Genomic DNA, 135,311 nt, shown 5'->3' on the forward strand with positions numbered 1-135,311 from the left:
TACAGAATAACAATTAATAATTATCACATATTTAACCTTCGCCGTACAAAAGGTCTTTTCGCATTGTGCTATATTAATCACTTAATTAATAAACTTGACTGTATAACATTAAAATAATAGTAAAAAGTTTAACTTAATAGTATAGAACAAAGATATTTAAAAAAAAACATATAACATTATCTATGGAGAAGTTCCTAAACGTGGCCGGTAAAGTCAGTTAGAGTTAAGCCGCGTTGTGAGATGCACGCTTGCTCTGAGCAAAAGAGCGGGAAAATCGCGAAAATAATTTCGTCATAGATGAAATCATCCTAAAATCATTCGATTTTAAATGAAAATGCAATATGAATTTCAAAGGAACGCACCGTGACATACTTCAATATAAATAATCGTGTAAGAACTGTTTGTGTTATTTTTAAACATGGATAAATTTTGGATGGTTTTGCTGTTCGCGCCATTTTTATTCTGTGAGTATATTATTTATTTTATTATGTACTGCCAAAATATTGTAAAATGGTTTTAATTTTTTTACTCATTTCTACCTACTCGTAAAATTGTTTCGCAACTTACAGATTATATTTAAAGTAAAAAATATTTATTAGAATACTATGATATTTTTATAAATTTTGAAATTAAAATGAATTGTAAAAATTTATCAATAAAAATATGGAATTTTAAATATTGGCTGAATTATTTACTGTCCTTATATAATATTCATAATTTCGTATTATCTTATTTATAAATATTTAATCTGTAGTCTACAGCTAATCAAATTTTTGGCGGCAAAGCAAATTTAGACACTAGACATTAGATACAAAGAAATAGAAATATAAAACTTATATATTTCAAAATGTAAACAAAAAATGTGATTGTTAATAGATTAACATACAGTTTAGAAATTTTAAGAAACTGTAAGTTTAATATTTTATTTATAACACTTGGCATAAGCTTTTATTTACTATACTATACATAACTTAAATTTAAGTAAACATTTTGAAATCAACTTTTGAAATTTTAATTTAACGACATTATAATTTGTGAATATTAAGAATGAAATAGATAAATCTAATGATGTTTTTTTATACGTATTAAATAATTCAGAGATGTCAATCAGCAAAGCATTTAACTATTATGAAAATATAAAAAAATACCAGTTTGTAAAAAAATACCTATATTAAATTAAAATAATATTAAATTTTATTAATTTTCAGACTACAAAAAAAGAATACTATGATATTTTTCAATCAATAGGTAATTTAGTTAAAACTAGAAAAAAAAATCTATAATTATATAAAACTATACTTATAAGTATTATTAACTTCTTTTAGAGAATATTCAAAATATAATGGATATATAATCAAAAAAATATTTAGATGTTTAAATATATGTATATAATAATTATTTAAATTTACCAATACAAGCGTTAAAGGAAAACAAATAATATACGTGTAATTGAGGTTCTCCGGATAGAGTAAATATTGTTTTAAGCAATGATTACGCATGTTTAATTATAACATGTTAATATTATAAAATTGATTCATTTATTTCATCTTTAAACTAGTGTTAAGGCACTATGTTTCCCTCGCTCTCGTATCGAGGCAAAACGCGACGTTGAATTACGCCACTCAACACGCAATGCTTCCAGAATTCGGCAGAAAGTACGCAACTGAAGTGTTTTAATGGGAACAGTGTTTTAATACTAGGTTCCCAGGTTCCCTCTGCCTACTAGTATAATACTACTGCCTAAAATAAATAATGAAAAACATAAATACTTTTGGTACGCAGAATATTAATATATCTAATAAGTACATAGGAATCAAAGCAAATCATATTTTTAGTCTTGGTAACGATAAATCTTGTGCTGTAACGTCCTCATGTGTGACAGACAGCCAGCTATTACTCCTGAAATAGGATGCTGGAGATCATCGAGGTCATGTTAAAAGTCGTGACTTTTAGGAAATTACAGAATTTAGAGATTTTTATTCAATTAGTTATGTAATTCCTTTTTATTTTTTTTTTCTGTATTAAATATCTAGCATCTATACATAAGAAAATGCCAATAAATTGACAATTACAAATTTAATAAATATTCATCGATCAAATATTTGTTTTAACTGAGAATGAAACTCACTATCCATGGCCCTGTCTCAGGAAAATCATTTACCACTAAACCAACAGGTCATTTGTAATGAAATAAATATATAACTCTAGTAGCCTCTGATATATTGTTAGCGAGCCCTTTTACAAATAAATGAGTCTAATTTATTTGGAATGTAATCCTTACTTTTAGGATCGAATGAGGGAAGTAAGGAGGTCAGCTATTAATTTTCTGAGTACCTACTTCTACGCGGTTGAGTGCAGTTTTTATTGCTTTTACGTTTTCATTAGTGATAAGTCACACTGTTTTGCATTTTCTGATAAATTAAGGATGAATTCTTAGAGATGAGTTCTTTTAATGTCCTAATACGACCGTATGGCTTAGTGGTCAAAGCGGTTCAAATTTTCGGCGTTCAAATTTTTATACGTTTTTTAAAAATACGTTTCTATATTTAAGGTAGAATAACACTTTAAAATATTTTTTTATTAATGAGTAAAGAAAACTAATGTTATAGCTTGTTTTATTAGGAGGTAAATTAGAAGTAAAAAAAATTCTAAGCCAGCTACGGATACGTAACAACCGCATAAATACGATTCATGACTGATTTTTTCTTCTGAGCCGAATTCTCAGAACTCAATGCCGCGCTTTGCCTCGTCGCCAGAGCGAAGAAATGAAAATATAAATTAAAATAAATATTTCATCTCCTCGATATGGATCGAACCCACAACCAGTTGGTTTTACAGTTACACTATGTGCTTCTGCGCCACGACTGGTCTCAAGCAATATTCATTATAAAATTCTTAAAAAATAAGAAAAATAAGCTTAAAAAAGCTCCTAGTAAAACTTTACCTTGAAGTACTTTAGTTTCGAATATAAAATACATACAAAGTTCCCCCATGCCTTTGAGATCCCCCTCAATGGGATTGCCGAGATGTAACCTAGATAAGCTAAAAACTTAAGGTAAGCCGTCTCGCCCTAAAATGCTCTTAAGAATATACCGAGGATTTTCGCAAGAAACGCTTTATCTTTCTAAAGTATACTGGATATTTAAAACGACGATGTTAATGTCTATGTTGTTTGAAGATTTGTTTTCGTACAAAAATATATGGAAAAATATCTGAATATTTCGTAGGTTTTTTTTTAACTTAGTTTTTATAGCTTTCCTGTTTTTTTTTTCATTTCAATTTCGCTTGTGTGTCGCCTAATTACATTAGAGAAGTTAATATATATAAATACTAGCGACCCCCTTGCGGCTTCGCCCGCTTTTACTACTGGATTATTCATATAATGTATGTTTGCAAAGCACTTAAGATAATGTGAAAATTAATTAAACTCTAATGCAACTCGCATTTTCGTAGTTCCAATAAGGATTTTCCAATTGTTTTACTCGGCAAGGATTTTTTAGTAGGTATCGTAATTTTAAATCTGCTAATCTACTAATCTTTTCAAGTACTTATTAAAATATATTTAAATGACCATTTTTAGATAGTTAAATGACTATTTTTAAACGGAAGAAATTATAAACAAAAGCCTTCCTACTAATAACTACTACAAAAAATATGAAACCAAATATATCGCGCTGAAATAATACATTCAACTCCAATTATCCAATACGTGCAAACGCATCTAAATCTTCGTTGCTATGCCTCTATAGCGGGCGGGTTTTTTTTTTCGAGCTTGTGGTTATTGCTGAAGAGGGTATTCTGTCCCTGATGAAAAGCAAGCACAACGTGGCTGCCTGTGAGGAAAATTAAATAGAATGCATGGGCCGGGAATCGAACCGGGCCGCCCGCGTGGCAGGCGAGCATTCTACCACGGAACCACCGATGACTGCTCATGACGCGCTTGTATAAGCAAAACGTCGCGGGGCGCGTTTCGCAGCAAGGATGTTTTGATATTGTAACAACTTCTAAAGTACTTATTAAAATGAAAAAACAGTAAAAGACAGTTTTGATCTACATTAAATGGCCAACGTAACTAATATACTTATTTATATGCTGAGAGTAAGGGATAAGTAAAACTTAAGTCGGCACAGCTGATGAGTCAACGGCGTGATGTGTCAACAATTAAATGCGTTTTTCTCTAAAAATATTCGCAATTTCGAAATAGTGTAAAAAGCAAATTTTATCTTCGTTTAACGTAGAAAATTAATAAAGTATTTTAAAGGATAAGGATTAATACCATTATGGAAAAATATCCCTCACAATAAAAAATATATTGAAATTACTATTTTTAGACAGAAATATGATCACTACACGTTATCCTTAAAAGATAAAAATATGCTCTCGCGGACTTTTTTGTAGATCTTATTAAGAGGAACAATACTCCAGTACATTATTTTCATGTAGTACTTACCATTAAAGCAGCGCATGCGCGAAAGTGTCTCAATGAGTAGGACTTTAGACACATTTATCGTATTTATGTTAATTTACATAAGAATGTACAAATAATAAACTATATATAAACCTTCCCTGAGAAATACTCGATCTAATGGTGAAAACCACATAAAAATCCGTTGGGTGGTTTAGAAGAAGAAGAGTTAGAAAGTTCAGACAGACACGAAAAGCGACTTTGTTTTATAAGATATAGGATTAATCTCTCCTGAATAGAAATCAAGTAATTTTTCTGTTTCCTATAAAGAAGCCTAAAAAAATATTATAAACCATGTTTTATTTATTCAATAAATTGCATAAATGAAATTTCATATAATAAATAAAATATACTTTCTATTTAATCTTAAGGAATGTACTACAAAAACATAGGTAGATTATGTCCCTCATAAATTAAGTACCTTTATTTATGGAAAGGGCCACTTTCCTCTAATATATCACTGGTCCAACCCCGGAATAGATGTAAATATAGATATACAAACTATTTTAATATTTATATAGCAGTAGAAATCATAGTTTTGGTTTGGATTTCAACTTGGGTGAATATTTTTTTTATTTTGTAATAAGATTTCTTTTCAGTCTGGTCAGGACAAAGTACGGCGTTGAGTTCTGTTTGCTGATATCCTTGAAATGGTCAGAAAAAATAGAACAACAATAAATAATAGAAATGCGTAAAGTTCAATATTTATTTACTAACGAATTGCCATTAGCATTAAACCAGGCCAGTTGTGGTGTGGGCATAAGCGTGCAATGACTGTAACCGCGTAAATTTGATTCCCACTAGAAAAAATTAAATATTATTTTTTTCATTTCCTCGGTCTTGCTCGAGGTAAAACGCAGCGTTGAGTTTCGCCACTCAACACGCAATGCTTAAAAATTTCGACGCAATGTTGGGAACAGAAGGGAAATGGGATGTCCCAACACTAGGTTCCTACGTTCCCTTTGCCTATCTCGCTATGTGCGGAGTACAATGTGACGTTAAAAAAAAACCAATAAATTTGTCAGGGTGTTCCTTGTGTTACAAGTACCTATGCATAAAGAGTATATACTCTTAGTTCTGAAATTTTATGTATATTACAAAGTAAAAGAAAAACTAGATAAAGTTTTCAGTACTTTTTTACTCAGGTTGTCCCATAAAGTGTAGCTTTATAAACAAAAACTCTTTGCATAAAGAAAAACAAAATTTTATTATTTCTTTATTTTTTGTTAAAGTTCATAAGGTTTTTACCGATGTATAAATCATATTAAAGTCGACCTAGTGCAGCGGCACTCCATCTGAATGTAAACGCGATGGTTGTGAGTTCGATTTCCATTTCGAGAAATGAACTATTTTAATGTTTTGCTAAGACGGCAAAAAATAAGATGCAATGTCTTAACACTAGTCTACTGCTAGAGTTAAAGCGGGATATCTGCGGGCTACAGCGTGAAGCTAACAGAATATATCTAAAGTAAAAAAATATATAATAATATCATTTTTTCATACAATTCATAAATATAAAAGATTCGAATATTTAATTTTTGATTTTCGTTTCGCATTAACGAGTGCAGCCAGTAGAGCAAACGAAAGTTTATTTGCGTCGAATTTAAAATATAATTTCTGTCCTTTAAAGTTATTATACGATGCGATATATTGGAAGATATAATTATTGTTTTAAATATTTGCTTCAATATTTTTCGCTTAAGCTTAACATTATTGAAAATAAAAGTATTTTATTTAAAACTTTACTTAAAATTATTTTACATATTTTTTTAAAATATCTTGACTTGAATTGAAGAGGTTTTTTTAATAGTCTATTCTATACAAAGAAAATAAAAATTTTCAATTTATAAATATATTTAACTTTTGAAACCGAAAGTTATATAGTTCCAATAAACTCAAGCTTTCCTTAGTCGAACAAAAGAAAAATCCTTTCAGCTATGTACATAAGAAAACTGAGATGAGTAAAACTTAACGTAATAGTCGAAGTTTTAACGACTTCTTGGTCCTTAGACACTACGTTTTAAATAGAGTTTCATACAGTTTTTAAAATGTAATATATTATTAATTTTCTTTTCTTTAATTTTTTTCAACTTCACGTTGTATCCCGCATAAAGCAGGATAGGCAGAGGGAACCTAATGTTAAGACACTACCTCTTTTCCGCCGAATTTTCGAAGAATTGCGTGTTGAGTAGCGGAACTTAAGGTCCCGTTTTGACCTTAGTTAACAGAGCGAAGATAATGACAATTTTAATAAATAATAATAATTATAAATACGAGTTTAATACTTTTTCGTTGTTCATTGACTCACAAAAACTATTATTATATATTTTCATTTCTTTGCTCTGGTAACAAGACGGCGGCGTTGACTTGTTGTCAACCTGACCTGTCCTAACTATCCTATGCATGTCCTACTATGCAAAAAACGGAATTTTAAGTCTTATATTATTCACACAAAGGAAGGTCCAAGCTACAACATAGTAAAACATGGTAAAAAAGATCCTGATATCACAATCAACTCGTCAAAGATATTTGCTGCAAACGAATTCGAATTTGTTACAATCAACCTAAAAATCCACTACGCCGTAACGTCTTAAAATAATCAAAACACCAATTTTCATAAATTCCCATTTACATATATATAAATAAGTTTATATATAAGACCTTTGTTACAGAAGGGACGTCTGTGTGTAATTGTCGAAGTTTTAATGACGTGCCATTGACGCCGGTCTCTTGACGTGTTCACTTTCTTAAGAAGTTTGTTTTAATATGACAAATATACTTTGGGGAGCTTTTGTGTATACTGTATATGTATGTTTATAGAGAAATGAAAATACGAAGGACGAATGGTATGATATGGAATTATTTATTATAATTAAATTGAAACTAAATATTATAAGAAGTGTATGAAATATATATAATACTAGTTTTTGTAGTGTGTGTTTTTCTTTAATATTTCGTAAATGAGTGGTGCGTAAAGAATGGAGTATTTTAAAATTAATTCCCTTTTCTGCTTTGTATCTATTATAAGAAAAATCACCATTTTTTTTCTACAATGCCATAAAAGAAAGGGATGAAAAGGAATTATAGGGAAAAGAATTATTGATATTTTCATACAATCTCAACCCACGTTTACCCTTCTACTTCATATGCCATAAAACCGCATCTTGCGTATGGCCTGAGGCTGCACACTTGATGCACCTCCCCGTCCTCCCCATATTGTGGGGTAGGTACTAAATATCCCCTACATATTCCACTACAAAAGGATTTAATTGAAATGAAAAAGGAATAGACACGTACAATGCGTTTTGATTAAGATTTCTTTCAATAATTGATTATATGTATAGAGTTGTATTATGTACTCGTATATACGTAATATTAAGATATAGCGCGGTGGTACAATGTCCGACTGTAAACTCAGTGGTAGTAGATTCGATCTCGATAATGGTTATATTGTTAACTTGTTATATTTACCTTTACTTGTTAAAATATGCAAATTGAGCCATTCTTATGCTATGTTATGCTTATGTTTCCAAGAGGTATTTCTCTCTTCCATCTATTTCTCTTTTCTAAGTGTCAAAAAAAAATAATTAAAAATGGTAAAAATACTGTTTCTTAGTTATCTGTAATATGCCATAGCAAGTATACTAGGGCAACATTGTTCTTTCATAGTCATCCATGTTTGTAACTAAAGTGTATTAAAGACCTTGGTCATTTCCTTTGACATAATTTTGCTATATGAGCTGGAGCAGTAAAGGCGAACGTTAGTGCATTGTAGAGGAGACCCTGAGACTACACCTGTGGTCGTAAGTCAGAGGCAGTACTTCCAGCTGAACAGCATTAGTTATTTTATATTGCTTGTAAGTTCTAAGAACTGCAATTTTCTCAGATCATTTAAATACAAAATATATAATATTTAATATACTTTTTTATATTCTTAACTTCAGTTGACAACACGCAACGTTGAAATCCGTCACTCTGCTAAATGTGAATATATTTAATATGAATTTGATTTTGACATTAAAAATATCAATTTAAAAATTGCTTTCGTCTATTATTAAATAATATTTACAAGTGAACTAACTGTTACATAAACCGCTACGAAGTTGATATTATAAGAAAAGAAAATATCTACAGAAATATTTGACAAAAAATTCCATATACTAAATCATTTATATCGAAAACGACGATTTCTAAGGAAAAAGGCCTCATTTCTTACTAGGATACATTTTATATACGTATATATACTTTTTAACATAAAATTACATCGAAATACGCTCCGATACAGTAATTTATTAAATTCTACCAACATTTCTTAATTCTCTACGGTATAAGGGTATAGAATATCTGATAACAAATAATAAAGCAGTGTGTAAGCAAAACTTGTATAAATATAGATCAAATATTAGCATGGAGCCGCCAAGGGATGTTATTATGGCATATTCGTACGTAAATGTTTGTTCAGAGTTCTAAATTATTTACTTGATAATGATGTTTGTTTTAATTGTAATTAATTTAATTACTGAGAAGAAGGGGGTGAAGTGGGGAATAGAGAGTGGCGAAAACAACACTACTTTTATTCTTACCCTTTCCCACATTTGGAGTAAATTATGAGAATGATTTATTAGAGATTGACATCACTCCGTCCTTCACTTTACTTCGATGTTTCGCCATAGAACGTGGTTTTACGTGTATTATTAAATTTTGTTAAATTAACTAAGGATATAGCGTGAAACATAAAAAAATATATGAAATTTTTTTAAACAATATAAATATTCATTTGAAACTTGAAAAAAAATAAAATTCCAATCAAAAAATTTCTAAGTAACAAGAAAAGATATTCCTTTAAAAGTAATTCTTATTCACTTTTAAAGTTCTTTTGCTAATCATTGAAAATTTACATTTTGTTTCAGATTTACAAGCCGACACCACTGCCACGGAAATTCTTCATACATCCTTACACTACATAAACTTAAGGTATGTACTATTTAGTTTATTTTATTAAATACTGAATCGACTTTATATGAAAATTGAAAATATAATTTTTTCCGTTTTCGTAGAAATTTCCAGATATATTTTGTTAATGCTCCCTACAATCTCTAATGTATACTAGTATAGGTAGGCTACATATCAAATTTTAACTTACTAAATCCATTATTGTAGTTTCGTCTGAGTTTTGCGTTATTACATAGAATAAATTAAATTAATTAAATTAATGATAATATGGGTTAACTTCGTTAATATTTAAAAACGTGAAAAAAATGAACCAATATCAATTTTACATTATTCAATAGAATTCTTCTTAATAGAAAGTCAAGTGAAAGCCTATAAAAAATATATTTGTATATATAATAAACACAATCGAGTAGCCTCCGAACGGCAGATCAGATAAAACGGCAACTCTCTTTCTCTCTCTCGGTCTTAGTACATAACAAAAACAACAAAGAAACAGAATAACTAATGACATCTGTCTTTATCAAAAAATATTAATAAAAATTCCTACAATAGTTTCAAGTTCCTTTAAAATATTATACGAGTATTCTGTATTCCTCCACCGTGCAGGAACAGTATTTAAACTATTTAATAGCACATAGCCACGTGTGAACTAGATGCTAGATGAATCTCAATGGCTAAATCCTATTGAAATTCATCTTGCTTTATTTTATTTCTTTATATTCGTTAGTAGAATTTATTCGTATTTATGTTATAAAAATGTAGTACTAGTATAAAACTGTAGTACAGCCTGTGTTTGTATTGCGTTACGATATCCTGTTTTTCTTTTATAATAACCAATGTATCTATTTTCATCATTCATCGCTTATTTTATAATATTTCAGCGGCGTTAGGTTGCGCTACTCAACAGTCAACGCGCATTGCCTTAAAAATTGGGCGGAATACCAAAATATCTTAAAACTAGTTTCCCTATGCCTACTTTTGCGAGAAAAAGTATTTGTTTTGCGTGAAAAAGCGTGAAGATATTTTTATGTACAACATAAAATAACATTAGTTAGTATTTAAACAAAAGCATAAAATCTCATTGAAAACTGACTTTATTTTAACAAAGTTAATTATAAAAACACGCTCTAATTAGTGATAGGAATTAACAAAATTATAATTATGATAAAGCGTGGCCGACGGTATTTCATCTTTCAATTAAGATTGAAATTAATGAAAATTAAAGGACGAGGGAGAGCTTCTGTGGAGTGACCTCTCAGGTCTTTTCATACTTTAATAATAATCGCTGCGATTTTTAATTAGTATATATATATAAATAAAGCTTAGGATAAACTTACGTACTAGATATGGAAATGTGGAATGATATATTTTTCTATATAAATAATAATTTGCGCGAGAGAAACACGAGATTTTCTTTTACGAGTTACGGATAATTCATAGAGAAATAAAAAATAATATTTACGTATAAAATATAGTTATATTTCACTTTGTCATTGTAACTAATATTCTTAGTCATTCCATTCAATAATATATTATTTTGGCAAAATTACTAATAACTCCACCTATCAATCGAATGCAAACTCAGCTTAAAGAGCTTACGAAACCTATCTGTACATACAATATCCGTTCCAAAGTGAATACGTAACTAAATCACATACGAACGCAGCGATTGACAGTGTCGTATGAAACGTCTAAATCCCCCCCATTAACCTAAATACTGGACCAACACACGGGATTTTCATACAATTTAACTGAATCACTATTACAAATCCCACAGCCAGTAGAAGTTTGTTTAAACTTGGGGGAATGCGTCCGAAGTTGAACGTGTTCTTTGAATTCTAATGTCTATTGCTTTAGAACCGACGATAATCAACTTTACCGCAAGGTTTTAATGTTTAAATTTATTTTCTCCATCTCGGTCTTCGTTGGAGAAAGAAAAATAAGATGAAACAAGTAATTCATTTAAGTTCGACTAGTTGGAGTTGGGTTTGTTAAGAAAATATTGAAGTTATTGATACAAAGAGACTTTTGATTAGTGGGAACCCTTTTGGTATGTGCTATGAACATTTTAACCTAATATTCGTGATATTCATTCCCCTTTATATTATGTCAATTTTAATAATAAAAGATCTTAGCATTGAATGATCAATAAAATCTTAATATTTTATTTATTCATTTAATACATCCTTGTTAATATGTTGTTAAGAGTTGAAATATAAGTTATGTTTTTAAATCTTAGCAATATCGTAAATACAGTAATTTCATGTTAGTGAGGTTGATAGAAAAAGTAAGCAGGCACAACTTTTTAGAAATTTTAAAAAACTAAAGCTAAACATTTTAAAATATATTACTATGAAAATTGGTATTTTATTATTAACTAATAGAAAATTATTATTGACTATTAAATAAACTTTACTAACTTAACACCGCGTACTACAACGGAACCTATTGCCTAAGAACATGTATCCCTAAGATTAGGATCGAACTCACAACCTTCTCACAGTCTTACAATTGCGCCATTAAAGCGTCGTTCCTTATAGACAAATATTCCAATTTCTCTTAATGCAAGGACGACCTAAAAAAGCTTTTTATTTTTCGTGAGGCCCCAAAAAATTATTATTATAAATCATTGCGATTGTATAGAAACCAGTATACTCGTAGTATTCGTATGTACCACCAACAATGGGGTAGGTATGTAAAATGAAAATATATTACTTCCATTAGAAGCACATCGTTCTACGAACTCTACGTATATTAGAATAAATGTACTTCTGTTATGACCTAGATTCAGTTTAAACTGTCTAGATTTCGGGATATTGGGGCTAGAACAAAGGAAACACTTTGGAGTAAATAGTAGCTTACTATGCTTAAGTGTATTAGGTTTGGCATAAAGTGTTATATTCATAGTTTTATTATGTCATTTATCGTGATATAGTTGAGACAAAGAATACTCTCTCTCTATCTCACTTTGCTCATGGAGATAACTGGAGAACGTTGCTACACTGGTCGGAGTGGGCAAAGGAGAAGAAAAAAGACCTAGAGTTTCTGGTTGCCCGCATATAGCAGTGACACTCCGTTACCCATTTTTCGCTGGATTCTGGAGACATTGTGTGTTGAGTGGCTTTGCCACCAGAGAGGAGAAAATGGAAATATTAAATTTTTCATATCTTTGAGTGGGAATCGAACCTACAACCTGTCGCGTTTAAATTTACATTGTATACGTTTTTTTCGAATATTAGGCCAATCTGGGAAACAAATCAGTCTCTAGCCTCTGCTTCCTAAAATATTTTTTATATTATAACAACGTCAAAAACCCATTTCCCGAGTATACCAAATTGCAGTATATCACATTGATTTAGACACATAACGCTGTGTCAGTCTGCTTCCTGGCATTAGAATATATGCGCTTTTAGGTGTGACCTAGATTCTCCTGCAAATTGTGCCACGAATTTGAATTTCGGGTTACGTAGGCCTAAAACAAAGGAGTCTAAAGTTTTCGAGTTGCCAGCTTGTTTTACGTAAGAGCCACTCTGTAGTGGTTTTAGTTTTATCGAAACTTCCTATGCTCGTCTCACCTTCGAAAGCTTTATATTGATGTGTTAGATAAAAATACTGTTATATTTGTAAATAAATGTATATATTTATTTATATAAAGATTTTGTTACTAAGTGACTGATAGACGCTCGTAGAGGTTGAGCTACGCGGCGTTAAGCGCTGAAATTTGGCGTCTACGTTTCTTGGGGAATGAGGGAGCGCAAATTGCGGGTTGCCACTAGAATTAATTTATTCATAACTTTCACTAAGTTAATTTTTAAATGAACTAGATACTTAAATTCCTAATCTCAATATTTTAACACGAATTTTGAACAAAGAAAAATATACTTCTTTTAATATTCCCTAAATGACTAATATTATATGCATAAACTAAATTTATTCGAAACCTTTTGTAGAGTTTTATAATAATTAAATAAAAACATTGTTTCTTTTCAACGTTGTTCATTTTTCTTAAGCCACTTCCGTATCTCACTGTTCGTCGAATTCTTGAAGCATGGCACGTTGAGTGGCGGAGTTTAACGCCACACTTTGCTTAGTTACCAGAGCGAGGAAATGAAAATATTAGGTTATTACAACATATATTTCGTTCCCCCGAGTTTCGTTCAACCGTCGTGTTTACACTTGTACGGGTGTGCCCCTGTACCACGAAGGCCTCAAACGTTGTTATTATAATTCTTCATGCACCTTTTCATCTTGTTGTATCTTTTATATTCTAGAATAGACAAAGGTAGCCGTATATTATCATTTCGTTTTATTCTTTCCACACATATTTGTAGCTATACATTTTGAGTGGCACTCAACGCCACACTATGTCAAACCGGAGCTGAGGGGAGGACAGTCTCTAACTTGAATAAAGGGTTATGATAACCCTGAATGGTATTTGAACCTGCAGTAGTAACGCAATTATTCAAAAATAATATTTGTCGTTATGTCACCCTGATTTATTTGTTTTTTATTTTAAATATTTTTTTAGATATAAATATCATGAACTAGCGGCCCGCTCGCGGTTACACCCGCGTGAACTATGTTATTATTAATTTCTGTCTCCATGACTACGTCCTAGTGACGTCCATGCAAAATTTGAGACACCTAGTATTTGTAGTAACGAAGTTTCATACAAACTTTCGACCCCAAAAACAACCCTTTGGAAGTCGAATATTGCAAATTCCCGTCTTAGCGAGCACCTACGTCCTATAAGTAACTCCTATGCAAAATTTAAGATTCCTAGCACTTGTAGTTTCTGAGGTTTCGTGATGAGTAAGTGACCTTTCGATTTTATATATATAGATATTAAAAATAATAAGAAGAGTCCTAATACTAGGTTCCCAGGTTCCATTTGCTTACTCTGCTATGTGTGGGATACAGCGTGAACCTAAAAAAATATGCGGGGGAAGCGTTAAAAAATAAAAAAAATCGATTAAAAACAAAAACAATATCGATGCATATATAACATTTGGTACTCTTGGCATTGTAGTGAGTGCACTCGGAAATTTTTCAGAGTGTAGTCGAGTGTGAACCGTCTGCACGTTGTTAGCTTGACAGGCTTTTTAAACGATATTTTTGTTCTGTTAAAATTGACCTCGCTGAATACGTTCATTAATAGAAAAAAAGTGGCTTTTACGTTTTTTTTTGTATAAGTGGTAAAAAAAAAAATTATCTGCCTATCCTGCTATATGCGGGTTACAGCGTGAAGTTAGAAAAATATCACCTCAGAAAGGGGAAGTCTCCCATATTCTCTCAGCTCACCCAGTACATAAAACTACTTAACTAAAATTTTATTTTTTAAAACTTAACTTTTCTTAACTTTTAAAACTTAAATTTTTTTGGGGCTCTTATTAAAATACATGTATGATTTTTATATTTTATGATTTAAAGAAAAAACTAAACGCAAATTCTATTATAGACTAAAAATGGTAAAGGTAATGTAATCATTTTATTACTTCCTGGTAATGCATCGTAGACTTAAAGCAAATATCATATATAATATATAATATTATATATGCCGTCAAAGGAGTTCCTTATGCATATAGATATTATATTAAAGGATTACTTGTACATATGTAGGTATACACCTACATAGGTCTAATAAAATATGTATGTATCTAACATTGTATTAGTTTAGATGGTCAGTTATCATGAAATAAGAATCCTTTATAATTCGTTTGCAAGACTTTTAAAATAAAATTCTCATCATCATCATCGTCATCATCAGCCTGTCCTCGTCTACTGCTGGACATAGGCCTCTCCAATGGCACGCCACTGAGCTCTATCTTCAGCTCTTCGCATCCAGCCGTTGCCCGCCACTTTGCGAGTATCGTCACCCCATCTAGCTGGAGGACGTCCTACATTACGCTTGCCGAGGCGTGGTCTCCAGTCTAGAACGCGCTTACCCCAACGGTTATCGGTTCTGCGGCAAATGTGACCATCCCATTGCCACTTCAGCCTGCTAATCCTCCTTAATAAAATTCTATTAGTAGTTAATTACCTGAGCGCATTCATGTTTTTACATATGAGTGAAGCATTATTAGAAAAATATTTCGTAAATATCGTTCGTTCGTTTCGTTTCGTTTCGTTTTCGTATCTTTTATCTTTACTAAACATAAATATTTTAATCTATTCTATTCAACTAACATTACAAGACCTTTCTTAGACGAAAATCTATTTTTATATTTAAAAGACCATCCTCCTGATTGCTCAAGGGACCTCGTTTAGCCTTAAAGAGCCTTCATGTTTACTCACAAGAAATAGCCGTGTACAACCCAATGAATTTTGTAAGGTCTCTTAGAGGAATTAGCGTTTATACGAGGATAAAGAGATCGTTTTGTGAAAGAATGAGGGATGAGATGAAGAGATTATCTGGGTTTTTAGGTTTTGTGATATACTTAATGTTCTAGTGGTACTAGAGTGATTGATAGTTGTGGGTTCGAATCCCGCATCTTTTTTTTTATTCTTTGTTTCATGGTTTTGTTTTACATCTTATTTTTATATAGATAGAAATATACTATTACAATGTAGAACAATATACTGTTCATAGAATAATATTTTCCACCTAAAACAGAAAAATAAGTTTTAAATATACAAATTATTTCATTCATTTTCAATACGCTCGCGTTCAAATAGATAAAGTTATTATAATAATACTTCATTCCACTTGTAGCGGATAGTGAATGCCAATATTGCTATATTTTAATAAAATATAGCGATACTTTAATAAAACAACTTTGAAAATATAAACATAAACTTGACCTAGAAACAGTTTTAATATATGCATAATCCATAAAAATGTTTGCATTTTTGAGGTGGAGAAGAGGCACTAGCGTGTGGGACGAGACAGTTGTAGGTTTGATTCCCACTGGGGGAATGTAAGATTTAATATTTTTATTTTTTTTGGGATCGCCTACTCGACTTGCAATGCCTCCAGAAAGTGGGACCGTTCCCCACTATCTTAATGGGTACCAGAGTGTCATAACACTAAGCTCCCGGTATCTTTCTGCCTCCCTTGCTATGTGTGGGCGACACTAAAAATGACTTTAAAACGACTGCTGTGCTCGATTATGACTCAAAGGAGAGAATTGTTTTTCTTTTTTTCTGGTAATAGATCCGCCAAGTAAATACGCAATATCTCAAAGAACAAGGAACGGAATGCCTTAACATTAGGTTTTCTCGGTGCCAAAACTCAACGCTACCCGTTGCCTTCTTACTAATGTAACGAAATTAACATATTAAATAAATAATTCCACCAAGGAATCTAACCGACAACCGTCGCGAGCTCGACGACGACTTACATATATTTTATATGACATAGGCATAATAAAAAAACTAGATAAGTTTAAATACTACATAAAATATTCTAGATATATATAACAAGAACAAAGAAAACATACCGCTGTGAACTAGGGACGGTAGTTGTTATGAAGTTCCTCAAGGCGGCCCAAGAGAATCGTTTATTATACTGTCGTATAAAATATCTTCTATATTGACTCAAATGTCAAATTGTCAAGTTATTTAGTGAATTTATATTATTCTATTAGTTTTTATTAAGGTGGTTAATATTGTGTAGATAGGGATCCTAGAAAAGACCTTCAGATATTTCTATTACTGAAAAAAGGGCAAGGGACAGGGCTGTGTGGGAAGGGCTTTGGGATTGGATTGGGATTGTGATATTTTTTGATAAGCATGGTTAAAAGATAAAGCACAAAAACCGTTGAGTTCTGTCCCTCAACACGTAATGTTTCGAACATTTAGCATTGCATGGGGAACGGAGTGTCGGAACACTAGGTTGCCTTTGCGTATGTAATATGCGGGATATAGCAAAAAAAATGTATCTTAAAATATCAATAGATTTTAAAACATTATTTAAGAACCAGTCAGTCATAGTTTATAATCTATTTTAAATTGTAAGCTTTGATTGGGCTCTTCACTAAAATAGATTTAGTTTAATTAACGTTTCGGTCGCTAACAGGTAAACGACAGACGGAAGGAAAGCTTTACATTTTAACACATATTACTAAATATTATCAAACTTTTATAAAGTTACTTTATGCGAATAAAGTAAGTTAAGGATTGGTGACCGTCTTGGTAGTGGGTTCGATTCCAACTCTAGGAAATAAAACATTTAATATTTTCATTTCCTATCTATGGTAACGAGGCAAAACGCGACGAGTTCCGCCACTCACACAATGCATACCTCTAGAAATTGCGGAAATTGGGGAACAGAAGTGCCTTAGCGAGAACGGAGTGTCCTAACACTAGGTTCCCAGGTTCCCCCTACCTGCTGTTATATGCTACAAGAAACATATTGATGAAATTAAACACAACTTCGCGTATAACATTTCCACTTTTAATAATATAGATTTACTTTGTGTTTCATTAAAAATAATGACTGACGGTGTTTCCTTTCAGATCTGTATCCAATTACGGTGGAATTGACACTTATGGATTGACAAAATTGAATTATCCATACAACGGTGAGTGCTTTTTTTATAATACAAAGGGGACAATAGAAATAGAAACTAAGCTATTTCATTTCATTATAAACATTCTAATTTGTATATTATTATGTTGAATTGAATTGATTGATTGATAAGTTCATTTAGTATTATAATTACATTTTGTTTAGTTTTTGTATGTTGTATTTGAATGTTGGTATTGTGTATTAACAATAGTTTTAGGTTCAATATCCTAATTGTTGAAGCTTAAAAGTTTCATAGAGCTCAACACAACACCAACACAACTACAATTAGAAACTAGTATATTAAATTATTATTTAATTTCCATTTTTCTATACACAGTAAATGCATGTGTGGTAGTCAGAGGGAACTTTGGAACCTAGTGTTAATACACTCCGTTCCCATTAAGATCTCCACTGAATTCATGAAGCATTGTGTTTTGAGTGGGGGATTCAAACACCACATTGATGATATTTCATTTCCCCATATGAGAATCGAACCAGTTACCATAGCGTTTCAGTCGCACGCTTCGTAAGTCATCGCGTGCCCATGCGTCACTAGGACCCCATTTTTTTTAATTAGCATATTATTTGCAGATTTCAAAAGTAGGAGCAAGCGCTATAGAAGATCTTTGTCAATGATAATAGCGCAACATTTCAGCGAAACTACAGTAACACCTGGAGTAGATGTAAGTATTATAAAAAAATATTTAATTATCTATCATCCATAGAATAAATAAATAAATAAATAAATCAGCTTCACGCTGTATCCCGCACACAGCAGGGTAGGCAGAGGGAACCTAGTGTTAAGACACTCCGTTCCCCACTTTCTACCGAATTCTGGAAGCATTGCCTGTTGAGTGGTAGAACTCAACGCCGCGCTTTGCCTCGATACCAGAGCGAAGAAATGGAAATATAACCGTAAATAAATATTTCACTTCCTCGAATGGGGATCGAACCCACAACCAGTAGGTTTTACAGTCACGCTCTGTGCATCACTACTGGCCAATTAGATGAATAGCACGCAAATAGAATATATATACGAAATTATCAAGTAGTAAAGCTTTTATTACAGTCAAAATATACAATATACGGAGTAAGTATTTGAAATCCCAAGCTTAATTGTCTGGTATATAAATTCACACAATATTTTACTTTATTGCCATTGTAATATGGTTTTCATGAATCTAAAATGTAATTACCCTCATGAGATTTAGCTGGATAGGGGATTTTGGACCCATTCATCATACAATTTGGTATATATTACCTTACTTTGGTTTTAGATTTAACGTATCTGTAGGCTTGTTTTGTTTGTAAAGGACAGTATTGTTTATCTTTGAAGAATAGAAATATAGAGATAAGTGGAAACGTGCGTCAGTCATTTTATTAAATTATGAAATACGATTTTCATTTTGAATCTTAATTGGCATTATTGTGATATATTCAAAAAAAATGTTTGATTTAATATGATGGTTATGGGTTCAATTTCACATTTGAAATTTGTTGGAAGAATAGAGAATTGAATAATATGGTAGATATGTGAAGATAATTCATAATATTTTCTCATTATTGATATAATTTCAATAAGGCCCCATGAAAATCCCAACAATTTTTTTCACCTTAATGCTGTATGCTTCATATGCATTTTCCATAAGCATTGTTTGTTGAGTGGTGAAACTCAACGCCGCGCTATGCCTTATTACCAGAGCTAGGAAGTGAAAATATTAATAAGTAGCAACTCCCCTGAATGGGATCGAACCTACAACCGTCACGTTTACAGTTGAAAATATATGATTATATAAATAATTGAAAGAATAAATAAAATAAAATATAAGCTTTTTATTTATATAAATAAAATATGCATTATATTTATATCATATACTCAGGTTAATCTGCAATGTATAGTCAACGGTCCTCATCCGGCGAGATTTGTTTGGGAGAGGGACGGCGTCGTTATCTCATCCAATACGGATTCAAGGTAAGTTTATGAAAATTAGACATTTTAGGTTAAGGTTTGTATACGATTTTTATTTTTTTCTATTTATTGTATTTATAAATAAATATATTTGAACTTAGCGGGATTTGAACTAGCCCCTCTTGGGTGTTCGATGGTTTTTTTAGTGTGGTGTCACTACAAAAACCATAAAACATTCTAATATAAATGATAATAGCTTTGTAAGTTTATTTGCTTACTTCATAAAAAATACTGAAAAGGTTTTGTGGAATTTTTCTTCAATTACAGTTAAAATTGTTTTAGTAGATAGAGGTAATAAGTGTTATAAGATTATTATTTACACACATCTCTCCGACTAAATAAGAAGAAACAAGATCAGAAGCAGAATTTAGCGTGAAAGAAGAGAGTGAAAATCTTCCCACATAAAGAAATTACAATATAACAATTTCATTATAGGTACTCGATAGGTCAAACAATGACTTCGAATGGCGTACTAACACAATTAAATATTTCCCATGTAAGAGTGGACGATGGCGGTAGATTCGCTTGTATCGCACATCACGGAGAGAATATAGTGTCTCATGAGGATCGAGTTAATGTTTATGGTAAGTGTGGAAAAGTTAAGAAATATCAGTAAATATCAGTAAATATCAGTTATATGAAGCTGTCGTGGTTTAGTGGCGCAAGCGTGTAGTTGTAAACGGGGGTTCGTTTTTCACTCGGGATTATAAGGAGAGAGATAGTAACAAGGCAAACCGCGTTAAGTTCCTACATTCAAGACGCAATCAAGAATTCGGCGGAAAATGGTGAGTGGAGTGTCTTAACACTAGACTCAACTAAACCTGAAGTTGAAAATAAAATTAAAAAGAAACTATAAATAAATACGTCAAAAGTGGTAATTGATTTGAAAAATTTGCTACGTTCAAAGGCCCGCCCTACATCCGCACGTTGCCGCCGTTCAAAGTGCAGAGCGGTCAGGGCGTCACTCTCAGATGTCCGTACTACGGGTATCCTATTAGGTAAGGTTTTAAACTTTTTTTATATATACAGAATTTTTTATTATAATTATGTATTATATAAATAATGTGAATTTGATTTTAATTTTTACTTTAAGTAATATATTTTTGTCTGACTGCGATTCTAATTTGAATAAAGTTTATATTTAAAATAAATATTTCATTTCAAGTCAAGTAGTTCAATAAAATTGTTAAATTTATCCATATTTGACAGTCGTTAAATTAAGATAAATTTCCTTCATTTTTTAATTATTTTCTTTGTTCCTTAATATTACTTTACTGGCTTCATGAAAAAAATACATTTTTAGAGAAATAACATGGGAATACAAAGGAAAAGAACTAAACTCAGAATCAACACAAGTTAGATACAAACGTTTCATAAACAACACCGCATTAAGCATAGAAATATTCGGCCGAAAGCCTAAATTAAGAGAAAAAAGAGACGTATCAGTCACAAACGGTGTACTTAACTTAAATAGAGTGAGTAAAACGGAGAACGGAGTGTTATTCGCATGTATAGTGAGGAGTCCATCCGGAGAAATGGCTAAAAGATCGTTTGAACTGCAAATAGTTGAATCTCCTCAGTTGGAAGAAATTATGTTGGCGTCAGATCTACAGGAGGGACAAATAGTACAAATACACTGTAACTTGAAAAGTGGTGATTCACCCGTTTATTATTCTTGGTTGAAAGATGGGAAGAAAATACCTGCCCATTTGAAGGTAAGTTTTTTAAATAATTGCTTTTTATTATTAATTTATTTTCTTTTAATACAGCGATTTATTCAGGCATATGTATTTAGACTAAGCGAAGTTAGTGCTTGTAAATAGAATTACAGTGTAGTTATAGAGTTAGAAACTTGGCTCTACAGGAGGCCTGATAACTCTTTGACAGTGTCTTTGGTGTATTTTCATACTCTGCGAATAGATTTAACAGATTCCTCGTTTAATAATGAATATAAATTTTGATAACAAATATAATTTGTTTTAAAAAAAATAATATTATCTAAAAGAAGGCAATTAAAAAACGTATTGAATTTCGTTTTAAACGTAAAATATAATATCAAAAAATGTAAATTAGTAAACCAAAGCGTTTCAACTTGCCACAACGCAGCTTGACAAGCTTGTATAATATTTAAGCGAGAATAACCATCATTCTATGTTCTATTTAAAGCTTACCCTAGCTTATAATAGGGAAAAATATTAAATATATTTTCGTATTTTTTGTATCTATAAGCTTTCTTATTCGTCTTATTAATGTATGCCACTCAAAAAGCGTGCTTTCAGTTATTTAAACTATTAATTAAATAATAGTTTTTATTCCCCTTATCTCCTCTTATGTTATACATGTATAAGCACGTATTAACTTTAATATTAATAACAAAAATAATATATACATTATTAATATAGGCATCGATAAACATTTGTTATACTAAAAATAATAAGATATACCAAACATTTATGTTAACATCTCTCAACTATGTCAGCTACGAGCGCTATTAAGTGCGGAATGTCTTTGTGCACAATGCTAAAGTTTCTAGCTTACTATAGCTTAAACGTATGAAACGTCAACGTACTGAAATCTTTAAATAACTGTTTTGTATTACATTGAATTTTATGTATGAGATATTTTAGAGAGTCATGGCGAAGCGGTACAGTGTCTGGTGTTAAACACGAAGGTTGTGAGTTCAATTTTTATTTGGTGGATTGAATAAGTCTCATTTCTCGCTCTGGTAACAAGAAAAAGCTTGGCTTCAACTTTCGCCAATGATGTCACAAAATTTGGGCGGAAAATGAGGATCGGAGTGTCATAACACTATGTATGTCCCCAGCGCAAAGTTAAAAAATACTTAGATTTTTACACTTGCTGATAAATATTAATAAAATTTGATATACTTGTATATGCAGATTGTAGAAAGAAGCCTGGAAGTGTTCAGTGTTCTGATTATAAAGAACGTGTCTCTAGACCACTGCGGCACTTACACTTGCGTCGCCGCCAACCACGTCGCCAAAGTTAATAAAACCGTTAATTTATACATCAAAGGTAAGCTTTTTGGTTGAAGTTTGTACAAATGGAACTTAATTATTACTTTACTAAATTTATAAGTCAAACTAGAATTTTTAATGATAATTTTCATGGTACTTAATTCTATTTTGTACTGATTTTTTTTTTATTATAACGTTGTAATTTTTATTGTTCTTGTTTGCCATAATGTTTATAAGAAAATCTAAATATGATTATAGATTTATTTTTATTATTATTTATAGTGTTTTTTTTTACTTTCTTAGTTGCACCAAAATGGAGTGAAGAGCCACAAAACACATCGTTATTATTAGGTAGAAACGGCCATATCTCTTGTAGAGCTAATGGCTATCCGCAACCTCAAACGCATTGGTTGAAGAAAGACGGTAAGGATTATATAAGTTACTTGAATTATTTATAAGATACTTTTCAAAACGCGGCGTTGAGTACCGCTACTGAACACGCAATGCTTCGGAAATAGAACGGTGTATTGGACTGGAATGTCTTATTATTATCATTATCGAACTTTAACTTTATGTATCACTCTTTTAAGTTTCAATTTTTTATTTAAGCGGAATGTAGAGAATGGTATTTCTTGACACTAAGTTCTGTTCGCCTAGCATGTTATGAGTAAAGTTTATTTTCCTTTTATTTCTATACATTGTAGTTATATCAGAAACGTGGAGACCAGTTCTAGAGGTAGCTGGCGGAGGTGTGCTAAGTTTGTCGAACGGATCTCTCATATTTGACTCCGTTGCCTTATCTGATGCTGGTCTCTATACTTGCCATGTTGAAAACGGCGTGGGGGAGGCCCTGAGTAAAACTATATGGATTTCTGTTAACAGTAAGTTATTTTTTTAAAGATATAATGATAAAATTTAATTATTTGTTTATTTTTAAAATTAATTTATTTAATATGAATAATTTACGATAAATAATCTAGCACCTTGGTGAGAAAAAAGCTGTGTCTATTTTTTCAGATAAATATAATTAATATAATTAATCTGTTGTTAAATTTGATAAATTTTAACGAAATAAACTATTGTTATATTTTAAAAATATATTTGGATTTTAAACAATTTATTTGAATTCAACAAAAACTATAGTTTAGTAGTATGTTTTTCATTTTTAAATATAAAAAGATTTATTGAAAATCTGTAAAAGGGCCGGTTTTTGTTTTCGCTTTGTGATTTAAAATTTTGAAGTTTCATTTATTATGAATACAGAAAAATATTTTTTTAATATTGTAATACGATAGGATTAAAATATTAATATATTTTTAAAGAAATTTCTCTTCATGTAGTGCCCCTCGAACTAGTGAAGGCAGTCAACTGTCATTATCTTAAAGTTACTCTTTTGTCTATCACTGGCTATATGAAGTACATATATCTTTTAATTCTCTCTTATATTCTTCAGCTTTGACTTTTTTCTACTATCAGTTTTTCTTCTTTAAAAAACTATTTCCATCATTGTGCTTTTACCATTTTAAATTATAAAACTTACGTATATGTTATTATTAATGTATTATTATATGTTATTATTAACATATAATAATACAAAAATTTAATTTGCTCCTAGAACCCGTGACTTTCGACATAATATCGAGAAATCTAACCGCAAAATTAGGTAAGCACGTCACAATAGAGTGTCAGGCGAAGGGCGACGATCCGATAAGAATAATGTGGACTAAGAATGGGAAACCCATTAATCCATTAACCCAGAGGTAATTGTATGAAATGTAGAGGAATTGAGTTATTAGAGATATTCGTTACAAAGATTTTCTGATTTTCTTTATTTATTGTTTAGGAAGGAATAGGTTGTTAGTTCAATTCCCACTCGAGGAAATGAAGTATTTAATATTTTTATTTCTTCGCTCTGGTGTCGAGGCAAAGCGCGGCGTTTAGTTCCGCCACTCAACACGCAATGCCCTTAGAGTGAGAAATAAAAAAATAAATATTTTTGTACACACTTCCTATATTAATTTCACTTGTGAAAATGTTTCTGTAGTAATAAAAATATATGTCATATATTTTATACATTAAATTAAAAGAAAATGTGAAAATTTATAATGCTATTATACACCTCATACATTTTACACATAAATTTTCTACAAAAATTTTAGAGTAAAAATATCGGAAGCTAAAACGGATGAAGGAATGGCGAGTATATTAGAACTATTGCAAACGGAAACGAGTGATGGAGCCTTGTATCAGTGTAAAGCTGGGAATCCATTTGGCGCTGACGTTTATAATGTCTATTTGATTATATTGGGTAAGTTAGAATAGTATTAAAAATTTTGATTTATTGAACTTTTTATGTTAATTTTGATTGGTAAAACGAAACTTATATAAAATTATAACATATCAAACTTTTCCTAAATATTACAACAAAAAAGAAAATTGTATTATTTTATTATTATTAAAGTAAAGTTTAAGATTTTGCTGTGCATAAATGAAAGGCAGTATAATGCCAATAGATATTTATTTGCAAATTGTTTTCATAAATTATTTACACCTTACTGTGTAAATAACTACTAAGTCTCTCCCCCTAGAGCCCCCTCTCCCCCCTACGTCAGTATCAGCGGACGCCACCAGGAGTCGTTCCGCGCGCATCTCCTGGAGGGACACTGCGCGCTCTCTGGCGCACTACTACAGCGTACAGATCACTGATGGACAGAGGCTGGCGTGGGGCGCCGCCAGAACTGTTAATGTTACTAGGTAGGTACGGTACCAGGAGCGTATGTGGTCTCTGGCGTAGGCGCTCTGTGTACTACTACAGTGTACAGATCACTGATGGATAGAGGCTCGCTTGAAGGGAACATTTATAGCTTTCTTTTGTTTACTGCGTTCCCGTTTTTGACGAAAGTAAATAACAACTGTTTTAAGAAACTTAATGTGTTAAATAACTAAAATAATCAATTTCAATACAGATTAGACGAAATACGACATTCATTAGACGTAGAGGACCTGCAGCCGGCCACCAGTTACGCGGCGCGCGTGGCGGGCGGCAACCAGGCGGACCTCAGCTCGTACTCAACGCCTATTAGATTCAGTACGACTGAAGAAGGTGAGATATATTTGTATATGTGGGAGTCGTAGGTTCGCATGAATAGTTGTAATTTATTTACATTAATATGACTTGAATTCAATAAACAAAATGTAACGTTTTTAATAAAAATAATATTTATACTCTCACCAGTATCATATTTGAACATCTCATTTATATATTTAAATTTCATATCTAAAACTTTTTATAAATTTATATACATTTTTTCTTAACAAGTATCTCGTAACTTATAAATAATTCATAAAAAAACATGATAATTTCTAATTTAATTAAATAAAGCAAATAACAAAGCAAATCATAAATATTAATTAATTGTCAATCCAAAACGATGTTTGGCTATTTTACTAAATAAATAAAGTAATGTTAAAACATTCCTTTTCACATTTTTCGTCCTAGTCTTTAGTGTTTGCTGACACTGTATACTGAGTGGCGGAATTTAACGCCGTGTTTAGTCTACTACTGTATGGAGGTCAAACTCACAATCATTATGTTTACAGTCAAATGACGTGCAAGATGATCTCACTAAGTTAAAAATCTTCTATAAAGATTTTTCTTGCGTACGACATTGATAGAGTATCCAAAAGTACCTAGATTTTTTGCTTTCTTCTGAATAAAATATTAAAGGCTAATATGTTCTTTATATAGAAGTTATATGAAATAATCATATATCAACGTCAGAATACTGATCTACATTTCTGTAATAAAATTACTTACTGATTTTTACTTATATTTTTGCCCGTATTGTAAGGATTTGGGATCCGTGTGTATTGTATTTTACTCGTATATCAGGAGTTTGGTGCGAGTTAAAGTGCGACGTTAAGTTCCGTCAATTAGCACGGAATGTCTTAGAGTCCTAAGGAAAATAGGAAACGGACTTATACACTACATACTTAACATTAGGTTCCCAGTTTCCCTCTGGCTATCTGACTTTGTCAGGCAAACTGCGTGAAGCTATAAAAATATTAGGAGGATAATAGTAAACAGTTACAGTGGGCAGCATCTGTGTAAATATGATGATTGTAGATTCGTCTCCCAGACGGGTAAATATTTTTTTTACAGTATCATATATTATCTCTATTTAGTAATAATAATTTGTGCACAATAGTGGCACAGATTAAGAAATAACTGCCCAAGGGACCTCTGTGGAATGTTTGAATCTCCACACAAAAAAAATATAAACAGAAACAACTAAAATATGAAAGATCTCTCAACCCTACCAAGCTATCATTATGTACCTCAACACCAACGCTAGCATAAATTATAATTCAGAAAGCAAACTAATCAATTACATCAATATTGTATTGGAGATAATTATAATCAGATATTAATACGGTATACGTTATAACCGACAATTGGCAGGTTATCATCAACCTGTGATTGTTACTGTGCGATACTGATAAGCTGTACTGATAAGCTATACTGATAAGCAATAATAATTGATTGCCTTTCATGATAGAATATCTCATGTCCGGTTGCCATTGTCTATCTATATTCATCAGCGTGAATTAAAGTAACCTTTGATTATCATTTATGTAATGTAGGGCGAGATGAAGATTTCAGATATTGTGTATATGCAATTGGTTTTTGTTGTAATTATTTTTTTTATAGCTTCAGTAGGCGGAGGGAACCTAATGTTAAGATATTTTTTTTTCCAATTTTCTGCCGAATTCCGGGGGTATTGGCTATTAAGTCGCGGAACTTAACGCCATGCTTTACTTCTATACCAGAGCGAAGAAATGAAGATATTAAATATTTCATTTCCTCGAGTGGAAGCTTGTGCCCCTGGATTACGACTGGTTCTGATGCGTTTATATGATGATTTCTTTAGTATTTGCTATTTCTTGTTTCTCTAGCGCCATCATCCCCTCCACTTAGTGTACAACTGGAACAGACAGACTCCCCGGGCGAGTTAAGAGTAAGATGGTTGCCTCCACCCAGTGACTCGCACAATGGAGTTATAATAGGTTACAGGTTGCGTGCCGTGCCACAGATTAACGGGTTGCAAGGTATGTATTTATGGTCATATATTGAACTTCCGTTACTTAGTTCATATTTTGTACATTGTTTTTGTTTACAAATTAGATGCTTATTTTGGAATATTGTTCTTATTTTTCTTATAGTTGCTAGCATTTATATTATATATCTTTACTTTTATAGATTAGATTATTTTCAAGTTTTGGAAAGTTATAAAAAATATATAGAGGTAATATACTATTACTATACTTTTCTTTCCATCGAGAACAAATTAGGTATCGTGGAGATACTAAAACAAGTCACGTAAAAAGTATGAATATATCATAACAGTCGCCGTAAAATGTGAAAAAAATATACATAAATCCTAAACGGAGTCTTTCAATATAATTATATAACTTAAACATTCTATAAGTAAAAACAAAAACAAAGATCGACAAAACAAATGAACTTATATTACCACTCGAAATCCGCCCCATACAAGTGGAAGGGTTGCTAATAATTTCATTTTCCTTTTACCCTGTTTTCTTTATAAGCTTTGTTGTAGCTTAATTATGTTTATGTATGTGTCTTTCCTTATATATTTAATCGTTATTTTAGGCTTAGTAGGTCAAGGTGATTTTTGTGACTATTTTTAATGCATTTTTTATTATAACCAAGAATTTTGAAAATATCATATGCGTATAGTAGCGGGTACGATTCCCTCTTAAAGGAAAGTAATTATTTTCATTATCGCGCACTCTACGTTTAATGTCTCGAAAATTAGACAATGCATGGAACAGCCTTAACGCTAGGTTCCCTCTGCCCGCTCTGCTATGTGCGGGAGACATTGTGAACCATAAAAAGATTAGCTTTTAGTTACATTGTATAATATTTTCCATAATAAAATTGCACGTTGTTTTAGAAAATCAAGAAACGAATGACAAAATCATCAAAACATCATCACTGTATTCAAAACAAGAATCCATAATCACTGGTCTTTTGAAGGGAGTGCGGTAAGTTCTTTTATTTGTAATTTTAATAAAGACAATGATTAAAATGTAGATTTTATGAGAAACATTTTTAAAAAACAAAGTAAATTCTAGCTTCATTTTATTACTTCAAGTATACAATTCAATTGCTTGCTCTAAACAAGTTTTTGCTTCACAATATTTTTACATTAATTATAAAACATTCGATATAATAAAATATTATTTAAATTTAATTAACAGAAGTGCAGCTGTCTATGACTCTTGTTTCTAATGAAAAGCATTTTCATATTATATTATTATGATGATGAAAGCCAGTCGTGCCGCAAGGGTACAGAATACAGTTTCTGCTCAATGAAATGAAATATTTGTTTTTATAATTTCTTCGCTCTGATGTTGAGGCAAAGTAAAAGGAACTCAACGCTGCAAAAAGCGGAGTGCCGTAACACTCTGCTCCCTCTAGCTATTTACATAGTATAATTATATTCCTATAGGTACTCAGTGTCCATTGCTGCTTTCAATAGCGCTGGGAACGGACCGTTCTCTATTCCGCTGTTCCAAGATACAAGAGAAGGAGGTATTGTATTACTTTGTTAACATATTATGCATAATACACTTACGTATACACACAGCTTCAAGCTGTATGGCACACATAGCAGGTTATACAGAGGGAACCTAGTGCTAAGGCACTCTGTTCCCTACTTTTCACCGAATTTTCAAGACATTGGTTGTTGAGTGGGCAAACACAACGCGCCTTGCGACCAAATGAAAATATTAAATAATTCATTCCCCGAGTGAAAATGAGTAAATTAATAAAGTAATGATGGAGAACTTAAGAAGACCTAAAGTTAAATTCTCGTATATTTTTATTGAAATAAAAATGTGAATAGGAAATATAATACGAAAAAATATAATTTATTTAAATAAAATACAGTAAAATTTTACGTATTTTTTGAACGAGTAATGCTTTTTACTTCACTCATCAACAGTATCGTATGTTTGTTATTTAAAATTTTGACGATCGAAATGGAAATACATATACCTACATACATATGTGGGATTTCCAAAAAGCTTTTTAAGTGCTTTCCGCTACATTATTTATGCATTTAAAGCTGTTTATTTAGATCGAATATTTTTTTGTGAATAATAAATGTTATTAATAGTAGTATAAAATAGGAATTTCTGGTGGCCTAATTAATAAAGTTTTTTTTTATTGTTTGATTTCTGCAATATTTGGAATGAGAAAAACTGTCTAAGAGCGAGTCGGTTTCGCCTATGAAGGATTCCGTTCCGTAGCAGAAAATAAAACTTATTTTACCGGCACTATTATTATATTAATCTTGATTTTGCAACCGACTTTAAAAAGGAGGTAGTACTTTATTCTAATTATATCTTAAAACGAAATCAAAAATAATTTAAGCAAAGACATTTCGCTAAAAATTAAATAAAAATCGAACCCACATCTATAATCTAGTAACAGTAACATATTGATTAACATTCTTCTCAAACATTATATATAATAAAAAATCAAAAGATCAAAAGTAATGTCCGTTTCACGAAGAAAATAACGTTTTCAGTAGAAAAACGTCATTTTATGCCTCAAAAAAGGAACTTTTATCGTTTCTCCAAATTAGGCTTAACTAACTTCATTTTACATCTTTGTTATTGTTCTTAGAATAGAATTGCTTTGCCTTTTTTAATTTAAATTTCTTTTAGCAAGTGCAATTTATGTTTCAACAGTTACACTTTAAAAGAAGTTTATTTTATTGTGCTTTTTTATTTAAGCTCCGCGTTAAAAGCTTTTGGCTTAACTTTTGAACTTTTAAGGGGATTTGAGAATTTTTATAAACGTAATAATGTTCGTTTTTGTTATTTTTATATAATTATATTTTCTTGGGGATTCGAAGGCCTGAATAAAATAAAATAATTATTTTTAACATAATTGCACAAATATTTACAGAAGCATAAATTGAAAAGAAAAGGTTAACTTTGTGTATTAAATGTGCTTTAACTTACTTACTAAATTCCATATATGTGCTTATCATTATTCACGTGTTTTTTGTATCAAGATAATGCCTCTATTGATACCTTTTGGCCTTTGCCTGATAGAGAAGTTGTGGATCGGCGGAACTAAACGCCGTACCTTGTCCAATAATTTATTTATTGAAACATTTGACTCTGTTTACGATTATTTCTCCGTAAACAGCACCAGAAGAGGGTCCAACATCAGTAGAGTGTGGAGGTGTCACTTCAACAGCGTTACGTATAAGTTGGCAACCAATACCTCCACATAAGCAGGCTGGAGCACTGATTGGATATTCTGTTCTGTATGCTGCCCAAGGTAGGTGGAATTCACACTATATTTTCTACACAAATAATGATTTTATGTAAAGAATATAGTGTGAACCAAGTTTGTATAATCATAGTATATTAAAAAAGATTTAAAAATATTTATGTATTTTATTATTTATGTAGAATGTAAATATTAAAAATGAAAAAAAGAAATGAAATAAAAATCTATAATTATTATTGAAAGTCTATAAAATATCATTAAAATAATGATGTGTCACTCCAAGTTTATTAAAGTTCAACTACTTGAAACTTTCCGAAGTATGGAAGGATAATTTGTAATTTTAGTAAACAACTTATGTCTTTAAAAACATATTAGTCGTCACGACATTTTAATTATATACAAAACAATTTAAAATCAGCTTCACGCTGTATCTCGCACACAGCAGCTTAGTTAGAGGCAACCTAGTGTAAAGACACTCCTTTTCCCCACTTTCTGTTGAATTCTCATTGCGTGTTGAGTGGCAGAACTCAACGCCGCGCTTCGCCTCGATACCAGAGCGAAGAAATGGAAATATAAACAAACAAAATAATATCTTTAACAGATTATATACGATATCTTATTTTTTTCTTATTTGTAATAACAAAAAAAAAATTTTAGGTCGCCAATGGCAAAACTCCACATCTCTCGTAACAGAGTCGAGGTTGCAAGGGCTCATAAAGTACACAAATTACACAGTGAAAGTGGCCGGCTTCTCCAACTATGGGACGGGGCCATATTCCTTTCCCATTGTGTGTTCTACTCTACAAGATGGTGAGTGTTTGAGAGATGGAGAGTTATTGTTTAAATTTTGATTTTGTGTGGAGAATCCTTTGTTTTCTATAGTTTAAGTGGTAATTCTGTTAAGTAATTTTTTTGTATAGAATATGGTAGTTGGTATCGTGGTAGTGTGGGGCATTGTGCTTGTGGGTTCCATTTTCACTTGGTGGTTAATAATGATAAAGTTTTTTTTAGCAGTAACAAGAAAGTTTATTAAAAAATGAATTGTAATATATTATTTATTAACAAAAGGAGCGAATTATGATAAATTTTAAAATTCATTATTAAAAGAAAAATTATTTATTGAAACATAATAACCCAAATTTTATGAAAAAACGAAAAATATGTCCTATTCTTTAAAAAATACTATTATTACATATATATAGATATATCACCAAAAACATTAATTTATGTCTCACATAGTCCCCGACGCGCCGGCGGAAATTAAATTGCTATCGCAATCTGTCTCAACGCTCCTCGTCAGCTGGAAGAGACCGAAACAGAGGAATGGCAAGCTGCTCCATTACACTGTGTACTGCAAGCCTACTGCTAGGTGAGTTTTATATTTCTTAAATATTATAATTATGGTTGACCAGCTACCCAAACGAGGGTAAGGCTGCTTAATTCGTTTTTTATTTTTTAGCTTCACTCTGTATCCCGCACGCAGCAGAATAAGTAGAGGGAACCTAATGTTAAAACAGCTCATCCCCTATTTTTCGCCGAATTAAGGCATAAGAATTGGAGGCATAGCGTGTTGAGTTGCGAAATTCAACGACACACTTTGCTTTGAAACCAAAGCGAAGAAATAACAATATTAAATATTTCATTTCCTCAAATGGGAATCGAATTCACAACCTGTTGCGTATACAGTCATTACAATTCCGCCACTGCGCCACGACTGACGTCAAATGAAACATTTATTTTATTAAAATAAAATATGCATCTTCTTTTAGTAAAATTCATACAAGTTTTCATAATTCATCCTAAACTAGCATAAAGTCAATTTAGATGCGTAAGTACTTAGTAATTACGACGCAAAATTTAAGGCGTTCATTTATGTAAATGCTAGTTAAGTACGTATAATTCTAGCTGCGAAGTTTGTTCATTAACATTTTATTTAAAATGAACTTTTAAGAAGTTAGGTCAGGTTGACTCTTGATGCCCTATTAGTGTATTTTTATTTTATTTGAATTATAATATAATAGACCTAGGTTTCCTCTGCCTGCGTTGTTATATACAGGATAAAGCGTATATCTATTTTAAAAAAATATGCTTTTTCCCGGCAAATTAATTATTTTAAATTTGTAAAAAGATGAATTTACAACGTAAAAAAAACCTTTTATCATTAACCAGCAACGACGGTCCACAAATACACCGCGTGGACATAGAGTCAGATACGGAGCCATACGAGCAGACGCAAAGCCTGGAACTGAAGGGACTATACGAGGGGCGCCAGTACGACGTGTGGGTGACCGCCAGCACCGCTGTTGGGGAGGGGCCCGAGACCAGGCGGGTGACCGGCACGCCGTCGCAGAGGGGTAAATAAACATTTTTTTTATTATTATTTTGTAATTTCTTTTTTTTAATAGGAACACTTATTTATTTCTTACACCATAACTCATAGTAATTAACTAGAACACAAAACGAAAAAACAAAGAAATTGACTTAAACAAAAAGCAGAAACAAGAAAAAAAAACAAATGAAAGAGCAACTAGCAAATCACAAGCAATGCTTTAAAAAAATTGGTGGAAAGCGCAGTACGGAGTGTCTTAACATTAGGTTCCCTCTGTCTACTCTGATGTGTGGGAGATACAGCGTGAAGTTGATTTATTTATTTATTATATGACCTTTCTATCAAAATCAGTTCAATCGTTTGGGAGATACGAAGCCACTGGTAGATCTTGTAACATCAGACTATACATATCGAGGGGTTTTTTATGAGTTGTTAGGCGAAACAGACTTTTGTCGTCAGTGCCTTTTTTGTTAGAAAAAGAGCAAAGAAATGAAAATTGTAATAAATAACAATTCATTCCCCCGAGTCCGCATCGAACTAACAACCAGTGCGTTGCAGTCACATGCTTGTGCCTTTGCGCCACGATGACCTTCTAATATATAACGAATAAGCTTTATTGCAAAAAAAAACACTTGTCTCTCAACTGAGCTTCCAGAATATAATACATTTCCTTTGTAAAAGATCTACTAACATTCGTCAAATAAAACTAAATTCCTTCTTAAGTGTACAAAGATATTTTTGTAGCCATTTCTTCTCTCTTCAAAGCTTTTATAATAATACCAATTTGAATTATTATAGCGTAATGGAAGTTGTCCATTTATTGTAATTTGCTTAATATCTGCAAAATAATATCATATTTTACACTTTTATTTCTTTATAAATAATAACGAAGTTCCGGCAAAGTTTCTGGGCTTAGCGACGGAAGCAATATTATAAGTTTGACATCTGTATTTATATCTGTACGTCTTTCTATATCATTGTAGCTCCTAAATGGATAAACTAATTTACATTTAGTTTGGCGGTTTTTTTTGTTTAAAAGCTGCCTACGAATCAAGAAAATTTTTTCATCCTTTCGAAGATTTTTTGCTTTTTTCCAATTGATTCTTTAATTTCGGAGCTTTTTGTGTCAAGAACATTTAATGGTCAATGGTATTTGACCACCCAGTGGTGGCGGGCGTGTGGTCGCTGGGCGGCGCTGTGGTGGTGGCGGTGCGGCGCGCGCTGCCGCTGGCGTGTCGCAGCGTGGGTGCGCCGCCGCCGCGCACCGTGTGGTACCACAACCACAACATCATCACCCACCACCCCCGGTTCACGAGGAACAAAGATGACAGCTTGCTGATCAAGAGTAAGTCATTATTTACAGATGTATTATGTATATTATAGAGATATAGTTTTTATGTAAGTAATTTAATTACTTGTTTTGTGTAAGCATTTTTTATAATTAACAATCGACCTATCACTACTTCCTTATATTACTTGTATTATAAGATTCTTTATATTTAATTTATATTTTAAAAAAATATGGGTTATATGTCTATATTTTATATAAAAATTTTACATAATGCTAAGTCGTTGAAAAATTTACGTTTAAAAATATAAATAATTGTATTTATTATTTATTTTACCATTTTTTCTAATTTTTAATTAAGAAATGATCTAACGTTTAATCTTTATCGCGTGGACTTATCCTTCAATTAACGTAAGGAGCTTAAGAGCAACTTGACATAAAATGAAGTAGAAACGAGTTTTTTAATTCCCATTTGAAATGAGATCTACTTTTGAAATATACAGTATATATTCGAAAAGGTAGTCGTGGCACAGTGGCATAGTTCGATTCCCTTTGGGGTAAATGAATTATTTCGTATTTTCATTTCTCACTCTGGTAGCAAGACAAAGCGTAGGGTTGAATTCCACCACGCAATGTTTCGAAAATTTTGCGGTGCATGGGGAACGGAGTGTCTTAATAATAGGTTCCCTCAGCCTACCCTTTTATACGCAGAATATAATAACACTAGGTTCCCTTTGCCTACCTTGCTAAATGAGGGAGACATTTTTTATATACGTAATAATATCTACTTCTTTCTTTCAAACAGGCATAGATCAATCGCTAAGCGGGAACTACACGTGCCTAGCGAAAAATCTCTACGGTTCGGACTCGGTGGTGTATTCGGTAAAAGTTTTACCGTTACCGGACCCTCCAAATTTGAGAACGACGCCGTATAAAGACTCAATTGTCGTTGAATGGGATGAAGTGAAAACTGCTAATGATTCTATGGCATATGGAATAAGTAAGTATTTTTTTCTTTCATATTATAAGTTTTTGTTTAGTGTGAAAAGTGATGAAAATGACAGTGTTTGATTGTTATTCGCCATGATTGCAGGTTCGATTTCAACGAGAGTATGATTATCGTACAAAAAAAAACATTCATTCGTTCCGTTTAGATTGAAAGAGAAAGAGAAAGGAACGATTTGTCACTATCATTTTTATTCTTTACTTACATATATCCAAAAGAATATAAATCATAAAATAACCACTCTTCTCAAGTTCCACTAAGAGAAGCCAATATAGACTTAAATGAAGTTTGTTTAACGCTAAGACTATTGGACGAGATCCAAAGCTAAGCCATTTGCATGCTAATGCTCTAACAGCTTGCACTATAAGTTGATACACTTAGTGACACTCGTGTCGCTTTGGATATGCAACTATTATGTACATTGCACATTTATAATATGCATATACGTGTATTATACACATAAATATATTATACACATTGCCCAAATATTATTTACTCTTCTAGTTATTATGTTAATTAATTATTAATAAGGGTGATATTATTAATAAGTGAAACTAGTTACGAAGAACTTTTTCTTGCCTCATAACTAGTTATTAAAAATTAAATATTTAATATTTTCATTTTCTCACTCTGGCAATGAAAGCACGGAAAGAACGAAGTGCCTTAATGGAAATGGAATGTCGTAATACTAGGTTGCCAGGTTCCCTTTGCCTACCCTGATATGTGCGGGATACAGCATTAACCTAAAAAGTAAAAAAAGGAACTATAAAAAATGTAAACCTCAATTTAACAGGAATAGAGGAGAATGGGTAATAGGTCAAAAAGTAAAATAAGAGCGTTCTTATTTTACTTTTTGAACTTTATATTAAACTTAAATTATTTATGCATATTCGACAACTATTTAATAAAAACATGTTAATAAAATCAGGTTATAATCTGACATGGAGAGAGGAGGACGGTCCATGGCAGGAAGCGTGGCCAGCAAGGGAAAGTAGGATAAGCGGGATACAACAACACTCTTTATCCGGGTTAAAGTGCGGTACTAAATATTCTATCCGGGTAACAGCGACAGATAATGTTGGGACTTCTGCCCCTGCACATGTTGATGTCATGACTCTTGGTGGAGGTGAGTAATAATTTTTTTTTATAATCAAATATAATATATAACTTAATCTGCCCCAATATACCCTCTTGCTACTGATTGACTAGTTTTGGAGTCATACAACACAATGCACATATGAACGTATAACGTAGGTAGAGAATCACATTGGGCTAACTCTATCTGTGTCTGTCCACTTTCATAAAAAAATTACAAACATCACCAGTTTCAATATATTAAAAAAATAATAATAAAATAATTTAACTTAATTTCAACCCAACCAGCCCCGATATCCCCTCTAACCACGGACTGGTTGTGGAGTAACGCGACACACATATACGTACAACTGAGCGGGTGGGACGACGGCGGCTGCGACGTCACCAAGTGGGACGTCGAGTATCGTTTACTCGGGAGTAGCTTTTGGCATCGCTCTGAGAATTTAGCTGTGAGTTGATTTGTTTATAGTATAATAGATTTTAGTTTAAGTTGCAGAGGTTCTTGTGATTTAGCAGTACGGCGTGATTGTAAACGTGACGGTCGTGGGTTCGAGTCTCGATCGGGGAATGATCTATTTTCATTTTTAAGAGGACAAAGCGTGGCAAGCGCACTGTTGCCCGCTAGCTGGTACCAGTGAAGCCACCGATTTCAAGATTTTAATAATTATAGATAATTATATTTCTTGACAGGCAATGGATATGAACCTAGGCTGGGGCTACATAGACAGTCCCATGTCGTACCAGTCGCCCCCGCGGTCGGTACAGTCGTACGCAGTGGGCTCGCTGTTGCCGGCCAGCTGGTACCAGCTGAGAGTCACTGCCTCTAACGACGCGGGTTCCGCGTCCACTGTTTATACTTATGCCACTAAGACTTTGGATGGGGGTACGTTTTTTAATTATTTTTATTACACCAATTATTCACAAAGTGGACTAAAATGCGAATTCAATGATCTTTCGTTGAACTCACATTTTGATGAAATGAATAACTTTTAAAAGAAAAAAATAATAATTATAAAAAAAAACATAGTCTACAAAAAATAATCAATGAAAAAATCTTATATAAAATTTTTTAAGTATTTTTTAATCAAAATGACGAAACAAGATAAAATTAAACTTCACCCCTTCCCATTAACGAAACTTTGATTTAAGCAATATGAAAGTTGAGACAGTAAATCGATGTCGTCCTCAACATTCATTATGATACTGAAATCAAATTTTGATCTAAACTTTTGTCATTATGTACAGGATTTGGAGCTTCTAAGCGGGGCGTATTAAAACAGTTTAAAAGTTCATTTTGATATGCAATTTAATTTGTTTATACACCGTTAGGAATATTCCCAGCTTCAGAGAGTTTTCAGCAGGATAGGAGAGACCTTAGTGTTAGATCACTTCGTTCTCCATTTACCGCCCGAATTGGAAACATTATAAGTTGAGTAGTGGGATTTAACGCCGCATTTTGTTTTACTAGGAAGAGAAAAAAATCTCTCGAATTGAGGTGGAATATAAAACTTATATTCAGAAAAAAAATTTGAATTCCGCTACAAATATTTAATAATAAAAAAAAAATATTTATTAATAAAATAATATATTTTTTTTATAAATGAAAACATTTTAACAAACCAAAAAAAAAAATGTTATACCTACAGAAAAAATGGTAATATCAAAATTTTAATGCAGCAGCAAAATCAAACTAGCGCTGAAGCTAAAACTTAATAAGCGCCCGAGAGCTTAATTAGTAATTTCTCTTAGTGCCGCGCTGGAAATCTTGAAATTTCTATGTAAGACAATTTGTGAACAGCTGGGAAACTTTGTAATAATGTTTGTATTTTAACTAAAATACTTGTTTTAACATTACTTTACTTAACTACGTCATTATAATTATTATCGTTTAAATTTTGATTTGTCCATGTTACATGTCGATACACGTTAATAATTTATAAGAGACATATTTAAAGTTTAATCAAAATGGGTTTCGTAGTTTTTAAGATCTCCAAGTCGGCTCGTAAAAGTCAGTTTCTTTTTAATGATATCCTGTATTTCATAATGGCATCTACCCAACCATGATAACACTTTAGCGGCCACGACTCGTCAACCGTACTGTAATGGGCTACAAATTTACTAACAGTATTTATTTTTACACCAATTTTAGAAGAAATAGGACCTCCGTCGGACTTCTTCGACCTGAACATGCTCGTCATAACGTGTAGTTCAGTTCTTCTTGTCATATGCCTTGTGGCCTTCACTTGTATATTATTGAAGAGAAGGTAAGTGTATTATAAAAATATATTATATAAATAATAAAAAAACTAAAAGAGTAACCAAATTGATTAACAACTTAACTAAAAGTGACTCAGTTACTATTTCTTTCTATCTGTCCAATAAAACAGAAAAAATCCGTGAAAAAAAAAACTTGTCCTTATTATGTGAATTATATCTTTAATGATATTAATCTATATAAAATATGTATATAAGATTCCTTTGAAATATTTTTGCTGAAATTGTAAACGTAATTTGCATAATCCATCCTCCCTTATTATAAAGGAGGACAGGACTTTGGAAAATTTCTTATTTTCTTACAAACAAATTGTATTATTCAATTGCTTTAGCAACTTCAGTTAAATAATATTTCATATTTAAAATTTTTTTTAGGAAAATTGTATTATTTGTAATTGTATAATTTCTTTTAAAGAAACTTTATCTTATTTTTTAATTATTATTATTTTATTTTTTTTTTTTCCCTAGCCTACATCATCCCATTAAGGAGGAGGCCTTTTTAATTATAACAATGATAAATTAATTGACCTTTTAGCTTCCAATGCAAAAAAGTTTTCTATAGAATTTACTGTAGTCAATCTTTTTACATGAATGTCTTTAAAATAACTTGTTTTGAATTTGTTTGTTTGGGGGCTTTCCTTTATCAAATTCATAACTCAATGAAAAGGCTTTTTTGAAAGAATATATTTTTTCAAGTCAAACTATATATATATATTATTAATTCAACTTTAATAAATAGTTAAGTTAACATAATAGGATAGAAGAAAATAATATATGTATATAATTATATTGTAGACAAAACTTCACATCACAATATCGTCATTCAATAACCGAAGAAGTGAAATCGAGGAATGAAAGCATCGCCTCACATTCAGAACATAAAGAGAGATACGCGCACACCCCTCGAATATACACTTCTCCTGTACATCCTAGGAAGACTAATAAAAATGGTAAGTTGTGAGGAACGGAGTGCTTCAACACTAAGTTTCACTAATTCGGTATAATAGTTATAGGTTAGCCAAATAATAGAAAATCTTAACATAAATTGTAGCTATGTATTAATCTGATGCTTGCTATACCTATTACTATTAAGTTTTATCTAAATCTGTTTAGTAATTTTTGCTTTAAAATGGAACAAACATCCGTCCCCACCAACTTTCACGTTTATAATATTAGTGGGATAGTAAAATATAATAGGATTTTTGAAGATTATTAGACAAGCATTTAAGACAAATAAAATCTCTAACTATTAATATTTTTCTAACAGAAATGTTTGAGATAAGTCCTTACGCGGAGTTCGCGTTGGGCTTCCGAACGTTTGAGCACGCGGAGAACCAGGACTTGCCGCACAGGCTGCCGGCGCGACCACGCTTCGATACTGGTAAGTTATTATTTATATGTTATTTTTATATAAATATTCTAATTTAACTAAATTAGTTTACTCAAGGCCTGTATTTATTAACTGCTCTTAACTCTAAGATCGATTTTGATGTGTCGTTTTAATAATTTTGTGTAAAGTAGAAAGTCGTCGACCTTAATCGGCCTAAAAATTTATTAAATGTTATTTTATACATACGAGTTATGTTGTCATTTCAGATATCCTTCTTCTTTAAAATATTTTCACTAAAACCTTCTCAGAAATGTCTTTAACCTTTTTTGATGACAAAAAATTAATAGTGATTTGTCACTTATAGAGCTTCATGCAAGTGGCAGTCCATGAAACAATAAAATAATATAAATCATAGTAATAACAAACAAACTAACTATTTTGTAATTACTTTTGAACTATTCAATTAAATATATATTTCAAATATATTGAGTTTATTTACAAAGAGTTTTGGAAACTCAAACAAATATTTTCAGTACATTTGCTCGTACAATTTCACTAATTAAAAGTATTTAATTATTATGAATTTATCTAAAATATTATTTACGTTAATATTCCATTGAATTCAGCTAGTGTATGTTTATGATAAATAATGATAAAATAATATTACTAGAGATTTTCTGTTAATTACTAGTGATGAGTCCTATGTTTGACTGTCTAGAATATATTTATTTTGTTTAGTTTGATATAGTGTGCCGCAATTACAGGAGTTGGTAGAGGGAACCTGGGAACCTAGTGTTATGACATTCCGTCCCATTAAGACCCTTTCACTGAATTCTTGAGACATTGCTTGTGGAGTTAACCTAGCAAAAAATAAATGGAAATTATAATTTATAACAATTTAACATAACAACGTGAAAACTTAGCGTTTCACCAAAATATAATTTAACTTGAGATAAAGTTTCGACCGACTTTAACTATAGGTGTATTATACGAGGTGTAAAAGCTTCGAATTTAATTTAGCAATTACCTAAATACTTTACATAATAACATCTTTTGAAAGAAAATTTAATATCGTCTTCTTAAAAATTTTTACCATTTTTCACTTCCATAAAAATGATTAAAACGTTTTGAGATTATTTTTTAAAATGTATCAAATATTTTATAATGTAGTGGTTCCATTAAGTTATTTTCGTTATTAAAATTTTTATGGAAGTCCGGTAATATTACTTTTTAATGGATAGCTACGCATTTTTATAAATAAAAATGTAACTTTTTTCATGGAAATGATTAAAATTGTAATTTTTGAACAAAATTACATCCTACTAACGCTTTAGAGATGTCGTGTTATATCATATATCGTACAACAATATATTATAAATTAATAATATTTAAACCAAATAAAAAGAACACTCTTAAGGTTCCACCAGGTACCTTCTAATTCAGTACTTCTCCTCCTTATTATCAAGAGAAATGAACAAAACATACCAAAACGAACCCAACCAGCGGAAACTTTAGATTTAATATGAGTAATTAGCATCTTCGAAATTTTCCTCCCACTTTTGGGTTCATTCACAGACCAGCTCGTTGTACCATATTAACATTGTTTCATTAAAATAAAAGTATTTGAGGTTGATATAGTTTTATTGTTAAGTTTTATTTCGTAGTAACAGACCGATCTAATAAAACTGTTTTAAAAAGCTTTCATATGCAATATTAACCTTTTTTTTAACAGTGAAATAGTAAGTATGTCACCTTGAATAGAAGAAGAAACTTCTGGAATAACCAAAAAACCACTATCATATAGTTATGTTAGCTTTATACTTACTTCAAATATTATTAGAGGGAATATTCAATTTTTTCTTATATATTTGTTTTCCCTAATTTAGTTAAACAAGCGCTTTGGGTTACTCCACTGAGCATGTAATGTTTTTAAACTGGTTGAAAGTTGGGACCGGAATGGACCAATCGCCCTCAAAAGTCTAGACTAGCTTAAAATAATGCAAAAATGTTTAAAATATCCTTTTTTTACTTGCCACATTTACTATATTTATCTGTATACCTAGTACTAACATCTAGTTAAGATTTTATTATTTTACACCATTCAAAATAAATACACAGCGCCTTTGTGAGAAGCAAGTAGATTTTAAATATACGTTTCCCATAACAAATATGATTTTTTTATCGTCGGGCTGCATCCCGCTAACAGTAATGTTGGCAAAGGCAACCTAGTATTAAAACACACCGTTCTCCATTTTTCCGAATACTGGAGGCATAGCGCGTTGAGTGGTGGAATTCAACGGTTATGGCGATAAGTATTTAATAAATAATCTGTTTATTACTTAAAACCGCATTAAAATCTAATCAATTAAAATAAAAGATTTAACGTTACAAAGGCAATTGCATTTCCGTAGGTAATTTAATATGCAATTGGATTCTCTAGAGAATGAAATATTTCTTCACGCTAGTAACGAGGCAAAGTGCTGCGTTAAGTTTCACCATTTAGTTCCCTCTATACCTACCCCGATATGTGCGGGATAGAGCGTGAAACTAAAAAAAAAAACAATGTTACATTTATTTAAAATTTTAACATAAATATTTCAGAAACTCAGCCAATACATTTAATCAGACGACTCGATTGTGCTACGAAAGCGTTAAATGAAATAATGAATCTCCACAACCAAATAAAAAGTCTTTTTTTTATATTTGATATTTTTTTACACAATATACTATTATATATTTTTTATATATACGTAAAAGTATTACTTCATGAGTTCTGGTTTCTGGCTGTGCGTGTGTCTTACCTCAGTCAGTGGGAACTACATCCTTAATATATAGATAACTAGTGGCCCGCTCGCGGTTTCACCCGCGTGAACTGTGTTATTATTAATTTCTGTCTCCATGACTACGTCCTAGTGACGTTTATGTAAAATTTGAGACTCCTAGCATTTGTAGTAACGAAGTTTCATACAAACTTTCAACCCCAAAAACAACCCCTTAGAAGTCGAATATTACAAATTACCTAGTTTTAGCTAGCACCTACGTCCTATAAATAACTCTTATGCAAAATTTCAGTTTCCTAGCACATGGAGTTTCTGAGATTTCGTGATGAGTCAGTGACCTTTCGATTTTATATATATAGATTATAAGTTATATTTATAGATAATAAATTCAAAGTTTTTATTTCTACCAAATGCATTATTCTCTTGAACGGCACACGCGCCGTATTTGATACACCAGATTTCCAATTTCCAAGGCTAACTCCCACAGTGACATCGAGGCGTACTGCAATCTCCGTACACAATGCTTGTTTGAATCAATTTAAAATATAACGTTGAGTTTTTTTATTTTATTTTAAAGTATAGAATAGAATTGCTATTTTGTAACGGTTAAAATGTTAGAATAGACTGTGATGCAAGGGTTTCCAGTTTAAATCAATCAAATCAATATGCGAGGTGTGCGATTGTTGTGAGTTCAATTCCTACTCGAGGGAATAAAATATTTAATATTTACTCTTTCTGGCTTTGGTAACGACGCAAAGCGCGAAGTTCCGCCACTCAAAACGCAATGCGTCGAAACGTTGTTTGTTTGTATCATGTCTTACAGATGAAAGGAGGATCTCATCACTAGGTTCCAAGGTTCTCTTTGCCCCGCTTTGCCTCAACACCAGAGCGAAGAAATGGAATAAATATTTCACTTCTTCGAGTGGGGATCGAACCCACAACCGTCGCGTTACAGTCACACCCTTGTGCCACTACGCCATGACGACTATTTCTCAATACATATAATTGTAACCAGATAGCAAAACTAAGCTCCAGCTACAGTATACAAAGCATATCACATTCCTTTGAAATATGATTTCCACACTAAAATTGATTGGGATGTCGACGTCGACTTTGCCTCATAGTAACTCAATTATCCGCCTTTCGACAGAAATACTATTTGATATTTATTTATATCTAATATACTATATATTGTTTACTTTTATTTTTCAAGCTATGAGTCCGTTCTCAGCGAGAACAATATTATATTTAATTATTATTTACATTTTGTAAAAGGAGAATCTGGGAACCTTTATTATCTATTAATACATTTCGTTCCCATTAAGACACTTCCGTTCCACACTATCCACTGAAGTCTGGAGGCATTACGCGTTAAATGGCAGCTTTGCCTCGTTACCAGAGCGAGAAAAATGATAATATTAAATAGTTCATTTCCGCGAGTGGGATTCGAACCTACAATATGTCGCGCTTACTATCACACGCTAATGCCTCTACATAACGTCTGACGTCAACTACGCTTTAGGTACTTATTTTCAAATTTTATAGGATATAACGTAAAAATTAAAATTTCATTGATTTTAAAGCATCACATTATAAATATTACAGCTTTATAATAAATACCTTTAAAAATGCGTTGTATATTGGCATTTGACTATAAAATCTTGAGATTTGAACCCGTAATAACCAACTCGAACTTTTCCCTTCTTATCTAAAAACAGCACCAAAATTACTTTTCAAGCTACCCATATGCCTTCTGTACATACTACGTAACGTTCGTTATACATGAGTACACAATATCGATTATGTAAACGATTTTCATTTATTGATAAAATCTTTACCCCGCCTTTATGAAGCTGTCAACAAAGGCAATTTCAAAAGTTTCATTTATCGTATCTCGAGCTCCATCGCCCACTGGATACAGTTTATTTTTACACCATTGTACAAAGATAGGTACTGTATTTAACAGACTTTTTGTATATGTTAGTGTGTCTTTATCTTATCTATATTACTTTTAAAAACCTGTTTGTTTTGCTAGGTTAAACGTGCTAATCTCTGGAACAAGATATTAAGATTTGTAGATATATGTAAATGTATATTAAAAAAATATTGTCCTCAGTACCTTCATAGAAAACCCATAAAATCCAGGTAAAAAAAATATTCTTAAATAAGTAAAAAATACGCAATTCTCTAACCAGAAACTCTAATTAATTAGAAAACGTTCATCCAGTCTCGTTTCCTGCCTAAGAACCCGCGATATAGCATCAACATCAATCTTAATCTTATTTAATAAAATTAATGGTCCCGTTGTCCTATTTAGTTTCCTTTTCCTTCCTTTAACTTGTTATTTGATAAAAAGTGATCGATCACTCCTATAAATTGTTTCGTTTTAGTATTATAAAAGTAGTAGTAAAAATCTATGGAGTAGTTCGCTGTGTGAAAGTTTTGAACGAGGTCAAATGAAACTGAGTTGGGTTATACGGAAAAGTTTGAATAAGCTCTATTTTAATAGCTTTCCAAGCTTTATTGGATGTAAAATTATTATTTTAGTGACCATTTTGATGGAACTTTTGTCACCTAATTTCAAGTGAAAAAGAAGAATATAAAGTTTAAAAATGCTATCAACTTTTATTATAATTCATTGACGTCATGAAATCGAGGTATAAAATATATTTCTTATCAGCTTCACGCTGTAACCCGCACACAGCAAGGTAAGCAGAGGGAACCTAATGATACGACATTCCGTTCAATTGAGTGAGAATCGAACCCCTAACAGCTGTCAACATGACACGATAAACCTAAGATATAAATACATACGAGTATAAATTTTTAAGAAACGGGAACTTGAACCTGTAATTATACAGTTTAAACTAACACGCTGAAACTACACCATAACGGCCTTGTCGTCGTCGTACATATATGAAAGCTAAATATAAATTTGGCGTACAAATTACTCTCCAACAAAAAATTGCCGCCTCGTATTTTCACACGGAATTTTCCCCAAACGTTATTTAACTTCAATCGATTTCAGTTATTTAATGTTGAGTGAATTTCTTAAATGGATAAATAGCGGAATGTCGTCAGAGAAAAATATTTTCTTTCATAGAATTTTCTCGAACGATCTTCAGAGCTATTTGAGTTGGCTTCGTGATACTTTGGTGTTTAGTATTAGCACATTTATTTTATTACCTAACATATATCGGTGGCTGGTACAGATTAAGACGAAAAATTTATTTTTAATTTATTCTCTCTACTGGGAATTGAACCTGCAACCGTAGAGTGTACGACTGGCTTCAATTAAATGTAGAAATAAATAAATAAAATTAATATTTTCACATATAGTATAACATACCTATGTATAATATTAGTTGGAATTTTACATGCGCTTCAAATTTAATTCTCTCTTAACAAGTTGCCGAGCACAGTAGTTTGTTAAATATTTTTATTGCCGTGAAGCAAGTGCTATTCTTGTAGTATAATGAAATAAAATTTTATTTTACTCCAGTGTTTTATGACTGCGTAGTGTTTTTTATATAAAAGTAAAATGAAGTTTCAATTGAGTGTGTAAATCTTTTGTTTTAATTTTTTTTTTATATTTTCAATACAATGCCTTCAGAGTTCAGCAGAAAGTGAGGCACGGAGTGTCTTAGCACTAAATTCCATGATTCAATCGTTTGGAAAACGAAAAGCAGGATTTTTTTATTATACTTGACAATTGACTAATATTAATAAACACCTAAAATATAACCTGTCACTTTTCACATATATTATATTTAACTTAAGTAACGTTTCCATTTTGTTACAGAAACTAGTTTCCAAACTCGATCAGAGTCAGACGACAGTGACAGCACGTCCAAAGCGACTGTCTCTGGTATGCCGAGACGTGAGTATATGTTCAATATTATGGAAATTATATATAAATGTTATATATAAGGATATTATTTTGTATAGTTTTTATGTTTAAAGTAAGTCTTAACACTTTTCATCCTTTGGCAACCTGGCTAGGCGCGAGATAGAGCGTGAAATTAAAAAAGGTTATGAGGCTATGGGATTTTTAATAAGAGTCGTAGATTCGAAAGCCAGTTTAGTCCTATTTTAACTTTATTCCACACTAAGAATAGATAAATATTTTAAGAAAACAAATATTATTTAAATTAAACCCGCGCCCCTTAGACAATTTGCAAAAGAATCACTTCCACAGCACACATGTCTATTGAAAATTATGAAATTCAAAGAAAAATCTACACAACTAAATTACATAATATCTCCTTTTATAAATTAATCTTACATCATAATTATTATAATAACTTAGAAAATACAAAACATTTAGAAAAGAAAACATTTTAAGTTAAAAAGCTTCAAATTAGACAAAGTGTTTAAGTTATACAAACATTGTAACAATTTGATGTACGCTTTGAGAACCATTGTCTTTTAGATTCTCATTTATTTAAGTATTTAATTTTGTAGTTAGAGTATAGGGGATACTTATGTTACAGAGATGTTGTTTTAGTATAATTCTAGCGATCTATCGCTTAGCAATACAGCATTTCACTGTAAACCAGATGCTTGTGGGTTCGAATCCCATCCAGGGGAATGAATCATATTTTCAATTTTCCGCTAATAGAAATTGAATGCGGCGTTGAGAGCCGCCATTCAATATATAATGTCTCAAATTTTGAGAAGAGAACCGAGTGTCTTGATATTAGGTTTTCACTACTGAGATACATGATGAAGCTGTAAGAAGAATATACAGTTATTTTTGGAGTATAAATGAAGGAAGAATTCGGAATCGATGACCTTAGTAGCTTGTATAATCTGGAGAAATTGCAATAGAACGAAGTCCACTTCGGATTCATATCAATTGAACCACGTTTGTGTCGACGCAAAAGAACTAAAAACTCTTGTAGAGACTACTGGGCTTATCAATTTCGTTATCAATATTTCTCTTTGTATTGTAAATACAGATAGCAATCTGTACTCCTAATACGTAATGTTAATGTTTTTAATAGCTATAAGCTATGAACATACTTAAATATGAACTGGAAGTATTCTTTCTAAATTAAATAGAATCCGTAATAAATATTAATTAACCTAGTCTCATAGGAAACTTTTACAGCAGATCAATATTGCTTCAGTTTGCTCTCCTCAACTAGTTTATGAGTGCGCTGGGAATAAACTATTAGATAATAATATTAAAAATTGTGCTTATATTTGCTTTTAACGAAGAGCTTAGTTTTAATGTAATAATAATGTTTCTAAAAAACGTAAAGTAATTTAAAAGTAAATGTTCCTTGTTTATCATAAAGTTTGTATTTATGTATGTAGGTGGGTACTATTGTTGTAAAATATGTAGTTTTCATTTTTTATAACTACTCACTTTATCCCGTTCATCACCCTGTATACAGCAGGGTAGGCAAGGAGAACTTGGGAACCTAGTGTTAGGACACTTCCGTTCTCCACCTTTACTCCGAATTCTTGAACTTAATGCCGCATTTTGTCTCAGTACCAGAGCAAGGAAATGAAAATACTAAATATTTAATTTCCAGGCGGCACAAGCGTGCGAGTGTAAGCGCGATAGATAGTAGGTTCGATACCCACTAGAAGAAATGAAAATATTAAATATTTTTATAAAATTATATTAAGCAGCGATTAAAAATAACTTATAAACATTAAATACATATCTTTCATTTTCCTTGGCTTTCCGCCAGCACCTACATATTTGAGCAATAAGGTCAAAGCGATTAAATAAATTTCGTTTGAACGGAATGCTGCGTTGTTATCACAAACGAAGCTATATTTGCTATCACATTAAATTTCATATTATATTTTCATTTCCCCGCTCTGGTAACAAGATGAAGCGCGGCGTTGAGTTACGCCATTCAAAACGAAATTAATGAAAAATTCAAAAGGTGGAAGAAAAGTACGAAATGTCTTAACACAAGTTTCCCTCTGCCTAACGCAAGGCAGAATAATAAAACATTAAATCAGTGGGAAGTAAAAAACAGAGTACCTATAAACACTTTTATTTTCTTTTCTCTTTTCACCTTTCTTTTCTTTCTTTTCCATGCTGTATGGGCAAACTTACTTTTCACTAACTAAGAAATAACCAGTCAAATGAGCACTGAACTAGCATATTGATAGTTCGGTACTAATTTCTGGATTGTATGTATTTCATTTGACATTATAATATGCCGTTTTATTTAAACTAAACCCATAAACTAATAGTTTTAAATCTAAAATTCCTATAATATTCCTTATTTCTTGGTAATAAATTGGTACAAGCATTATACGAATAATAAATCCCATTCACTCAGTTTTCATCTATCCTAACCCGTACATGCAAGTAAGTGCATAAAACAACTATCCCGCTGTTATCTCTGTTAGTCCATTCGTAGCTTTCAAAGCAAATGTATCGTAAATCTTCCTGTGCTGTACAGAGTACTGGGCTCGCCTTGATTTACACGCTCAGAACTGAATATAGCTTTGGAGTTGCTAGAATGGGAAATGTATTTGAAAATACTTTTTGAAATTGTAGGTAGTGTACTACTAGTTTATTGCTAGATTTGGTTCTTTTTTGTTTTGTTTATTAAAACAAAAAAAATTGTTTGTAAGATAATTACGAAATTGTGTGACATTTTAATTTTTTTGTACGTTCTCGTTTACTTTGCATACGTCAGCAACTAAATTTTGGGAATACTAAAAATTATTAAAATATCATTTAGATATTTTACACGCCATTCGTATTATTTTTTTAATATTTATAGTTACAGGGAAAGTCTTATAAATTGCAGCGTAAGTTTCTAATAAGTAGAACTAATCTTATTCCTAGTTCAATAACATAATTTCTATGGCTTCTACTCGTATACGAGTAAAAGCATCAACAAAATCGATTAAACTACATTTCTATTTATTAACCGATTAACGCACTATATGGATGATTGAGTCAGTACTTTTTAAGTTTATTTCGTCTTTCATATATACTTCTTATTGTTAAGAGAAATAGTTAAAATTAACTTGTTATTAAAATTAATTAAGTTGACGTTGCATAGGTTATGACTTCAAATCTCATATAAATTATTAAAATATATTACCATGCCTATTCTAGTAGGGTAATATGCCTATTACCATAACCTACTACTGTATTTATGAAATGGTAATCTATATATATAAAAGGACTTGTCCTCACTGACTGAGGTAAGACGCGCGCACAGCCGTAACCGCTAATAGTAGAAACGTGAAATTTGGACAGATGTTTACTTTCGTTATCTGGACATCCACTAAGGGATTTTGAAAAATTTTAACTCTAAAGGGGGAAATAGGGATTGAAAATTTGTATGGAAAAATTTTAAATCGGCACCGATTTTTATAAAATTTGAAATTCAGACTCTTAAAAGTATTTAATTGAACACGTGTTTCATGGTTTTCTTGAATTCTCCTCCTAAGGGTGCAAATAAGGGGTTGAAAGTTTGTATGGAAACATCTTTAAAACGCCACCGATTATTATAAAATTTTAAATTTAGACTCTTCAAAATATTTAATTGAATATGTGTTTCATGGTTTTCTAGAATTCACCCCCTAAAAGGTGCAAATAAGGGGTTGAAAGTTTGTATGGAAAAATCTTTAAATCGCCACCGACTCTTTTAGACTCTTAAAAATGTTTCATTAAACACATGTTTCTTGGTTTATTACCCCTAAATACGCAAGCGAAGCTGCGCGCGTCCGCTAGTTTAGTAATAATATACCATTATTTTAAATAACTTTAAATACAACATACACATAAAGAAAAAAAAACGATTGTTTTATTTTTGCTCAATTAAGTTTGATAGTACTCGCGATTTGCATTTGAAAGAATGATTATAATTAAAATCAGAGGGAAGAAAAATGTTGGGTTTCGGTTTTATCTTTTGAAGTGGCCAAACGTACTCGTAGTAGCGAACAGAAGCAGACACTATGTTTTTATTCACACACTAGATTGACAGTGAATAGTGTCTGAACACTAGATTTTTTATAAAAAAACTTGATATCAAAAGAGATACAGTAGTATATACATTTGTTAGTAATTCTTGTATATGTATTATGTTGTATATGTATCTACAAAACTGAGTAAAATTGCTCCGTGTAAATCACGTTAAGCATTTCCCGACAGAAAGATTTACGATACGTTTGTTTTGAAAGCTCTATCGGACGGGCTGCAATGATAAACTTTGATTTGGAAAGAAATATTGTTAGTGTATTAGTGGGATATATATTTTTATGACTGAAATATATTGGTTTAATAATAAAAATAAGGTTTTTATTAACTACAAAAAGGAGATAAAAATACTTTCAATTATAATTTTATCGTCAAGTTGTAATCGAATCTGTAACCATTGGATCTACAATCAAACAATGTCAAACCACGTTGCCTTTAATTTATAAATAACCATTTTTAAATACCAAAAAATCTAGCATTCAACTTCCTTTTTACTCAACTTTAATTTTTTTTGTTTATTTTAGTGTAAATGTTTCAGTGAATCACTATCTTGTATACGGTTTGTAAGCGCACCTCGAAAGCTTTTTGTCTACTACAGTACAGTTAATAGGCTAAAGTACTGAGCGGTTTTGGAATTACGTTAAATGTACTCAAAACTCCTTTTACAGTGTTCTGTTTCATAGAGCTGCCTTAATATTCATTAAGTTTATTTTGTTTTCTATACAAATTGCAGTTTTTAATTAAAGTTGATTAAAATAAGGAAATATGTAACTTTATACTCGCTTGATGTGGGATCTTACAAATTATACATAGTTTTGTTTGCCGGTCTTAGTAGGTATAATAGTGCGCGTTAAGTAGAATAATATTTCACAAATCCTTTTATTTATATATTTTCAGTAGTAAAAAAATATATGAACATTAAAATTTCAATATTTCAGTACTAAAATGTAACGATATTACAGTAATAACTTGCATGCAATTACTCAAGTTGAGCAACTTTGTTAATTTCAGTGTACTCAGTGCTGTGCCATCAAAAACTTTGTTCGTAGAAGCTCTACACTCGTATATATATACATATATATTATATATAATATATATAATATATGTATATATATGTTAGGTGATTTTTCAGATTTGTTTCCCATAATACAACGCCTCATTTACCTATTCTAATATACGCAGGATACATCGTTAAGCTAAAAAAATATTAGTTATTAAATACTAAATTATTAAATTTTGTATCTGAATCCATATTGGGTTCAGTTGTGAAGAAATGAAAAATATTTCATCCCCCCGATTGGCTAAAGAACTCCCAACCAATGTTACTCCAATGTTATTCCGTTGCGCCACTACGGCTTTCAACTCTACTTATCTTTTATAAAATATATACCTTTATATAGGCAATTACCTCCACTTTATCTATCAATACTTACATTTGGCTCTCGATGTGAACTTATCGTAAATCTCACAGTAGCGGATGCTGTGAACTTAGGTTGATTTATTTGAGAACGTTTCTAAGATAACGCTTTATACACTGCAGGTTTTTCTTTTTGTTTTGAAATGTTATCATTTTAAAAATATATATCAGTAACTTGAATAAATAATTCTAACTAACGTAATATGTGTAAAACACGTTATTTAATAAATTATTAATATTAAACTACTTAATAGAGGCTAGCTGTAGCTACATGGTACCAGTGTACGTCTGTAAACGCAACAGGTTGTGAGTACGATTCCACTCGAGGAAGTGAATTTTATAATTTCATTTCTTCGCTCTGGTAACGAGGCAAAGCATGACGTTGAGTTGCGCCACTTAATAACCAATGTCCAGAATTTAGTGGAAAGTGGAGAACGGAGTGTGTTAATAGTACGTTCCTTCTGACGACCCAGCTATCTGCAGGATACAGCGTGAATTTAATAGTAATCTATTCCTTCTTTGCATATACTTAAAATGTTTGTTTTAAAGCCATAGTACACATTGCTATATTATTTGTTCTAAACCTTGTCAAACGTTCTTTGACTTTTAGTATTGGTAGTGAGTTCAAATTCTGAACAAATTTCATATAAAAAAGTTCTATACATACTATTTCTTTTTTTTTTTTTTTTTTGGTGGGTAGGTGCAAAAATAGTAACAGCTGTTTGTAAAGCTCTCTAAATTTTATTATTTTAAAACTAATTTCTACATATAATTTAATACATTAAAGTTATGAACTAAATTTACTTACCTGCCAGCAGTGATTATCCTATGAAAATATCCAGGAATTTATAAGAATAACATCAAAACTACTGACCTTGTGTGACCTTGGTGAAAATCATTTTTTAATAAAACTTTAAGTGTTTATAATGGAATCTATCAAGCACTCCATAGAAGATTTGACACAACAATTCAATTCCCAAATGGCAGAGTTCCAAAAACAATTGAACTCAACACATAACACAGCAAGTCCAACAGCGAGCATAGCAGTGCAATTCAATTTATTTAGATCTTTTGTGTTGAACGCTCTTGAGGGTCTCCAACATCAAGTTCTACTCCTTACTAAACAGTACGATAATTTTGAAATGCGTAGCAGAAGGAAAATCTTGTTAGTGCATGGCGTTGCTGAGGATAAACAAGAAGACACTGCTTCGCAGGTGATCCAAGTCCTAGCCAAACATCTGAAAGTTCCAGATCTCTGTGTTGATGATGTCAGCAGATGCCAGCGCCTGGGGAAAATCTCATCAGGAAATCCTAGGCCCATTTTGCTTAAGCTTAGAGACCAGTCTATGAGGAATCAAATTTGGTACTCAAAGGCCTCTCTTAAAAGCACTGGTATTACTGTCTCCGAATTTTTAACCAAATCCAGGCACGAAGCATTCATGGCAGCGCGACAACACTTCGGAATCTCTAAGTGTTGGACCAAGGATGGAATTATAATTGTCATTGGTCCAGAAGGCAAGCGACATAGCGTAGTCTCGTGCTCCGAGCTTGATAAAATCACTCCTAATCCTGATGCCCGAGGTCAAGTCAATCCTGCTCCTGCTACGGTCAAGAATCCAACTATAGCCAAACAGGTCGCCCGCACAAAGAGAATCGTGAAGAAGTAACTTTTAATGTTTTTCTTTTTTTATTTTCACATATATCTTTAGTACTCTCCTCTTTGCTTATATAATTATTAGCATTTTTTATATTTTTTTTTTTATATACCTTTATATTCATATATAACTCTCTTCATATAAATTGTTATTGTACCCACAATGTTTTGATAATGCTTATTACTTTGTATTTTGTAAACAAATATCACAATGACAGCTGACACTTGTCAGCTGTATGACCATAGATGGCGTAACAAAGTTCTCACTAAAACCTATTTCGTTACACGTTAATCGTTTATTTATTTATTTTGTTTTTTTTTTTTATATTATTTTGTTTATTATTTATAATATAAAACACTGCCAGCAGGTGAATGAAGTCTAAACTAACTTATTACAATTGTTATAATATCTGTTAACATATTACTGTATATATATATATATATAACTGTATCTGAAAAGCTTATTTTGTATACATATAGTTTATTTATCTTATTTTACGAATATTATTATTTATATTATTATTAGTATTCTTATTGATTGTATCATTATATTAACTTAAAACTATATCTTATTTTGTACATACATATATTTATACATTTATTTATTATTATTATTATTATTTTTTTTTCTTTGAACTTATACTTGTCTTTTTGTTTGGCATAGTTATGCATACTAATGACAATGTTAGTAGTGATAGTATAAATAGCGACAAACTTCACCAGTGCGATTCTACAGAATCCGATTGCAGTCTCCATAGCATTTCTGATCCTCTCAGCTCCCTCCTAGAAACCAAATTTAATAATTTCCCAAAAAATTTTAATGTTGTCCACATCAATGCACAAAGTGTACCAGCCCATTACCCAGACATGCTCGACTCATTCAGCTTAAAAAATGTTCACGCTATCCTTATCTCAGAAACATTCCTTAAGCCGAGTTTGCCATCCACTGCATATGCTCTGCCTGGTTTTCACCTTATACGTAATGACCGGACTGAAAAAGGCGGAGGTGGAGTAGCGATTTATCTGCGTAGTCACATCCCCTTCTCATTACTACATAAGTCACCGTCTGAATACTCAAATTCTTCGGAGCATATCTTGATAGAAGTCCTCTTTGGAACTCTTAAAGTTCTGCTTGGTGTTTTTTATAGTCCCAGCTTACACATAAATTACTTTGACTCACTTGAGGATCTTTTAGATAGATATGTTCCTGGAGCGGACCACTCTATCATTATGGGTGATTTTAACACTTGCTTACTCAAGGATGACTCACGTGCAGCTCGGTTAAAAAATATCATTAGCAGTTCCAACTTAAACATTCTTCCCACGAACCCTACCCACTTATTTCCTGGTTGTACCCCATCTCTGTTAGATCTTATGATCGTCTCATCAACTGAACGTCTTGCAACTTTTGGACAAATGTCAGCGGAAGCATTCTCTTATCACGACCTCGTTTATCTATCGTATAAAATACGTCCGCCTAAGCTAAAGCCGACGGTGGTGATGCGCAGATGTTTTAATAATATAAATAGTGAGAAGTTCATGAGCGATCTGAGTCGTATTAATTGGGATTGCATATTTAGTTCGGATAATGTTAATGATAAGGTAAATATTTTTAATTCCCTTTTGATTGAGCTTTTCGATACTCACGCACCGCTAAGGCCAGTAAAAATAAAACATCTCCCTGCCCCTTGGTTAACTCAGGATATCAAGGTGCTCATGGCCAAACGTAATTCTGCGAAGTCTAAATATAAGAAAGACCCTACTGACGCTAATCTGCAAAGGTACAAAACACTGCGGAACGGATGTAACAAGAGTTGCAGAGATGCCCGACGTAATTATATCCAGTCGTCAATTAACAACAGCAATCCTGCAAAAACTTGGAAATTTCTGAACGTGATGGGAATAGGTGGACGGCGTACTAATAACACAGCTACCTTAAATCACTGTACGGATTTAGACTCGCTGAACAGATTCTTTACCACCGTCAATTTGATGGATAACAAAACTAAAATGAAAACCCTTCACTCACTATCATTACGTTCTAGTTCTTCGACTAATTCCTTCCTCTTCTCTCCTATCTCTGCAGCTGAAGTACGTAAGCATGTGCTATCTATTAAGTCTGATGCTACTGGATCCGATAACATAAGCCGACGTATGATCCTACTAACGCTCAACTTTATTCTTCCTACCTTATGTCATATCTTTAATTTCTCTCTTTCCTCTAGTGACTTTCCTGATGCTTGGCGACATGCACTTGTTATACCTGTTCCTAAAATATCCAATCCAACAACTTTCGCAAACTATCGTCCTATTTCTATACTCCCTTTCCTTTCGAAGGTTTTTGAGCGCATTGTACATGAACAAGTGTATCAATTCCTGCACAAAAACAATACCCTAACTCCTTTCCAGTCTGGTTTCCGTCCTGGTCATAGCACAGTCACAGCACTTAATAAAGTCTGTGAAGATATTAGATACGGTATTGACAACCAGCGAGTGACTGTACTCGTTTTGTTAGATTTTTCTAACGCCTTCAACACAGTTGACTACGATTTACTATTATCAATATTAAAATCCATTGACGTCTCCTCCAAAGCTACTGAATGGTTTTCTTCTTACCTTCACAGCCACAAACAGAGCATTAAACTTGAAGGAAAACTTTCGTCAGTGTGCCATATCAGCGCTGGTGTGCCGCAGGGTAGTGTACTGTCCCCCTTACTTTTTTCCATATTTATTAACACTCTCGCTCCACACATAACGTCATTTCACCACCTATATGCTGATGATTTACAAATTTACACGACCGCCGCCATAAATGATTTCTCTAGCGCAGTAACTAAAATTAATTCTGATTTACAAATAATCAGCACCTGGAGTAAATCGTTTGGGCTTTCAATTAATCCAAATAAGTCTCAGGTATGCGTGTTTGGTAACTCTAAGCAATTATCTAAAGCACTTTCTCCTCTCCCTCCAATTATGTTTGACAATGTTTGCTTAGAGGTTAGTGCGAGTGTTAAGAATTTGGGAATCAGGATGGACAGTACATTTTCCTGGTCGCCTCATGTCTCCGAGCTCAGCCGCAAGATTTTTTGTGCCATAGGTAGATTGAGAAGATGGAAGAATCTCTTACCTTTAAAAACTAAAATATCTTTAGCCCATACTCTCCTTCTACCTATACTAGATTATGCCGATTCATGTTATTTAGATGTGTCTCAGCAACTGCTTGGTAAGCTTGAGCGCCTTCAAAACCTTATAATAAGATTTATCTTTGGATTAAGAAAACACGACCATGTGTCACAGTACCGTAGTCAACTTAAGTGGTTGTCAATAAAACATAGGCGCTATTAACATTCCCTCACACTCCTTTATACCGTCCTCTACCATCCTATCACTCCACCGTACCTCAAGGAACGTTTCAAGTTTCTAGGGTCGGACACCCAACACTCCCAACCCCTCCGTTCCCGTAATAACAACTTCCTTGAAATACCTATGTGCCGCACGAAATGCTACGGCGATTCCTTTACTGTGATGACAGTAAAACTTTGGAATGAGCTGCCAGTGGAAGTGAGACGGTCCCAATCGGTTGGGATATTTAAGCGGCGTCTTAAGCAGCACTATCTCAAGCTAAATACCTGAACTGACATTTTTGCTTAATCCTTTTATTTATTTGTATCTTTATTTGTTACGTATATATACGTATATTTGGTGTATCTAAGTATGTATGTACGTATGTATGTATATATTTATGTATGCATATATTTGTTTGTATGTATGTATGTATGTTGTGTATTTATCAGTGTATGTATGTTTATATGATAAATAACGTATTTATATTTAATAGTATCATATTTATTATCACTTTTTGCACCTTTTCGCTGTCTTTTATGTAATAAGTCCTTTCAAATGGTTGCCTGTAAGAAATCGCTTTTAGTGATAAGGCCGCCATTGCACTTTGTATTGTCTTTCTGTAATTATTGTTACTCTACTGATTCTTTGTTTATTTTAGTGCAATAAAGTATTATTATTATTATTATTATTATTATTATATTCACGAAAAAACTATACATACATACATACAAACAAGTAATAATTCATTTTTTACACTGTTAAAAGTAAACACGAAATGCATACACTACGAAAAAACCGCATTAAAAATCCCATTTCCTTCTTTCTATGAAAGCTACCTGTAATATTTTTTCAGCTAAAAGCGCGTACAAACAAAAGTATAAAAGTTATTTATGTGATGAACACTGCGGAACTACTGAAAGTTCCCTACGTATATTTAAAAAAAATCAACGTTATATAGGATTTGAATCCGCACCACTTGGATTTTTTTAAAAAGTTGTAGAATCGTATGTATGGGTCGTATAAAGTACTACAAAGTTAAATAAATAGGTTGCGAGTAGGACATTGAAACTATTAACGTAATATAAACCTCAATAAATGAATATATACAACAAGACTAGGTTCCCAGGTTCCCTTTGTCTACTATACTATGTACGAGATACAGCGTGAAGCTACATACTGTACACGCAACAATTCCCAAGTGTGTGTAATAAAAACAGCGTTGAGTTCTGCCAGTTTCCCTAAATAGGTGAAAAAGAAAGAAAAGTTGGGAACACAATATTTCAACACTTCTTTTGTTACGTAAATATGCTAGAATTTATTGAAATAAAAAATATATTATTTTTATTATTTATTTATTATTATTTTATTTACAAAACCAATACAAATTACATTAGGACAATTTTATTTTTTATTTTTTCTCACCAAGAAAATCGCTTGAATGTCCTGACATTTGCACCTTGGATATCTCACTAGGATTCCCTGTGTAATTACTTAATAATAATACTTAATAATTATACTTACTAATAATTTGTTTCAGGCCACTGCCGAACGCCGCACCACAGATAAGTTTGTAATTTCGTATTCAAACTTCTAAAGTATCTATTTAAATTTTAATTAGTTAATTAAATTTATTTTTGTCCTTATTGGCACAATCGTAAAAACTTCACTTATTTACATTAGTTCATTTAGAAACTTACAAATTTAAGTATCCTTGGACGATACTATAAAAGTTTAATCGCATTAAACACAGTAACGGAAGTTATTGAAAATCGTTTGGAAATTTATTATACATAATTTAGAAACTTTCCTTGTATAATATAGAAAACACTTCCGTTACTGAGTGACTAAAAGACAGAGGAAAAGGAATGTAGGGATAGCAAGAGATGAGAGATCCAGACTCCGACGGAAACGGGAAAAAACGGGATGGTCCATTTTAAAGGCGTAAAGTCTCAAACAAAGTTGCAGGCAACGACCAGTGCTTATACAAAAATGTAAAATTAACTATATATTTATTTAAAATTTGTTATGAATTTCGGCTTTAAATAAGCCGAATTAAAATTCAATTATTTTTGAAATAACCAATGAGTATAACAATATAAAAATAATTTGGATTTTCTGAGCGCTGTATTATGTGTTAACACTGCCATATTTGTAACAATATTGAAAAATAAATAATATATATTTCCAGGCAATTTGCGAGGCTTTTTACAAAAACTGTTTTGAAAACTTTTGTTCTTTATCTCCATAGTAAAATTTAAATTGTTAGTTGCTAAGAAACTTTTCATAAAGCTCAAAAATGTGAAGCTTAATATATAAAAATATCTTAAAAATTAATGGACTTTATGTGTACCTGAAGGAAGCAGTTCTAGTCATAATCATAATTTCATTCACAATAATACAAAAATAACAATACAGTCGACGGTGCTTAAGTAAAAAAATGTATTTAAAATATTATTTAAAACGACTGTTTTTCTTTACTTCCTTAAAGAATCTCCACTTGGGGCTGGATATTTAAATTATTTAAATTTTCTCACCGACGGAAGGATAAAACGCAGTGTTGAGTACCGCTGCCCTACATAATGTCTCGAATCCGAGCATAAAGTAGAGAACAGTGTATATGTGTGTGAAGTGTTATAACACTAAGTTCCCTTTGCTTGCCTTAGTAAATGAGGAATATAGCGCGATGCTGAAATTGTTTTTTTCTTTTACTTAAGCATCGTTCGTTGTAGTAACCAATCATAATCTAGTCATTTTAATTTTACATACAATCTAGAAATATCAGTAAAATAATAATATGTAATTTAATATTGTAAATTTGTTACATTTTGAATCATATCAGTAAGAAAAATGAATAGTTTTTAGTAATAGTGTGTAACAGACAATGTACGATATTATCAGTCGTATTAAAAATATGCCTTGTATATGTTTATAAAATATAATTTAATTTCTTTAAAGTGATTTTTGTGTTTAAATATTGTCTTATTAGTTAATTTTTTAGTTAAATTTATTTATGTCAGGTAAAGAAACCAAATATCATTTAATTTTTATTTAAGAAAATTTAATTAATTTAATAATAATTTGACGACCAAATTCAAACATATACGAGGCACTAACAAAAAATCAATGTGACATTAAAAAAAACTTAGAAATAAATAGAAAAATACTGTCAAAATATATTATCTTTATTAAAAGACTGATGATTCTTCATAGAAGTAAGTGAAACGCCAAGTCTTTGTGTCAAAGTTCTTTTGTACAGCAATTATGTAGGACCTTCTCATACTTAATTTAAATGTGAATGTTTCTCACAATGTCTTCATTTAATGGACAAAATGTTCACTTCGACAAAGTTGCATCTAAATAGTTCATTGTAACAGTATAAATTAAATTAGATACTCCGTTGTTAATCTAACTAAACTTATCGTCCTAATTATTTATGGAACGTCATATAAAAATAAATGTTTGAAGTATTAAAGTGGTTTTATTTAATTCTTTTTGAGGCAATTTGTAAATAGATCGAAAAAATATATGAGGCTATTCCTATTGCCTTAAACTAATACCCAGAAAAACAAAGAAATTAAAAAGATATATATATAAAAATCATGACAATCTTGACATCGTTGTGGCCTGGTGGCACAAGGGCGTAACTGTCGTCTGCTGCAGTTGTAAGTATTGCGACGTTTATGGGTTCGATTTCCACTCGAGGGAAATGAAATATTTAATATTTCGCCTTCTGTCTATCCACGATGAAGCTAAAAAAAAAATATTCTAAAAATAGAGGTAGAAAAATTGCATTATAATCCCATGTACAAATTGATCCAGGTCAATCGAAAACAGTTTTGGACTGCATTCAGTATTTCAGCATTATAGCTTTTTTGAATTTTTTTTTTGTGTATTTTAGCTTATTTCTCTATAACAGCCTGTGTTTTGTTCAAACATGAGGGCTGCTATCGACATTTTGACGCCAAATTGATATTTCTTAATATTGGGGGCATTTAATAGAGGGACGTTGCTCTACAGACACATTGTTTAAAAAACTATGCGGTACGAATACACTACGACGGAAATTCCGACATAAATGTCAGACATTGATGTAAGGACTGTTACGAAAATTCGTCGCGGAAAGTGGAGAACGGAGTGTTTTAACACCAGGTTCTCAATTTCCCTCTGCCTATGTGCTGGATACACCTACAGAACTCACATAGATTTTATAGGTGTCTTGCCTATTGAAACTATAAACAATAGTAACACTTTCAAAGTATTGTGAATCACGATTTTAAAGCAACATTTTCATCAACGCCAAAGGTTTCATCACCAAATATACTTGATGTTTTCCCAATGACATTGAAGTTCACTTTATCTGTACCCAAAATAATGGCTTGAAATGTTTTTTTTTAATTTATTTTTCAACGTACACAGATTTTTTCTGATATTGACTAGATTTAAATAGAAATGAATTGACTATTTTTTTGTTATTTAAAAATCAAGGTAGACCTAAATATTTTATTTTCCATTTTGGTTTGACATTAAGAAGCCTTGACTCGTACTCTTATCTTTTTATTTATACATATTATTCATTAATTAATATATTGGATACGAAGATAAAAAATATTTTTTTATTATTCTACAAAAAAATATTTAATTAGTTTATAAGTTTATAGTCAGAACAACGTATTTCACGTACACTTTATAAAATACAGTCAATAAAATTGAACGACATAGGAAAAAAATTAAATATAATATATTGTATTTGTACAAATATAATATAAACCTTCTGGGACAAAATGTACCCACGAGGACCATGAATCATACTATACACGCTCAGAGAATTAAAAGTAAGCACTTTTTATTATAACCGTACAGCTATCTCTTATCAGTGTACATTTCGAAAATGATTTACATATTTTTATTGTATATATATATATTAAAATTGGATAGAATATTTAAATCATAGATAATGATATTTCCGCCGTATCTAATGGGTAGAAAGTTACGCGAGGCTTAACGCTGCGCTGTATCTAATACTTAATTATATAAATATAATCAATCCCTATAGTGGAGACTGAACCTGCTATCATCCCGTTTACAATTACACAGAAATTAGTCATTTCGTTAGTATTTATTAATTAATTTTTATATTCAATTTAGAAGCAATACTTTATATAGCTTATTGAACGTCAAAGAAGAATATAGTTCCAAAAATGCATATATTCTGAGAAAAACTGGCAAAAAGGACAACCAAAATCCTCTAAGCCGCTTATGGTCACTGAATGGGACGAGCCGTCTGCTACAGATATTCACATAGTGTTAGGAATATAAGGAGCTAGTTTGAAATAGATAAAACTATAGAGATTTATATATAGCTAGCATATATCTCACGTACAGTATGGTTTTCTATGGAAGAACTTAGTGTTACAACATTTCTTTCTATGGCCTCTACGCCACGACTGACCTTAATTATAGTACCCACTTGATAACAATATTAAAAGGTAACATCTTATACATACTAATTGAAATAGTAAAATGCAATGATAATTTTAAAAGTCCAAATGTACTTTCTTTATAAATAAATCAAAGGATAAATAAATAAATAAAAAAATACATATTTACTAAGGATCTGTGGAAAAGATCGCAAATATTATTCAACTATAATGTTATCACGTTATTTATATTTCTTATCGGTAAGTCAAAGGAACCCTCGCATAAACAGTCCGTTGAAACTTTTAATGTCTTTTTGTCGGTATATTTTTCCATAATGTTATATAAATTCAAATATGTTAGTGCCTTCATCCGTTTAAGCTTTTATACTTTAGCCGAGCTATAAAGTGTTTATATAGGCAAAAGAATATTATATTTAGCTATAATTCTAATAAAATATTTTGTACCAATCGAGGAAATAATTTTCATTTTCTCGCTCTGGTCTCGAGACAAAGCGCGGCGTTGAGTTCCACCAGTGACGCAATGCGTCTAGAATTTTGGCGGAAAGTAGGGAGCGGAGTGTTTTAACACTGGGCTACCCTGCCCCCGTGATAAAGCGTGAAGCTGAAAAAATTCAATTAAATTGACTTTTTCAAGCCTTTTTTGACCGTTACAAGAACATAAAGCTACCACCGTCTCGGAAGGTAGTTATGCGGCGAAGAGGCGGCAGACAAATGACAAATGATTTTAATTTTTGATATTCTACCAGTCTGATGAGGCAGAGAACGTCAGATTTAAAAAAATGTATTTGTTTATTAGCTTCACACTGTGTTTCGCAAATAGCAGGGTAGGCAGAGAAAACTTCCTGCGAAAAATTGAGTGTTGTAAGGCGACACTAAACGCCGCACTTTTTTTTTACCACAGCGAGGCAATGAAAATAATTTAATCATCACGATAACCTTTTTATTACTTCCATTAATTATGTAATTTACATATAGATTTTTTTCCGCTATAATAAATATTGTAAAAATATTAGCACATGACCTTTGAAACCAAGAAAGATAAAAGAGTACTATATGTCACATAAACATATTTACATATTAAACTAAAGTAAAAAAAAAAACTTTATGAAAATCGGTCACAGGCAAGTAGGTCACTTACGCATCATTCCACCGACCCCACATAACTTATAACGATATGTTTAAAAATAGCTTTATGTTACACAACGTGTCTTTTTCATGGCAGGGTTGGGAGAGGAAATCTAGTGTTAAGACACTCCTTCCGACGCTTTTAGAAACTTTGTGTGTTGAGAAGCGGAACTTAACGTCGCGCTTTGCTTCGTTACCAGAGCACAGAAATGGAAATATTGTATATTTCATCCCCCCCAAGTGGGAATTGAACCTATAGCAGTTATGTTTACAGTAACACGTTTGTATACCTGCGCCACGACAGCCTCATGATTATAGTTTTTTTTCTGATGGGCTAAAATACATATATAAATAAATTAGTGTCTTGACCCTATGTTCTTTCTGCCTAGATTATATACAGAATACAGTATAAAGTTTAAACATTTTACCGCGTGGGAACAGAACCCACAACCTTCCTAAACATTTCCCAGCTACTAAAGACTTAAAATATGAGTACTATTAAAATTCTACAAATTTACTATCTGTGCATAATTAGTGTAATTTTTTTTAAATATTTGCTCGAAAATAGGAAAAAATATCTACTTTCCGAGCTTGCTTTAATTACATTAAAACACCGACGCTCCCTATAGGTTTCTCTTATTCAACTTATCCATTTCTCTCGAGTTGCTAGATATTTTAATATTCTTTGCAAAAAATTATTATCTGTAGTCGAAAAAAATATATAATTAATGTCATCTGACTGTTCGAATAATGTTTATATTTAATAAATAAATGTTTATATTTAATATTTATTTTTTAACTATTATATGGTATCAAACAAAGGTTAGGTTTCCACTATAAACGCGACGATTACGGGTTCGATGCTCTTTTATGGCAATCCATTATTATTTTTCTCTATGTTACAAGCCTTTTTATTTGGTGGTGGACCTTGTTGTCGCGGCGGCTATTTTTTTGGCGGCGGATTTACAATATTGATTATATGTCATTACATTGTCATCAGAACTGAAATCGTAATCGAAATATCAGTTCCATTGGACTCTAGGAAGTTCGTCAATCTTGCAAACTCATAAGTTTGCAAGATTTCACACACACCGTGTTAGTTACACGGTAAGTTCAAAAAACCTTGTAATTAAATTGTTTCTAATTGTGAAAAGTAATGTGACTTAACATTAGGTTCCCTGTAAAACACATGGACATAAAGAAAAAGAAGGCCAGTAGTCGCGCAGGGGCACAAGCGTGTAAACGCGACAGATTATTGGTTAGATTCCTACTCGAGGAAATAAAATATTTAACATTTTCTTTGCTCTGGTGTTGACACAAAGCGTGGCGTTGAGTTCCGCCACTTAACACGCAATGGCTCCAGAATTCAGCGGAAAATGGGGCCAAAAAGTTCTTAATGGGAAAGGAGTGTTTACCACTATGTTCCCATATACCGTCTGCCTATACCTAGCTATGTGTAGGAAAGAAAAACTAAAAAAGGAACAAATTTAATTATTGTAAATGCTGTTAGTATTCAAAGATCTATTTAAAAACCGTATAAAACTGTTTTTAAATTTAAATATGAAAGTGAAACAGAGTACTTCTATGCTTAGGTACAAGCTTTTGCACTATAAAATCTTCACATCGATGGTGAGTCTTATTGTATTGAAAGTGACCGATATCAAATTTGCATATTCAAGACAACGACATATACTATTTAACATAAATTATTAAATTTAAAATTTAAAAAGCTTTTTTATAACATAAACAAATAGAAATTAGATTCAAGGCACACTATCTCCAGTTTTAAAATTTTACTTCGAATTGGTTAACGGTTTGTAAACCGTCCTCTACAAAAATATATTTAAAACACGTTGGCGGAACTCAACGCTGTGTTTCGGCACCAGAGCGAAGAAATGTAAATATAAAAAATATATTACAAAAAAATCTTTTATCGAAATAAACCTTATACTCGTACAACCAATAAAACCTATTATCAAGAGCCTCCACAAAGGAGGATTATCATAAAGCGTTTTCATTTGAAATAATATTAATTTACCTCGCAAAGTAGCTTCTTTATCGGACCGAGAATGACTTTGAATTGATTACGTTATACCACCGCAGTACAGTAAATTACTATTTAAATATTTTTCGTTTCGTACATTGATGATTTAGCTTTAGCTTTTCGTTTAGGATATAAAGTGAAAACGGTAATGGAAGTTGTATGAGAATTTCTCTTGCACCGAAATAAAATCGCGTTGAGAGTCTAAGGCGATTAACTTAATGGTTCCTACACTCTATTTCTATCGAGAAATGTAACAAATCTTTTCTTTTTTTTCCGCACTTAAAGATAAAGATATTGCCAATTAGCTGTGTTTATTATTGCTAAACGTTTTTAAATTGAAATTTTAATAAACTCTCACACATATGTATGGCGATAGAACAGCATTGTATATTGTTAGAAATCGGAAGCCGTTAACGTTTTTAAAAACAAGCTAAAAATGTTGTTTTTAGGTTTTAAATAATAATTTGTATCGATAAAATAAAAAAGCGGGTAAATAATAAGATTTTGAATTTATTACTAAAATTTTAGTATTTCAACAAAATATATAAATTCACATAGCAATTTCTTGTATAGCAATGTTTTTTTTATATAATATATTTTATGTCAACATAAACTAATTCTACATTGGAAGCCGTGGTGCCGTTGTGGAGCAGCGTCTAACTGTAAAAACGTTGGTTGTGGGTTTGACCTTGGTAAAATGAATTATATTAATTTTCCGGCGTATATGTAATGTCTCAAATTTTCTCTCCGGCAACTTTGAAATTGTACAGTAATAAGCGTAAAACTGGAAAAAAATATATATTTTGCAAAAAAAAACAAAAAACTGAATCCCCAAACAAAAAACTCCATCAAAAATGAAACATCAGTCCAATCAAATCTTATCACTGTTCGCAAAACAAGAAAATGGTAGAAAATAACGGAAATGAATAAAGGCGCGTTCGATTTATAGCTGAAGTGGCTCGGGAGTAATGAAACTGAATAATGCATACCTCGGAATATTGCCGTGGATATAGGGTTGTGCTTCACTAAAATGTTAGTGAAAGAAAATAGTTTTTATTTGGAAATTGATTGGGCTATAAACGATATTACATAGCTAGCATAGATATGTCTCATATTGAAGAAAAATACTATCTTATAAAACTCACTTGGATCTCAAATTAGCTTATAAAAATACAATTTGGTATGCCTACTTTAATAAAAACACTAAATTATTGTGCTCACCTTTAAGAAATGACTAAGCAAATCTAGAAAAAACCAATAATATTAAATTATATATTTACTTATATTTTATATAATCCAATTAAAATAATTCTATAAACAACAATTTTAACTATAAAATACATATTTTTATTAAATAAAATGACATGGCAGCCCTACGAGGGTATAGCGTGCGATCACACAGCGATTAGATTTTCATGAGGCTCTGCTGATTTCGATGGACTCTTCAGATGCTATAGTCGAGTAATAAGTTGGCCTCCATATCAAGTAGATAGCAAGAGTAAGAATATCTTACACTTATATCATTTATAAATCATTTTATAGTATGGGAGCTGAAGTAGATAAAGTAGGGTAGTTGGGATATGTTTGGTTAAATTAAATATATTTTTAAAAATAAATTAATAATATTTTTTTTTACATTTTGTTAAGTGTAATTTTACACTTAAGAAAGAAACATACTTATATAGAAAACGTATAAAAAATTTAACTATGGGATTTGAACTCGCGTCTCTTGATAATGATCTAAGCACTCTGACCACTAAATCATACAATAGAAATGAGACGAAATAAGACTTGGTCAAATTCAAATCCCGCTATGTTACTATTTTTATACGTATTCTGAATAACTAATAATATTTTGTTTAAATTTTAGATTTTCTGTTGTTTTGTTAATTTTGTTATCATTCATTCCACAAAAGCAATGAGATGCTTAGAAACAAAATGAACCTAATCAACTATTACAATACCGGCATTCATATTAGATAATTGTGTAGAAACATAGTAGGTATGTTGACTAATATAATACACCAAATTAAAGTAACAATATAATATAACAATCGACAAGTGAAGTGCCTTTGTCTACCTTTAATAATGATACTAAAAATACAGTTTTGTTTATTCCAACCAATTTAACCGGTTAAGAGAGTATTGTATAAAATATTTTATATTCTATGTTAAATTCTATAGAAATGTTGATTAACAGTTTATCTTCACCGTTCAAGTAAGATTTTTATTGTATAAAGAACTTTTTAGAAATTGTCTCTGGAAATTCAATCATCCCTTTGGAACGTCCAGCTTCACTTCTTTTGATATATAGCCTGGTAACCTTTTTTTCCCGAAGTTGACGGAACTCCTAGGAACGCTTAACGTGGCCATTCCAAGAAAATCTGGCAATGCCCAGTTTTGGAGGTAAGATATGGAGAAAAATTATACATGGAACTAAAGATCGCGCGAAATGGATAGTCTATGACTATCTGGACGGAATACTTACCCATTCTAAGGGAACTTGACAGTCATCATATGCAGCCAGATTTTTGTTAAAAATAAATAAGCAAACCATTTTGGAAACTAGCAAAACTACATGAAAACTATGAGAAAACTCATACAAAACCAATTTTAATATGCATAAAAGATAACATATTTACATGTTCTGTATCACGATGTGTGCTCAACCGTACATTTTAAATGTAAAGGGAATCCGAAAACACTTCACAACCCCAAGCCCGCATCCTCTAGGAAATTAAAACGTTTTGAATATTTCATATCATTTTATATGACTATTCTATTTGCTCATTTTAGGACATTTTTATAAAAAGTTTGCTTAGATTATTTTTGTAGGGATTATAAACGTGACGGTTGTGGATTCGATTCTCACTTACTTTTTTCCAATAACAGAACATTTACCGAATTTAGCTTTATGTAAACTGAATGTTTGGTATATCCAAACATTCTGTAATTAAAATCTTTGCACTATTAGAAAATCTATCAAAATTCAAGACGAGAAGTAGGTAACTATAAGAACTTGAGTCTATAATATTCTTGACTCGCAAGTCGGCACTGTTCTGCGCTCCGTACACTGCAATGCGATAAGTCCGCACGACGGATCCATGAAATGCAAAAAAGTCCGCCCAATTTATTTAAAAGTTGAATCGCGGAATTAAACGCCATGTTCTCCTATATGACAACTAGCAAATGAAAATATCTTAAATATAGTATAATTATTTCACTAAGTACAGATCGACTTTACAACTATTACGCTTACAATCTACTACAAATATCAATTATATACATTTAGAAATAAATAGGTATAAAAGATTTCAAACATTTAAAAAACGTCCGTCTATTTTAAATGTTTACTGAAACTTGAAATAAAACGTATCGGAGCAATTAAGGAGAGTTTGCGGAAAGAAGTAACAGCTTTCGCCCGTCGCTGTCGCTAAGCACTTCAATATGGCTCGCGTTGCGGTCGTTTGAATTCAACATTGTTTTTATTTTGTATGTTAAAAAATCTGATCTTTTGAAGGGGACCGGTTGTTGAGTTGATTCCCAATCGAGGAGATAAATTACATTCGTTTCCTCCATCTGGTAACAAGAAAAAGCACGGCGTTAACTTCCGCAACTATATATACGACATATAGTGTGAAGTTAAAAAATATAACGCATGTGACTCCGTTTCCATTAGATATTTTCTTTCCCCACTTTCCGTCAAATTCTTGATGCATTGCATTTCGGAACTTAACGCCGTGCCCGTTGTTCCCCTGCATCATGACTGGCCTCTATTAATTGTTTTAAGACATTAAGGAAAAGTTCCACCGTTCTCACAGATAGCGGCGAGACATTATAAGTAAGGTATCGTAACTCAACACCGTTAAATATACATTTTGACGCTATTCTGTCGTCAATAAGAATACCAGCGCTAGTGGTGAAGTCTAATGACCGAATTCACTGAGTGCACTTCCATATTCATGCGCTGTGGCCGCGCATTAGGTAATTGATAGTCGCCATGACACATCTACCGTGCTTTATATTTAGCTTTGATTTTTATATGTGGAGATTTAAGTTTTTATGTCTTTTTATTTTATATAAGACTTATATCACTTTGTATGTTTTTGTTTTTCTGTACCCCGGTAGGCTTTTTTTTTTTTTTTTTTTTATTTTAAAAAACTACATCCACGGGCTCATAGTTGCCCGTGCCTTTTTTTATTTTAAGAAAGTTTTTTTTTTTTTAATGTGGCGTACTTAATTTTGGGACAATTTAAACTGTACTTATATCTAGAGCTTATACTAGAGGGGTTGGATGAGACCCCTACCGACATTTTTTTTTTTTTTTTTTTTTTTTTTTTTTTTTTTTTTTTTAAATTTTAATTTTAATTATTAGAGAAATTATTAGAATAAAAATTATAATTATTAGAGTCTTTTGTATAATTATTATAGTCTTTTGTATAATTATTATGTATATAGGTGTGGAATTTTAGATTTGGCCTGGCTTATGCAGAGCTGCCTCTTCTCCTCCTGCGTGTGGACCAGATATAGGGTGCCGTCGTTACAGTGTGGTATTCGCGCGTCGGTATATCCTAGAACCTTTAGGGAGTGGACAATGGGGCTTGCGGAGTAAATGCTGTTATATACTCCGGCGAGGGCATAGGCGACGTCCATTGGGCTCCGATGTGTGCAAGGCAACTCGCATGTGATGTTGGTTGTCAAGCTAGGCCTACAGTACCTTAATTCGAATAGATTTTGTCTGTCGATGTAAGGCAGCTGATTGATATCTCCGATGAGTGTGACCTCGTTCGCTCCTGACAGTCTGGCCGCCATAACAATGGCCCCGAAGTGGTTCATGAGGGCTTCGTCCACCGTTAGCCGGTTTATAGCTATTCCCTCATGAAAACCATTGACTAAGATCGAGGCCATTGTTCGCACTCTCTTTGTCGCTTTCGTGCCAAGGCGGTGCGCCAGCTTCTCTCTTAGATCTTTCGCGGCCTCTACTGTGGTTGTCGCTACTACTTCCGTGTCCTCATCGAAGTGCTTGATAATGTGAGTTGTCTTACCACACCCCGGAACCCCATTTACCCAGGAAAGTTTTGGTAGCTCCCAATTCACGAAGGCTGCGCCCGGCTCAGGATCGCTTGAAATGGCGTTTGCCATTCCGAGTATCCTATCGTCCAGCATCACCCTCGTGCATTCGGCCACTACTACCACTTTACACCCCGGTAGGCTAAGGGAACCTAGATCGCTAGAGCTAAGCCACCCCGTCCCCATTAAGGTATTTTTGTCCCTGTCTCCACCGAATTCTGGAGGCATTGCGTGTTGAGTGACAGAGCTCGACGCCGCGATTTGCCAGAGCGAAGAAAAGAAAATATCAAATATTTTATTTCCTAGAGTTGGAATCGAGCCTATAACCTGTCACATTTACAATCGCACACTTGGGCACTTGGGGCACCACTTCTGGCCTGAAATTATCCAGGGTCTTCGCCCGTTTGTTTGAAGCACACTGTATGTAATAATTAACATTTTTGGATCTTAAATTCTGTATGTATAATTTTTGAAAATTCTCAAGGTTCTTGGTTTAATAAACATTTTAATAACATATATTTTTTATTTTAGTGTCCTTTACTTATATTAGACGTAGCATGATGCATTCCCCGATAAATTGACTATTACAACTCAAAAACAATCTGTCAATTTGAACCATTGGTTAGTGTTTAACTATATAATATTCATATTCATACTTTTAGGCATCATTCGCAATTTCACGCCGCTTTTAACAAACTTGCACAGATTAAAATATTTACTACTATAATTTTATTATGGAAATTACATTTCAATGAAAAATCGTAATAATATTCTCAATTCAGCCAGTACTATTGTTGGTGCAGTAATGATTGTTGCAGCTGTGAATAGCAGCGGCCATCGGTTCCTTTCTTATAAGAACAAAGGGCGAGACTTATTTTTTGTACATTCCAAGTATTAAGAATATGAATGTTAATGAGAGCTAAGATATTTTTCTTACATCCTGTTTTAGTGTTCGTAACTATAACTTTAAGGTATAAAATAAACCAACTTCACGCTGTATCCCGTACAGCAGGGTAGGCAGAGAGAACACAGTGTTAAGACACTCTCCATTTTCCACCAAATTATGGAAGCATTGGGTGTTGGGTCAAAATAAAATAAAATAATTCAAATGAAAAGTTACATACTACATTTGCACGTTAAATACTTTACCACGAGTTACTAAAGTTTCCGGCCCCAGACCTAAGAACAACTACCATAAGAAACTCAACGGGAGCTGAAAAAAATATTTTAAAATCAAATATTTCCAGATTCACTCTTCGAACCAAGCCCACAACCGTCGCGTGTACAGTCAGACACTTTGTCGCTGCGTCAGAACTGCCTCAATACTGTATTTAACAGCTAACTCTCCGTCAGGATCAGATCAGGGTTTTCTATACAAATTTTACTTCAGTTTTAAGGTCATTGACGCATTTTGTGATTGAATTAGTGTAGAAAATTGACCATGTAGCTTTAATGCTTAGTTAATTATTCAATGTGTGTCTGGGTCTATTTTAGGATAAATACACAATGCACTCATTCTTTGATTATTTATTAATTTTAGAAACTGGACAGTATAGGACATCGCGGTATATGGGCACAAGCGTGCGACTATAAACGTGGCGGTTGAGAATTCGATTTCTTCTCTGGGGGAATGAAATATTTTCATGTTCCTCGTTCTTTTAACGAGGCAAAGCGCGGCGTTCAGTTCTGGCACTCAACTCGCAATGCCTCCAGAGTTCGGTGGAACGTGAGGAACGTTAGTGTCTTAATGGGAACTAAGTGTCAATTAATATTGGGTTCCAAGGTACTCTCTGCCTACTCTGCTATATGCGTGACATATAAAAATACAATTTAGAAACAGTGAAAGGATTAAAGAATTTAAAAAACCGTATTATCTTTCAGTTATACTCCGAGAAGCTGATTTCCCGTTATTACAATGTAATGGAAAATGATGCAGTCAAAGGTAAATTGCTCGCCGCTAGCCCAAAGAAGACCGTTCACTTTGTACCAAAGTTAATAAATAGCTCGGAAGCTTAGATGCATCGTACTCGTATAAGATGAGGTAAATTTTTGAAGCAGTTCTGTGTTTTCTAATATGTTTTTTGTATTACGTAAACTTTTGAGTTTCATTTAATAATTTAGTGTTCTGATACTCTGTTTTACGTTTTCTGCTTATTTTACAATTTACACAACATTATTATATCGAACTGGATATACTTTAAAAATCATATGAATTAACAATAGGGACTCAAAATACGATGTCTCGAATTATGTTGTAGAAATTAATGCCGCGCTGTGTTCTATTACAGTAGAAAATCAAAATAGCTTAGATATAATAATTTCCCTGAATATATATAATGTTTGACAAATTTGGTTTATACCGGTTTTTGAGCGTTACCTATTTAATTCCGAATATTATTTTACTTCGGTGTTCGATTTATTTAGTGAAATATAAAGTACACACAAATGCAAGGCTGAGCGTAAACCTCGCAAACTACATTTTAAAGATAAAAGAAAAATATAAGAAAATCTCTATTTATTTCTAAAGTCACTTGTATATTTAATTTGCAGGAAATAGCCGGAAGGCAATTGTTTTATTCCCAAGATGCATTGTCTTGGTTTTCTATAAGGCCAAGTATCGAACGACATATTTTGTACGCTCCTAGAAAAATACGAAGATATATTATAGAAATTTCTTCTTTCAATTTTATGCTTCTTGTTGCATTTTTATATATTCCGCCTGTCCTATAAGTAGAAAGTGTTGAGACACTCCGTTGTCTACTTTGATGTCATTGGGCTAAAATTAGCGGATTTCATCGCCATGCTTTTTCTTATCATAGCGGAGAAAAAAATAACAGAATATTTATTGTAACTAACTTCTACTATTATCAAGGGCTTGGCTAGGCTAGATAGCTCGATGATTGTGATTTGTATATGCAACGGAATATGCAACGGAATAAAAAAGCATAACGAAACGAATAACAATACGGTTATTCATTAAATTAGTTTGCATCTCTACTCATTGTTGTAACCAAGTTAAAAAGAATGTAATGATTCTGTTTTACTAATAAAAAAAGAAATGATTCCGTTGACAGAGAGAACTGGTTTTCCCTCTATTGTTTGGTTATTAGTATTGCGGTACTATTACTTTTAATTTCTTTACCCGCACCCGCATAAACTTCTACTTAAAATTCTGTCAGGGCCATTGTTGATAGATAAATGTTCGGAGCTAACTAATTATCTGCTACAATATTTGAAATGGAACTACGAGAACACTTTTGTTTTTTGCGACTTATTGATGTATACATTTTTAAAAAGTATTATATAAGTTTTGTATTAAATTTTCTATGTTAATATAGTACCTACACATTATGTTATTAATATTTTGATGTTATTTTTTTCTTAACGCGAGCGGGATACAGCCCGCTATAGCAGGGTAGGCAGAGGGATGCTAGTGTTAAGACACTCCGTTTTCCATTTTCCGCCGAATTCTGAAGGCATTACGTGTTGACTAGCGAGACGGGGCCAATTTTTCGGAAACGGCGGAACTTAAGAATTGATAACGATTTCAATATACACATTCCACCTAGAATTCCAGTGGCGTAGCTAGGGGGGTGCGATCGGTGCGGTCGCACCGGGCATCAACAGGAAAAGGGCATCAAAGTCGACGATTAGTGTGTTTTTTCTTATTTTTTTTAGACTTTATACCATTTTAAAGGGCATCAAGTCCTTTAAGCCGCACCGGGCATCAAAAGGAAAGGGGCATCAAAGTCGACGATTACTTTGTTTTTTAGAACTCAACGGCGATGATTAGGTTTTTTTGATTAGAAGTCAACATTGACGATCACTTTGTTTTTTTAGAACTCAACCGTTTTTTTTTTTAGAAGTCAACATTGACGATCACTTTGTTTTCATGATCACTCATCAAGAAAAAAGAGGGATTAAAGTTGACGATAAGTTTTTTTTTTTTTTTTTTTTAAAACTCATCAACAGGAAAGGGGCATCAAGTTCCCCGAGCCGCACCGGGCAGCAAATACCCTAGCTACGCCACTGTAGAATTCGAACTCACGACTATCTTCAGCAATGTTATAAGACTTACTATACAAACCATTTAGTTTGATAAATATATTAATATTAAGAATATTCCTCCTATAACGTTAAAAATATAAAAAACTAATTTATTTCATAAGTTCGACTTTTAAACGAATTCTGGTAGTGACGCTCTACAGAAAGTTACTCAATTTATTGCCGAAAAAGGTCAAAGTGCTATTTAAAATTCCAATATCAATTAGGCTTGACTTAGCTTGTATTTTTTTTTAATTAAAAAATCCATAGTAAATATAAACGCTTTTAACAAATTAAAAATTATACTTTTTTTTAAGCTTCACGCTGAATCCCGCAAATAGCAAGATAGGTAGAACCTGGAATCCTAGTGAAGGCACTCCTTTCTTATTTAGGTACTTCCGTAGTCTATTTTCCGCTGAATTCTGAAGGGGTTAGGTCAGTAGCGTGCCACCATAATCGCAACAGCGGTTGTTAGTTAAACGCGGCGTTGAGTTCCGACACTCAATACGCAATACACCGGAAAATCGACAGAAAGTAGGGGAACAGAAGTGCCGTAATGGTGACGGAATGTTTTACCAATAGGTTCCCAAGTTCCCTCCGAATACGATAATTTGAAGTGATAACATACCGTCTACAATCAAACATTAAAATATTTTTTCATCCACCATAAAATTGCATTTCAGAAAATTTCTGTAAAAATTGTATCACAATTTTTACAGAAATAATATTTTAAAGGAATTTCTATATATATGTAACGTAACAAGTATTTATAAAACGCCCGCGCCCCGATACGCAAACAACGCTCCCGTCGCAATCAGCTTGTATACCGCCTCTAACGACTACAGAGTTATAAAATTTATGGAAGCTAAATTGTATTTCTATTTTTGCTTAGTTTTAAATTTTTATAATATTATGAGTTCTGTGAAAAGGTATATATGGAACTCTTATAGGATCACTATGTTGTCCGTCTGTTAGGACTATTTATCTCAAGATCGCGTCGAGCTCAAACTGAATTTAATCTCATATAATAATATTTAAGTTTATAACATAGAGGTCAGTTATGGCGCAGGGGTACAGAGAGAGGAGATGTTGTCGAGGCAAAGGGCGGCGTTGAGTTATGCCACTCAACACGCAATACCTTCATTCGGCAGAAAGTGGGAAAAAGAATGATTTAACACTAGGTTCCCTCTGCCTACCCTGCTGTATGCGGGATGCACCGTGAAGCTGATTTTATTATTTTTTTTATTTTACGATCATTTCCATACTATTAAGATCGATGTTATCGTAAATTGTCCTGTGCCTTACGTTTAGCGCTTTCGTTTGTGCGAGCAACGTGCATGCCTAATCGTGTAATTTGTCATATATGTAAATAGATATGACAAATTACACGATAAAAATTTAACTAACTATATAAATAACCGAGGTATATTCTATATATCTTAAAATATAATTTACTTTAAATATTATATAACTATTGGTTAATAAATATCAATTTTAGTTAAAATTTACGTCTCTCGCCGGGTCTATATAGCAAAAATTAAAAGTGGATAACAGAAAACAGCAATTCATTTATAGGTATCTCTAGTGAATAGAATTATACGTTTAGGAAAAATAGTAAAAGACAGGATTTTATTATGCTATGCTAAAAGCAGCTGTGTGCTACGAGTGTTAAAGAAAGTGCTCGGAGATCATTAGTAGACCACCCACATGTTGGGCATATTTGCGTGGTCTATTTGTTACCTCTGAAGTGTTCTACTGTCCAAGTCCTGGATCCATCATCAGTTCAGCTCAATGGTACAATTTCCATCCATCTATTTGATTGGTTTGTCTTAACTCTAGGTTCCCTCTGCCTACCGTGATGTGTGTGGGATACAGTGTGAAAGTATTTTTTTATATTACTTAAAAATTTAATCAACGATCTTTAAATTCAATATAAAAATACTTTCAGCATTCAACAACATCTTGTGAACTGTCCGACATGCAGTGATTGCAGCAGAACTAACATTAATTTTCTAGCGAACAATTTGCTCCGTCGGAAATTCCTTTCGACAACATTTGCTTGCAATCACGTAGCGATCCCGATAGTTTTTGTAGAAAAAAATTGTATTACCGATTTATTGGTGCTAGTTTTTATAACTTTTTTTATTGAAGAAAAGATTTTTATGTAAGAAATTATTTAATATAAATAATTTCTATATATGGAAGTATATAAGAAATAGTTAACTTATAAACAATATATATAAAACGTTAATTTTAAGCCAGTTTGGCGCAGTTTTTTTAACATCACGTTTAAGCAGGGTAAGCAGAGAATATGTTTCCATTACGCCACTTCTGTTCTCCACTTCCTGCCAAATTTTGGAGATGATGCGTGTTGAGAGCGGAAATGAAAATAATATAAAAATGAAAATCCTTTTTCTTAAGTGGGATAAAAATAAGCTAAGCTAGTCGATTAATTTGATTAATTAATGGCATATCCTTTTTTAAATGCAATAATAACTGTTCTATACTATTCTGGGACTCGAACCCATAACCGTCGCGTTTACAATCATATACCTACTAAAAAAAATGTTTTCTTTTTACCGTAATTACGTAATAATTTCTTCATTAATTAAATTATTCCGTTAATGTTCCAGTTTTAATTAAGTTTCATCAAAAGCTATTTTGTGTTGGTGTCCACTTATTTCCAAACTAGTGAATATCAAATGAGCTTTACAGCTTTGAGCGACAGACATAGACTATCATGTATTTGGAATTATTTCGGCATTTCCAATTCATACGCACAGTTAGCATATGCCTAACGGAATACACTGGTTAGATGGAGTATTTATAGTTTGCTTTCATTTGATTTTATAGGTTGGGATATCTGAAAGGAAACGCGACGGTTGTGAGTTCCATTTCTACTTGGGATGGAATCCCCAACCTTTTGTGCAGTGTTGGGTTGCGCCATTCAATACGTATGTCCTGAAAATTTTGCTGAAAGTGGGGAACGATATGTCTTAATTCTGCTATGCGGGGAAAAAGCGTGACCGCTTGAGTGAATTTGCCACCTGCTCCTTTCGTACTCCAAGCTCAAATCCAATTTGATGGGAACGACGTGTTAAGGTTCCCAGGTTCCCAGTGCCTAATCGCTATGGCTACAGTAGAAGGCTAAAAGAAACAGAGAAAAAAGTAAACTATTATTATATCCTTTCTATTTAGAAAAGTTATAAAAACATCAATAAATCTGAAAACTTATTTATTATTCAGGCCCATCTAAAATACGGTTTATTATTATATAAATGTACTGCATTGCGATCTATCGGGCTGCATCTAAACTGGCTGGAATAATACATTTGGATGCCTGCACGATTGCTTTTCCAATGAATAAATTCCCAATTGGGTTCAGCTGTTTCAAATCTTCAGCTTTTACGGTAGAATTAGATATAAAAAGAAAACATTTTTTTTAAATATTTATATATGTATATTTTTTTGGTGCTTCCTGTACCTGTAACTCGTTCCCCGTAAACCTCCCCGCAACTTCACTTGAACTACGTGACCAGACCCTAGCATATATTCGTATGATACATAGCATAAGGAAATGAATCATTTGGTCAATTGGGAATCAAACCCCTCAACCTGTGTCGTTTATTCTGAAAACTCAAAATAAACATTTAACCACTATTGTAAATAACAGATATAGCGAAACTTAAAAACAACAAGTTGGAATAACCGAAAGCTTTCCCATTGACCTAATTGGGCAGTTTTTGCAGCTTCTGTTCTATATTTAAGAAGAGTAGCACTTTACTGAAGTTGATAAGTTTTCTTTAATACAAAATTTTTTAGTAACAAGGAAAAACGTTATAACAAATACAACGGCAGAAAGTGGAGAAAGGAGTGTCTGAACACTAGGTTCCCTCTGCTTACCTTGCGATTTTTATAATACAGCGGGAAGCTGAAAAAAGACCAAACATTTTTTTAAGCTTAACATATTCTCCGACAGGGGGAGGAGGGGCGCTGCTGTGCCACGGTCAACATCAGCTCTGTGAATAATTTTGGTTATTTATTTAATTACCGTAAAAATTGCAATAAATAGTGTCGGAATATATCCATGGACTATAAAAGAACGTGAAAAGTGTAAAGTGTCGGCAATTAAGAACATATAAGTGCAAAAACAGTGACAAAGTACCGGTGACAGTGTAACGGTTGACGGTTATGTTTGTCATAACTTAGACACTAACAATTGATTGTGAAGTGGACGCAGTTCTTGGACAGATTTATTGTTCCATTTTGCTACAAATTGTAAGAACGATTAATCTAGGAGCTTATTATTAAAAAAAAAAAAAAGCAAGTCATTTCGAAAGGGAATTGCGACACGACCGAAAGACACCATCTAGCGGATAACAGGCGTAAATACATAGATCTTTTAAAGAAAATCAATCAGTGCTTCTTCCACTCACCACGAGAGGGCAGGACTTATAAAAAAAAAATACAATAAATATTAAAGTTATCTGCTAAAAGACGACAACAGAGGCCACTACCTGCATTAAGACAAAACAATTACACTTTAGAATCATGGAAGAAATCTTAAACGCTCTTAAAAAAATTACGATAGAATTGAACGATCAAAAACAAGAAATCAGAGAAACGGGAAGAAATATTACTGAACAAGTAACTCTCAGTATGAGTAGAATGTTTGAAGAGAAATTTTCATTAATAGAAAAACACTACGAAAATCTGAAAGATAGAATGGAAAATCAAGAAAAAAAGATTCAAGCCTTAGAAAGGCAGGCAAGAAAAAATAATTTAGTTATTTTCGGTATAGAAAACAACGAAGAAACATACGAGAGCCTAGAAAGAAACGTAATCAACTGGTTAGAGCAATATCTCTCTGTAAAACTAAATTATGCCGACATTCGAGAAGTCAAAAGAATAGGAAAGAAAGATGAAAGAACACGTCCGATAGTAGTTACTCTCTCAACCCTAGGAACAAAAATAAAAATAATGAAACAAAAGAGGGAGTTAAAAGGTACGCATTATTACATCAAAGAAGATTATTCAAAACAGATACTGGAGAAAAGAAGAGAATTACAACAACAACTACAATTGGAAAGAGATAAAGGAAACATAGCTGTAATCAAATATGATCGACTTATTGTATGGAAAAATAATTCTAAGCGTAAATTACCTACTTCACCTGAAAATGCCACTACAATCAATATACAGAAAAATATACAAATAAATAAAAAGAACAAAATACAACAAAAGGATGTACCAGCTAAAACATCAAACAGTCTTTCAGAAGGAGTTATAAAACAAGGAAAATTAAATTTTGTAATTAATCCTACAAATAAGAATAATAATAAAACAAACAAGCATAGCAATCAAGCAACTCCTCCATAGTTAAACTAATAAGAAAAGGAAAAAAAAAAAAAAAAAAAACAAAACAAAATTAAAACAAAAGATCTTCCAACTCGGCTGGTCACCGCGGAAGAGTACGACCAAAACCCTCCAAAGAATAAAAAAGCTATAAAAAGAAAAAATAAATAAATAAAAAGACTTAGATTATTATATATTAGATTATTATACTTAGAATAGATATAGCAACATAATAATGTTACCGATTGTAAGCAAACAGCACTGCATAGACAAAAGTGGATTTCTTTGGAGGAGGCCTATACCCAGTCTGGGGACCTTGCCTGATAGTATATTACTAAATTAGTTATATATAATAAATAATTTAGAAAATTTTAAATAAGAAAATAAAATAATTTATAAATAAAATTAGAATAAAAGTTAACAAAAAATAAATAAGTAAATGAATAGTAACAAGTAATTAGTGTGATCTGTAGTAGAGTATGTATTATAAAGTAATTAGTAAAAGAAACAATTAATCAGCGCTAATATATAATTAGAATAAGTAAAAAATATCTCCTTATAACATATACTTAAATATTGTTAGTAACTTGTAGATAAAATAAATATATTAGAAAGTAAACTACAATTAAAATGTAAATTAGCATTAAGTTTGTAACTGTGGCAACGGTAAATAAAAGGCTTTATTATTATTATTATTATTCTCCGACATGTTGGGAGAGAGCAGCACGGTAGATGCATTGAACCTTGTGTTTCCCACTCGTATTGACCTTTCATTCTCTGAGATAGAATAGCCTAAATTTCAATATATTTATATCTGTTTAAGGTAATTTATATGACAGACGCATCTATCTGAACTCCCCACTCCATCCGTCAGCGATAACGCGCTTGATTAATTGATGTAATTAACTTATTTCAGTATTTTCCTTTGTTTGCTTGTATAACTAAATATATTTTATATAAGCGAGAAGATGTGTTTAAATGTAATATAATGGGTGTGGGTTCGATCGTGTTTGGGACTAATGATTAAAAAATCCTTATCACAAAATATATTATACAAAAAACTTACACAAGAAAAAACTTGTAAAATATTTAAATTACAATAAAATATTAATTAAAAAAATCTACCTCAAAAACAATATGGTTTATAAGTACTTTTATTATCATGAAAATTAAAGTCGTAATCTAAATTTCTGATCAAATTGTAAAAGTCGGTCCCAATCCCAGTGCTCAATCGGACCAGTGAGTCAAATGGAAGTTACAAGAGGTTAAGTTAACCTTATCACTTACTAACACGGCAAGTTAAACAAAAGCATCTAAAAATTGAGTAAGTCTAAATCAAATACCATTACGACACCCCTCACAAAAATACTTGAGTAAATTAAAATTTCCTCGCGATTTCAAAATTCCTACCTTGAGATAGGCAATTGATCCCGAAACCTGATTTGTTGATTTTAATTAAAATTCGTTTATTAAGTTAAATGCCTTCGAAGAGCCTTAATTAGGATTTTCGTTGTATACGAGCCTTTAATGTTTGTTGCTGGGCTCGAATTAGATAATTCGTTAAATTAATTATACCCGCTATTAGATATATAACCCGTAATTATGTGCCTGTAAATTTGAAGGGTCAATAAAATGTTGAATAAGAACTGCGTGTACATTTATTTGTATATTAAAATATGTTTTTCTGGTATTCCATAATTCATCATTAAGTTCTCCAAATTTATCCAAGATCTTATTTCATACTTTCTCCCGCACATAGCTATTCTGGTAGAGGAAACCTAGAAACCTAGTGTTAAAACACTCCGTTCCCATTAAGGTTTTAAGAATATAGCAAATAAAAATATATTTTTTTACATTTTCAACGTTTTTATTTTGTTTACATTATATTTTATGTAAATAGCAATGTAAGGACATGTCCTTGTAATAGAAGACCGAAATCCCTTAAAGGTTGACCCAAAATTATATTTTCTTTATAATCTTCTACAGCGCTGTTATTATATCGTAATGTATCATTTTTGGTGCTAGTGGCGTTAAAAGGGTCTTTGATCGATGACCCTCCAATATGCCATTCATCATCATAAGCCTTCAAATATATTAACAAAATAAAATATCAGCGAAAAAGGAGACCGTCGTGATACAGGGTCTGGCTGTGAACGCGGTAGTTGTGGGTTCAGTTCCCACTCGGAGTTAAAATTATATATTTGCTTATTTCCTCGCTTTGGTACCTATATGTACAAAGTGCAGTATTGTGTTTGGCACTTAACACGCCATGTTTCGAAAATTAGGCAGTGCTTGGAGAACGAAGTGTCTTAACTCTGGTTTTCCTCTACCTCCCCTATTATTTGCGGGATACTGCGTGAAACTAAAAACCAAATAACCGCTCAATAGAACACAAGTGTCCATAAAAAGCTTTTAAACATTAAACAGTTGTAGTAAGCTAAAAAAAAGTCACTCGCAAAACCGTAACACTCGCAAAAGCTTCGAACAAACATTGAGAACATCTGTTACAGTAATTTACGAGTTGAATTTCGGTTTCGACTCCGATTTGTGGACTACTAACTTTTAAAAGTGCTTATTTTGGTTTGTAGGCTCACCATAACTTAACTGAGTTGACTTTTTTGTATTTTCAGGGTTCCGTAGCTCAAAAGGTAAAAACGGGACCTTTATAGGATCATTCTGTTGTCCGTCTGACTGTGACAAACGGAACGGCACGGAACGGAACAACGTGATTTCTTAAAGATCCCCAGGAAAGGGAAATTTCCCCGTTTTACTTACGGATCCCCAAAAGTAAGGATTTCCTTAAATTGTAGGATTACCACAGCCATGATATTTATTTTATATTATACATAATATATTGAAATACAAACCCATATATTGCTCATATAACGAGATACAGTCAATAATGTAATTAATATTCAAGCACAAAACCAGAAGCCATCCTTCGTTTACCTAATATAAGAACGGTAATGTAATATTGTTGTTATGGTATAAGGCTTATGTAGGTATGCGTTATATTTAGAAGTGGTATAAGTCAGGTTTTTGTTTATTTGGTAAAGTTTTTTTTAGCAGATATGATGTAATAGAAGAAATCCTCTAAACTGCGTTGTAACCTGCATATAGTAGGGTAGGCAGAGAGATCTTTGTAACAGACTCACTAACTTGTTTTCAAGGAAGTGAACGTAGTGTTAAGAAACTACGTTTCCCACTAGAAGAACGACAAAAGAAAATTTGTTCCTCCGAGTGGGAATTCAACTAATAATTGTCGGATATACAGTCAGACGTTTTGCCGCTGCGCAATGAAGATTACAAATATTTTACAAAACAAATAAGAAACTACCTGCTGTTTTTAAATTTTAAAAAATGCCTGCAACATCAGTTATACCATTTTGCCCTATAAGTTTCGAATATTTAATATTATCACGCGAATACCGTGATTCAGGGTATCGTACGCGTTCGTAATTGCTCACTGCCTTGGATTAATCCATCAAATAAGCAATCCATTATTTTGACAGTTCTTAATATAACACGCCCTTAATAATGTATTATTTATTATAGATATAGTGATATGCCTGTTAGTCTGGTTGCTTGTTATCGTGACTTTAATGCTGGTGGTCGTGGATTCGATTCTTACCTAGAACAATTATTATTTTTTGATTAATATCAGATTCTTTTATATATTTGGGTGTCAATTTTGGTTTCAATATTAATATCAAATTCAAATGTAACTTGAAAAAACATTTATTAAAATATAAAGATGATTGAAAAATATTCAAAAGGAATCTGAAAACTCTTAAACAACGCAACGTAATAATATCCAGACGATACTGCCTCAAATGGAATAAGAGAGAAAAATGCACAGGGGAATGACGATAAAGTAACAAAACGCGATACAAGCATACAGGGGAATGACAATAAAGTGGCAAAAAGGCAATTAAAGAGGAGATAAGCGTAATATACCGCCCTTTACGGCCCTAAGCGACGGTAATAACATTGCTATATTTTGTAGTGTGAATGCAGATTGTTTTTGTTAAATGCAACGTATATTTTTTAATATTTGAGACTATGGTTTGATAGCGTCTCGCTGTGAACGAGAGGTGTGTGAGTTCGATTTCTACTCGATGAATCTTATGATATATTCTTTAGTGGCGCAGTCGCACACGAGGAACGGAGTGCCTTAACACTAGGTTCCCTCTGTCTACCGATAAGCTACCGAGACGCTGATTAAAATAATAACTTTAAATTGATCTGGTAAAGAAAACGTAGCGTTAACTTTCGTTATGTATAACACAACGACTTTAAAAGGGCGGTAAGTATGGGACGGAAGTACATATCTAAGTTCCCTTTGGCATCCCCGCAATATGCAGGAGATGTATGGAGATAAAAAAGATTTTCAGTATAACATGTTCTGTGAAGTCTGTTAGTGGCTTCTTATAATCCATTTGGATAAGCTTCGGCACAAGCTTCCAAGCCTCTCGTTTGTACTAACGATTGATGATTACAACGTGTCTGTAGCATCTCTAAGAATGTTTTCTTAGCAAAAAAAATCTTGGAGTCCACAACTATGAAATTTATAATTTTCTTATAAGATTTTTTTACAATTTTATAAGTACTCAATATTTTTTTTAGTTTCACACTGTATTATGCACAAAGCAAGGCAGAGGGTCTGGGAACATTGTGCTAAGACACTTCGTTCCCTTTTAACACCTGTTCCCAACATTCCACCAAATTCTTCCGCCACGCTTTACCCTCGTTACCAAAGCGAGGAGATGAAAATATAAAATATTCCATTTCTCCAGTGGGAAGCCAACACACAGTCGTCACGAGGACGACCTCACTTAATAATTAACCAATTTATTTCAAAGTTCAAGAGCTACAAGTCTCAAACTGTTATTTAACGAGTACTTTTATACTGAACATAGATTCAGCTTCACTTGGCAGAGTGCCTGCTTCACGTCGTGCTTTCCACACGACTGCCGATTGATGGATGACTAGCGACTAATCTCTAAGCACTTGTATACTGTAGAAATAGAAGCACTTATATATATGTATTCTAGAAAAAAAATATGTGGATAGCGGATGTGTATAAAATCCTCATTTTTAATAAAAGAAATTTTTAATAAATATTCACCGATTGCAAATCGAACCCACGACCATCGCGGACAGTTAAATGGTGCCAGTGCGCCATGACAGCCTCTATGTATATAAGATTAATTTAATTTTCACACAAAATACTTGTCGTATTCGTATTTCTGAGGAAATTAGCTTAAGTTTTAAACAAAGCCTCAAGCAACTTAGTGGAATTATTAACGCAGTTAAACACCGAGTCTTTTGTGTTTTCTACGGGAAAATCGTAGTCTTTAAATATTAGAATAATGGAATTCAAATAGAGGAATAATTATGCGAATAAAATTAACATAATTTAAAAATATAATTTAATTTTCAAAATACATAATATTTAATTTTTACTTATCATGTATTATCTATCACAAAGATTAGATTCTAAAATGCAAGGGTTCAAATCCCGCTAAGATAAAAAATATATAGAAATGTAAATATTTTCCTTTGTTATTCAAGTGTTATTTACAAATAATACCTTACAAATCATAAAATCAATACTATACATCTATATATATAAAGCAACATATTTAAAGCTAAATGGATTGTTTGGTTAAACGAGCGAATCTTAAGAACTCGAATTTTAACTGAAAAAATATTTTTATGTTGGATATAATTTAAAATTTATCGAAGAAGACTTATAGATAGTTTATAAGTCTTCTTTTTAATTTACGATACATTTTTGTTATTCCAAGCAAATATCAAAATTATATATTTTATAATTACCAACTGGATATTTAATCAAGTCTTTTTTATAGATACTTCTTAATTAATTTCAGAAGATTCAATATCTTCGCCATTTCAATTTACCGAAAGTATCCAATCAAAGTAGAAATTACCTTTAGCTTTCGACCGATATGTCAATCCGTCTGTGCAGACAGTGATGGACATCTTCTAATGGAACCCTTACACTCTTCTTAGATTATCTTAGTAATAAAATATATGTAATTAATATTATTTATATAGTTATTAGCAAACTTGTTATTCAACTAGCGGGCTATGCGAATATTTATTTAATATTATATAATTGTTTGAGTCCAGTCCTGGCGCAAAAAAGAAAGGATTGTGGACGAAAATAATGACTATTTCTATCCCAGAATCTCTGCGGGATCGGGGATCGGGTAAATATAATAAGCTGATTATTAAATATATCCCAAATTTTAAAGTGTATATTAAAATTCTAAAAATTTACAATTTGTTTTGTTGAACGCCCTCATCTCAGCACCTACTAGATGGAGTTAAAAAAAAAATGTTTGGACTGTCCATTTATCGGAGAAGTGAAGAAAATAAATCTATTTAATTTATTAAACTAAGTGAACAATAATAGAATTTACACTAAAACTATATTAACTAAACTTTACAAGTGCTAAAGTAAACGCTGTACAAACTTATAAAACATAAAGTTGCAAAGGTTGTGAACATCGTAAAACTTCTGAGACATGAGTATTTTATGTCAAAGAGGTATTTTGGAATAAAAATATGAACCCAGAATCTTCCATTCCAACTATTATAAAATAGTGTTTGTTATCTTATTAAGTTAGAAAAATATTTTCCTCGTTTATAAGCAAATCCAGGCACAAGAGTTAGTGTAACGAAATATAAATCCTCACATTAGCAGCCAACTGGGATACACGTTAAATTCACTGAGTAGCCGTGTTGTGGAAGCTCGATCTATATTAAATAATTTAGGGGTTCCGTATATATTTTTAAATTAGCACCTTTATAGCTTTTATCAGGGTAGGTTAGGAAGACCCAGTGTCAAGACACTCCGTTTTACACTTTTCGCTTAAATATAAGATACTGCTTATTGAGTAGCTGCACTTACGAGTAAACTTAAAGTTACACTTAAATATTATCATTTACATTACATTTCGAAACATTTAGTGGCCATCAAGAAAAACGACTATTTCATAATATTTTACTTATAAATATAAACAAATATATAATTTTATCATTTCTATACGGGACCCAGTCTCATCCGGCGAGTTTATTTGCCCCGCTACTTAAAGAGCGCTGTCTAGCGGAAAACTGTGCGCTTACCCGACGTTATTAAAAACATTTCACTCCTGATTTTATATTTACCTTCGTATTTTTTGCCTCTTTCTCGTTTAAAGGCATTTTTTTCATAAAGCCCAGTCAGTGGCTGGTGCCTGAAAAATCTGCCTTTGCCTTAAAAATTGTAAATAGATATTTTTTGCGATTAGCTTATTTGCTGGCTGGAGTGTCGTTCGTGAATTATTTTTATTTCTTTATATTGTTCTGGTTCTCTAACGATTTGAGCGTGATTATATTATTCTTATAAAATTAATTAGTAGATACGTTATTCTGTTATAGTACTAAACAACAACTTTTTAAGTCAATGTAGAAAGGATCTATGGGGACGTGAATAAAATATCAATTTATTTGCGTGTATGTGCACTAATACTGGTAAGTCTTATACCAGTACTGGTACGTTTTTGTCTACTTTGAGTGCGTTTACTCAAGGACTCATTGAGCGAGTGCTTGTGCACTAGTACCAGTACGTCCTTGAGTGCACCGAGTGCAATGCACTCATACTGGACTTTGTTGCGTTATTGAGTGCATCGAGTGCATTTGTACTTGTGTCCTCTTGATTACACCGAATGCAAGTGCCAGTGCGTTGTACTAATGGTTTCTTAGACGCTACATTAATATCTGTTATAGATTAGACAGATTGCTCGAGTTTCACCTCTGGTTATCTTTGAATTAATTATAAATTGAATTCCGTATACATTATTACAAAGATTGATTATAATTATTTTTTTATTTTATAAAGAAATATGCATTTTTTTAATATATTAAGATTTATAATTACACCATAAGCTACTATAGGTAAAAACACAAGTGGGGCAAGTTGAGAACTTCTTCTTCTTCTTCTTCCTGGCATTAATCCCGGCTATTACCAGGGTCTGCCTTCCTACTTAACCTACTCCACTTTGCACGATCTTTTGCGTCCTCGGTGGTTAGACCATTGGGGCAAGTTGAGAACGTTTCCCGTTATTAGCGTAAGAACCTCTTGCTTAGTAGTTTCACTGAAATAAGCTTATCTTTTTGTCATAATTTATAAGGTCTACAACTATTGTAATTTTATTCTTTGACTAGCAGCCCCTGCACGGCCCATTTTTGTGATTCTATCTAATATGATCAGCCAAAACGTCTATCTATACACTTTATACAAAGTATAAATATTTACCCTGAGTAGAAATCGAACCTACAACCAACGTGTTGACAGCTATAGCATCAGCACAAATATAAAATAAACCAAAACACTACAAATAATAAGGCAAGTATATAAATCAATTCAAACAATTCACTCAAGGAACGAACAGCAAAATAATTTCGCTAATTTAATCTTCATGAAAGGACTTATAAAAGGGGACTTGAGAACAAAGCTGTGTACTGTATTAGAACAATTTACATAATTTTATGCGAATGTTAGTCTTGAGAAGAATAATATTGTAAAAATGTTTTGGATATTAACGCTTCGTGTTATTTTGTTTTTTTTACTATAGATAAAAAAAAATAGATTTTCTTTATACCGATAATAAAACTAATAACTAATAAAAAATATACTAACCGACTAATAAAACTTTAAAAATATCTTCGGCCATAATTTGCACATTCACATTTCAACTACTACAATATATAACGATAACAACGATAACGGTGTTTGACAATATACCTCGTTTCATATTGTTTTCACATTAAAACAATCACGTATAGGGGATTCGATTTCCGCGCGACAATATTTGTTTTTGATATACCTCACGTTTCATTCATAGCAGAAATAACAGTGATATATATTCGTGCATTTTTAGTGGCATGCTGCACACTGTGTTCCGAATATGGCGGGATAGGTAAAGGGAACCTAGTGTGAAGGAATAGTTACCCATTTTCCATCTAATTTTCCCTCTGGTAATAAGACAATACGCGGCATTGAGTTTCGCCACTCAACACGCAATGCTTCCAGAATTCGGCAAAAAGTGCGAAATTTAAGTGTTTTAATGAGAACGAAGTCTTATACATTATCTTAGCACTAGGTTCCCAGGTTCCTTCTGTTATGTGCGGGATAAAGTGGGATGCTAAAAAAAGTAGGGAAAAAGGCAGAGTAGGTAGAGGAAACTTGGAGGCCTAGTGTTAACACTCCATTCCTATTAAGACACTTGTGTTTCCCACTTTCCGCCGATGGAGGCATTGCATATTGAGTGGCGCAACTTAACGCCGTGCTTCGCCTCGTTACCAAAACGATAAAAATGAAGATATTAAATATTTCACTACCCGAGTGGAAATCAAAGCTTTTTTGTTATATATTTTATCTAAACAACTTTAAGGTACCCAACAAAATATCAAAACGTTACGACCAATCCGTGCACTAAAGTCAGACATCAGAGCAAATCTAATTCAGAACGACGCACCATAAATCTAGTCGTACCTACATACGCGGTCCTACCTACAAATACATAGCGGCAAGACGGAAGACCGTCCGCAATAAATCACGCTGGACATGGAATATTCATGAGGGTGCCCCGACTGCCCCCGACTGCCCCGTATTAGAGGAACTGCTATGTGCATATGCTGGTTTTAGTTTTTGTGAATATTCATTGTATTATAGATATGTTATATTCTATTAGTCAGGATTGAGGCTGTCGTGGTGCATAAACGATATACGGAGAGTGGAGAAAGTTGTGGTTTCGGTTTAACTCGAGATAATGAATTGTTTTGTTCTTTTTTGCTCTGGTAACAAAACGAAACGTAGTTTGAGTACGAAATGTATGTTGAGTTCCGCCACTCAAGATGCAATGTCTTGTAAAATGGTGGGGACGGAGTTTCTTAACACTGAGATCCCTCTGCCTACTTACTGTACTATAAAAAGTGTGAAATAGTCGTTAAATGAAATTTATATGACATGAAAAATATTATAAGATTGTTGTTTTCGAATTAATGACAAACGAATTGTTACACACAATTAAAACGAAAACAGTAATGGTTTTTTTTGATTTTGATATCGGGGTTAAGTTTAGCCGCTCAACATGAGATGTCCTGAAAATTGAGCGAAGATTGGGGAACAAAGGTTCCCTCCGACTTATTTTGCTATAAGCGGGATACAGCATGAAGCTAATCAGTCATTTAAAGTTTTAAAATTTTACTGTACACGTATTTACTTAACTTTTTCCAATAATAAAACTGAAAACATCTTTAACTAATTCCACTACACTTGGTGTTAGAAGTGTATTGAATCGAATGAAGCATAAAACATTCATACGAGTACGGACTACGCACACGCGTCTGAATTTATTCCCAACCAAGACCTTATAAATCCAGTTCGCTGGAGCGCTAATGCAATAAAACACTGGATACGTTTTCACTTAATATTAAAATCTGCTGTAAAGTATCTGGACAGTACTAAAATATAAGATGTTAAATTGTAAAAAATATATTTGAATTAGTAGAGAAAACAACAGTTTTCTTAATGAAAATCTCCAAACGGTACTCTCATTCTGCTTTTTACGAAACGCTCCTCCAGTAACGTTAATATTGTGTTTTCGAAAATCAACGGAGGTTTCCGTCTACCTCTCTTGCCATTCCTTAATGACTTATTCGTTCGACCTGCTTTAACCACCCGACTACGTTCTTCTTCTTTCTCACCGTGCCCAAACCACCACAGGACGTTCTTCTTAATTCTTACCTTGCCATAACACCTGCCGGTCTGCGTCTCTTCATTGTGGCTTCGATGAGCTAAGCTGACTCCGCATATCCTACGAAGAGATCGCGTCTCCACACCACTTATCTTTCTTTCATTCTCCGTCAAACATGCAGCTGTGCTGACGTTTCGCCGTCTCATCAATGCCGTACAACCATTAAATATATTACTGACTGAACCTGTTAACTTTGACCTTTACTTCAATCTGGTAACAAAATGAAGCGCGACGTTTAGTTCTGCCCAAAGTTCGGTCCCAAAAATTTAACAGTACCCACCCACAAGGTATAACTTCTCAATATTTAACAAAATCATAATGACACATTCAGAATACAAAATCCACGTGACAATAACAGCAATAACTCTTCCAGATGTTCGATATTCTCCACCACGACACGCATATCGCGCTCACTGAATAGCACAGTCGCGTCGTGAGATATAAAGATATAGAGATATTTTTATTATCGACGTTTACGCTTTATCTGCGTTTAAATGTTACATTCTGTTCATTTTGCTTGAGTTGTCCGTTAAATGGTTAAGCATAGGAGTATAATATAACTAGCGGACGCGCGCAGCTTCGCTTGCTTATTTAGGGGTGAATTCTAATAAACCATGAAACATGTGTTCAATCAAATATTTTTAAGAGTCTAAATTTCAAATTTTATAAAAATTGGTGGCGATTTAAAGATTTTTCCATAGAAACTTCCAACCACTTATTTGCACCCTTAAGGGAAGAATTCTACAAAACCATGAAACACGTGTTCAATTAAATACTTTTAAAAATCTAAATTTCAAATTTTATAAAAATCGGTGCCGATTTAAAGAAAATCCATACGAACTTTCAACCCCTATTTCACCCCAAAATTTGTTAAATAGTGTTTACATAACTTTATTTTATACAATGTGAATATTTTTGATCGAATACGTAGATTTTAACAGTATAAACAGAATAAAATAAATAATTAAAAAATTCTAAATATTCCCCCCTATTGGAAATCGTATCCGTAACCTCTCAAGAATTCAAGATTATGAGCTTCGAAGTTATAACTAGTGTCTGAGATGTACAACCACCATTATGCCATGATCACAACTAAATATTCCTTCATATTTATTACATACTAAAATATATTATATATATTTACTAAATATTAACCGATTGTATACCTTGGGGATACGCTAGGGCTGGACGAGCATAAATCATACGACGCTCTGAGAATTAATGAAACTAACATTGTTTTTATTGCCTCAACTTTATATGGTAATGCCTTTTTAGATGTAGAGCGGTTCTGCTGCGTTAGTTATTTTTTTAAATAGATTTTTAGTAATTTTACTGACAATGTCTATTAATATAAATAGGAGAAAACTGGCGAGTCCGAGGATTCTTTCTGTCTACCTACTAATAACGAAAGGAGAGTAAAGTAAAATTCTCACATGCGTGAATGAAGAAATATTAGTAGGCTTATAGCGCGTCGTTGAGTTCCGCCACTTAACACACAATGTCTTGAAAAATTTGGCGGCAAGTGGAAAACGTAGTGTGTTAACACGAGGTCTTCCACCTACCTCGCTATAAGCGGGATACAGCGTGAAAGTAAAAAAAAACAAAGTATAAAATAGATAGATATATATAGAAGTCTGTTAAATTTAAAAAAAAAGATTCGACATATAGATAGAAAAATAAATCGTACATAACGAATCTAGGGTGGATTCGTTTAGCTTTAGTACGATAGAATGTTGTTGCAATCTGTGCAACTGACTTGTGAAATTCCATTAATACTGAAATTACTTACAGTCGTCTGACTCGTGGAAAATCTGTATCAGTTGAAGGAGCTTCTGCAGAATATTGTTTTTTGTAAGCGATACTTAAAACTACATGCTTAGCAGTTACTTTGTGAAAAATTATAGGTACAATGTCTGTAAAAAATAATTATTAAGAAACATCTTAAAAATCGAGAAAAAAAAAAGAAAAAGTTTTTAAAGATTAGTAAGTACCCTCTTCTTCTATTCTTCAAGGGGTAATATGTATAATGTTTCGTTATTCAATTTAATACAAAAAAAAATCGTTAATAATTTTAATTTTTGTCATATTGGAATGTGTTTATCAAAAAAGTTTATAATATATATGTTTATCTATAAATAAGTTTACTATAATGTAAAAAAGTAATATAATACATTTTCTTAGCGTCACTCTGTATCGCGTTATCGCGGTTTCGCCACACTATATTTGACAATTGGGCGAAAAGATATATAAAGCGTAATATACATTTTTGTTGTTATTCAAAGAGAAACGCTGCAAAATCTTTGTTAGTGTGAATATTCAGAAGAGAAAAACTTGTCCGAACTAGCCCCATAATTCAAGCAGACTGCGAGTCTCCTAAATCAGCTGCTAACACTAAATAAATATGGTTCGTAATAAATCTACCATGAAAATTTTTAACACTACCATAGTGCAGGGAAAACATCTATAAGAAAGTTTAAATTATAATTATTCTTATATAGCTTAAGTATTTTTTCGTTCTACATTTTCCGCTGAATTTTCAGGGTATTGCATGTTGACTGGTGGAATTCAACGCCACGTTCAGTCTGCTTGTGAGGGAAAATGAACATTATTTTAATATTACCAAGACCCCCGAGTATGCATCGAACCCATAACCATCGCGTTTCCAGGCAGATGTAGTACTTATCTATATATATAAAAGGACTTGTACTCACTGACTGAGGTAAGATGCACGCACAGCCGTAACCGCTGTGCGTAGAAAGGTAAAATTTGGACAGATGTTTACTTTCGTAATCTGGACATCCACTAAGAAGGGATTTTGAAAAATTTTAACCCTAAAGGGGTGAAATAGGGGTTAAAAGTTTGTATGAAAAAAAATTAAAATCTGCACCGATTTTTATAAAATTTGAAAATTAGACTCTTAAAAATATTTCATTGATCACATGTTTCGTGGTTTATTAGAATTCACCCCTAAATACGTAAGCGAAGCTGCGCGCGTCCGCTAGTACAGTATAATTTCTTTTAATCAGCACTAGAACTAAATAAGCTTACCAAGCCATTTCTGAAGCTTAATTGCATTAAAATTTCACTCGCCTACAACCGCGGCTCCCCACAGACTACTATAGAACGTGTTTTACAGAACTAACGATAATTGTTGGCTAAATATTGTTTAAATTGTATATGCTGCTCATAAATTAGGAAATTAAACAAATTATATTAATTGTATTTTTTTCTCAATTTCACACAGTCATTTGCTAACGGAGTGTCTTAACACTTGCCACTAGCGAGTGGCGGAATTCAATGCTACACTCTGCTTTTCCTGTTGTATGCGGGATAGGTACTGCGTGAAACTGATTTTATTTATTAATATTTTTTTATACTTTTCTAAGAATTTCCAAGGCGTCAGATTTCCGTCACTTGCCATAAACAAGTTATAAAATAAATCCCAAAAGTTTTCAAAAAAACAAATTTCATCAAAAACTTTCCACCAGAGATTATCATTAAACGTTTTTTCCCCGACAATATTAATAAAGTAGCCTTCACCCAGAACGATTTTGCATTGATTACTTTTTGCGAGGCTTATTACAAAATATTGATTATTTCTGAATTTGCTATACATTGATGATTTCTTTAGTTCATAATGAAAAACAACAATACAAGAATAGCAGTGTATTATAAACAATAATATTTTGTATGGATTCATTCAATTGTAGTGGTACTCAAGGCTGATTAACTTAATAGCTCTTCTGATATATTTCTTGGAGTGAAGTGGAAAATTTTCTATTTTCGACATTTAATATCTACTTTCGCTTTATAATAAATACTAGTGGACTCGAACGCGGCTACGCCCGCTTGAACTATACGAATATTTATTAAATATATTTATGAAATTATTTTCAGTTTTCAATAGAGAGATGCGTTAAGCAAGCTCATTTTAGGTGAAGTTTTCTAACAACAAACTTTGCAAATCGTTGCTTAGCAACGACGATTGTTATTAACATGGCGGAATAAAATGTATGTCAAATTAATAAATATTTTAATATATTGGTATATATCGAAAATATTACAAATATGAGAAAAAACTATAACGATGTTTTAATATTACTTTAACTGTAACACTATTATATATACTATATATTAACCAAATAAATTCTTCAGCTGAATATAATAATGTTAGTGTGGATTAGTATAAATTTACTTGTTATAGGAAAAAACGCTCATAGTTTGTATATATGTACTTATACTTTCGTATGTATACGAAACGTTACATTGAAGAACGTTAAATGGCCTTATTTGTGGGTTTAGATTTCATTTTTTGGTCTGTAAATAAGTAGAGAAATATTAAATAAACAATATTAGATAAAAAAAATAAGTAACAAAATTTAAATCTGATCTGGTTCAAGAACAATCTTTCATAGTTAGAGTAATTTATCTCATCTTACTAATGAGATGATTAAGAAATCCTATGTTCATACCGAGACCGTCAAGTATCTCTATATGAGTATTTTATCACAATTAAATTAGCGGTTTGGCCCTGATTGCGTAAAAGACAGACAGACGGACAGACAGAGTTACTTTCGAATTTATAATATAGGTATGGATTTTTGACTTAATATAGTTGTTTTGACTGCCACTAACTTGTACTTGAAAAGTAACACTGAAACTTCAATAAATTGAGGCCGTCGTGGAACGGCGTCTTATAGTAAACGTAACGGTTGTGGATTCAATCTCGCCTTGGGAAGTGAAAAATGGGATGTCTTGTTACTGGGTTTTCTCAGCCAACCTTATATATACGTAAGTGGGAAGCTGTTATTTTATATTACTCTCTCACATCTCCACTACAAGTTTCGTAGGAACTTCCTAACACACGCTACAGAACGAAAATCATAGAATGAAATATAAACCCTCATGATCAATAAGTATGACTTAGCACCATTGCTATACTTGTCTTGCAAATTTTTCAATAGTTTTCTTTATAATTATTAAAAACCAATGAAAGAAAGAAATACAGTATTTATGAAATTGAATTAACAAAATAAGGGAACAAACAAAAATGAATAAAGGCGCGTTCGATTTATAGCTGAAGTTGCTCGGGAGTAATGAAACTGAATAATGCATACCTCGGAATATTGCCGTGGATCTAGGGTTATAATTTAAAGGCTTACAGTTTAGCTTTTAATTCTTTGTAGAAATAATTTAATTATATAGATAAATATTATATTTGAATTTTAAAGACACTGAATTCTCCATTCTCTATCTTGTCATGTGGAAACCAACAATTGAGAGCTGTCAGCTTTTCTTACCACAGACAAAGATATGAAAACCAATTAAAATTAGTTTGAGTAGAGATTAAAATCATAACGTGCTTACAACCAGACATTGTCCTAATATATACCGACAATTGCCAAATTTATTATTTTTAATTTATTAAAATTAATATATACGTGACAACCCTGTTATGTGAGAATATAACGCCGTTATCATATAACGATTAGATTTTCATGACACTCTGATGATTTTCAGAACCCTGCAATGCACAATTATAAAGAATACCATATTTCACAGTTTACTTTGGTTGTGGGTTGTATAATCTGGATCAGATAATAAAAATATAATATAAAATTTAATTAACATATTAATTAAATAACCCTTTTTAAAAATAAATTTCTTCTTCTTACCCATCCTCCTCCATTTTATTGCGGCGGTCAGTTTAGATAAACAACAGGAGTGATTATATGTAATTTCATTGCCACCAGAACCGAAGCCATAATCCTTCCCTCTTAATCCAAATTTCAGGTCAATTGGAAACTAGGAAGTGGGTCAAATTGAAATTGCAAGATTTCACATACACTAACACATATCAATACGGTTAAGTCAAGTTAAATAAATGATATTGCTTGGTTCTCTCTCTCTACTTTTTACTCACTCTACCTACCTTACTCTACCTAGATCGAAATAAAACATCGAGTTGATTTTAATAAGAAATTATAAAATCCTTCTGAATATTCTTTATTTCTTTTTTATTTGAAAGAATTTGAAAATATAAAAAAAAGAAAAGAAAAAAACGTAATCGTTCAATTATGCACCGATGTAATATTCCAATATAGGAGTTTGAAATCCCTCTCCCTACGGGACAGTCAAACTTTTTGTTCTTTTTAAGAAATCTTCAATTAACTCTGTAACGTCGCTTTGACGCTCTAGCTAATTTTTCACTATTTTTCTCGTAATGTTTTTCTTCAGGCGGAGAGCCATTTTATATTTATGATATTATCGATTCTTTGCCTTATCCAGACAACAGCTATAGGTACAACAGCAGAAAATAATTTGAATTAACGCGTAAAGATATACGTATAGAAAGAAACAAAAAGAACACGTGCATGTCAAACAAACTAGATTGAGGCTGTGGGATGTCATACATCGGTCAAACGAAGAGAAGCATGGTGTTAGGGTGAATGAACACATCTCCGATATCAAGGATGGGCATGTATCGAAGTCAGCTATGTGTGAGCATATTGTGGATATTCCTCGCTAAGGAAAACAGATATATTCCTAGAATGATCCGCAAGGCCATTGAAATACAAAAACATCCTAACTTCAATAGAAGGGACAGCTGGAAACTTTCCACCACCTGGGGCCCAGTCATAAAATCTTTGAAGTCTCAAACTAAATATGGTGTTTGGTTACATCACCTAACGTAATCCGACTTAAGTATCTACGCCACGGCAGCTTAAATTCATTAATTCATATACTTGATGGTGATTAGTGGTGAAAGCGCGATGCTTGTGCATTGAGGAACTTCGAGGAGTTCCACTTTCAGCTTGAAATGTCCCGAATTTGAGCGGAAAGTATAGAACAGAGTTGATTTTTTCAATGCGAGAAATAGTCGACTGTTAACTGGGATCATGAAATATTTTCATATTATAAAAAACATAAAGATGTATTGTTTCTTAGTTTATTATTATACAGTTTCATAATACCCACATAAACATACTCTAAAGAAAACAATAATCACTATGTTCATTAACATTTTGAATTTTAAAATATTATTTTTACAAATAAGAATACATTTTTCATTACCACCCACCCTTCCATATGTATTTATTAACGTTTAAAAGCAAAACTGCGCTATATTTTTTCGCACGCCCCTTGATATTTTTAATTAAACATCGGATCTATAATATGAGTGATTCCGCTCCATAATTAATGTTTCATATTAAATTTTATTTCGAAATGTTATTTCGTTTTATGAAATTGTTTCTCTTGTTTTATAAATTTGTATAACATCTGGTGCAGTGATAACTTGCTGTAATTAATTATAATGTCAGAGGTCACAGCGTCGAATAATTCAAGTTTCCCTTTAATATTATTTTTTTTAGCTTCCCGTTGTATCCCGCGTATAGTACGGTAGGCGGAGGGAACCTAGTGTAAATACATTTTGTTTCTCACGCTTTGCCATGCTTGGGAGTAAATAACTCATTCCTTCGAATGGGAATCGAATCCACAACCGTTGTATTTTCACTCAGGTGTTGTGCCGTAATCTTTATTTTCATATGAAACTGAATAAACGTTTTGTAAGTTTTAAGTTTGAAACTATATAAAAGACATTTGAAAAAAAAACAATTAAAGAAAAAGTGTGAAAGAATAACTTCGCGCCCGTTGTTGTCACTAAGCACTTTAGAGGTATTCTCGGTACGTATTTTGTATTGGACGTGCTAATACTTTTAGTATATTGAGCATTCGAAATTTTTATCAACTTATAGAGAAAGTATGACTTAGTATTTAGAGCACTTGGACTGTTTCAGAGAGACTTAGGTATAAATCCCTCTACGTTCAAATTTTTATAAGTTTTCTAAACAAAGTAATTAAAATTAATCACTCTATGAATTTCTCTTCAATGTACAGAATTAAGAGGACATTTCAAAAGAAAAAATGTGTATAATAGAATTGTTTTCACATCTGGACAATGCTAGTCAAAAATATAATATGAGATTAACGTGAATCGAAACCTCTACATAACTACGGTATAATGCCCGGATTCACTAAGCGGGTTTCCATATTCATGCGTTTCCGTACATTTGGTAAATTGATAGAGGATGCTATGAACTATGCAGGAATACGATACGAGCCCGTACGTAATGTATTTTATTTTATTAATTACTAGCATACGCGCGCAGCTTTGCCTGCTTATTGCTTAGGGGTGAATTCTAATAAACCATGAAACAGGTGTTCAATGAAATATTTTTAAGAGTGTCAATTTCAAATTTTATAAAAATCGATGTCGATTTTATTTTTTTTCCATACTAACTTTCAACCCCTATTTCACCCCTTTAGGGTTAAAATTTTACAAAATTCCTTCTTAGTAGATGTCCAAATTATGAAAGTAAACATCTGTCCAAATTTCACGTTTCTACGCACAGCGGTTACAGCTGTGCGTGCGTGCGTGCGTGAGGACAAGTCCTTTTATATATATAGATACTGCATTTGTATTTTGTTTTATTTTTTGGGGGAACGCATTCCGTTTTTTTTTTCACCTTTTTAAAAACATATAGTGCCATAAAAGTTTTTTCTAGTTTTATATTTCATCAAAACTACATCCATAATTATTTAGTAAGCCTAATTTAAAATGCGCTGTAATTACGTCTATACAATCATAATAAACTTAATAAACAAACTCCTTACCTACTTTTTTGTAATTAGGTAAAAGCTCCCGAGTTCCATAAAAGTAAGTTATTTTCCTCCGTCTCTACTTCCCAAAATTATAACGTTAGTAAGTAAAAACTCTTAATTCAGTCGGCATTGTTGTCCACAATAACAATTGGTGGTCCTGAATAGCACCAACCATTGGCTTCCTTTAAGAACAAAAGATATAGCCTGAGATATTTACATTGTATTCTTTCAAATAATGAATGTCTAATTTTAGAATACGAATATTAATGAGTTGGGCTATAAAATTATAACTAAAACATTTTTAAAATTATATTAAATTAAAACATTTTTGTATTTTTTTAATAAATTTAATATTTGTAGGTAGCAAGCAGTACAGCGTTTTTTTTATTATTTTCATTTTTTCGCTCTGAAATTAAACGACATGCTGTGTCACTTTGTTTTCTCCGCTTTCTTAGTTTTCTTTCATTGAACATAATAACCAAGCTGGTGTAACCATCCTCTTCATACATGCCTTCCGGAGACCTTCTCCAGTATCATCGAAACTGAATTTCCAAATATAAACTTCTAACTACCCACCTTTTACTTATGGCGGTTATATCATTAAATCAATCTATTATCAACAAGTACTGCTATTATTATGTAAGTTGCAATGTACCTACGTACAAGTAAATAACATATTACATATAATTTTTATAATAATATATATTAGAAACGCATTAAGTGAAATTAAAATGTTCTCTGGCAATATTAAATATAAAAGATTTGCGTCTTTGAGATTCTAACAACGGAAGACGTAATCATATGTTACATCTATTGGTCTTATTACAGTTATTAAGAAATCTGTATGTTGTTTGTTAAGCTGGAAACGAATGTGACGAAGTAAGGAAAAAGCCAAGACATAGACTATTATTAACAGAATTCCTTATTAAAATTTATTTTCCAAAAAAAATGGTGGAAAATCTCTAAAGAATGCGAATAGATGACAAGAAAAATTGTGAAGCGTTTTGAGGCCGCCATGGTGCAATGAAATAGCGTCTGACTTGTAAACGCGATGGTTGTAGATTCGATCTCCATTCGAGGGAATGATTATATTTTATTTATTTTAATTTTACGGTTTAAATTTATAACAATAACTGGCAGTTATAATGGCGTTAAGGATTGGCCAAAAAATTCAATCCGACTTTGAGAACATAAGTTTTAAGAGTATCAAAAATTGTTGCAAGTTTAGATCAATTACATCACCTTCACGAAATATGGACCGTTTATTTTGAAAGTGGTGTAAGTCCATTTTTGAGAAAAATGAATGAAAATGATGAAATGTAATTTTTTTATATATAATTAGTTTGTGTTTAATTTCTCAAAAAAAAAACCCATGTTTTGAACAACTTAAAGTCAGTAGGTAAATGAAATTGCATAATCATCGACATACTAACCTTTAATTTTCTCGAAACAAAAGAAAATGGACTTACACCACTCTCAAAATAAACGGTCCATATATAGATATATTATACCATAAAAACATGTTTATATTAGGTATGTAAAAATATTACTTTTATTTTTTTTTCTTCTATTAAATGTCAAAAAATAAAAAAAAACAATTTAATATGATGTTTTCGTATATTAAATCTAATATTTGGGTAATTACTGTAATAACCAGTAGTTATATAATTGAAATACTAATTTTGTAACAATTTCGCAAATCGTTTTCTGCGTATGCCAATTCTAATTGTTTCTATAATATGCTGTATTTAACTGCTATTGTCATGTTTTATAATTTTGTAAAGAGAGTGACAACAAAATATAGTATCGTAAGACATTTTATTTTATAAAATTCAATTCAAAGTAATTGAAGTACTTATTTGGATATTAACATAAGGTACACATAAGCAATGTCTATTGCCTGTCTCTTACAGAATGATCTCTTACAGGCCACCAATAATAAATCTCCTATTAAAGATAGCAGAGCAATGCTAAAAGTATTATTTTAGACTATCTTACTTACGGTGGATAACTTAATTATTTGCCTAAATTAACCCAGTTAAAGCGCTAAATTTAAATAGTGAAATTATATGTAAAATCGCAAATTTATATAAATATCTGTATAACGGTCTTTCATTTTAGGGACTAAGTAGAAGAACAAGAGTAAACATTACAATTTTAATTAAGATATCATATTGTATGAGGCACTGTCATGTACCAAAAAATCCTAATTTTTTGAAAACGTGTAGTTTTACTACTACTTCTTTTTTTATCACGCCTATCCTATATAAGTATTATTAGGCACACGTAACTATTCAAGTTTATTTTAACTAGAGACCTGTAAGATGATTGTCTTATATACAATCTTTACAATTTCTTTTGCGATATTTTTATATTACAAATTCATATATAACAATATTTGGAAAAAAAGCAATGTTCCACATCCAAGACCTTTACCAATATTTGGTAATTTTAAAGACTACATATTGCTAAGGAAGTATGGACCGCAAATTACTCAAGAAATTTGCCAAAAGTTTCCTGATGAACCATACGTTGGAGTATACTATGGCACTGATCCTGCTTTAATCATACAAGATCCTAACATTATTAAGCTGGTGATGCAAAAAGATTTTTATTATTTTAACCAACGAGAAATATCGAAACATACACATAAGGAACTAATCACCCAGAACATGTTCTTCTCAGGAGGAGACAGTTGGAAAGTATTACGTCAAAACATGACAACATTATTTACTTCTGCGAAAATCAAAAATATGTTTTACTTAATTGAAAATTGTGCGAAAAGCTTGGAAAATGTGTTAGCAAATGAAGTGAAAACGCAAAATAACATTGAAGTAAAGTCGCTGTTAGCAAGATATACCATGGACTGTATTGGATCATGTGCCTTTGGTATAAACACGGGTACATTAGAGAGAAACTCCGAAAGTAATCCTTTCTTTGTTGTAGGTTACAAAATCTTCGACTCCACAATTTGTGGTGGTTTTAGGATTGTAGCACGTGCTATGTGGCCAGCATATTTTTATAGTTTAGGCTTTAAGTTATTCCAAAATGAAATTATCACATTTTTTAAAACTATTATGACTGGAGTGTTCAAAGCTCGACAATCCGAAATATCGACGCGTAATGATTTTGTAGATTTATTTCTAGCATGGAAAAAGAACAAACATTTAGTCGGTGATAGTATAACTAATATGAAAACAGATATAAAATCAACAGTAGAATTAGAAATAGATGATGCCTTGCTCATTAGTCAATGTGTAATGTTGTATGCAGCAGGCTATGAAACAACGTCTACTACAATTAGTCTTTTACTCTTTGAATTAGCTAAAGACGAAAAAGCACAAGCTCGAGTGATCGAAGAAGTAGATAGTTACTTCCAAAGGCACAATGGCAAAATAGAATTTGAATGTATTAATGAAATGCCATTTCTTCAAGCTTGCATTGAAGAGACACTGAGATTGTATCCCGTTTTGGGAACACTTACTCGCGAAGTAGAAGAAGAATATACTTTGCCCACAGGTCTTCGCTTGGACAAGGGCTTACGTGTCCACATTCCAGTATACCACCTTCACCATGATCCAAAATATTTTACGGAACCTGAGAAGTTTCGACCTGAACGTTTTTATGGTGATGAAAAGAAAAATATTAAGCCGTTCACATACATGCCGTTTGGAGAAGGGCCCAGGATATGCATAGGTACTCATTTATTAGTATAATACATATTTATACTATAAGTATTAATAATATGGAAAAAATACAAAATTAATAATTTAAATTTATGTTTACAGGGCAACGCTTCGCAAAGATGCCAATGATAGCAGGAGTTCTAACCATATTTAGGAGCTACAATGTGAAATTAGACGATAATATGCCTACAAACGTGACATTTGAACCAAAATCACTTGTCACTCAACCTCTTGGTGGTATACATTTAAATTTTATGCCTCGATAAATATTTTTGTTTGAATTTGGATAATATGAATAAATCTTTATAAATAGATACTAAAATAATAATAGGTAAATTGGAATTTAAAATTAATGTAGATGTTTTCAATGTTTTTACCTTATGATTTATTAGTTAATAAATGGTCGATCCATTGTAATAAAATTCTTTTGATATGGTATACTGCTCTTTAAACAATCGAGCTTTTATGATAAATTATTAACCGCAAATTATTACGTGTTATAGAATAATAAAAATACCATTTTTGATCATTCATCTTTGATCATTCTATCCTTATCCATGTTTATAAAACTTTTTAATATTTTTTTTTCACTGATGAAAAGTAAAAGTTATGTGAAACATTTGTATTATTATCCATAAAATAAATGTGATTTTAATACATATAGTTTAAAGTGATATTTAAATCGTTTTACAACTATATATGTATTGTGTTTCAAATTATTTTATTTTTTTCGGTCAAATACCTGCCTCCTTTGCTGCCTTAACTTTGAGTTGTTAAGCGTGATGAATATTATCAATTGAAATAAAAAAATCACATCTGATTATACTTGAGATCAACATGGCACAGTGAAACAGCGTTTACCTGTAATTGAGGTGGTTATGATTTCTATTTCCACTCAAAATAAAATATAATTTAAATCATTTTTCCGCTCCTGTAAGATATTGACACATAAACGTGTCCTGTCAATTTTTAACGGATTTTGGAGAACAAAGTGTCTCGACACTAAGTTCTCTTTGTCAACCTACTATAAATTTTAATTAAGACGAGTAGTAAATTATAATAGCATTGCAAGCGCCATAAAGTTCACGCAAGTGAAGTTGCAGGTTGCTCTATACATTATGAATTTAGAATCTACAGATCACTTAAAAGTTTGACTGAATTAAATTGCAAATTCGGCTTAACTTAAAACTGCTTATTCCAAACGTGAAACCAAAACTATGTGGTGAGCAATACGTCCGTGTGAACAGTGGCTTTCACAGAATAGTGTCGGGCGGACTAACGCCAGTTCTAGAATATAGAATATAGTTTTTTGTAGTTATTTTAGTCTTAGATAAACTAATATTTTACTAAAGCTGTATTTCTTTTAACTTCACGTTTTATCTCGCATAAACCAAAGTTTACCGTGAAAACTTTGTGACTGACTGATTGTTGACTATATATTTTGTAGTTGATTATATATTTAAAGATTCACGCTTTATCCCGGAAAGAGAAAAGTCAAGATAACCCGTTTACCCGATAACCCCAAGAATATATTGCGTGTTGAGTTGAGGCAGTTGACTTGTTTAGTTTTGTTTGCCCAGAGGAGAGAAATGAAAACAAATCATTCCTTGAAGTGAGCGAACCCTCGTGTTTTCAGATAACCTTTATGTCAATTAATCTCACTATAACATAAATTACCTATACTTAATATAGCATTGCACTTATAACTGATAACAGCCTCTACTATTTAATACTAATTGACAGTTGTGAATGTATTTTCTAGATATTATTCAAAAAGATATATCTTTACTAATTTATACTAACAATATGTTATTTTATGCTAGGACTTTTTTTGTGGACAAAGACAAGATAAGCGAACCTAGCTACGGGTCACGCGGGTAACACCAGAGTAGCTACAGGTGCGTTGCCGGCCTTTAAGGTGGATAAATGCGCTATTTGAAGGTAAAATTCTGGCGCTGGTATGCCACTTCCCACTAAACCACATTATTACCATATGGTGTGGATGGTGCTTGAGTTTGTGACGTACTATGCGTTTAGAAAAATCGGCGGCAGGTTACAGGTCAAACAGCTCCCCAGGACACTCCTCATTATTAATGCTGTAGAGAATGCTCAGTGAGAAGCATATACAAAGATGAATTGTATATTTTGTTCAAAGTGCAAATCTCAGGAACTATACTTTCGTGAACTCCGATATTGGTGGTTAGGTTCGTATTCCACCAGCGAGCAGACGGGGTAGGTCTGGATTGCTCTGGTTAGCTACCCGCCAGGGGTTTGACGTTGTCGTTACTCGCTTTGCACGACCCAGGGGTAACTTGTAGGGTTGACTTGTTCATATTAACGCTAGAGATAGTCGCCCTTCATATTTTATATCAATAACATATATGTAATTATGTTCATACATCATTATACTATAATGTCGATTTTAAACTAGTTATACAATCAATTTCCTCTAAAATCACTGTTATTTAGTTAATGTCACTTCGAAAAGTGAATCACAAATAATATCCGGTAATTCGATTACTCCGTTCTAACATAGTAAACAGTAAAGTTTAACATTATTATGTGAACAATATGGATAATATATGAAATAATATTATTAATAAGTTTATGTAATCGTAATTTCTAAAATCTTTGTATAAATATTTTATATGTATTTATAATATAAGCATTGAATATACATAATTTATTTTTAATTCTTCGCTTTGGTAAACAAAACAAAGCAAGTCCCGTCACTCAACATACAAATGTCTCGAATGTTGGAACCTAGGAGAGTCTACGAATGGAACGTAGAGTCGGTTCACTTGGCCTACTCTGCTATGCCAGAAAAAGCAAAAGAATAAGTGTAGTTTTATTATTAAAATTAAGTTAATTTCTCGTTATTATCAACCTAATTTGTATCATAATATTATCATAACAACCCCAATTAAACATGTGAACGTTGAAGCAATAGAGAAAATTATTCGGAAAATTTATGCCTTTGCCTGCCTGCGTTTTGTAGCTGCGATAAGAGTACGCTAAATGCTGTAATATACGAGTTTGAACCTAATTATGGTAAACAGGATTGTATTATAGTTACCTAAAATACTTCGCAGTTTACTATTTTGCCATCTAGTTCAAATAAATATAGAAAATCTAGTCAAAACGGAAAAATATAAGAAGGAATGCGTAGAAATTTAGTAACTTCTTATTTATGTTACATCTTTGGACTTTTTTTTTGGATTCGTAGAAGTGAAAATATTTGTTGTGGAAAGTGGAGAGTATAAAATATGAAATTAAATCATCCTGATTTTTAAAAATGAAATGGGTTGGTTTTCAGCTACACGTTTCTTCCCATATCTTCCCTTTACCTATATAAGTACAGTGATTCCAGTGCCGGAAGATATAGACAAAAGTCTTCCATAGCGTAATGATAGCTTTTAATGAAAAAAATAATAATAATAACAATATAATATCTAATTTTTTTTTTTAAATTACATGTATTATTTTACCTATTTTAACAAATAATATAATACACAAAAAAATTATTGACGTGGGATAAATTTTAGGAGAACACCACCAATGGATTGCGTGACGAAAGTGCGAGGTTCAAACGTCAAAGTTCTCGGCATATTGTCTGCTAGCTCGACTCTATACTTCTTAAGTATCGTCAAAATTGCAGCAGTCATTGGCATTTTTGAGAAACGGAGACCTGTAATATGATAATTAAATTTGGTAAATAGCAAATAATAAGTATTCCTTTAATATGTATTGCTCATCTATATTTATCACATTGAACCAACCACGTCCCAATATATGAGATGGCACTGTTAATTGTAGTAAAAACTTAATATTTTTCAGAACTGATCCCATAACAAATAAACATGATTTTATATAATAAACTACTTGTCCTACCTACCCGTCGTGGCACAGGGGCACAAGAGTGTGACTATAAACGCGATAGGTTGCAGGTTCAATTACCGCTCGAGGAAATGAAAAATGTTATACGTTAATTTCTTCGCTCTGGTAAACAGGCAAAAACGCAGCGTTCTGTTTGGCTACTCAACAATTAATGCGTCAAGAATTTGCCGAAAAATGGGAAGCAGAGTGTTTTAACACTAGGTTACACTAGGCTGCTACGTGCGGGATACAACGTGAAACTGAAAAAATAACTACCTATACATATCCTGTGTCCTTCACCAAAGGGCATAAACGTATATTGCTTGATATTCTTCTTTTCGTCACCAAGAAAACGTTCAGGTCGGAAATTATCGGGTTCCGAGAAATATTCTTCGTTACGATGTAGATAAAATATTGGCAAATGAATCCGCATGCCCTTCTCTAATCTCAAGCCGGTTGGTAGTACATAATCCTCTCGAACTTCCCGAGTAACATTTGCTATAACTGGATATAATCGTAAAGTCTCTTCTAGACACGCTTGGAGATATGGTGTATCGTTAATACATTCAAAAAATAACTTGCCCTCAGACTTCTTGAAATAAGTATCAACTTCGTCGATTACTTGATTTTGTATTTCTTTATGTTTTGCTAATTCAAATAATAAGTGGCTGGTTGTGGAAGATGTTGTTTCGAAACCAGCTGCAAACAACATAGCACATTGGCCTATCACCAAAGTGTCATCAACTTTTATTTCTATGATTTTCTTTTCATCAGTTTTCTCATTGTCACTTTTCAAATTAGCAATGCTATCACCAGTTAGATACTCTTTTTTCTTCCAGTTAAGTATAAGATCTACAAAATCGTTTCTTGAGGATACATTGTTATCACGATCTTTAATGACGTTCGAAAGGAGATCCATAAAAAAAGTATTTATTTGATCGTCAAATAGTTTGAATCCTAAACTATAAAAGGTAGTTGGCCACATAGAACGAGTCACAAGTTTAAAACCACCATAATAACTCGAATCGAATAATTTCTGCCCCATAATTATAAACGGATTATCTTTTGAATTTTCTTCTAACGTTCCAGTGTTTACGCCGAAAGCACAAGAGGCAATACAGTCCATTGTATATCTTAATAATAGAGATTTAATTTCAATTACTTCACTTATTTTCACATCTTCACTTAAGACTTTGTCTAAATTTGAAGCACAATTTTCTATTAAATAAAACATACTTTTTATTTTGGCTGAGGAAAACAATGGTGTTAGATTTTGACGTAACACTCTCCATCTGTCGCCTCCTGAGAAAAACATATTTTGCGTTAAGAATTCCTTATGTACATGATCTGCTACCTCCCTGTGGTCGAAGTAGAAGAAATCCTTATGCATCACCAGTTTAATGATGTCAGGATCTTTAATGATCAATGCAGGACTTGTTCCATAATACACTCCGACATAGGGTTCATTAGGAAATTGTTGGCAAATTTCCTGGGCGATTTTCGGGCCAAACTTGCTGAATAATATATATTTACGATAATTACCGAAGAATGGCACAGGTTTTGGATGAGGAACATTTCTATAACTCCAATAGTTGTAATTTTTAGTAGACAGGTAGTACAGTACAATACAAAGAAATGAAATAATAAAGAGGACAATCATGGTCAAGATCTTGAAATAAAGTGGTATTGAATGGAGAATGAATATTATAATCGAATAACTATTATTATCTTCAAGTAATTGATATACTCGTGTCTCAAGAATTATGGTAACCACGGTTTATGAATAATTGTGGAAATTTATAGTTAAACAGAAAGACAGAAACAAATTAGGCCAAGTGCAATTTAGACTCGTCCACCAAGGGTTCCGTACCAATTTAATTATTGTAGTAGTATAAGTTATATCAGTTAAACTTGAGTTTGCGTTTAGTTTGGGTGCATATAAATTTCTATTTGTTTTTACTATGATTCTCTCCGCCTATACTATGATATTCAGGAAATACGTAAAAATTAAAAAAAAAAACATAACAGAATAATGGAATCAGCTTGCTATAATTCTTACTCAATGTATTGCGAATGTGAAAAAAGATAACATGTAGACCAGGTTAAAAGTCATCTATCAAACGCCAGACGCAAGAGGAAACGAAGCTGGTTTAAGTACTTCTTATGTAACTTGTTTTTCTTGTAGGTATATATACACTTAGCAAATAAAATAAATATATATAATTAATTTATATTCTGTATATATTATGTACATTTAATGAATTTGTTATATGTAAATGAAGACCGTCGTAGCGTACCTACAATAGCAACAACGTAGGGAACAAGCGTGCGACTGTAAACACGATGATTGTAGATTGGAATCCCACTCGAAGGTATGAAATGTTTTTTTTTACCTCCTCGTTTGAAAGTAGGGAAATCAAGTGTACTAGGTTCCCAGATTCCCACTGCCTACCCTGATATGGGCATGATACAGCGTGAAGTTAACAAAAAAAACACTTACTCGGCGTCTCTTACTAATATGCACACTTTCTAATATATTAATACACCTATGCAAAAAATAAACATTGTACAGCCAATGCAGCTGTGCTATATCTTAACCATTCATAAAGCTAATCCTATTAAAGCGTATACATACAATACTAAAAGATATTAAACCAACACAGAGGTAGAATAAAAAGAATAAGTCGGATAAGGAAAATGAATTGAAAAGTAAAAGGTATAAATTTTAAATATGGTTAGAAATAGTGCAGCGATAAAGCTGTTGGCTGTAAGCGAGAAATTAGTTCGTTCGATTACCACTAATGATATGAATTATTTTAATTTCCTTCCTTAGGAAATAGTACAAAGTACGGTAGTGCCTTGGAAACGGAGTGTTTTAACTCTATTTTCCGTTTGCTTACGCTCAAATTTTTATGCTTATGGTATCTAATTCTGGAATTTGAAACTATAACTATACTAAGTAATTCCTCAACCATGTCACACTTCTGTCGATATAACCTAACCGAAACTATTATGGTTAATATTATAGTACAATATCCGGTTACACCAGATTATCTTCCAAAACCAACAAATTGTCAAACAATCAAGTTGAGCTCTGTCTCGGTTGTGGTTTGCAGTAATTTCCATTCTCTAAGCGAATATTATATGTGTGTAACCACAGAGGTTTATGTATTCTAGATGTGGCTATGGTTATTTTTTGTAATTTATTTCATTATGTACGGGTGTATGTGTCTTTGTGTGTATCTGTATGGTTGTGTCATCGTAGCTCCCAAACAGATGACCTGATTTTGGATTTTTTTCACTTCACAGAAATGAAGATGCTGATGTCTGACCACACACGCAACAGAGGTAATCTTGGGGCCTGTGACAGCGAAAAAGCTCCAAGAAGTCTCTTCAGACAGTTTGGCCATATCCTATATCTGGCCTATATTTGTCTCTAGAGTGAGACCCCTCAGACGCCCAAGGAAAAGCTGGTTGGATATCGCGACGCAGGATATGAGAGCCAATGTATTAACCACCGAGAACATTAAAGACCTTGCAAAGTGAAGTAGGTTAATCACAAAGGCAACATACGCCGGAATTAATGTTAGGAGCTATAAAAAACATATATCTCAATATATCGTTTCTAATATAATTGTAGCAACATCTATTAATACATAAATCTTTGGTCGCCAAGTAATGGATTGGTGCCTAATGAATTAATTGGAGATTGTGAACAATTAATAACGCAGTACATGGAAATCACGATTTGTTAAATATTTACCTTATCTATTCGTTGCACTGTTGACAGATAATATACTGTCGGTATATTAGATACTACAAAAACCATTGTGGTTCAATAAGAAAACTCTTATAAAATGACTCGATAATGTTTTAACATTTACACCTATATAAAGACCAGATAATTTCGCGTAAGGAATTGTCTTCTTTGCCTGCTTTGTGCGGGATATACCGTGAAGCTAAATAATGAAAAAGGATTTTTTTTTCTTTTCACTTCTATTCACTTATCTCCTTCTCATACATGAACATTCAGAGATCTATTGTATATTGCCACTCATTGCATAATGTCCCGGTATGATGCAAAAATGGATCGAAAGTGGAAAAAGGGGGAACGGAGAGTGTTGACTCTTAAAATTCCGATTTCCTTGCTTCTCCTGCATACAGTAAAAACGTGAAGCTGCTATATTTTCTTTCATTTCTAATAATCAAATTTATCAACTATAGTATAACAGTATAGAAATAGTTAACAACTAGGTTGACCAATAGAGCGCTAGTGCACTTAATGAATAGTGCATCAAATTACTGAACATAGTTGTATGTAAATAGTTTGGTAACATGGTTTCCAACAATCCAATCAAATAAGCAAATCGAAATTTCAGCTAGAATATCGAAATTGAACTAACAATATTGAAGTCTTCAGTTTAATTGAGAATCTTCAAGTTGAAACTTTGATAAATAATAATGATATTATCATCATTTAATCTTTTTCAGCTTTTTTCTATATTACACATTGACAGAATAGGCAGATATGACGTAGTGTTTAGGTACTACGGCCACTCTAGGCATACGTAAAGTTTTCACTGGTGGAACTCAGCGCCACATTTTCTCAGTTAGACGCTGTCCTCAGAGAAAAAAGTGTTGTTCTCCTATACATATAGAAGGGTAGGAGGAAAGTGGACCTAGGAACCTTATGTTAAGACACTTCGTTCCCATTAAGATACTTCCGTTCCCCATTTTCTGCCGAATTCTGGAGGCATTGCGTGTTGAGTGGCGGGGGGTGTTTTGGCTCGTTATCAGAACGCGGAAATGAAGAGTACTTCATTTCCTCTGTTGTTTCCCTGCAACACGACTGGCCTGGACTGGACGGGTCTCTGAGAGCCCTCAAAGAATATATAAGGAACTTTCAAAATTTGTTCTAATCTTAATATTAAAAACAAAAATATTATTTCCCTAACTTACTGAGTAAACATTTTTGTAAGTAAAAAGTTATTATAGTTGTTTTGCCTAAATCAAACTCATTTGGCAGAGTGCCTGGTACAAAGTTGGGCGCTCACTAGGGACTGACGCTTGATGGATGACTGTAGGAGCTAATACTGCCGAGTGTTAGTAATATTTAGTACTAGTAGTGGATATAATTATTTCTTGTACTATTCACTTTATTTTTTCTACTTTTGCGGGTAGACAGATAAAAAGTTTATATATATATGTTTACGTGTAATCAAAAGAAAGGAGAATCGAACTCTCATACTCTACTATCTCATTTCTGAATTTTGAATTTTGTAAATAAATAAATGAGGTTACCCATTTGTAAATATTTTGTGTTGACGAGTTCTGAAATCTACTTTATTTTCATTATATTCATAACATTAATACAAATAAAAGGTAGAGACAAGCTAAGTTTAATTGTCATACATGTCCCAACTACATATATGATCAGACCATCATTAGACGGCATCTAACAACAGCAAGCATTTTAGTTTTTATATCTATAAAAATATTATTAGTTTCATGCTTTATTCTTCGTAGCAGGTTCATATGTAGATAGAGAAATCCTAGTATCGAGACACTTTAATCTCCTCTTGTCACACGGATTCGACGTAATACAGTGGCAGAACTTAACTCTCAACTCTATACTCTACTCAAGTAATATATTTTTAACTATAATATATATTCAACTATATATTTTTTTATTGCATTCGTTTATAATCAGACTTCCTCTCCTTTTTGAATTTAATATTAATTTTGATTTTATAAATGTTAAGCTAAAGTTACTAGTAGAATTCAGAATATTATTAAATATTTTAAATTAAAGCAATAAACAGTATTTTACTGTTAAAATATATTCCTTTAACTGAAGTAACAATTTCAAAATAAATTAATGTGGCTCGGGGTCTATTTTGCATAATTAGGTGCAATTGAATTTTGAGCGACAGTACTGTCATGAGCTCTTTAATGAAATTGACATATGATGTTACAACTTTTTTAAGTTTTACCCTTTTTTCCATATTATAACAGCAGGAAAAGAGTTAGTTGTTAGTTAGTGTCAAGACACTCCTATCTTTTTTTGGGCGATTTCTTCTACAAGAATCATAGATAATTGTAATATATTTGTAAAATTATAATAATACACAAGGGTGTGACTGTAACGTGACGGTTGTGGGTTCGATCCCCACTCGAGGAAGTGAAATATTTATTTACGTTTATATTTCCATTTCTTCGCTCTGGTGTCGAGGCAAAGCGTGGCGTTGAGGTCTGCTACTCAACACGCAATGCCAGAATTCAGCAGAAAGTGGGGAACGGAGTATCTTAACACTAGGTTCCTTCTGTTTACCCTGCTGTGTGGGATACAGCGTGAAGCTGATTTTTTATTTATTTAATATTTTTCAAACTCTTCCGTTGATTGATTCCGTTGAGTGATTGACAAACAACGGCACACTCACACTTCGATTAATGGACCAATCAGAAAATAACACTATTACTATAACTAACTTTTTACACATAAAAGGTTCTATTACAATTTAATAATTTATTTGAATTATTCGATGTGAGTGCTTAAGTAAATTATAATTATTATATTCATTGACATAATTAGGGGAACGTAAAAAATATTAAAATTGCTTGCATCTGTCTCTCTGCATTTTTACTATCCACGATTTACTACATACTTAATATAGAGTAGAGTAAAGATAATCCCCAAATAGAAACCTTAAGTCGCGAAGTCAATATTAAGTTACCAACTGAAATTGCTTTGGCGAAGGTAATTTAATTTTTCCAAGTTTTTCAAACTTTCGCGACGTGTGTAAAAGTTTCCCATCAAAATAAGTCTATATATGTACTGGCTCCGTTAATATAAATCAATAAGTACCAGTTTTGGATTAGTTGCTAAACTCTTCCTAGAAGCTCGGTGTGACTACGATGAATGCGATATATCAAAATATAGAGAAAAGTATTGGATCAAGTACTGATATTAATGTAGCAGTTTCACGTTTTTTCCCGTATCACATTATAGGCTGAGAAAACCTAGTGTTAAGACACTCTTATTCCCACTTTCCGCCCAACTTTCGAAATGTGTTGTAAATGTTGTGGAGTGGAGGAAAACAACGCACTTTATGCTATCACAGAAGGAAAATTTCATTGATTCGAGTAAGTATTGAATACACAACCATCTCATTTGCAGTCAGACGATGTCTTATTGGACCATGGCCATTTGTCCTATGGGTTTCTACTTGCAAGAATTAATTATTTCCGTTTCCTCGTTTTGATAAAATAGAGAAAGACTAAGAAACGAAGAGTTCCACCACTCAACAGTCTCAAAAATTGGGTGCAAGGGGAACGGAACGCCTCAACTCTTTATACTTTGTTATATTCCGGATAAAGATGAAGCGTGAAAAAATAGTTACTTTATAAGTGAAATTAACAAAATGTCCGAAGTCCAAAGTTTAATTGAAATAACCAAGTTGAGTAGATTAACCTCGCTAGAGTCACGTTCACCAAATCACGAGTCGCAGTAATCAGGTTCACCACTATACTATTTGATTTGTCGCAGCTGTACCAATACATCCTTTAATATATAAGCTATATATATATACTAGCGGACCCGGCAAACCCAGCAAATAATTACATAAACATTTACAATAGTTCAAAAATGTATGAAAATTTATAAAACCGTCAACGTCATCTGCCCGTTCGCGTCGGTCATACTGTCCCGCCCGTAGGCTAGGTCATTTGGAATCAGTGACATCTCCTTAATTATTTATTAGAATGTTACACAGTAAACTATAATTTCAATCTAGATAAAATGTTAAAAGTGACTATTATATTTATTTTCATAAGGATATAAGGATGAATATCAAAATGTCGCGGTAACGGTTGCGTAGCGACGCGACGGTTGTTATTAACATGGCAGAATAAATTGCATGTCAAATTAGAAAGTACTTTAAAATATATTAGTTTATATGTATAATGTAATATTATATAGCCTATAGCACTTCTGAAGAATGCAGCTTTTATACAAAACAAAAACAATGTAAATCAGACCAGTAGATCCAGAGATCTTAGCGTTCAAACAAACAAACAAACAAACAAACAAACAAACAAACTCTTCCCCTTTATTATATTAGTATAGATATATATATGTAATTTACTATTTATATATATCAGAAACATATAAATGTTAGAGAAGTTAAAAATATAAATATCTTGCTTATTTCATAGCCATCGTGGCGCAGCGGTACAGCGTATGTGACGGTAGTGGGTTCTATTTCCATGTTTGGACATCTATCTTCTGGCAATCTCGATGCCAGCTCGAAATAATGAATTATTTTCACTTTACTTTTTATATATTAGATAGTGTAGCTTAACCATATACTCGTATACAACCCAATTATAATAATGGGAAAAGTTTCTGGGAAAAGGAAAACCGGCGGTAGAAGAATGTCATGGCTAAGGAACATCAAGGAATAGATTGGAATTAAAAACGCCGTAGATTTGATTCCGAGGACAGGACTAAGTATGCGAAGTTGCCTGCCAACCTTCACTAGTTGGAGAGGCACATTAAGAAGAAGAAGAAGAAGATACAACTAAAAAGGAGAAAAATTAACTTATTACATATAGAGTTTAATTCTATAGCATTTAATACTATATCGTCTGGTACTTCCAAACTGTGTCCACTTATAAAATAATCCTATATCTTATAAAACAAAGTCGCTTTTTGTGTCTGTCTGAACTTTCTAACTCTTCTTCTTCTAAACCACCCAACGGATTTTTATGCCGTTTTCACCATTAGGTCGAGTATTTTTCAGGGAAGGTTTATATATAGTTTATTTTTTGTACATTCTTATGTAAATTAACATAAGTACGATAAATGTGTCTAAAGTCCTACCCGTTGAGACACTTTCGCGCATGCGCTGCTTTAATGGTAAGTACTACATGAAAAAAATGTACTGGAGTATTGTTCCTCTTAATAAGATCTACAAAAAAGTCAGCGAGAGCATATTCATATCTTTTAAGAATAACGTGTAGTGATCATATTTCTGTCTAAAAATTGTAATTTCGATATATTTTTTATTGTGAGGGATATTTTTCAATAATGGTATTAATCCTTATCCTTTAAAATACTTTATTAATTTTCTACGTTAAACGAAGATAAAATTTGCTTTTTACAATATTTCGAAATTGCGAATAATTTTAGAGAAAAACGCATTTAATTGTTGACACATCACGCCGTTGACACATCAGCTGTATGTTACTCAAGTTTCACTTATCCCTTACTCTCAGCATATAAATAAGTATATTAGTTACGTTGGCCATTTAATGTGGATCAAAACTGTTTTTTACTGTTTTTCATTTTAATAAGTACTTTAGAAGTTGTTACAATATCAAAAAATCTTTGCTGCGAAACGGCTCGCCACTCGCCATGCGTCCGCCGCGCCCGCCTGCCTTACACGCTTCGGTGGTTCAGTGGTAGAATGCTCGCCTGCCACGCGGGCGGCCCGTGTTCGATTCCCGGCCGATGCATTCTATTTAATTTTCCTCACAGGCAGCCACGTAGTGCCTACCCAACCGGTGTCGCTGTTTTAACAGCATTAACCACAAGCTCGAAAAAAAACCCGCCTGCCTCTATAGCAACGAAGATTTAGATGCGTTTGCACGTATTGGATAATTGGAGTTGAATGTATTATTTCAGCGCGATATATTTGGTTTCATATTTTTTGTAGTAGTTATTAGTAGGTAGGCTTTTGTTTATAATTTCTTCCGTTTAAAAATTGTCATTTAACTATCTAAAAATAGTCATTTAAATATATCTTAATAAGTACTTGAAAAGATTAGTAGCACAGATTTAAAATTACGGTACCTACTAAAAAATCCTTGCTGTGTAAAACAATTGGAAAATCCTTATTGAAACTACGAAAATGCGGGCTGCATTAGAGTTTAATTAATTTTCACATTATCTTAAGTGCTTTGCAAACATACATTATATGAATAATCCAGTAGTAAAAGCGGGCGAAGCCGCAAGGGGGTCGCTAGTATATAATATAACACAATAAAGGTTTATTAAAGTAATATTTCAGCGCAAACTCGAAACCAATGTAATATAAGAACGTCAATCTATTTATTTGACGCGCTTCTTAACTTTCAAGAGGAACGCTTATCCGATGTTATTAAAACATTTTAATATTTCATTTTATATTAATATTCACTTTTACCTGTGGTGATTAAATGGAAATATAAATTGTGGCTAAGGGACTCGAGTGTCATGTTTGACACATAAGAGCAAATGAAATTGTATTTTACACCTGACACACTCAGGTGCCCAAGGTAACTCTACAGCAGTTACAGCAAGTTACATCGAAACAATTACCGTTTTGTAATATACTATCCAACACAATTTTTTTTTTTCAATTCGAATCATTATTTCCTTAGATTAATTAAACAAAATCCTTATTTGTTTTACGCTCTGATCTTTTCTGCGAGCGAAGAGAGCAGGGCAGAAGCAGAGCAGGGATCGAAATCTACTAGTTCAAGTTACAGTAAGTTTTTGGCACAATCACTTAACATTACGTTTTTTTTAAATAAATAAAAACAAAAAATATTCATATATCTTTTAGATCGTTAATATAAATAATATAGTTTACTAAATTTATGTAGCCAACATCAAGAAACCACAGAAGTAAATGAATTGAAGCGACTTCACTTAAAGAACTGTTAAGCAAATAACTTTGAATAATTACGTTAAGTTAATTTTCAAAGTGACTTATTAAATGGGTAGAATAAATCCTACCAAAAATTGTAGTACCATTTGCTTACTACAACATCCAGGATAGTGACGCCTTCCATTTTGTATTTTAAGGCTTTTTTAATGAAATTACATAACGGGGTAGGCAGTGTTACCTAATGTTAGGACACTCCGTTGACTACGTTCCGAAGAATTCTTTAGGTCAAATTACTAACCTAACCTCGTTACCAGAGCGGGAAAATGAGAAATTTCAATATTCCGGGGTTCTAATACCCGGTGGGATTTGAACCTACTACCGTCGCGTTAACAGGCGCACGCTTTTTAATTTAGATTCGTGGCAGGTGCCCCTGTGCCACGACCGCCTTGAATCTTACCTTAAAATGCTCTATCCTCTAAAAGTATTATTTGTATACTCTACCAAGACAAAATAATAGAAATTTGAAGGAAAATTATATATTTGAACTTTCGAGATTCAATAGTAGAACTTTCCAAGTAAATAAAATGATTTCATTTAAGGTTCAGTTCGTTAATTTTATTATTAATGCAAATTTAGAGTCAAGAATGTAAACAAATTGAACAATAATATAAAAAAAGCTTTTCCTGTTTCGCAATTCTAAATATATTATGTATATTAAAGGTTGAACGTGTTGGTTGTGGGTTCGATTTGTACTCGGAGGAACGTTCTTCCATTACTTCCCCACTCTGATATGACAAAGTGCGGCGTTGAGTCCCGCCACTTAACACGCAATGTCTCAAATACGTCCGAAAAGCGAACTGCAGAATGCCTTTACTATGCTTACCTTTGTTAGATAAAATATATGCAAGGCACAGTTATAAGGTATATAGACGACAGGAATAATGGTAATATTCTTTTAAAATAATATGTATCTATGTTCCTAGGTTCTCTCTACCTACCCTGCTATGAGCAATATGTTACAAAAATATGTATACTGAACTATATGGACCATACATGTACTGAGCACTTCATTCAGTATTTAGTGTTTCCATTTGGACCATACAAATATATATGCACTGATTTGGCTTAAAAGCTTTTAGAATAATGCTCTCTTAATATACTAAAAGTTGTGCTCTCATAATAGTAATATTATTTTAGTGATTTTTAAAATTAACATTGCTAAAATTATTTCTGTGAGTATTATTTAATTTATTTGTTTGGGGTCGAATGTAAACTCGACAGTTGCAGAGTTCGATTCCCATTCGGGGAATGATTTGTTTTTTTTTTCATTTTCTTTTTTTCAATGAGAAGAGGTGCTCAGCTAAACTCGAAATGTCTCGACAATTCAGGAACAGAATACCTATTAAATTGAAATATATTTGAAGTCACTTTTTTTATTTTCAATATTAATAGATATGTGTTCGTTTGCTACGGGTTTTAAAAAATAAGTTTTTTATATTAATTTATTTAATTCTCTAAATAATGATTCAGTCAGTCAGTAGTGCAATTTTTTTAAAATCTCACTATATTTACTTGGATTTAAAATATATATGTATATTAATATTATTTATATTTACATCACAATTCATATATTAACTAAATAAAGGTATTCCATACACTATATGAATATCTAATTAATTATTTCACACAGCTAGTAGGTATATGAATGTTGTTCTAAAACGTTTTGCGGTTCGCAATCCAAGCACTAGCCGGTGACATGCTTTTAGCGTAGCTTTGATGTTGTCCATTACTGGGGGACGGCTTGCAGGTACATACATACGAGTAGATACTAGTATAACGAAGGAAGCCTGGCACTATGAAAATATGTTATTTTAGTAGTGTATGTATTTTCTTCATTTAATATTTATGTAAATAAATAAATAAAATAAAGAGAAGAGAAAATAATATTTAAGAAAATTATTATTTCTGCCTTGATATAAATTTCGTCGTAAATTATATTTTTTTCACATTTTTTTTATTTCGATAGTATTTAAGACTTCATTTGAAACCTATCCTTAAGGTTTATGTAATTTGAACCTGATATTACTAATGTCGGTGATAATATTGACTAGTACATAATTAATGTGGCTCTAAGGAAGCGTATTTGAGTAATCTTAGTCGTACTTTATTAGTTCCTATGTACGTACTATCTTTGGCATGTGGTTATCTTCGATTTAAATTTTATCTTACTGATTGATGATTTCATTTTACTTTTTTTAATAGCCTTTTCCCGCATAGATGGAGAACAGAGTGTTTTAACATTAGGCTCTCAGCTTTATGAATATATATAGTGAAACTGGGTGGACCGATTTTGAAATTTTTTTTTATTTGAAAGGTGAAGCTTCCCGAATGGTCCCATTTTTTTTTGGTTCATGTCTGACAATGGTATCTATGAGAAAATCACATAAGTCTTAAATTTGCATTTGGTATGTGCGCGACAAATAGCCGAATAACTCAATGTCGCGCTAACCGATTTTGATGATTCTTTTTTTATTTGAAAGGATACACTTCAAGGATAATTTGGTGAAAGTTTGGTTAGGTTCCGATTATGGAATCCGGTGAAAATTGAGAAAATTTGAAAAAAAATGATTATACTGTAATAGTTACAAGCAAAAACTTTTTAAATTGATGTCAGAAGTGAGATTCCTGATCGTTGCATTTCTTTTCAACCAATCTCAAAAAAGAGGATGTTCTCATTTTCAACCAACTTCAAAAAAGGGAGATTCCGAATTCACCCGATATTTACTTTTTATGTTTGTTCTTGTCAATATACCAGAATGTAACTTTGCACAAAAATAATAGTTAATTAAATGAAGTTTTACATAGAACAATCACAACCACTCGTTGACAACCACTACCACCACCATCACCACTCTCACTCTCAAATATTTTATAATTTTGAAGTCGGTGTCAAACTAATGCTACAACACCTTTACTACAATATCTAATTACTAAGCCTGTTTGTTTTACTTGGCACCGACTTCAAAATTATAAAATCTTTATATAATTATTTTTCACTTTTTAGTTCGTTGTTAGAAGTCGGTTTTTCTTTTTGTTAAAAATTAATTTATTATTTGAAATGATTTGAAATTTATTTCTCAAGAGGAATTCCTACAGATTTCTTTTAATACTAATAAAATCTATAGAACATTGCAAACCATGAATGAGCATTTAAAAAACATCCAAGTATCATTTATCATAATAAACGTCTAGCCTCGTGGAAGCGTCTGCGAGCTGAAAATATCAAAGTACATTTTTCCTATAATTGACGACGTAATGCAAAAATGCCAACATCGTTACCTTGTATTTAGCCATTCATAGTAGAAAATGGAGGATGGTAAGAAGGATGGCATTTTCGTCGGCTTCATTTTATGTATTTTTCAGAAAAATGGAGAAGGATTTTTTTTCATAAGAACGAGAACGGAGGGTTTTAATGCTAGGTTCCCTTTGCCTACTCTGCTCTTTGCCTATTTAAAATATATTTCTTATAATTAGTTTAAGTCGATTATCGATCGACCTGATGATTATGGGTTCACGCTCAGATGAGTATATGCTTAGTTTGATAACATTAATTAGGCAATTGTTCTTTAGTTTTTAGATTTATGCTCTAGCCTTCATACCTGCGGTAGATAGAGGACGTAGTGTCAAGATCTGACAGAACCAAGCTCCGTCAAAATTTTCGACGTTTTGCCTTATTACCAATTCTAGGACATAAAAATATTTAATTCCCTTGAGTGGGACTCGAACCCATAACCGTCACGTTAACTGACATGGTTTTCTCACCTATTATATATCCTCTCAATATTATTATTATAAAAATATCAAGTGTTATATCAAGTTCAACTTCAAGTTGAATTTAACATAATAATATCAGCAAATAAATTCCATTTATCGTAGACCATATTTAACTGCCAAGAAACACAATAAAACTCAATAATCGTTATCAATTTATATCAAAATACAATTTCCACTTTTCTCAGAACCTAAATCTAAAATTCTTGCAAAAGTCCAAGGAGAAATCAAGGTAAACTTTACTATTAAATAAAAAGTAAGGAGCGTAAAATTTTCCGACAAACTGACAAGAAAGAATGGCAACATCATTACCGGCGCCTCAGCGCGCTCCCGCGGGCGCCTCAAATGTGGTTTATAGATCATCATTGTATCACTTATATAGTATACTTTAGTGAGGCTGTAAATGAATATAAATGTACAATTTAAAAATAAAATAAATGTCTAACGAATTCGGCGGAAAGTGTATGAACGGTACTACGTTCACACACTTTAAGATATTTTAAGATACCTTGCTATGTACGGGATACTGGTATATAATGTGAAACTAAAAAAATATTATGTAAAGGACATTGCAACCAACAACCGTCTATCCGTCCAAGAGGCGCGGGTTCAAATCCCGCTACGTGCAAATTTTTATACTTTTCTCAATAATTATTTTTCTTTCGTAAGTGTGGAATAACACTTTAAAAATGTGAAAACAAGACAACGTTCCATTGCGCCATGTCGGGCTCAATTATTTTTTTAATTTCCTCAGTCTTGTAATATAAAGCATTTCTTTGGGTTCCGCCACTCAATACGTCTGAATTAGAAAAAAATCTGCAAATGGAGCAAAAAAAATGATTTTTAGTACAAAAAAATTAAACAAAATATTGATTTTCTCAACGTCGCGCTTTGCCTCGGTACAAGAGCGAGGAAAATGAAAATAGTCAATGTTTGTTTTTCTGACATTTTATCTCACAAATTAACGAAAATATTTTAAACGCTAAAAAATATTTCATCCCTAAACATTTTAATAAATTAGCTTCAACTACAACAACAACAACAGAAAATGTATTTAAAAATATGAAAAAAATATGGTTTTATATCATAGACAAGAAAGCGTAGATAGAAATGAGAGCAATAGCAGATTTCCCAGCGGCTTCCGGAACAAAACTTGTGACGAAAAACGAGATATAAATATTTCGAGCACCTGCACTCTGCTGAGACCAACTTCTTCATTAAGGCTACGTTGCCACTGAAGGACATTAGTGACAGCAGAAAAAACATGCTGGTTTTTATAAAAGCGGCCAAGTGCGAGTTGGCCTCGTGCAAGAAGGCAGCTGTACTGTCTACAAAAAAATCACGTTTGTTGTATGGGGGAACCTCTTGATTGATTTCTCGATATATGGCGTTTCGAGCGTGCCAGTTGAGCACAATTCATTTCGCCAATGTCACGTTGTATGGAAAACACACGAAGGGAATTGACCGGTAATAAAAAAGATAAATATACACAATTATAGAATACATGTAAAAAAAGAGATCCTGGGGGAACCTCTTAAAATAAAAAAATGAAAAATTTCAACTGTCTGTTACAGTTCATGGGATAAGTGACGGCAGACTGAGGGAGAACTTTTTACGTAGTGTTTTTTTTAATTCACTCTATATCACGCACATAGCAGGTAAGTCATGGAGAAGTTCACAAGGGTATCTAGTACTAAAACACCCGTTTCCATTAAGACTTCCATTTCCTATTTTCGATCGAATAGTAAAAGCACTGCGTGTTGAGTAGTAGAAGTCAATGCTGCGCTTTTGCCTCGTTATCAGAGCGAGATAACTATTTTATTTTCTCGAGTGGTAAACGAACCCACATCCTGTCACATTTAAAGTCACACACTTGTTCCTCTGCACCACGACTGGCCTCAACGTAGTAATTTGTTATTATATATATAAAAAAATTTAATAATACAATACTTATGTATATTTCAAAAGCTTATAAAAAATATTATAACGAATAGCTTCAGGATTCATTATTAATTTGAAATACAGAAAAATAATATAAATAAAGTACTAAAGGCTACCTATAAATAAATTACCGTTGCCTCGTATACGAGAACTCAAGCGCTATGTTCAAGTTACGCTTCACTGGATGGTTGGAATTAAAAAAATATAGTAACATCAAAATGTCGCCGAGTCGACGACTGAATCGAAATGCAACGGAAACTTTGCGTTTCAATTAAATTTCATATAATTTTTGCGACGGTCGTGCTCGCTTGAAGATTTTTAACTTTTCTGTTTTGTTAACCGACTTGTTTTATTTGAGGATGCGTTTTTTTGGGATTTTTATTGTAATGAAGCACTGCAGACATTGTGTTCTTTATGAACCTCACCATAACCGATATGAACCTGAACTGAGTGTGAACACACCCAGACTCATATGCCACTGCACTACAGGGGCCTGTATAAGTATAATTATTTAATATACCCACTTTATTTTTTCTTGTTCGAAAAAAAATATAAACGACTAAAAATATAATTGCCTTAATTAATTCAAAAATACAAAATTTCGTAATTAAGTTTCAGTTTGTGAGTATTCTTAAAATTAATTAAAACGAATCGAAAGCAAAACCATATATTTAGTGGTGCATAAAATTTCAAGATCCTTGTTTTTCCGCTTTAATCTGTGTAATGGTGGAAATGTGGTCCGTGGAATATTCTCAGAGCGAACGATAAAATATTAAATTACTGTTTTTCTAAAATCTAGTAATAATTAGGATAAAAAGAATAAATATAAATAAATGAGGCTCATTCATCTTTGGATCCCCAAAGGTAAAGGTGAAAGGTCACTCACTCATCACGAAATCTGAAAAACTACAAGTGCTAGGAATCTGAAATTTTGCATAGGAGTTATTTATAGGACGTAGGTGCTCGCTAAGACGGGAATTTGCAATATTCGACTTCTAAGGGGTTGTTTTTGGGGTCGAAAGTTTGTATGAAATTTAGTTACTACAAATGCTAGGAGTCTCAAATTTTGCATAGACGTAACTAGGACGTAGTCATGGAGACAGAAATTAATAAAAACATAGCTCACGCGGGTGTAACCGCGAGCTGGCCGCTAGTATTGTATAACTTCAGGCTGTATCCTGCACATAGCATGATAAATAGATTCCCTACTTGGGAGCCCAGTGTTGAGATCAGAGGTTCCCTATTTTGCGAATTCTCAAGCACTTCGCATTGAATTGCGGAACTCAACGCCGCTCTTTGCTTGGCTTGCAAACCAGCTTTGCTTTTCGCTCTGGTGAGCAGAGAAATGAAAATATCAAATATTTCATTTCACAATAGTGTCTTTTAGAAATAAAAATAGTAAATAAATTTCATAATAGCACGCAAACTTAACCGCTTCAGGGGACATTATCGTCGTCTTTAGAGAAATGTTTATGAAGAAACGTGACGTGTAAGAACTACGATAATCCCAAGCGATTTCTATTTAAGTTGGATTTAAAATATATATGAAATGTAAGTTTTAGCTTACTAGTTTTAGAAAATAAAATAATTTAGGCCGTCGTGGCACAGCGACTGTAAATATGAAGGTTGTGGGTTCGATTACCATTCGGGGGAATGATTTTCTTTTATTTACTCACTATATGACAAAGCACGGTGTTGAGTTCCGTTGAGTGAAATAAATTGCGTAAATCATAATATTTAAAGCCCCGTTTCCTTTGCTTGGTTGGCTAGAGATAATGTGTAAAGATAATACAAAAATGGGTCAAGAGCGATTCAGACTCGTCTAACGAGGGTTTCATACCAATTTAGGATTTTTGAATAATTTACAAACTAACTTTTGAGCTTGTATGCACTCATTTTGTAAAGAATATATAAGTTTAGTACCCTATACAAGTTTAGTTTTTTCCCTTCGAGGTACGGAACCCCAAAAAGAAATGGGCAACTAAGCTCTTCTACTATAGCTTTATCTCAATTTCACATTATTTCAACTTATATACTAATAGGAACAAAACAGGGGGTAAACAAAAGTAAATACGATAAAGATAAGTCATATAGAAATTTAGGCTGAGACCTTTGTGGGGCACCGCCTTACTATAAATGCTGAAAATATTGGACGATGAAGCTATAAGAACATGAAGGTTCCTTGGGAAGTATAGGGTTGCATAAAAACATGATATTATGATATCTCAAATTTACCAATAAAATGGAATGAATCGAGATTTTACGTTTTAAAGTATTAAGTAATTAAGTCAACGCAAGGGAAGTCGTGGGCTATAACTCGTCTATATAAAGAAAGATATCTATTATATTACGTATACGTTTGGACTTTGGGCTCATTGTCATTAAATACCACTTTAATTTCTCACAAATAAATTATCAACAAAGCCTATCATTCAATACTCTTCTCAAATGTCTATCCATTAAATACAATTTGCTAGACATCAACCTAAAAGGAACTTAATCGCGTTCTAAATAGAGTTCAATTTTTTATATTTTTATATATTCATCACAATTTCATTTTATATATTACAATGAAAAATAGATTCTACTATTTATATAATAAAGTAGAAAATGAATAAGCAATAGCTTAGAAGTGGATGAAACGGCTTCTAGTGATTTGGTAAAATCCGTCTGAAGTCCGTAGAATTAGGACCCTAAGTAAATAGGATTACGTATATTTGTCCAACATAACTCCCAGTTGGGATAATCTATTTTATTTTGAGAGATTTTTGTATTACATGCCAAAAAGCTCCACTCCTAAGCAATGATGAGTTGGAAATTTTATTTATTGTTGTGGATTTTGTTTTCAAATTGTTCTAAAGGAAAATAAGAATATATTAACTTGTTGAATTTTTGATAAAACTAGTTTAATTAGCAGTTTCATACGCTTGGAGTACGCTATTGTTAATACAGTATAGAAATACATATAAACTTAAAGCACTATCTATATGTAAAACAATATTAAAATATGACGATCAAAATTAAAAAAAAATATTGCAGAAAGTAGGAAACGAAGTGTCTTAACACTTGGACCCGTATTTATAACCCAACCTCTGCCAAGAATACTAATAATAATTAATTCTTCCGAGAGCAAATTGAACTCATAACCGTCACGCTTACAGTCACACGCTTATGCCACTGTACCACGACGGCCTCAACTGCTTTATACTGTAAACATTCATTATCTAGTAGACTTTTTGATATAAAAAATATATGCCACTCGTCGTCGTTCATATGAGTGCAAGAGTTTATGGGAACCTAAAAAACCTTAAGCGATATGTTCCCATTTTAGGTCCCAACACTATTAATTTAAACTAATGCAAAATTATTTATAAGGAAACATTGTTCTTAACGTTATATTTTGTGGAGAGTAAACCTTTTGTCCTTCGAATTCAATGGGCCGCAAGTTAAAACCATAATAAACGAATAGATCATTGATATAGCCATGAAATTTCTAGATATAACTTCATTTTTCTTTCTTTTATATAAAAAAAGGAGGAAGTCACTTTTACTATTTTTCGAGTAAAGTCAAAAATATCGTATCGTGTATCGAACCCATAACAATACAATAGTTTGTTTTCGAGACAAAGCGTGGTGTTGAGTTCTGCCACTCAACAGGCAATGCCTCCAAAATTCGGCGACAAATGGGGGGCGGTAATGTCCTAATTGGAGGGAGCGTCCTAATATTAGGTCTTTAAGTTTTCTCTACTTATCTACCAAGAAAAAAGGCAATATTTGTTTTTATAACTTCACAAAGAACTTAGTGTATAAGAATCTAGTGTATTTAGACACTTTGTGTAAATTAAGACATCCCTGTTCCTTATTTTCTATTGAATTCTGGAGGCACCGCAAGTTGAGTGGCGGGATTCAACACCGCAAATCTAATTAATCATACCACTATTGGAATTCTAACCTGTAATATTCCAAGTAAATAATAGAAGTTAGGAATTTAATATTATAAAGTACCAAATATTAAATACCCAAAAGTAAAATTTAAAATAATTAACTAAAATTACTTCAAAAATTGTAAACTGTTGTCTTTAATTCCACTTTGAAATGAGTCTTCCAAAAACTTTAAATCTCAACTCGAGTCCTGAACATAAACGAGACGCGTCGCGACATTATCGAGAGAGTTCACCGTTGGAAAATTGTTTCCAAGGATCTCCGATCTGAGACAATGGCTTTTAGGATGGACCTCCAGTAGATGAAATACTAAAGAGTACCAGGACAATATTGAAAAATCTTTAATTATATAGGCTTAATTAATAAGAATGAGATCTTTTTTGATATTGAAAATAATTATTTTCATTCTTCTCACTCATCAACAGAGTGGTGGAACTCTACACGCAATACGCAATGTCTTGAAAATTGGTTGGAAATAGGGGAATTAAGATTCCCTGTACATATCCTGCTATAATATGCAGGATATCGTGTAACGCATTTTTTTACTATAGAAAACTCTAAGATATTAAAACAACTTGCTTAAATAAGATATTCTAGAAACAAGAAAGTTAATAGACACACAGTAAGTAGTGCAGAACAAAAAGTATTTCCACTTTTCTGGAAAGTCATCCTAATAGCCGAGTGCTTATAGCGAGCTAAATTGAAATTTAAACGCGGAAAAAGTCTTACTTCTTAGAACAATGTCCTTTGTAGTTATTACTTTAATCTACAGAATGAATACGATAAAGTGGTGGTATTTAAATTTTATAGGATATCTTGCTAAAGAATTAAAACTAAGGCCTGTCCTCTGCCTACCCTCCTAAAAAAATAAAATAAAAACATGTTTTTTTTTATATCTGAAATATTTTTTCTAATAAAAAAAATATTGAAGTCATCGTGGCATGGTGGAAAAAAGTATGAACGTAAGCACGATGATTGTGGGTTCAATCCTACTAGGGGTAATGCAATATTTTAATTTCCATGCCCACATAAGACAAGGTCAGCGATACTGTCTCAAAAATTAGAGGGAGAGTGAGGAATGGAGTGTCGTAATACTAGTTATATCCACTGGCTCTGCCTACTTGCCGAAATAAAAAAATATGTGCTATACATGTATAGAAAATCTTTGATCAGAATAAAAAAATAAACTTTTTCTTCAAATAATATCATAACTTCAGGCTATAGGTTTACTGCAAATGAAAATATCGGCCCTTAGGCACTTCTCATAAGTTTTGAAATGAGTCAGCAAAGACACGCCTACTATCATTTGGAATAGTATTCGAGGGAAAAAGCTCGAGGCTCCAAGTATTTTTACTTTCCGCTATATTACCCGCATATAGGAAAAGGCAGAGGGAACCTAGTGCGCGTGTGCATTAAATAGAGAAAGAAGCGAACGAGAATTTTTCGTAGACGTTGCGTATGAGTGGCAGAACTTAACGCCGAGCTTCATCTTATTAGCATAAGCAGAGCGAAATGAAAATATTGAATATATTTATTAATTAATATGTATATTCATTTACCCGAGTGATGATGACATAAATTAACTTAAAGGTTTAACCTTCCTCTAGAATATTACATACGTTCCCCTTTCATATACAATAAGTCTTGGAGATTCTTAATTACCCATAAAAAAATTACATTAAGCAATTTTACAATTTTTTTAAAATAAACGAGCCCAAATCCTCCATTTATAACAATATCAAAAAAACTTTACTACAAAATTAGTCGCCTGTCAAAACTAAAAATATACAATTGTATTTTGTATACAAATTAAATAGCAACTACAACACAATGACGGACAAACAGACCGCAAACATTTATCAGTACTAAAGCGTGGTTTACGAGTTACTTTAAAAGATTGCCTCCCTTTATATTTCGCATTCAGTGTCCTCACAGACGATATAACCACGTAGCTGTTAAGTTATTTTTCCATAAAATATATACAAATATATTGAAATAAACGTAAAAAAATAGTAAAATCTAATATTGTTGGGTTCGATCCCATTTGAGGAAATTAAATAATTTTGTTTTTAAGTCGAATTTTAATAGTATGAATTATTAAATTAACCCAAGATCTAAGGACGATTAATAAAGAAAAATTAAGAATCTTCGTTAAGTACCTATCAGTAACAAATCTACATTATATGAGTATTAAATTTTGCGTTGTAAGTTTGTATAAAAATAGAACCAGAAAAATAAAGTTTATTATTAAAGACCATCGGCTGACGTCACGCCTATACTATATACATATGGACTCTTAAATTTGATAATGTATCATTTTTGTGGTACTATTTAAAAGCAGAGAAAATACTAGTTTATCCTTCAATCCACTAAACAAAGACAGAGTAAAGATAAACAAACAAGATAACATAATATAAAGTAATCGGTAAAATGTGCAAAAACATTAACACTAAAGCGATTACTTTACACAACCGGAGCGTAAGAGGCTTGACAAATAATAGAGCAGGAAACGTGTGTATTTGTATGGAAATGTATTTATTTATTTATATTTAATAGACTGGTAAAATATAAATGTATGTTAAACTAACTATATAAAAATGGTTGAAAAGAAAATCAAAATATATATATTTTTTCCAATTTGTGTTACAATATTTTTATGGTAATTTTTATGGGTGCAATTGTTACTGGAATGGGTCGTTTATTTTAAATATTTTTGTTTTCCCCTCATTCTGAGTAAAGTGCAGCGTTGAGTTCTTCCACTCAACACATACCTTTGAATAGATGGAATGAGTTATTTATAGATCTGATCTTGTCTGGTATGAAAATATGTAAAATATATACAAATTATATACAAAGAACCTTCAAATTCTAAATTGTTATAAATCTAATGGCATTATTTTAACAATAATAAGCATCAGCGCCGTTATACCAGTGGTAGACAAGCTTTTCACTACGGGCTATAAAACATTTTGTACTAAACAATATATTTAACAGCTTACAGCTTAAACAGCAGCTTACTTTTATATATGAAATAAAATGTATTCTTAATTCTCTTTATCTATTGAATTTAGAAGAATAGGTAACGTAATGAAAGTATATTAAAACAAGTATATTCCCGTGTGATGAACTGAATTAAATAAATTATAAGCAAAAAATCATTTTTAGAAAAAGCTTTTATTTAAATGCTCTAAAAAGAAGAAAATAAAATTTGTCTTTTAAATTTTAACTATCAACTCATAACCTCATTGTACACAATTTATATGATCATAAAAGCTTGTCGCGCGATTTACTTGTGTAAATTAACTAGTACTAATTTAATTATGTAAAATCTGCTAAGTTTCAATTTTTAAAGTTTCAATTTAATTAAATATTAATTAACGCGACAAGCTTTTATAATCATATAAATTGTGTACAATGAGGTTATGAGTTGATAGTTAAAATTTAAAAGACAAATTTTATTTTCTTCTTTTTAGAGCATTTAAATAAAAGCTTTTTCTAAAAATTATTTTTTGCTTATAATTTATTTTTTACTTTTTAGTTACCACTGGCTAGGTTTCTCACGCTAGAGACATGTACCACGATTCCGCTTCTATGGTTAGGAATGCTGTTGGCGACACTAGACCCTTCCCGATTACAGTGGGGGTTCACCAGGGCTCGAATCTTAGTCCGTTCTTATTCAATGTAGTGCAGCCTCCATGGTTGATGATGTATGCCGACGACATAGCACTCATTGACTAGAATCGACTGACGCTGGAGCGTAAAGTGAACCTCTGGAAGGGTACGCTTGAGAACAGCGGTCTTAAACTAAACGTGTCGAAGACCGAGTACATGGCCTGCGGGAGCCCGGACTCGAGCACGATCCTTATAGGTCCTGAGCCAGCCGTTAAGTCAGAAAAGTTCAGGCACCTTGGATCCGTTATGCACGAGTCGGGAGGCATCGATCACGATGTCCATGGCCGGATAAGTGCTGCCTGGGCCAAATGGCGGGAGGTCACTGGTGTGGTCTATGACCGAAGAAAACCGCCAAGCTCAAGGGACTGATATACAAGAGCATCATACGACCGGTTCGTTTATACGGCCGCGAATGTTGGCAGCAGTATCTTGGCACACTCAGGAGCTTCACGTCACGGAAATGAAGATGCTGAGGTGGATGGGCGGCGTAACGCGGTCTGACTGCATACGCAACACATTCGTTCGAGGTAGTCTTGGGGTCCGTAACGTAGCGGATAAGCTCCAAGAGCGCCGCCTGAGATGGTTTGGCCACGTTACGCGGCGGTCTAAGAACTATGTCGGATGCAAGTGCCTTGCTATATCAGTTCCTAGGGTGAGACCTCCTGGACGCCCAAGGAAGCGCTGGTTGGATATCGTGATGCCGGATATGAGAGCCAATGGTCTAACCACCAAGGACGCAAAAGACCGCGCAAAGTGGAGTAGGTTGAGTGGGAAGGCAGACCCTGGCAATAGCCGGGATTAATGCCAGGAGGAAGAAGGTTTCTCACACTAGATGTCATATTATTATTCTAATTATTCTCGGCAAGCCCTTTCATTTGATACCCGTATTGCAGTTGTGCATAAATAATAACTATTCCGCCATCTTAGATGTTCCGCCATATTGGATTTAGAAAAACGTCACATTTTTCGAGTTACTCTCAACGAGCCTTTTCAATAGATATCCATATTGTAGAAGTAGACTAAAATTAACTCTTCGGCTATCTTGGATGGTCCGCTATATTGGATTTAGAATGACGTTAGATTATTTTTCGAGTTGCTCTCAATGAGACCTTTCATTTGATATCCATATTGTAGAAGTAGACTAAAATTAACTATTCGGCTATCTTGGATGGTCCGCCATATTTGATTTAGAATGACGTTAGATTATTTTTCGAGTTGCTCTCAATGAGCCCTTTCATTTGATATCCATATTGCAGAATTGCAAAAATAATAACTATTCGTTCATCCTGGATGGTCCCCCATATTGGATTTAGAATGACGTCACATTTTTTCTCAAGTTGCTCTTAAAAAGCCCTTTCATTTGATACCCATATTATAGAAGAGCATTAAATATAACTATTCCGCCATCTTGGATGGTCCGCCGTATTAGATTTAGAATGACGTCACATAATTTTTCAAGTTGCTCTTAAGAAGCCCTTTCATTTGATACCCATATTATAGAAGTTCATGAAATATAACTATTCCGCCATCCTGGATGGTCCGCCATATTGTATTTCGAATGAAGTCACAAACCTTATCGTGCATTGTCATCCAAACCAAACGTGTATACAAAATTTCAGCTCAATCGTACAAACATACCTTTCATTATATGAAAGCACAAAAAACTTGAATCGTGTCAATTCTATTGGATTTCAAGTGATGTCACATTATTTTTCTAATTGTTCTCGGCAAGATCTTTCATTTGATACCCATATTGCAGAAGTGCATAAATAATAACTATTCCGCCATCTTAGATGTTCCGCCATATTGGATTTAGTATAACGTCACATTATTTTTAGAGTTACGGTCAACGACCCATTTCATTTAATATCTTTATTGTAGAAGTAGACCAAATAGATACTCGGCTATCTTCGATTTCCTCCTTATGGGATTTAGAATGACATCACATTATTTTTCGAGTTGCTCTCAACGAGTCCTTTCATTTGATACCCATATTGTAGAAGTACATTAAAAATAACAATTCCGCCATCTTGCATGGTCCGCCATATTAGATTTAGAATGACGTCACATATTTTATCGTGCATTGTCAACCAAAGTAAACGTGTATACAAAATTTCAGCTCAATCGGTTGACGATATCTACTTCTAAATTGAGCTCCAAGATTTCACCCGAACCCACATACATACATTGCAAGTTAAATAAAAGCTTTTAAAAATTGAACCCATAGCCTTCGTCGTCGTCCATATTCCAGTCAAAGTAAGAAAAACGAGAACAACGAAGTAGAATTTCGTATTTTAGAAACGCAACATTTTAAGCAAGTAGCTAAAGAGATTGGCTTCCCGCAGGCCGGTACACATGCAAACAGATTTTATCGAAAAGCCCACTGTGAATGCGAATACTTTTAGAAAAACTGCAGTCTAAAATAGTCTTCATTTGAGTGATGACCTACAGCTAGGTTTTAAAAATATATTTTTTATTAATATTTTCATGTAATGAGGACTTATTGTGGCGTTGTGTTCCGCCAGTTAATACGCAATGCTTCCAGAATTCGACGGAAGGTGGGGGACGTCTTCACACTAGGTTTCCTGCTGTGTGCGGGATACAGCTTGGACCTGATGATGATTTGTATTATAACTTATCATTTATTGTCAAAATGTCCAAATTGTAGGCCCACGGGAAGTAACCTATGGATCTTGATTAGGCGGCGAATTTCGTACAAAATTTAACAAAAACAATGCCTGTAGCTTTTAATTCCGTTGATTTAGTTTTAGAAAGAATTAAGAAGAAGTTTCAAAATGTCTTAACTTTAGGTTCCCTCTTTCTTCCCTGCCATATGCGATACAGTATCAAGCTTGATAAAGCAAATAAAATTTCCTTTTAAAAGATCAACTAAGAATTGATTGGTCGTTTTTTGTAAACTCCGAATGACTTTCAGATTCTACGACACGAAATTTCCATTTAGGCCTTGCAGCATTTTTGTACTTTGCGTCAGAGATCTCAATTTTCACATCCTTTTTGTATGGAAAAATATCTAATTGTTTGCGTTTTTGGGGGGGGGCGGGTAATATTTGTTTGTTTATTAGCTTTATTTATTTAATGGGGGACTTATAATGTCTATGTTCATTTAATACCTACATGTATAAGCGTGAGGCCATCATGGTGCAGGGGCGCAAATGTGCGACTATAAGCACGACTGTTGTGGGTTCCATTCGGACTCAGAGAAATGAAATATTTAATATAAATTTTTTTTTTCTCTCTTTTTCCCGTAGCTTTGGAATTATGCAGAATCCTTTGCCTTATACACTTTCTAATCTAGTTACATTGCCAAATTTAAACTTTACTAGTACTTTAATCTGTATATTGTCAGTCAGTATTCAATTTTCAATAGTAAGGAAATGAAAACAAGTAAATATTGTCAGAAAAACTAACTTAAAATGATAACTAAA

General features: G+C 32.4%; 4 protein-coding genes across 4 annotated transcripts; 3 read left to right on the forward strand and 1 right to left on the reverse strand.

Moving 5' to 3' along the window:
* Positions 1 to 203: 203 nt before the first annotated feature.
* Positions 204 to 61,168, forward strand: LOC146535227 (cell adhesion molecule Dscam2-like). The gene is made up of 32 exons (XM_085191206.1): positions 204 to 464; positions 9,376 to 9,439; positions 17,876 to 17,940; positions 18,519 to 18,610; positions 19,808 to 19,899; positions 20,332 to 20,480; positions 20,804 to 20,894; positions 21,200 to 21,611; positions 22,797 to 22,932; positions 23,178 to 23,297; positions 23,579 to 23,755; positions 24,490 to 24,634; positions 25,034 to 25,182; positions 25,463 to 25,628; positions 25,841 to 25,977; positions 27,831 to 27,983; positions 28,853 to 28,943; positions 29,411 to 29,493; positions 31,123 to 31,257; positions 31,867 to 32,019; positions 32,449 to 32,578; positions 33,379 to 33,563; positions 34,704 to 34,883; positions 35,632 to 35,826; positions 36,761 to 36,958; positions 37,216 to 37,376; positions 37,618 to 37,810; positions 39,077 to 39,191; positions 39,997 to 40,151; positions 40,469 to 40,582; positions 47,114 to 47,191; positions 59,234 to 61,168. Exons 1-32 carry the CDS (start codon positions 419 to 421, stop codon positions 59,260 to 59,262), a joined length of 4,389 nt encoding a protein of 1,462 aa, XP_085047332.1. The 5' UTR covers positions 204 to 418; the 3' UTR covers positions 59,263 to 61,168.
* Positions 61,169 to 79,968: 18,800 nt separating this feature from the next.
* LOC146535228 (uncharacterized) lies at positions 79,969 to 82,853 on the forward strand. Its single transcript, XM_085191151.1, has 2 exons — positions 79,969 to 80,572; positions 82,759 to 82,853. The coding sequence occupies exons 1-2, from the start codon at positions 79,969 to 79,971 to the stop codon at positions 82,851 to 82,853; spliced, it is 699 nt and encodes a 232-aa protein (XP_085047277.1).
* A 19,691-nt stretch (positions 82,854 to 102,544) lies between these two features.
* Positions 102,545 to 104,267, forward strand: LOC146535229 (cytochrome P450 6B7-like). Its single transcript, XM_085191345.1, has 2 exons — positions 102,545 to 103,961; positions 104,054 to 104,267. Exons 1-2 carry the CDS (start codon positions 102,590 to 102,592, stop codon positions 104,215 to 104,217), a joined length of 1,536 nt encoding a protein of 511 aa, XP_085047471.1. The 5' UTR covers positions 102,545 to 102,589; the 3' UTR covers positions 104,218 to 104,267.
* Positions 104,268 to 107,383: 3,116 nt separating this feature from the next.
* Positions 107,384 to 109,527, reverse strand: LOC146535230 (cytochrome P450 6B2-like). Its single transcript, XM_085191344.1, has 2 exons — positions 108,104 to 109,527; positions 107,384 to 107,639 (listed from the first exon to the last, which is right to left on the reverse strand). Exons 1-2 carry the CDS (start codon positions 109,485 to 109,487, stop codon positions 107,473 to 107,475), a joined length of 1,551 nt encoding a protein of 516 aa, XP_085047470.1. The 5' UTR covers positions 109,488 to 109,527; the 3' UTR covers positions 107,384 to 107,472.
* Between the last annotated feature and the right edge of the window lie 25,784 nt (positions 109,528 to 135,311).

The sequence above is a fragment of the Heliconius melpomene genome, chromosome 10 (assembly GCF_056956725.1).
Source record: "Heliconius melpomene rosina isolate 202511_hmr_F chromosome 10, ASM5695672v1, whole genome shotgun sequence".
Classification (NCBI taxonomy): Eukaryota; Metazoa; Arthropoda; class Insecta; order Lepidoptera; family Nymphalidae; genus Heliconius; species Heliconius melpomene.

Coding starts and splice junctions, on each gene's coding strand:
- LOC146535229 (XM_085191345.1), top strand. CDS start 102,590: ATGATTGTCTTATATACAATCTTTACAATTTCTTTTGCGATATTTTTA. Junction 103,962..104,053: donor AGGGCCCAGGATATGCATAG/GTACTCATTTAT, acceptor TTATGTTTACAG/GGCAACGCTTCGCAAAGATG.
- LOC146535230 (XM_085191344.1), bottom strand. CDS start 109,487: ATGATTGTCCTCTTTATTATTTCATTTCTTTGTATTGTACTGTACTAC. Junction 107,640..108,103: donor AGGACACAGGATATGTATAG/GTAGTTATTTTT, acceptor ATCATATTACAG/GTCTCCGTTTCTCAAAAATG.
- LOC146535228 (XM_085191151.1), top strand. CDS start 79,969: ATGGAAGAAATCTTAAACGCTCTTAAAAAAATTACGATAGAATTGAAC. Junction 80,573..82,758: donor ATGGAAAAATAATTCTAAGC/GTAAATTACCTA, acceptor AATCTTCTACAG/CGCTGTTATTATATCGTAAT.
- LOC146535227 (XM_085191206.1), top strand. CDS start 419: ATGGATAAATTTTGGATGGTTTTGCTGTTCGCGCCATTTTTATTCT. Junction 19,900..20,331: donor TCATCCAATACGGATTCAAG/GTAAGTTTATGA, acceptor ATTTCATTATAG/GTACTCGATAGGTCAAACAA. Junction 39,192..39,996: donor TGTATATTATTGAAGAGAAG/GTAAGTGTATTA, acceptor ATTATATTGTAG/ACAAAACTTCACATCACAAT.